The following is a 144,179-nucleotide window of genomic DNA, read 5'->3' as shown; positions in this document are numbered from 1 at the left end:
CTGCCTCATCACTGCCTGTAAGTACTGCCCTCCAGGTCTTAAAGGCATATGTCTCCAATACTGGCTGTATCCCTGAACACACAGAAATCTACCTAGCTCTTCTAACCATCACGCTCTTGCTATGGCTCTAATAGCTCTGACCCCATGGCAACTTTATTTATTAACATAAAATTAAAATCACATTTCAGTACAAAAAAAATATCACCATAGTGTGGTGTTTGTCACGATGATGAAAAGTCCAACATGTACTGTTAATTTTATTTCCTTGCTAGGAATAAGTGAATACGTGAAGTGACTTGGATGGTCCTTTCACTGTGTGGAAACTTTTGAGTGCTGGTGGCAGTGTGGATTGACTTGTCATTGAATTGGAGACAGGTTCTTAAGTGGGGAAGTGGAGCCATACCTACCCCTTTCCTGTCCCTCTATGAAAAGGTGGCCTTCTTTAGCCTTTCCTTTGGTTCATCTCACTGACACCCCAGAGTCCTATCCTATCACTTCTGGCCTAATCAGATGTCATATTAGTTGATTGCAGCTTGTTAGTGTTTTCTGTCTGCGTTGTTTCTCAGTGGTCCTCAGTCCTGGAGATGTTAGAGTCACCTGGGGATTTTAAAGAAAAGAAGTATCAGAGTCTAGGATTAGAGGATAGTAGAATGGCAAGACAGAAAGCTTTGTGAAGAAAGTGAGATCTAAGAGCTTTCCCAAGAGAATGAATCTATTTACTCTAAACACTTGGGTCAAGAACTCGGATACTTTTTAAAAGTCCTCTCCACGGGATCTCCATGGGATCCCATTTCCCATGCCACACTCGGCATCATTGAGTCCCACCTCTTAGTCCTTTGTTTATCCCCACTCCTTAGTCTCCATTTTCCAGTTCACTCTGCTCACTTTGACGTTCCTTTATGTCATGTTTTTTGAGATGCTCTTCATGTTTGATGATGTCACCTTCCTACTGAAGAGCTGTTGAGCACTCCCTTTGGAAAGAATGGGAGGGAATTCAAAGCTAACAGTTGCCATCCTCTCCTTACTCACTGGATGTCCTGCTCCAGCCATAGGACTTTCCATGGCTCTGGACAGCTAGGGTTTTTAGATTTGAAGACATTCTGTAAGCAGTATCTTTTTATTTTATTTGAATTAATTAATTAGGTTTTTTGAGACAGGGTGTCTGTATGTAATAACCCTGCCCTGGAACTTGCTCTGTACACCAGGCTGGCCTTGAACTCACAGAGAGCCACCTGCCTCTGCCTCCCAAGTGCTGGAATTAGAGGAGTGTGCCACTACCACCCAACTTTTTTATTTTATTTTTAAAAAGATTTATTTTTATTTTTAATTACTTGTACATGTGTGGATCTTTGTGGGTATGTGTTCTGTGTGGGTATGTGCATGTACCCTTGAGTCCACAGGAGGTTATTAGATTCCCCTGGAGCTGGAGTTGGAAGTGGCTGTGAACCACCAGATTGGGAGCTGGGAATTGAACTTGTGTTCTCTGGAAGACCAACAAATGCTCTTAGCTGCTGAGCTATTTCTCCAGCCTCGACTGTAAACTATCTCTTAATTTCTCTTTTATATAGTTCTCATACCAATTACAGAATTTTGAGCTGTAGAATTATGGTCATTCTTTAACTCAACCGTTTAACTTATAAATGGAAACAAAATGTTGAAATTTTAAATGATTTCAAAGAGCCCTCCACCTATGTCAAAGAAAAGTAGCCCCAGACCCAGTTTATAGCTAATGTCTCTGTTCATTTTTCTTATGGTTTCTTTCTTTTAAGATGTAGATGGCATTCTCCATTTCTCTCATACCTTCTGCATTCATTCTCTTCAGCATCGGCTCTAGTGTATGTAGCACCAAATTTTAATGACATTTACTGTACTGTGATAGCATCATACTTTCTGCTGCAGTGGTGATGAACAAAGCTGTTTTTAAGAGCTTCCTTTGTGGCTGGTCACCCCATTGTTCCTTACTGGAAGGCACTGTTACTCACATTTTAGAAATAAGAAAACAAAGGTCTATAGAGATAGTCTTAAAATACCAAGCTTAGATTTGAATGTAGATCTTTAGAGGCAGGCACATTTAGCTTTTTTTAATTGCTTACATGCAGGTGTCTTGGCTCTTGATAACAGTGCCTAGGTCACTGGTGGGCCTATTTTAGCACCTTTCACTGAAGAGCTCAGGACACATTTTCTTCCTCTTTGGAAGGATGTCTGACTCGGATCACATTTTGAGTGTCAAACATTGGTGGAGTGGAGGAGGCAGCAGAGGGTGAGAAATGGAGTGCCAGCCTAGCACCACATTAGAGACAACCTCCAGGAGACATGCATCTCACTGGAGGAGATGAGCAGCATGGTTTTTGTGCTTGAAACAAGTTCGTTACCTGGAGAGTTTGTGGTAGCATCCCAGAGGCACAGTGCTGTGTCTGGCCTTGTTCGCTGTTGCGTCTGGTGTGTCCTTAGTTCAGTGGTACTGAGACTAATGGGTAGCTCTGTAGAAGGACGCTTTCTTCAGCCGCATTTTCAACTTGTCTACTATACTGAGGGCTTCCAACTGGGTGCCTGCTGGGCAAGTGCCTTCTGGGCTGGTGTGGGTTAAGTGGACAGTGTGTGTCTGTTGTAGTCACGCAGTTAGGTGTAAAGAATCTTTTGTCTCTTTTGCTTGTTGGGAAGGAGAAACCGAAACCCTTAAGCTGGTTAAGCATATTGATTTCCTGGATTTTTTTCTTTTTAAGGATTTGTGTTCAATTTTCTTTGTTCCTCTGAAATAACTCATAGAATATTGTGCCAGTCTTAAGTCTTTAGTGATTAGGAGTGTGAGAATGCACTTAGCAGATTCAAGAGCACATTTGGAGGGTGGTCTTAGAAGTATAATTTTCAAATTTTCAAAATATTTGAATAGCCATTTTGAAATAAATGCTGTGTATAGCTTAAGAGTGAGGATAAATGATATGTTCTCGCTAAACTAAGTGTTTGGAGAACAGAGACGTGGGCTATTCTCGCCCTTATGTCATCGTTAACTAGGTGATGGCCTTGGGAAAATGAGGTGAACTCGCTTCATTCTCAACTTTTAGTGGGTTGGATTTTGTTATCCTTGAGCTTACCTTCCAGTGTGTGCTGGTATCAGATACCACATTCACAATTTATTTGTGATGGACATGCAGCCATTCCCCGCTGTGGGGGAGACAGGTCTCTAGTTCAGAATGTTTCTGGAAACTGGGTTGCTGACTTGTAGCTCATCATGTTTAGAGATTTCCCCCTCCCCCAAAGACAGGGTTTCTCTGTGTGGTTGTTCTTGGCTGTCCTGGAACTTGCTCTTATAGACCAGGCTGGCCTCAAACTCTCAGAGATCCACCTGCCTCTGCATCCTGAGTGCTGGGATTAAAGGCATGGGCTAACACCAGGGGTGTTAAAACATTAGGGAATATTTTAACTACCATAAACACTTTCTTTTCTGTTTTCAGAAAGACAGCTGTTTGTGGTGGTATTCTAATTGTACTGAAATGTGATTTTGATTGTATGTTAATAAATAAAGTTACCCAGGGGTCAGAGCTATTAGAGCCATAGCAAGAGTGTGGCGGTGGTGGCACACGCCTTTAATCCCATAGATCTCTGTGTGTTCAGGGATACAACCAGCATTGGAGACATATGCCTTTAAGACCTGGGGGGCTGTACATACAGACAGTGATGAGGCAGTCACGTGTTTGGGTTTACAACCAATGAGAAGGCAGAACAAAATACTATAAAAAGACGGACAGACAGGATATAGCTCTCTTTCGGGAAGCTGGGACACCGCAGGAGGAAGGGTGAGATTTTAGCTCTGAGCTCTGACCTCTCGGCTTTCTCTTTTACATTGGTTCTGTGTTTCTTATTTAATAAGACTGTTGGTTACATCAACATCTGGCGCCCAACGTGGGGCTCGAACCCACGACCCTGAGATTAAGAGTCTCATGCTCTACCAACTGAGCCATCTCCAGACCGGTTTTTATTTTTCATTTTGAGACAGTAGTCTCACTGATTGTCTAAGCTGGTATTGAACTTACTCTGTAGTTCAGGCTGGCCTTGAACTCGCAACTCTCATGCCTCAGTTGTCAGAGTATTTGGAGTACAAGTCTGTGCTCCTGGGACCAACCTGAACTGTATTTTAATATTCGTTATTATGCTTTATAAACTTTTTTATTTTATTTTCTTGAGACAGGGTCTTGTCATGGGCCTCCTGCTTCAGCCTTTTATGTGTTGTGATTATGGGCATGTGACAACATGCCTGGACGTTTTCTGTATGTATTTATCTTAGAGCCTTTGGAATCCCTAGGCAGAGGATCTCAATTTGTTGATGATTTGAATACTAGGCAGTTTTATTTGAGTACAAATAGATTTTTAAATAGTGACCTTGGTGGAGTTGTTAGATAAATGTTTGGGTTAAGAATAGCTCAATAGTGAGGTAAGTGCTGGGGAAATTGCCTATTTAGAAATGGAGTGTGTGCTGGTTACTTTGTATCAACCTGACACAAGCTATTGTCACCTGGGAAGAGGGGACCTCTTCCGAGGAATTTCCTCCATCAGACCAGTCCTTGGGCCTACCTGTGGGGCATTTTCTTGATTGGTGGTTGATGTGGAGGATCTAGCCCACTGTGAGTGATGCCCTCCCTAGGCAGGTAGTCCTGGTTTTTATGAGAAAGCAAGCTGAGCAAACTGAAGAGCAAGCCAATAAGCAGCACTCCTCCACAGTCCCTGCTTCAGGTCCTGCCTCCAGGTTCCTGTCCTGAGTTCCTGCCTTAGCTTTCTTTGATGATGGTCTGTAAACTGTAAGGTGGAGGAACGCTTTCCTTTCCAGGTCAGTTTTGGTCCTGGTGGTTATCACAACAGAAAGCAAACTAAGACAGTGCATGTTAAAGAGATACATTTTGAGGATCTGAAATGTGTGGGGAAGGCTGCACATTGTAGTTGATCTTATTGCCATCTGAAGGAAAGGATATGTAAACGTGGTTGTTACTAACTTCCTGCTTTCTGAAGATGTAGCAGACTATCAGCCACGTCCTAGTCATTTAGTCAGTTGAGAAATAACTTTCAGAAAGCCTATTGATAAAATTGAGGTGGTTTATGGAGTGCCTGTGTAAGCCCTGACTTTAAACATTTTAGATTTGAAGGTCAGAGAGGCTGTTTTGAGAACAGGAGGTATAGACTTCAGGGAAGGCCATGGCATACATGGCTGGGACTGGACTGTCATCTGGTTAAATGGGGTGGCGGGGATGGGGTGGGGAGGGTGGGGAGGGGGGGGGGGGAAGGGGGCAGACCCTGTAGGTTATATGCAGGTTGTATAGCCTTTGCTTCTTCTCTTGCTTTTGAGTTGGTCACTCTGCTTCATTGGATCTCCAACTTCCCATAGTGGCTGTAGGTCTAGAAACCTCAAGTCTTGGAAGGAAGCAGCTAGCAGTAGGTCACTCTTAGCAAAGCCCCGAACCTTTTATTACTATAGTTAACAGGAAGCAAAAGGCTCCAAACAGTTATACCTGAGTGCGTGGGTCTTTGTGGATGACTGCTCTTGTCCTCCTCATCAAGACATTCCGGGTATGGCTGTGAGGGTTTCATGGGAAAACAACAGCAGCCCCCGAAAACCAGAGTCCAACCTTCTGATTTGATTGATGGATACATCACTCAACCATCAGATCTTGACTTAGACTTTGAGATCTTGTGGCACTGATGACTGTGGACTACTAAAGGTCACTTTTCTGCTGTTTGGTAGCCGTTAACTGTCACTGGAATGCTTAGGCAGTTGCTTTCTAATTTGGCAGGTGTCTCTAAATTTCCAAAGTAAATGTATAAGTCTAATTCATTCTGTGGCATTTGAATCCTATTCAGAGCCCTGTGGAGGGAAAGTGGACTTTTAGTTTCTGTAGTTAATTTGGCAGTTTTTAAAATAGAGCAGTAAGAACTCAATCTTTCATTCATGCTTTAAAGATTCACTTCCATAGAATCAGATTGCAAAATGTAAATTTAACCTTTGATAGACTGACTGATGTATTATTTACCCATATGATTCGTCAGAATTTGACCAGTTGAGTTTACTTTAGTTGTTCGTTCATAAATGCTTAAGTGGGATGGGGAGTGCCATTTTTGATTTTTTTAAAAACAAAACAAACACTAAACTTTTATGTTTAATCTTAAGCTGAATAAAAGTCTTCTCATTTTGCTAGATGTGAAAGGAGGAAATTAATGAAAATGTCTTGTGTTTCCAGAATTTTGGAAACAAGGAAGAGGTATTAGGGAGGGAAATGCAGTGTTTTAAGACAGTATTGGTTTTCTGTTGGGATCAGCAATGTGTTGAACTGATTGGGAGATGAGAGGTTGAAATGTTTGCTAACCAAGCCCTAAAATATATCAAATTCAGACATTACATACTGAGAAATATTGCTTTAAGTAGTTATTTGCAGCATTTGAGTCATAAGTTTAATTGGAGGAGGTCAGTGATGAAACAAATATATAATGTGTAGTTATTTATAGTTACTGGTATACCCTAAGTGGCATCCCATAGAACTAGTCTGTATTAGCATATATGTAGGTAATCTGTTATATGTAATTTGGGGTATGATTCAGAGCACTTAGATGTTTTCTTACAAATATGAGACATAAAGATTTATGAGAGACATGTATTTAAGCATTATAGCACATTACTGTTTAAAGCCTGAACCAGTTTAATGGTTTGGTTATGAATTTGTATTAACATTTTCCCCTTTAAAATATTGAACCAGTTAGAATCGGCTTTTAATGAAGTGTGGTATGTCCCTAGCGTCAAGACAGTGGAGTGTTTTTATTTCATTGCTTTAGTTCCTAGGGGGTAAAGTCATCACATCGCAGGATGACCTAATCCATTAGTGACCAAGGCAGCACCCAACCAGGTAGTCTCAGAAGGAACAAAACTGCTTTGTGTGCCCATGTCATGAAAGGTCTGTTTGGGGTACCTCCCAGATTTAAGTAGGTATTAATTCTTAGAAGGTGTCGGCAATTCTGATATTTAGGTGATTGGTACTGTTAATTGGTTTTCCATGGTCTTTTTGTACTGTAGAGCAGTAATGAAGGGCAAATGTACTTCATGAATTACACCTGCTCCTCTTGTTAGTGTCTACTTCTAAACTGTTGTAGTGCTAGCCTTTCCACGGCCAGTCTGCTGATGCCCCTTTCTTTATGTCAGATCTTTTGAAAGGATCTTGGCAGTTGTCAAATATACCGTCTGTGACATATGTGAATTTTGAGTGGGCACTTTCATTGAAGTTATGAAGAAAAAAGTTCACTTTGTTTTCCTTAGAAGTATTTTTAATTGTGGAAGTTTTTAATAAGTTGTTTAAAATTAGTTATTAGAAAAATGTTAATTGACTTTGGAATATTGTAAGAAAGACTCATGGCAACTTGAGTCAGTTTTAAATGATTTATAAACTTTTTTGGAGATGTCAAACTCAAACTATGAAATTTTTAACATTTAGATTAATAGTTCAATACACTTGTTGAATGAACAAATCATTTTTTCCATTAGTAAATTGTTTTTACAATTTTGGAATAAGGCATTACTGGTTGTTAGCATACTTACCTAAGGAATTGCAGAATATAGTATTTATAAACTGTTATAATGGTATAGTCATAATTGTTTGGAATGTTTTTCTGATGTGACTTGGGAAGGTTTGGTCACTGTTGGGCCTTATAGCTGAGTAACGGTATGTGCTCCTCTTGATTACACTACATTTTATTCAAAAAGAGAAGTAGGCTGCTCTCCCTAAATATTAGGCTGCAGTAAACACCAGAGCAAGAACATAAAGCCATACAGGAATTTAATGTCTAACATTTTAGAGTTGGTCCTAGTGCTGTCACCGTTTGGCTTACGGAGTGATTGGTAATCATTGGCTATCTTCAGTATTGGCCTTGAATCTTTTTGGCAAACATTTGAATCATTGTAGGCTTGTGAAGTCATGGTTAGTTGTTTGGCTCCCTAGGCAACGGCCTGCTGAGACCCAGTCAGTTGTGTTCCATGGGGAGCTAAACAGGTATATAGGGACATGGCCCTATGGAGAGAAAGCTTGTGGCCTGACTGTCATCCTTTGTTGGATTACAATCCGTACTTGTGTATGAGTGATGAACCCTAAGCATGAGACTAAATTGTAGCCTTCCTATCATGATCAGTGTATTTGAGATTTGAAGTCAGTCATTATATCTAATGATTCTGACTTGCAGGTAGTGGGGAAAGTAAGCCTTGAATCAGCTGGAAATCCAACTGTGAATAGATAGAAAACAACGTGATTAGCGTTTTTACCTGCATAGCCTCCTACATAGTGGGTGTTGGCGCGAGGGACATGGAACGCTATAACTAAGCTATTTGTAAAGTTAGAGTACCCAGTGTGATAGATGAAGATACCGAGGGAGTAACTTAGGGCCTACATGTAAGGGGTGTTGAGGTTCTAAAGGAATACAAGGGTGGGGGATGGGAAGGGTCAGCGAGGAGAGCTGAAAAGGGTAGGAAAGAAGGAGGTTCTCCTGCTCAGTGAGTCTTTGAGAGCCTAACCAGCCCCAAGTTAGAACACAGCCAGCGTGACTCAGTGCCTGTTTTATGCCTGCACGGGGCTGTCTGCTGATTATAACGGCTGAACTGCTGAGGCCACGGATACGATGTTGAAGTTCTAGAACATTTTGTAAATGTGTTTTCATCTGTGGTGAGTCCTCGTGTGTGTGTGAATTAAGCAGGCCCGTTCTGGCTGTCAGTTTAGTTCTGTTTATAGGAACTTTGTTTTTTCCCCACAAGCAGGAGTAAGGCACACTTTGTTTATATGGCAGACTCACTCCTCCGTACATGATGTGAGTTTTAGAAGCAGTGTGTGCTGGTGTACCTGCAGTGGGTTTTTATGGAAAAGACCCAGGCATGAGTTTTCTCACCAAGGACAGCTAAAGAACTATGGGCTGAGCTTAGGCTTACCCTCAGAAGTCTTTTCTTCCTGTTTCTTTCCCCCAGGACTTGATGTGGTCTCTTCAGGAGTTTTATTTCCCCTTCTGCTTTCTTCAGACAGTTTCACTAGATAGCCTAGGTGAACCTGGACTCCACTATGTAGACCAAGTGGGCATTGTTATTCAGGAGGGCATAACCTTGTGTGGTGTTCGTATTTATATTTGGTTTCAGTTTTTTTCTTCCCTCTCAAGTTAAGTGCTTTACTAAGCATGTTCAGGATGAATTTAGGATGAACTTGTCAGATCTGGGAGTATACCCAGATGAATTGGCTATCCTCTGTATCGATGCTGTAGACAACACTAGAGAGAATCAGATGCGCAGAAGTTACACATCTGCTGAATTCATTGTCATCAGTCCTTTGGAATCATTCATAAACAGGATTATAAAATTACATGGATTTTACAGGAAAATTATAACAGAAAAGATGAGTAAGTGAGGAGGAAGAGGAGGAGGGCAGGAGGGGAACAGAAGAAAAAGAAGAAAACACCCACTTTCTGTACCAACTGCAGCAGAGCAGCTTGGGACCTGCAGTTTTCTGCTCAGGGAAGTTCTCTAGCACTAGCTACTGTAAACTGTGGAGCCACTGGCAGCAACACAGAAAACTGCCCCTTTGGTCTTTCCAGTACACAAATGTAGACGGTATCTACTGGAAGCCATCTTCAAGAAAGTGCTGGCCCTCTGAAAGCCAAATGTTCCTAGTTTGCTTTCCAGGTACATGACGGGAACTCAGTGCTTTTGCTGTAAATAAAGGAAGCCGGACTGGGGTTCTTAATAAACAAGGCACAGAAAGAAGCATGCACAGCACCCTAACTTCCGGGTGTAAATCCGGATGTAAACACAGTGCATTTGGAACTAACTCCATCTCTCTGCTTCACCGCATTGCTTGTCATGGTTAGCTGTGGACTTTTAATGTAGCTACAATAAATGTTAACTGGATTTAGGGTAAAAGGAGGCTGAGATTTTGCCAATAAGTGATTTATCTACTGCCCAGAAAATGTCTTTTAATGTGAGAGATTGAAAAATGTAACAGTGGAAAAGAGTCCCTAATTGTCCATTTAGCTCAAATCTGAAGTACATTTTTCCCAGGCTGAAGTTTTCCAACATGGGCCAGAAAACCCATGTGTTTGAAAATTGAACTTAGTGCTTTGTTTTCTTAGGCCAGACCTCTGCATGACCTTGGGCAGTTGCTCTTCAGTTACTCACTTGAAAGTAGATGTGGAAGAATATGGGCAGTCAGATGAAGAATTGTATGTTCGGCTGTTTTTAGTGATTTTTCTCCAACTGTGCTGGTGTAGACCAGCACACAGAAGGATTTAGAGCCAGGGGAGTAAGTCCACTGCAGAGTTATTCCTCTTTTCCACGTGCACTTTTTCGTAAACACAGACAGTATAGAGGCTGCTAAGCTAGGAAACAGTAGGGTAAAGTCACCTGCTGTTCATGAGAGTCTGACTTAGTGTCAGTAGGCAGGCTGTGAGTTCAAACAGAATTATCCTTTGCTCCGCTGTGAAGTGTAGCTGTTAAAATTAGAACAATTGCCTAAAATGCCAGAACAGTCTCTTCACCTGCTTGCTGTCTATTTTTCTTGGAGTTTCTAGTTGGAAGTTTTTATGGTATGCTTTCCTTATGTGTCATTCATATATATATATATATATGTATATATACACACACATATATATACATATATATAAATGTATGTATCTATATATATATTTTTTTATAATTGTAAGTTTCTTTGACAAGGAGTTTTGAATGTCAGCCTAACTTAATTCACACCTATATTGAACTTTGAAAGTGTTTTTTCGATTGTCCTTTATTAGATCGAGAGTCCCATGTTTCAGGCTAGGGCTGTAGCTCGGTTGGTAGAGTGCTTGCCTAGTATGCTTGAAACCCTGGCCTCACTATCCAGGGTTGCATAAAACTTGGCGTGGCAATGCTTGTCTTGTAAGCCCAGTGCTTGGAAGGTGGAGGCAGGAGGATCAGGAGTTAAGATTGTCATTGGCTACATAGCTCAAGGTCAGTCTAAAAAAAAAAAAAAGATACAGTGGATCTTGTATAACCAAATCAGTTACTTAATTGTGTGTGTGTGTGTGTGTGTGTGTGTGTGTGTGTGTGTGTACACATTTGATTGTATGCACTTTCGGAGAAGCTGTCTTTGTGTAATTGTTGGAAGTGGTTTGCAGTTATAAGTCATCTTTGGACATAGAAGACATTGCTTGGATGATATTGGCCAGATACTTGTTTTTCTCTGAGTCATAAATTTTGTTCACAGACTGCCCTTGATTCAGTCCTATTGAACTTTATTTTTTAGTGCCTTTTTTACTATTTTGGCTTCCTTTCCTTTTTAATAAATAATTAGTCTGTGAAATTGTAAGCCAAATGGGGAACAAAGGAATTCCTGGGTTTCAAGGGGGAGTCTTTAATTTTCTATTAAAGAGGCAATATGGGCTTTATTTTTAGAAATTAAATATTTTAAAGCTCGTGAGTAATTTACCACCACCTCCTACTTTCACCTCTCCTTAAATAAATGGAGGGATCTGTAAGTTGTTTGTGTCTTTGGATAAAAAGCTGACAAGGACCTTCAGTTTCATCTTGTGACTTGTCCAAATGCCTTTATCTGATAGTAGCAAAGCATGAGATCAAAATAGAAGGTACAGTGTGTAGGTTGCCTGACTTTAAAAAAAGCCCACTCCACTTATTTTAATAATATAAAACATTACAGATTGAGAATAGTGGGGCTCTAAGGATAATTAAGTACAGGAAATGGCTTCACATACTGCCTATCACATACTTGATGATTTGTAGAAAATAGAAACAGCTGTGATTCCAAATGCCCCATAAATTTCAAATGTTGGCATAGCACACTTTTGAGCTGATTCAATAAAGAACTTTGCCCATATGTCTTTGGTGACTTGCTTTCAATTTTCTTCACAAAATGCAAAATATTTGGGGCACTCATTGCTAAATGAAAAGTTGTGTACATTTGGCTTCACAAAGCACAGTACCCTTGGGAGAAGTGTTCTCTTGGAAGTTGACTACATTTTTGTGGGAGAATGGATGAAAAGGGCAGTTTCTTGTGTGGCTGCCAAAGGGTCTGAACAATTTGTCGTAGCTTGTGGCTAGAAAACAGCCGTGAGGCAAACCAGCAAGTCCAGACTGCCTTTGGGAGAAAACGCTCTCCCTACTCAGTTAGTAGACCTTTTACAGGATTTATTTTATAAAGGGAATTTTTAATTTCAATGACTAGAAATGATGCCTTGACTGATTTTAGACAGAAATCTGGAGAAATATTTGATTTAGCCAAAGTGGAAAGCGATGCAATATTAAAAGTGACACTTCTATTTTGTTTTTACTCTACTATTATGTATGAGAGATAATCCATTTTTTTTTTTTTTGCCCCATATGTGAGGGTAAAATTCTGGCATGCATGTTATAGGAATAGGTTTTGTCTTTTTCCCCCCCAGTTAACTCATTAGAACTACCTTGTCCACAAGTTCCCTTATTAAGTATGTTTCATTCTGCATTAGAATCACGTATAAAAACATGTATTGGAACTTTCCACCTGCTTGTACTTAGTGTACCAAGCACAGTGCTGTGTCACCTCAATGGCTCCTGATGAGGGAAGCAGATTAAAGAGGGTGTCTTGTAGCTAGCAGTGGTTGGAGGTGGGACGTGGAACCCATCTGAATGAATCTAATTATTTCAGGTAGTTGCTATTCCAGAAACTCATCTTTTAGATTGAGAATCTTGTAAGGATTATTCTTGTAGGATGTGCTTGGACATGTGGAGGGGTAGTCTTGGGTCAGTTAGTGTTTCACCAAGCTCTGACTTAGGTTAGCTGTTGCTATACCTGTATGCATTGAACATTTCTTAAGCTTTTCTGGTCTGAAGGGGCAGGCACGTCAGTCACAGTGTTACTTAAAAGCTCTGATGTTGCTGTACTTTCTTGACCTTACTTTCAGCATTATTCTTTGTTGAGGGCATCTAAGCTTTTTAAACACTTAAGGTAGAGAAGTAGCTGGTTACAGCAAACTTTTACTCTTAATGTTTTGTGATATTTAGTAATATTGTTTTTCATAATTGTATTCCTGCTAAGCAGTCTTTCGCTCTTAATCTAGCACAGTGGTTTTCAGCCCACTGGAGGGCAATCTGTTGGTATGCGGGGCAGAGAGGCTGCCTTCTGTAACAGGAAGGACTGCTCCTTGTAGCAAAATGTTAAAACTGTAGAGGTTGAGCAACCCAGGTCTAGCAAGCAGTTTTCTCATAACAAAATGGTCCAGTTCTGGGCACATTTGTTTCTTGTTTTGGAGGTGGAGGAAGAGACTATCTATTTATTTGCTTGCCCAGCTCTAAGCCAAATGACTCAAGTTGACCTTGTGTTGGATTCTCTCTTACCTGTTTCCTATCTTCAGCTGATACCTTTACCTATCACGCATGTGTTCTGTTAATAGAAATTGATCCTTTTTGGTGTTTTATTATCACCTTGAGTGTTTTGTAGCCTAACATTCATGATTTTTGTCATGTTTAAAAAGATGAAGTGGGCAGTCGATAGTTAGGAATTTTTTCTTTTCTTTTTGAGATTACGATCCCATCAATTCTTCCTTCCCTTTCCCTCAAATCCTCCCGTATAAACAACCCTTGTGCTTGCTTTCATGTTCACGACCCTTTTTCATTAATTGTTGTGAATTGCATGTATTTATAGGTATATACTTTGATATTCCTAAGTATAACCTGCTTAGTCTGTGTCGTGTTACTCAGAGCTGCCCATTTGGTACTGGATAACTCATCTGTGCGCTCTTCCCTGGGGGAGACGATTTCGGCCACTCCCACTCAGCATTCCTTAGTTGCCTTAGTTCTTTGTGTAGGGTTGAGGCCTCCTGGGCTTTCCCTTGTTCATTTTGGCATGTCTGTTGTTGTTCTTGTTCAGGTGATGTTTAGGCAGCCATGTTGGTGAGCCTTTATGGATGTAGCTTCTGACATCGCTAGGAGACACGATCTTGCTGTAACAAACTCCCTGATCCTCTGGTTCTTCAAATCTTTCTGACACCCATATGCATGCAGTGTTCCCTGAACTTGGGTGTAGGACTTGTTTTCTACATGTATCCATAACGACAGGGCTCTACAGTGTTGCAGTTTTAGTTGGTTGTGGCTTTTGTAATGGCCTCTGCCTGTTGTGATGCGAAGTTTCCTTGATGAGTTAACTTTTTTACTTCTGTCTTTCCTTGCTCCCTTCTTACTCTAGTTATGGCCTCTGTTTTGGCCTGCTCTTCTTTCTACTGTTGTACTTTTGTTGCTTTCCACGGTTCTCTTTTAGGTAGATACTTCTCACAATGGATTGAAATCCTGGACGACCCCCCCCCTCCCCCCCCCCCCCCCCATCTTTCCCTCTATCAGGAAGAACTGGATCTCGAGGGGACAGAACTAGCCCTTGAGGTCCTGTGCAGATTGACTTACGGAGCTTGTGCAGCCCTGAGTTCTGAGCTGGCCTGTTTCCCTTCACTCTGGGTGGGTGTACCTCCTCAGCCTTCATTTGTACTGTCTTGAATTTCCGAGAGACGAATTCATTACTCTTCAGGGTTTAGTCTCTTATGTGTATTAATGTAACTGGTTAGAGGAAATAGCAAGCATGCGTGTTATTTCGATTCTGTTTTGAAGTTACGGAAAGCATTTATCAGACCTTGGGATTCAAATGAGAGATAATTGTGGGAAGATTGTTCCTTTCATTGAGAGGCCCACTAGTAGGGCCTTGCCCTTATCACTTGTGGCCATGCTATTGGTCTTGACTCTTGCAAATTGATCACGCCTGATTGCACAGTGTTTGCCTGGTTAGACAGATTGTCCTTGGACAATAAACTGTTATGCCTGGAGTGATTGGAGAAGCAAGGCATGGTTGCACACCAACAGCTTTGGAAGAGAATTACGGTAAATACTACATTTTTACTGTGGAGGAGAAAATAGAACCTCTTTTGAGAGTAAAAGATTCCTTTGCTAAGCAGGCATCTGTCCTTGAACTTGATAACGTTAGAATTCCGCCTTTCACTGATGAGCACATCTTCCTTTTCCCCTTACTGGCTATCCCCCTCTTCTCTCCTCAAGTGTCCGGCTTTGTTTTTGGTAGTCCAATTTGCTAAACAGAATATTAGGTTTTCTCCATTGAAGGACAGCTGTGTTTGATTTTTGGCTGAGAACAAAAGAGCATCTAGTTTCCAGTCTCTAATTGTATGTATTTGGAGGTTCTAACATTTTTCTTCTGTATATATACAGATGGAAAACTGATATCTATGATTGTGGAAATGTGTATCGACTAAAAAACTTCGTAGAATTTTTGGGATTATTAAAGGTCCTCTTAAGGTTTGTAACTGTTGGATAGATTATTTTTATTTTTATTTTATTTTTCTTTGAGACAGATTCTCCCTTTGTAGCTCAGGCTGGCCTTGAACTCATGACAGTCCAGTCTCAGCCTCCTGAGTGCTGAGACTAACGTATGAATTACCATGCCTGAAAACTGAGGTTGAGAAATGTTACTATGATGGCTTAAAAAGTTAGTAAGAAACACATTTTTCATTCTTTGAGAATTTCATACACGAATACAAGTGGGTTTTGTTAAACTAGCTGGGTGCAAGCAGCCCTGAAGCAGGGTGCAGGAAGAGTGGGCGAAGGAGTTGACTGGTGACTCTAGGGATCCAGCCTGCTTCAGAGGGACGGGTAGGGACATAGGCTCCTTATGGTCAAGTAAGTGTTGGAATTTGTGATGAAGAGGTTGTGAGTTGAAAAGGTAGATGATAATTAGAAGTTGAGGTTGTGGTAAGGTTGTAGGTGTTAGACTGGGCCTTGAAGAGAGTTATTTGAGAGGGTCATGAGCGGCATTTAAGAGGGAAACAATAAATAATGTGAGCTTCACATCATGTGTGAGAAACTTAGATGAATGAGGGAGAGGAGGGGAAGGGGAGACCTTTTGTGACCGAGTCTGTCGGACGGCAGTGGCATTTGTTGAGGAGCAAGGTGGGGGCTGGACTTGCTAGACTGTCCAGGTTTAGGCTTGATCAGAGTTATACAAGGTCATTCATTCGAAAACACGGTTTCCTTTAAAACTGGGGTATTTGCTATGTTTTTTTGAGTTGCTTAGGCAGTAAATATTCCTGGGTCACAGTTGGAAAAACTTGGAAGGTGAGGTGTGACTATGGGAATGGAAAATGGAGATGGTGAGAAGAACCAGATCAGTGGAGGTTTGATTTCTGAGTAGGAACACATGGTTGTCCTGAGCTTTGGAGAAAGAGCAAGAGTGTGGGTAGTGAATAAACGGTGTTTACATTTAAGATACTTTGCATGGTGAGGTTTGGGGTTCAGTTTAACCTCTCTGGAAACACCATCACAGACATATAGACATACCCAGAGGTGTCTCGGGTAATTTAAATCCAGTTGAATTGACGATGAAAAATAAACAATTAGAGAGACGTATGTATTTCCTTAGTCTCCTTTAACAGATTGAGGCTCATATCCTATGTGTTCCCCAAGGTGCTACCTAACAACCCCTTACTGTCTGGTTTTGGTGAGATGAGGATTAAGGATATGCATAAGTTGTGTGTGTTTTTTTTTTTTTTTTTTTTTTTTTTTTTTTTTTTTTTTTTTTTTTTTTAATACTCAAAGGTCCCCAGATTAGTTTTTAGACTCAGGAACTGCCTGTAGACAGGAATGCAGAAACCATGCCTTTTCAGACCTGCCACCCAATAAAAAGAGCTGTGAACGGTTGGTCCTCCTAAGATTATCTTGACAGGGGTTGATGCCATGTTCTACAAAAAGTTTAAAACTGCCAAGTTGGAAGCGCAGGGCTTCCCAGGCCCGGTGCAGTCCCTAACCATGAGGTCGGTCCTCTGGGGCTTGGAGAGGAGCCCGCCTACATGTTCGGCAGCGCTGGGTGGGCTTCAGAGTCAAGCTGCAGCTGCGCTCTGGAGACGGTCAGAGCCGTGGCTCATAGTGACGTCATCTCCACAGGTGCCAGAGTGTTCCTCCTCCCTCTGTGGTCTGTCCTTGTTTGAAAGAAAAAGAAAGAGCAAGCAGTGTGTTTAAGAACTACTGTGAGACATGGTGTGGAATCCAGTTCTGGGTGTGTACGGGGTAGTGAGAGGACAATACAATGGCTTTTGGAAACTTCACAGTGTCAGAAACCCCAGTTTTAGGTACTCAAGTTCAGCCACTTGCAAGAGGGTTTGTGAGGAGAGGTGGAGGTCTTCTAGGATTTCAGACTTTTTTTTTTAGATAATATTTTAACTTTATTTTATGTGCATTGGTGTGAGGGTGTCAGATCTCATGGAACTGGAGTTACAGACAGTTGTGAGCTGCTTTGTGGGCACTGGGAACCGAACCTGGGTCTCCTGGAATAGCAGCCAGTATTCTTAATCACGGAGCCATCTCTCCAGCCCCGGATTTCAGACTCTTAAGAGAAAAGAAACCAGGAAAACAAAGTTGAAGGTTTCTTCCCCTTACCTGACGATTGGTTTTTTTTTTTTCTTCTTTTTTTTTTTGAGAGCTCTTGATTTCCAGCCTGTTTTGTAAAGGTTGAAGAAGTTTGTTAAATGTCAAGCTTGGATTAAAGATATTGGATCTATTTTCTAGAGAATCCACATGTGTATCAGATAGACCTTGTAATGCAAGGATTGTAAATAATAGGCCAGTCTTATTCTTACCTTCAGATGTAATCACTCTTAATAACATGTGCTCTGCAGTCGTAGCTTATGGAGTAAACACTCTAAAATACAGAGTTGTGTACATTTAATGAAGTGGGGTCTCGAACTGTGTGTTTGGTTTTTGATATCTTTCTTCACTCTTTGTGTATAGCTTGTCATGCCAGATTCTTTTAAAAAAATCATACACTTTTGGAATTAAGGCATGCTTTAGTCATGAGTAATTCTCTTCCCTTTGTAGATTAAGAAGGTAGACTAAAGTTAAATAACTCGCTCCTGACTCCTGCCATTTTCAGAGCTGGGTCTACAGTCAGCCCCACGTAGTCAGTATGCTTTTTCCCACATACTACAGCGTTCTGGTTTGCTTCATTGTACGTGAGAATTTGTGAAGTATTTATGTGTTCTAGAATAAATTAGAGATCATCGACCTACCTCAGAGAGTTCAATCCATCTGACTATAAATTTGAGTATGAAAACTTGAGACCACCCAAACACAAGTATTCAGGAATTTGGCCCAAGTGATTGGGACAAGTTTGAGAAACATTATGATATGGTTGGTTTGTTGCTCTTTTGAGTTATTTGATACAGACTTGAAAGGAGATGGAGTTAAAATGTGGTTCCCCTTTAGCATGTGAGTATTGGAAGTTTTTCTTCTCAACCCTGTTAAAGCCTGTAAGTCCCTTGAAAGCTTTGTGTGCGCTGCGATTACAGGTGAAGACTCTGCACTGTTACTTTCCTCTCCTGTTATTTTCCCTCCCCCTCCCCCGCCCTCCCCCAGTGTGGGTACTGGGGATCCACTCAGGGCCTGGCACAGAAGCCCGTTACTGACAGCCATCTCCCCAGCACATTCTAGAGCTTTTCCAAAAGATTTTGATAAGTAATTCATATCTCACTTATGTTTTACTACGGAATATATTTGCCCTTATTTTGCTGAATTCCTAAAAGAGTTTGTAGCTTTCTAATTCTTTCGACAGTTGTTCACACATAGTCTTACAGCATTTATTCTGCTCTTACCTTGAAATTTGACCCATAACTGTTACCACACAAGGTTTTGTTGTCCTTAAGAACAAGGATGTTCTCTTGTACTCTTTTTCTCTTTATTCCTCTCCCTTCTTCTTAGCAGAGGACCTCACAGGTCCACAGTCACCTTTCCATGGCTTATTAAAGATGTTCTGAGCGCTTTGGGAGCACATGAGGAAACATGGTCTCGTGGGTTTATAGTCATGCCGGCCTTGCTCATCTAAGGAGCATCTCTGTGGAATAAACCAGTCTGGCATGTTTGGCACACGCTCTGGTTTCAAACTCCCTGACGTCTCTGAACTCAGTGTAAATCTGAAGGAACTATATGTGAGCTGAGTGACATGGTCAGATGTGAAGGAATATCTGAAAATAGATGGAGAAGCCTCCAGTTGCTTGCTTTGGTCTTGGAGCCAGTATCACGGTGGCCTGGACTCAGGTGGCGAAGACTAGCTTGAGCCTGGCCTGTCATCAGGCCTCGGCCTCCTGAGTACTGGTCCTGCAGGAAGGAGCCATCGGGCATGGCTGGCATTCTCTCAGAGAGATTGCAGAGACGGGAAGGGTGGAGATGCTCGCTTCTGAAACTCTTCAGCAGTAGGGAGCGAGGAAGGGGAGTCGCTGCCTCCATTTGTAGGTGGGGAGAGAAAGGAGTAGAAAGAGATGGAAAACTAGGCAAGTCAGCCAGATACTGAGGTGGAGTCTAAGTCCAAATGTCACTTGGCAAAGTTGATATTTTTTTTTCCCCCACAAGATTTAAAAAGTGATTGGGATGGGTGGTGAAACTCCACTAGGGATGACAGCTTAAGTATTAGAGAAATAGAACAGAAATTGGCCAAGTGGCGAGATAGGCTAGGGAAAAACAACTAAAAAGAATTATTTTTCCCTCTGGCAGCACTCTATGCTTCTTATAATGTACTTCAGTTCCCCCGTTTCTCTTGAGAAATGTTTTTGCTTCTTTTCTTTTTTTCTTTTTGCTTACAAATTCATTATATTTATGTGATAATAGATGTGTATGTCCTATAAGCTAAAAGTTTTTTTTTTTTTCCAGTGTAACATAAAAGAATCTTCCTTTGAATTGACTGTGACACCCACACTTTGCTTCTTGTTAGAGTAGATATTGGAGCCATCCATACCCCACTTGTTCACCATGAGGTGTCAGGACGTGTAGAAGGTGTGACAGATTCCATAAGCAGCTCTGTCACGTCATGGCTAGGGCCATTTGTGTGATGTGTGTATAAGTATGCATGTATGCTCTCTTCTAAAAAAAGGGAAAGAAGAGTTGTGATGTTTTTTGTGCAAAATGCTTATTCTGTTGCTAGGGTGATCTTGTCTCTTGATTAGCTTTTGCTTATTATTATTACTACTACTATTATAATTATTTTATTATTATTTTTTATGTCTCTTGGTGTTTTGCCTGCATACATGCCTGTGTGAGGGTGTTGGATTTCCTGGAACTGGAGTTACAATTGTAAGCGGCCATGTGGGTGCTGGGAATTGAACCCTGGTCCTCTGGAAGAACAGTTAGTGCTCTTAACTGAGCCATCTATCCAGCCCTCAATTCATTATATTTAATAGTTGTACATACTCTCTAAGACAGTTGGAATTATTTTCTGACTGGCTGGAAAAAAGGTAAGATAATTTAGGAGTTAATTTTGTGGGAAAAAATACTGCTTCTTAGGTCATATAATTCAGGAGTTAATTTTGTGATTGGGAAGAAACACCACTGCTTCTTGGGTAAGAGAACTCAGGAGTTAATTTTGTGACTTGGAAGAAACTGCCCCTTAGAGCAGTTGGTGTTTACCTTTGGGTCCTAATGTCAGTAGCATTATTTCCTGACCTGGAGCTGGGCCACCTCTGACTTAAGCGCTAGGACTGAATTGTGTCAGCACTGCTACTTAAGGGGTTTATCCTAATCCAGGCGTCCTTGGAGTGTGTGGTGCTAGTGAGCAAGGTGGTAGCAGTGATTGCAGACCTGGACGGCAGGCGTGGGTCCTGAGAGCTCTTTCTACTCCATTGCTGGTAAATGTGAGTTGTGTTCTCCCCGGGAGGCCGTGTTTTGATGGCTTGGTGGGTAGTAGCATTTGTTTGGATGGTATTATTCTTCTAGAACAGAGTGCATGTCTGAATTTGGTCTCAAAGGTTCTGTTGTGGTGCAGCATAAGAAGGTGTCTAGCTAGTGAGGAGCCAGCTGCGCAGCTGGTGGAGGCACCATGCCAGTTGTGTTCTCTGGTCCTTAGACTGACTAGGTTGCTAGAAGACAAGTTGTATTATTTAGCATTATCCTAGAGGCTGTGTGTTGCCATTGCACATTATATTTGAGGGAATCCGGAAGAAGCACATGATGGACATCTTGAAGTACATCTTGTCTTATGGCTCAGTTGTAATAGCTGTAGCTGTTTCTTTTCAGAACAAGTACCCCAGGTACTTGATGACCTTTGATATGACTTTGTTATCAGTGAAATTAGGGTCTCTTCTGTGGGCTTTTAGTCATGTTAGTCAAATAGTTTAAGAACAGACTATGCAGTTTGGGGACAACTTTAATAGGGTTTGAAAGAAAAACCCCAGGGCAGCAAACTGTAAACTTGGGCAGCTGCCAGGAGGAGAAGATGGAGAAGAGGAAGCTGTGCCATGCTGTTTGAGTTAGGCTGGCATGGAGGTCAGTCACATGGCAGACAAAGAGCCACACTAGGGAGGGAGCCTAGAGAAGGATTGAAGCCCAGTGCTAGGGAAGCATGCTTAGAAGAGCCTTCCAGAAGAAAAGTGAAAGGTTGGCTTTTTGGAGTAATGCAGAGAAGCAGGCCAACTTGCCAAGCTTTATGCCTATGGGGCTCTAAATACCCTGGGAGTGCTGGGAAGGAAAAGTATACCATCTTGGTGAAGGACTAATTATTCCTCCATCTCTTTAGCATGGCTTAAGGTGAATCCGCTTTCTTGAAGGGGTTCCATGTCTAGGTGATTGACAGGCCCAAAGTGATTCACTTTTATTTTTTGAGTAGCTTACACCATTTGGTCTCTACGAGCCAGAAACACAGCTTTCTGATATGTTTCCACAAAGCCCCACCAACGTCCTGTAGCAGTCAGGTACTGACTGGAACCTGCAAGGATTCAGCCTACCTGCCCTGCTCTAATAAATGATACTATACATTGGTGAGAGATTCTCATCATTCCTATAGTTTTGTAAAGCACTCACTATCTTTTATCTCTATCTATCTATCTATCTATCTATCTATCTATCTATCTATCTATTATTTATTCATTCATTAAAAAGCAGCCCTACTATGTAGCTTCATTTGGCCAATCTTTGCCCCCAGTTTTCTGAGTGTTGGGGTTACACATGGCTACCACACCAGGCTGTCCCACTTTTTCGTTTTTGTTGGCCTTTCTAAGAAATGGAAGCTCAGCAGTGAAGTGTACTGGGGAACTAGGTGGGCAAAGTGAACTTCATTTGAGGTGAGAGTGAGGGGGAGGGGGAGGTTATTCAGAAACACAGTTTAGCACCACCATTTAACAATGCTTCATGCAAATGAGAGGTCCTGGCAGATATCCACCGGGGGGCGGGGGGATATATATTTGAAAAAGCTGACCTCTCATGTACTTAGATCAGTTTAAAGATTCTCAGATTCCTTAATAGTTATAAAGTGTAGGTTAATGCATTTGTTTGTTTGTTTATCATTGAGAAGGGTTCTGGACTCCTGATCTAGTCTAGGGTCTGTTTCAGATCCTGCCTTTCCTCTGCTTTCCATGGCATTAGCACCCCTCCCCCACTGCTGTTTCTTTCCTCAAAGGGTCTTCTCATGGTCCAGGCTGGTCTGGAACTTGTTGTATAACCGAGGCTCATTTGGAACTCTGATTCTCCTGCTTCCACTTCCAGAGTGCTGGTATTACAGGTGCAAGCTGGCAGACATGCCATTCCTCATATTTTCTAATGTGTGTTGTAAAAGATGGCCCAAAAATTGTCATTAAAATGTGCCAAAATACATGTTTCATTGGAGTGCAGCTTAGTTTACTGTTATAGCTATGGGATCATTACATGACTATCTTGGATCTTAGAAAAATAAGATCGGTTCCCAGAATTCCTTGAAAATATAGGTATACTGAATTTTCTCCTTTTGCCCCCACTTCTTTTTATCCAACTAAGCATAACTTTGTTCAGAAGAAGCTCTGAGAGAGGTCGAGAGGGCAGTTGGGACCCAGAGGTCGGGAGGGAAGGTCTGTGGCAGGGAAGTCTTTAGATTATGCAAAGACTATGAGCCCAGCAGTGATGGTGATGCCTGGCGCTCTGCTGGCTGCCTTCTGAGTAGGACCCGGTGTATGGCCCTGGAGGCTTTCCTGTGCTCCACTGTAGCATTCAGCCTGGGAGATCAGATGGCATTCTGGGTGGAAGAACTCGAGCTGCTTCCTGTAACATTGGAGTCACCGAGTTTTTCACTCCTAAATGATTCATCAGAACTGAAATTGAGAAGCAGTGTTCTGGAAAGATTTGAAGTAGGGCTGACCAGTAAGTTATGGAAAACAGTTAGAGGGAGAACAGTTTACTTGTTGGTAACTTACTCACTCACATCAGCCTATTTACAGTTAAGAGAGTGCTCTTTAGGGCAGCCTCTCCTGAAGAAGATCTCTGAGCACACGCACTGCAGGTAAAATGTGGAGTAATTCTACATCCTGTCGCTGTGGTCCTCTGTGCAGAGTGGCAGATCCTTTGTTCCCTGGTCCTGCTCCTGGCACTCATACTTTTCCCCATCGCATTTCTTACTTTGCTTTTGTTTTTCGTTGGTGTTGGGGGTTGGAACCAGGGCCTTATGCTTGGTGTGGCAGGCAAATGCTTAACACTGAAGCTCTCCCCAGCCCTCCTGATTCATTTCTAAAGCAGTCTCTTAGCAAGTTGGTTGACTGAGTTGAGGATATCTTGATTTCTCTTTCACCTCCAAAGTCATTAATCTAGCTCCATTAAAGAAAATTTGTATTCATTTTACATACCAATCACAGATTCTCCCCCTGCCCCCCATCCCCTTCTTCAAAAGTGCAAGCTTTCCCTTGGGGGACAGCTAAGCCTGGTACACTCGGCCGAGGCAGGACCAAGATCGTGCGCTCCCCCCCCCCCATCAAGGGTGAGCGAGTTGTCCAACCACAGGCGATGGGATCCAGAAAGCCAGCTCATGCACCAGAGATAGATCCTGATCACACTGCCGGGGCCCTCAAACAGACCAAGCTATACATCTGTGTTCCGTATGCAGAGGGTCTAGTCCGGTCCCATGCAGGTTCCACAGCTGTCAGTCCAAAGTTCGTGAGTTCCTTTGAGCTTGGTTCAATTGTCTCTGTAGATTTCCCCATCATAATCTTGACTCCCCTTGCTGATACAATCCCTCTTCCATCTCCTCGATTGGACTCCCAGGGCTCAGCCTGATGCATGGCTGTGGATCTCTGCATCTGCCTCCATCAGTTACTGGATGAAGGCCCTATGGTGACAGCTAGAGTATTCACCAATCTGACTACCAGGATAGGCCAGTTCAGGCACCGTCACTAATATTGCCAGCAGTCTAGTCTGGGGTCATCCTTGTGGGTTCCTGGGACTTTCCCCAGCTCCAGATTTCTCCCTACTCCATACTGTCTCCCTCTATCAAGACATCCCCCTCATTGCTCTCCCACTCCATCCCTCCCTCAGCTCGACCATCCCCCATCCCTCCCCTCTATTGCCCTCCTTCATCACCAGTTTACTCATGGGGTTCTCCTGTTTCCCCTTCTCAAGGTGATCCATACATCCCTCCTAGGGTCCCCCTGTTTCCCAGCTTCTCTGGAACTGTGGGCCGTAGTCTAATCATCCCCTGCTTTACCTCCAGTATCCACTTATGAGTGAGTACATACCATGCTTGTCTTTCTGAGTCTGGGCTCCCTCACTCAGGATGACATTCTCTAGTTCCATCCGTTTGCCTGCAAGCCTCATGCTGCCATTGTTTTCCGCAGCTGAGCAATACTCGAGCTCCATTCTTACGCGCTGTTTTAGGAAAGCCCTTGTGCCGTTTTTGAAGATGGCATGTGTTCAATCCATGTGAACATTGCTCCCTCATAGTCTTGGAAAGTCAGTGTACTGACTGGGAAGTGAAGGATTTTGGAATTAAAAAACCTGGTCTCCTTGATGCTGGCTGAGATGTTTTACATCTCTGAGCCTCAGTGTCCTTATCTGTAAAAAGAGGCTTTGCTGGAGTGCTCCTGAAGTAGGCACTAGGAAGTCATGCTCATTGGGACGGGTGGGGTGGGGGAGGGGGAGGGGAGGGGGGGGAGGGGTCTAGTGTAGTAGCTGCCGAAAGAGGAGACTTTAGCTTCCTTCTCCACAGTGGATTCCTCACACACTGCTTATGAGGAAAAATAGTTCCACTGAGAACTCTTCTGTTTTGAAGTTTTTGTTACAGTTTTTCATTTTAAATTTCTTATTCGCAGTTACTCAGTTTTTTTTTTTTTTAAATTAAACTCTGTTCCATGTTGCAATGAGGGAAATTTGTGCCCTAATAGTTTTAATTTTTCTCTATAGACTGTTGTTCTGCATTTTTAGTTCTGCTTTGTAAAGTTTTACCATTTTCCCCTCCCAAAGGCAACAGCGCTGTTGTATGTTAGTGGGAACATTGTTCTTTGTTAGGATAAAGTGCCTTTGTGACTCTTTGAGACATTCTACAGATGCCATTTTGTGGTCCTTCTGTGTACGTTAAATTGTGCATGTATTGTGACTCGTATTGGAATGAAGTTATAGAGAAAACTAGATAACACTTGTCATACACTAACAAAACAAAGAACGGCTCTCGCTTGATCTTAGGGAGATGTATGCTACATGTTCCTGTGTGGTCCCAAAGCAGATGATCCCTCCTGCACTTAAATGTGCCCATAGATGGTTGATGCACTGTAACCAACTTCATAGTTAAAATGACTTTGGAGAAGGACTCTAAGCCTCATGTTGATATGTGTTGCTCTTTCAATATCTGAATTTATGTGCTCTTTATAGAATTTTAAGTGGGAAATACACTCTAATTTGCTAAGTGGTCTTAACCTTGTATTCAGAAGAATTGGAAGCAAAAATCTGTTGGGAAATTGCCCTGATAAAATGCAGGAAATTCCTTTCATTCTTTTGAATCCAGTTGAAATCAGACCTTTTAAAAGTCCCCTGGTGTAACAGTATCTGAAAGCCTTGGGTCTTCAGAGTCCTACAGATTGCTTGCCTGCCAGCTCAGGAAGCACATTGTGAATGCACCTCTGTTCTGAGGTAAACCTGCACACAGTTCAGTGCCAGTTTAGTATAACTTGCTGGGATTTACTATTTTTACTGCCTTTAAAACTCTTAGACGGAGGAAAATAAAGGGAGAAACCCCTGTATATCTTCAAGGACTTTATATTTTTATTACATTTAATTTATTTATTTGTGTGTGTATCTGTAGGTCAGAGGACAGTTTGTGGAGTTGGATCTCTTCCACCACATTGGACCTGGGTATTGAACTCGGGTCACCAGATTTAGTGACAAGTACCCGGATCTGTGGATCTGGTCCTACATTTTTTCTTATTGCAGTAGCAACACATACTATGTATAAAACTTGAACAGAAAAATACAAATAAAACAAGATTTCCCAGTGCCCATATTTCTGGAATTAGCAGTTAGCAGTTTGCTTAAGCATTTCTAGTCTTTTGTTTGTAGGTATGCATATATGGATTAACGCAACAGCATTTTCTTTTTAAACTTGCTGTCCTTTTAGCAGAACAGGGCAGTAAAAAAAACAGTCTGTGCTCTGCAGATTGTTATAGTGGTAGAGCTCATATTTGGAAATATTAACTCATTTGAAAGTTTGTATTTAGTAGCAAGTGTGTATGTTAATTGATTACACGTGTGGCCAGAAAGGGATAGGCTATCAATCTGGATGTTTTCTGAGATCATAGAAAGTATATATAGTAGGTCCATTATAGCTGTTAAGGAACCATTGAAATAGAGATCTGGTCACACAGCCTTCACTGGGCCTGGAGTGTTGATTTGCTGATTCTATTTGTGACCTGACTCTTGTTATCTGGACAAGAGGTCCTGGGGGTTAGCAGTGTTTGTGTCTGTCTGGGCAGCAGCTATGCAGGTTTGATGTGGTTTCGAGCTCTGTGCCATGTTATTCCATCTGTTTCTCTTAAATAGGTAGTCGGTATAGGCAGGTCCTGTTAGAATCAACTCCATGACAAACCCCACTTTTTCTTTATATGGGTGTTCTTCTCTAACTTGGGGTCTAAGTGAAAGTCAATCACTTAAGGGAATTTATAGATTCTGAGGCCAGTGGTCCATGGAAGAGAAAAAGTGACCTGAACTTCCTTATTTTCCATAGGCTACAGCAAGAATACAGAACCGGAAGAACAGATTTCCTTATCCAGTTAAAACTGCAGTTTAGTATATTCTAGTATAGTTAAACTGAAGTTACCAAGGAGAATAGAGGGGAACAGGAAAAGATTGGGTGAAGAAGTATATGGGAGATGTGAGATGGTTCCAGATTATTACTGTACCTATACTACTGGAATATGTAATCATCAGATTAGGCTTGACCACGGAGGGAGGAAAGGTTTAGGCAAGTAGGACAAAGGGGAAGTTAGGTGAAGTTGCTGAGTTGATTATGTTGTTTATTATGAGTGCTCCCCACTGTGTGTGTGTGTGTGTGTGTGTGTGTGTGTGTGTGTGCGTACATGTACATGCACATACACCTGTGTACACACATACTAGCCCTTACTTTGTCCAGGACAACTCTTGCAGTCTCATTTGATCTGCTGCATCTGGAGGGAATATCTTGCCTCACAGAACCCAGGTCTGTGCGTTCTTCTGGTTCTTTTGCCTTCTCTCCCAGGCCAGCAGTGAGTACCATTGTTAGGTCTTCCCTGCCCCTTTTCATGGCCCCATCCCAGTACGTAGGCCATTGGTTGTGTGGTTCATAGGATGGATGAGGAGGTGAGTGAGAGCAGCACTCAACTTCGGGTGAGTCCTGTCTGCTTCTGTCCGAGGATTGGCTTGAAGTGCCGTGCTGTATCTCAGGGTCACTGTGAAAAGGAGTCATGCTATACTTCTTCACCCATTTTAGATCACATTCTGACATCCTGATTTTATTCTGCTAGTGGTTGGTTTGGCTGGCGTGGCTTGTCATCTAGATCTCTTTTTCATGGCTTTTGTTATTTGTATATGTACCATAAACTCACAATTAAGTATTGGGTTCCCCTCAGGCCCAAGTGTCATTCTGGATATTCTGTGACTTAAAAAATCAGTAACAGAGGTGTTGCTGGATTTAGTCATAGTATTGCCTGTTTTTAAAATTAGATCTGGAAGGTTATGTTGGATTTTTGTTGGTTTGTTTGCTTTTAAGAGTAGACATGGGAATTGGACAGTTTAGACCTAAAATGAAGGTCTGCATTCATAGGCATGGAAGCATGGAGATGCATTTTGTGTTGAAGAAGTTGATGTGGCTGGAGTTGGAGTGTCTGAGGGCTGCAGAGGGCAAGTGGAAGACGGCACAGAGGGAGTATTATTGCTTTCTTCCCTTGGCAGCTTGCATAGCCACACTTCAGGAAGGAGGCTTGTAGGTCAGATGTAGTTGGAATCATCCTAGTCTGGTGTCCTAGTGTGTGGTGTTTTCAGTAATAGGGGCCCACCCTCAACCCCTGGGAGACAACCGATAGCTACATCCACAGTCTGTGTACTCTTGGAAGTCACTTGGACTACCCTGACCAACCATTTGAAATAGGTTTCTCTTGCTGGAGTTTTTCTGAGTTTATGGTTCTTGTGGGGTGCATTACCAGTTCAAGTGACTTAAATTTCCTTTAAGACACATACATATGCGCATACACAACCAGCCAGACACATACCAGTACATACATGACTTGTGTATAATTTTAGATAAATATAAAAATAATATTCCTTGAAGTTGTTATCAAGTAGCCTTGGTGTTATTTGAATTTTCACTGATTCTTTTGTTTTCATGTTACATACTTTAAAGATGACAACAGTCAAACCCTAGTAGTAAATTCCTACAGAGAAATGATAGGAAGTTTGGGAACTATAAATTGGAGAGTTGACTTTGGTATTTGTTGCTCTCTATTATGACACATTTGTGTCCAGTTTTACCATATGCCAGGCTGAGGACACTCACTGTGGGGAAGAAGTCTGAGCTGCTGAGTTCACAAGAGCCTGGTAATAAGCCTTGGGGAGTGGTAATGTCTGTGGTAGACATCCAGAGGAAGCACGACACAGCCTCCATGGAGAGGCAGGAATGGAGTCTGTGCTGAGCCTGCCTTTGCTTTCTTTAGAGTGGGGGCTTAGTAGCAGCTGTTACTTCATGAGTTATATGCTTATAAATCCATCCAATGTTCCTTTACCTACCCATTACATACCAGGTCCAGGCTAGTTAGGCTAAAGGGGTTTATGATCTTTCTCCCTCATTGGAACTTCCAGGAAGTATGTATCATTTAGGGTTGCCTCAGATTTCTGCTCAAGTAGTTTTCTGAAGCACCCCCCCTCGTGTGTGTGTGTGTGTGTGTGTGTGTGTGTGTGTGTGTGTGTGTGTTTAGATCTAAGAGAAACAAATTATAGCCATGGTTGTGAACTTTTCACAGTTTTCTCAAAGTATTAAAATATTTTTCATGCTTTTCTTTTACAAAGAATAGATTTTCCAAAGAAGAGTAAAGGAAAGAGAACACATTAAGCATATATGTGTCTTCATATTGTTTTTACTTTCTAGTAATTTACAGAACACATAAAATGTCATTAAGTGTTTGGGCCATGATTTTAAGGTTTAAAAGTCTTGCAGAGAGAAGTACATACATAGACATTTTTAGGATGGCTTGAAAGTTCAGATAACACATGATGTTATTGTTTTCAGAATGCAGATAGTTTAGAAGTCGGGAAAGAAACACTGTACTGTTAGAATTAAGGTTTATAAAGGAAAGCAAAAGATCGAGAGGTGCTTAGAAGAGCCTCCTATTCATGTGTGAAACATGAACTATACATAAAGGCTTTGCCTTAAATTGTTAAATTAGTATATATCCAGTTGATATATCCAGGTAATCTTAGCCCTCCCTATGATTTCTGTTGCATTTTGTGTCTGTGTTCAACATGTTAGAACTATGTGGTAGATGAAGGAGGTGGAAATAAGGGTGGAAAAGGCACAAAGCGTCATAGATGTTCTGTTCATATACTGGCCCTCTGTGCATCCAGTTGCTTGGCTGTGAATCCTGTCTGGCTGCTATTGAATTGAATGAGTACCAGAATGTGCAGGTGGTTGATAAATTTCTCAGTAGAGGGGCAAGAAGAAATCTATGTAAGGGTCACTGTAGGGGTTTTCTCCGACATTAGGGATTCTCCTACACAAAGCTGAGGTCTTCCTCAGTGAGAACATCTGGTTCTGACTTAATATCTGTAGCTTCTTCATAGAGTGCTGGCTCCCTCAGAGGTGTCATTGTTGACATTTCTGCTCCTTTGACTTGCAGAAACCCTGGGATCTTTTTTTCAGGTCTAGTGCTAGAAATGGCTAGGGAAGGAGCTACAGCCTCGGGTTTTCTCTCATCTCCTGGAAGGCACGTAGCTACAGAGACGCTGCTGTCAGAAGACGTCAGAGTGTTCTTTTGTAGCAGAGCTGAGCCTAGCTAATACTCCACGAAGCCATCTGGTGAACTGAATTGTGGCGTTCTCTAGAAACTTTTTTTTTTTTTGTCATTTGTTTCTGACTTTATTTTTTGGCTACCATCTCGATAATGTAATCAGAACGTTTTGCCTTGAAGTAAGGTCCTATTGTGCAACTTCCTCCTGACGACTCTCTGGACCTTGTGGCTGATCTTGGTGCTGATTTCTGTGGCTCAGCAGCTGGCAGCTTCCGTTACCTGGAGCCACACTTCGGCTTTGCCCTGGGTCAGTGGTGCCTTGGCCTCTGCGTTTAAAGTACATAACAAAGTTGAGTCTTGTCTTTCATTCAGCCCAACACTCTCTGCCTTTTCATTGGTGCCTTTAGAGAATTTATGTTTAATTATTAATGTGGGTGGGTACTATCTTGACATTTGTTCTCTATTTCTCATCTATTTTTTCTTCTTTTCCTGTCAGTGTAGACTAATTGAATATTTGTTTGATTTCAGTCTACCCCCACTTACGGTCTATCTCTGTTTTATTGGTATCCAATCTAAATATGAATGTATTCACTTGCCTCCAACTCCCTTACCCTTCCTCCTTTGATAACCGTTTCATGAATGGCTTTACTGCTCAGTTATTTGATCATTATCTTTTTTCCCCTCTTGCATCTGGTTGATCACATTCTTCTTACCATTCTGCTAATTGAATATTTGTTGAGTTTATCTACTTTAGAACTGACGCAAAGGTGAGTTTTTTCATGGTTGACTTTTAGTGTTGGTATTCAGTGAAACACTAGTCCTAGTATTGGAAAGTTATTTTGTTTTTAATTCTGGTCTCTTGAAAAACCAAAAGAATAGGTTTTATTAGAACGGTGAAACTCTGAACAGATTTCATTACTCTCTTTTCTAGTTCTTCTTCAGGAAATATGGAGCAGACCTCATAATTTTTCTTCTGCTCTCACTATTCCTTAGTTGCCAGTAGCTCTTAGTCCAGGGTTGAGGCCTGCTGCACTTTTCCACAGTGATAGCATGTCTATTGGTGTTTTCCCTGTTTGGGTCATGTTTAGCAGCCATGTTGGTGAGACTTCATAAGTGTAGCATCTCTGACATTTCTTGAGACACAGTCTTACAACAAACTTCCTGTTCCTTTGATAGTCTTTCCTCTTCTCTTCTTCAGTGATCCCTGAGCTTTAGGTGCAGGAGCTGTGTTGTAGATGGATCACTTGGTCTGGGCTCCACAACTCAGCATTTTGGTCAGTTCTGTTTTTCTCAGCCCTTGTCTATTACAAAGACAATTTTTTTGATTAAGGGTGAAAACTACACATAACTACAGATTTCATCTTCTTTATAGCTGAATAGTACTCCATAACCCTAATGGTGCTCCATCACCATATCCACATCTTCATTAAACATTTGCCAGTTGAAGGGCATTTGGGTTATTTCCATATTCTAGCTATTGCGAACAGAGCTGTATTGGACGTAGCTGAGCAGGTATCTGTGGGGTAGTGTTGGGAGCCGTGCAGCTTAGTCTCAGATCAGCACATGACTACCTGTCCAGTGGGTTTCCTTGGGGCAAGGCACTTGTGGAAACAGAGTCTCACTTGACAAGGACCAGTAGACTGTGGGACAGCATAGGAATCTGCAAAATTTGTGCAGCTTGTGGGATCTTTTCTCTCTCATTCTATTGTTGATTCTTTGGGCGGGTTTTGTTTTTGTTTTTGTCAGTCACATGCAGTAGCTGTAATTTTCCTGAGAAATTCTTTTCTTAAATATTTTCCCCTAAGAAAAAAAGGGGGCTAATGTTTCTCAATTCTCTTATTTAGAATTACTAACTGCAACTCCTAACTAATCCTGGGAACTTTTCTGACCCAATAGAGACAGTTAGGTACATATGAGAAAACAACACTTGGAACATTAACTGTTTCTCACAGTTCTGGAAAGGAGAGTAAGTTGTGCAAACACAATAGAGAAAAATACCTCAGGAATATACTTAGTGCCAACTGTTGAGAGTAAGTTCCCTGGACACCAAGCATAGAGAATCAATGATAGGATCTAGTATGATCCAGTGGGGGAAAAATGCCATGTAAAGTATGGGATGAAGAGATCCATCCTTACCATACACAGGAGCTCATATTGGTAGAAGAAATATGATTCAGTAGGATGCGGAACATGGGACCCTCTTGTAGAAGAGGGAACTGTATAAAAGCGTATCTTGCAGACATAAAAGAATTGGGTTTGAATATTGTCCTTAAAGCAGTGTGCCCATGTCCATTACTTTTTAACTTTGTAACCACAGTAGCCGCCAGCTGATATAAGTGCTGCAGAGCAGGATGTGTCTGGCTCCATGTTCCGTTACGCTGCAAAAATGCTGACCTCTGTGTCTAGAAGAAGGTTACGCAGGGGTGGGAAAGTGTATTTGGGGAAGCATAAAGGGGAACAATGGGAGATTTTATAATGATTATGATGTGTTTCTTAAAATACATTGTATTTCTTAAAAGTCAAAAAAAGGAGCCAATAATAAAGCTGTCCATGTAAGCCTGGTAGAAAAAAACCCTGTTAAGGTATAAATAAAGATGGCTTGAGCTATTCAGGGCCACTTGAGTACAGTCCTGATTTCTTGAGGTGGTCAGATTTCTTCCTTGCACCAACGCCCCTTCCAGATCTCAGGACCTGAATCTGAGCTGAGGCTGGACCCCAGCAGAGTAAGATGTTGAATCCTTTGCCAAGGAGTGGTATGTCTGGGTCATATGGTAATTTATTTTTAGCCTTTGGGATTCTTCACACTGATTTTCAGAGTGGCTGGGGTAGTTTGCAGCCCCATCAATAGTGAATGAGGGCTCCCTTTTTGCACGTCTTCTCTAGCATTTGTTGTTAGTTTTGTTGATCTTTTGCCGTTCTGACTAGGTAAGGTAAAATCTCAAAGTTGTTTATATTTTCATTTCTGTAATTGTTAGGGATGAACATTTTTTGCGTTATTTCTTAGCCATTTTTATTATTTTGATTATGTTTGCAGACTCTGTTGGTGTTTTTAACAAAATCTCGACCATTTGATTTTACCAGTAAAGACACTTGGGTGAAAGCTTGCTAGCTTGGAGAGGCAGAGAAAGCATCTAGCTGACCTTCCTCTTCTGCCAACATTCCAGAAACCTCTCCCCTCTCCTATTGTCTCAACTCCTCAAACTCAGTGTCATCCCTTCTACTTCCTGTGAGTCTCCCTATTTTTTCTTAATAATCCTATGTTCACTTCCTATCGACTGGTTGTTTGCTCCGCCTCTTGACCTGTGGTTGATTTTATTTAATCTTGTTTATAATATTCTAGCAGAAAGCTCCTGGATTAAAGGTGTGTGCTAGTGCTGAGCCACACCAAAACAGGTTTTTCCAGTAAATAATGTAATCTTAGGATTCACATTGTGATAAAATATCCTGCGACACTTTGCTCAGTTCCCAAGTCTGTTTTTGAATGGGTCAGTCAATTGTCTTTTTGGTATGTTAGTGTGTGTATGTATGTATGTATGTATGTATATATGTATGTATATATGTACATATATATTCATTCTGGATATTAACTTCCTGTCAGGTGTGTATCTGGCAAAGATTCTCTCCCATTCTGTAGGCTTCCCCATCACTTGGCTAATTGTTTTTTTGGTTGTGCAGAAGTATTTAGTTTCATGAAGCCTCACTTGTAAGTTGTTGACCTTAGTTCTTAGGCAAATGGAGTCTTACTCAGAAAGTCCTTTCCTACACCTATATCATGGAGGATACTGCCTATATTTTCTTCTAGCACATTCAGTGTTTCACATTTAGGTCTTTGATCCCTTTGGAGTAGTTTTTGTAAAAGCAAGGTGATAGATGGGAGTATAATTTCACTGTTGTACATGTGAACATTGTTGTAGAATATTTTCAAGGTGTGTTACTTTTGTTTATGTTTCATTTGTTTAACTCTGTGAAGCTGTATTACTTTGTCTAAAACACCTGAGGTCTAATAAAGAACGGAACGGTCAAAAGCAAGGCAGGAGAAAGGATAGGCGAGGCTGGCAGGCAGAGAGAATAAATAGAAAGAGAAATCTGGGAGAAAAAAAAGGAGGTAGCCAGAGAAAGAGGAGGACTCCAGGGGCCAGCCACCCAGCTACACAGCCAGCCAGGGAGTCAGAAACAAAGAAAGGTATACAGGAATAGAAAAGGAAAAGCCCAGAGGCAAAAAAAAAAAAAAAAAAAAAAGTAGACAAGATAAGTTAAGGAAAGCTGGCAAGCAACAAGCCAAGCTAAGGCTGGACGTTATTAAGTAAGTAAGCCATCATGTCTGATTTATTTGGGATCTGGGTAATGGGTCCCCCAAAAGAGCAAAAGTAACAACAGGACATCTTGTTTTTCCAAGCCAGTTGTTGAAGATGCTTTGTTTTCTCTAGCATATGTTTTTGGCATCTTTGTTGAGTAGTAATGGCTGGAGTTACGTGTGTTCATGTTTGGGTCTTCTGTTTTGTTCCATTGGCCTATGTGTCTGTTTTTGTTGTGCTGTCATATTGTATTTCATTACTCTGTTCCTATAATACATCTTGAAATCTGGAATGGTAAGCCTTGTAGTATTGTTTTTGTTTGTTTGTTTAGGATTATTTGGCTATGGGGTCTTTTGTGGTTCCACGTGCATTTTAGCAGTTTTGAAGCTCGAACATCTTTTTGGTAGTCCGCTGGTCCTGGTCTAACTTCGGGGTCCTTAGGGTCTGTTAGTCACCTCACATTCTCTGACAGGCCCAGGAGTGCTCCTCAATGTTCTTTAACCAGCTCGTTTTTCTCTACTAACCCATCCTATTCCACAGTCGTTTAAGCAACTTTCAAACTTGAAATTACAAAGGCATCGTTCTCTTTGAGGGAGAGGGAACAGAAGTCCCAGCTACTCACACTAATCTTTCCTAAAAACTTTAAACACACAGCTTTGTGGCGTCTGTAACTCCATGGGGGGAAAGAATGGTGGAGTCGGTGGAAGAGAGTAAGCAGTGGTTCAGAAGAGATAGAGAGTCAGTACGTCTGCCTCAGGCGGTTACCACATCTGGGTTCACAGTTGTCCGAACAGAGCTCACAGTCAATATTTGGTGAATAAATAAATGCTTAATGGATGCTCTGATATTGGGCCCCCCACTTGTCATTTTTTTATCCTTAAACTTTTCGGTTGTTTGTAGTCAGTGTTTTTTGTTACATTAACTTTGCTATTGAGGTTTCTTGTGATACTTTCTCATCAGACGCCTGTAGATAATTTTGTGACTACTTGAGGAAGTAGACTCCATCTGTGGTGTTTAGTTCTTCAGAGCACTCTGAACTCTGTTGTTGATACACTTACATCTTTCTAGCTCCTAGAATGTCTCCCTGTGCCACCCCAGTCATGGAACATCTTCCCAAAGCCTGCTTGAAAGAGGCTTTTTTGGAATAGTCATCTGTTTGGATATCAGGTGCAAAATTAATTAATAGTAGTCGCAGATAGAAGAAATAGTTTTTACATTTGAGATGATTCCTAAATTACCATTTATATTCTTGATTTCCTCTCTAAAAAGTACTAATGTCATGTTTTCTATCCTGTTCTTGGCGTGGATTAGTTTATAGTTACTTCTCTGTCCTCTATTTAAAACATCAGTAGATGAATTTAAAGTTTAAGGATTAATTTCTCAGAAGTTTAAAAAAAAATCCAATCTCAACTCCATAGTATAACTACCTTTTCTGTTTGTGCCTGTTCCATGGCTTTTCATTTGTGTTTCCCTTGGATCTACTGCCTGTCCACTTCAATCCTGGTTTGTAACATGAATCTTAACAGGTCTTATTAATAAAAACAAACCGGGAGCCAGATATTGGGGTGAACGCTGAAAGATCAGAGAAGCAGAACAAGCCATAGCTTCCTCACCTCGCCAATTCCTCAGCTGATCCTGTTTCCTCAGACTGGAAGCCTGAGTCCTCATCCAAATGGATCTCAGCTGAACTGCTGCTAAAAGCCTAAAAGCTTAACCAGCTCTAGTTCCTGGTTTTCATGCCTTATATATCTCTGCTTTCTGCCATCACTTCCTGGGATTAAAGGCGTGAGTCACCATGCCTGGCTGTTTCCAGTGTGGCTTTGAACTCACAGAGATCCGGATGGATCTCTGCCTCCAGAAGGCTAGGATTAAAGGTGTGAGTGCCACCATTTTCTGGCCTCCATATCTAGTGGCTGTTCTGTTCTCTGACCCCAGATAAGTTTATTAGGGTGCACAATATTTTGGGGAACACATTATCACCATAATGTTTCCTTCCGATTGTTTCTACACTGTATTTTATACTATAGCCAAGATGTTGTGGGACCTTAAAACATTTTTCTCTTCCCCAGAAGAAACCCTGTACATTTTAAAACAGGCATTCCCACTCTTCCTAATGTCCCTGAGCCTGCTTTACCACTTTCCATCAGCAGAGAATTCAGCCTCTTATTTCTCCAGATCCTTACGAACACTTTGTATGTGTGTTCTTGTGTACGTACACACACACACACACACACACACACACACACACACGCAGGTTTGTGTTTCAGACATAGTTTTATTGTATACTCCAGGCAGGTCTTCAGCTCCTGGCCCAGGCTTCCAGGGGCTAGGATTATGTGATCATACCTATCTTGTCACATGATTTTTCATTTTCCTTCTTTCTTAAAACAGTCATCCCAGTGGGTGTGAAGAACTATCACGACGTGATTTTGGTTTTATAATGAGTGATGTCAGATGTTCTTTCATGTCATGATTGGTCATTTGTAAATATTCTGAGAAATGTCTCTTCAAGACTTCACCAGCTTCTGAGTTCATTTTCAAGTTGCTTTATGTGTTCTTTATAGAAGACCCATATCACATACAAGGTTTGCAAATATTTCCAATTATTGAGTCGTTTATTGTATTTCGTTCCTAGTGATTTTTTTTTAGTTACAGTTACTTACATATTTTTGGTGAGGTCCAATTCATCTGTTTGCTTTTGCTTTTCTTTCTTTTCATATGTTGCCTTTGGAAAAGGCAATATTTCATATTTAAGTCAGAAAAATAATGAAGATTTACACTTGTCTCTTTCTAAAAGCTGTATAGATTTACTCCTACATTAGGTGTTTATATATTTAATTGTTCATAGTGTGAGATAAGAGTTCCAGTTTATTTTTTGTCATGTAAATATCCAGTGTCCCCATACCATTTGTTTCAAGAATTTGTTCCTCATCAGTAGACTTGTCCTTGCTTCTGGATTATCCGTTCTCTTCCATTGTTCTGTATGCCTTTTCTATTCCAGGGCTATAATAGTTTGATTAACATAGTGTTAAAATTTTAAAATGGGACTCACTTTTGTTTTCTGGTTCAATATTAGTTTAGCTATTTCGTTCTCTTACAATTCTACAGGAATTTTAGGATTATCTTGTCATTTTGACAAAAAACAGCTTGCTTTTTGATGTATTATGGTATCTATAGATCAGTACTGGCCACCATTTCAGGACCACTGATTCTTTGAATCTGCTGACATGTCGTCTTCCAGTGTTTTTCAGTTTTTAGTATGTGAATCTTCTACTTCCTCAGTTAAGGTTATTCCTCTACATTTTATTATTTTTGAAACTGAGTGGAAACATTTTCATTTTGGGTTGTTCATTGTGTAGAAGTACAACTGATATTATTTATTAATCATTGCTGAACTGGCTCGTTCATTATCCTAAAAATGTTCTTTAGAGTTTTCTAAAGTATGAGTTTGTATCATCTGTCAATAGAGATAATTTAACTCCTTTCCTATTAGGTGATTTTTATTGTTCTTAAAAGCCTAGTGCCTCCCCTTTTCTTGTCTGATTACTCTGGCTTGAACTTTGGGACAGCGTTGAGTAGAAAGTGGCTAGACAGACCCTCTTCCTCCTGACTCTGACAAAAAGGCTGTTTGTCTTTCCACTGAGTACATGTCGAAGGGTAGACTCTGGTTGATGTTCTTCACTGTGCTGAGGTGTCTCGATGTGCCTATTTTGGTCTCTGTTTATGATGGAAAGGTGTTGACTTTTCTCTGCTTGCTTGTTGCTTACTTGCCTGCCTGCCTGCCTGCTTCCCTACCTCTCTGTCTCTCTTTCTTCTTTCCTCCTCTCCTTCTCTTCCTCTTCTCTTTCTTTTTTTCATTTAGGGTCTCTGTCTATAGCTCTGTCTGTCCTTGTCCTGGGACTCACATATAGACCAGGCTGGCCTCAAACTCAGAGATCTTCTGCCTGCCTCTGCCTCCCGAGTGCTGGACTTAAAGACATGAACCACCATGCCTGGCACAAGTCTTTTGGACTTTTCAAGTCTTGGTTTGTTTTTTTCCTGTCTTGAAATGACCCTGCACGTTCCTCTCCCCTCGTTTCTATTAATATGATTTATTTATCGGTTGTCCTTTGTTGAACCAGCCTTGCATACAGTGTTACTGCTGACTTATCTTTATGTGTAACTCAGATCCAGCGACCGTTCAAGTCACGGCTTTGCTTGCCACCGTCCACTCCCCAGCTCTCCCGGAACATCTTGTGCATCTTGCTTTTCACTTTGCAAGGCCATTCCCATAGTTCTTGGATGCTACTGTGACAACCCAACCTTTGTTTTTCAGAGTTGCATTCAGATTTCTTCCATTCACGATTCTAATCCGCAGTACTTTTTCTCCTCAAACTCTTAAAATCTGGTGGTTTTGTCAGTTGGAAAATGGGATCTGGACTGTGAGTTTACCCTAGGAGACAGTAGGTAGAATAATGGAACTCAGAATTGTTTGGGGTGTCTGGTGTATGTGTTTGTAGACGAAGCTTTTTGTTTGTTCTTCCTAAGCTGAGGATTTTAATGTGTTTTCCTTTAGGGCAGGTGAGGTTGTCTTTTACAGTGTCCCACTTTTGTATAGCAGGGTATGATCCAATCTTGTGCTGGCTTAGGATACAGAAAGACATAAAGTTGGCGCTTAAACTCACTGGGGTTAGAGTGGAGAAAAGGGTGGTTTGGGTGATGGAAAGGGTGTGTGTGGGCTTGTGTTCTTGTTGACAGAGGTAGTTTGTCTCGGGTGGACACTGCAGTTCAAATCCTTAGGCTGGGGAGTGTGGTCCCCACTGGCTGCCCATTTCACCATCTTGCTGCTTTAGAGCCACAGCGGGATCTTCTGGTCCTGTCCACTAGCTGGCAAGGATGATGTAAACACCGAAGTCTTCTTCATCCCCCCAACCCCCCCGACCCCACCAGGGTTGTCTCAGTTGAGTCAGTGTGTCCTGTCATGGCTGTAGAGATGTGGACCCCTCTGTATCCTTTCCTGGTGATGGGCACCACAGGTCCAGAGCTCATATGCTCCATAAGGCTGAGTAGAAGGGCTTTCTTTCTCTGTAGGTCCCGGTAGTGCTCAGTAAGAATGTCCTGTAGTTCCTGCAACATCTCCCTTCCCATCTGCTTGCAAGCTGTACTTTGAAAACACTGGATCCACTGCTGGGGCTGGAGGGCTCTCTCACACTGTGCACAGGATCAGCATGGGCCAGCATAGTCTCAGCAGCAGCACCTGCAGTGATGTGTGCCTGAAGAGGCCCCCTGTGGCTCAGACTGTCCGGCATGGAAAGCAGCTAGCACAAGGGTTGTTATCACTGGATACAACAGACTGTGTCTCAGCAGTATCATGGCTTCTACTTTTTCTCCCCACCTTAGCCAGTGTCTGACTGTGTAGCCCTGGCTGGCCTGGAATGTGTTATGTAGACCAGACTGGCTTGGAAGTCACAGAGATCTGTGTGCCTCTGTAACCCAGTGTTGGGATTCAGACTGCGTGCTACCATGCCTGGCATGTGGACATGCTTTCTTGAAATAATTTTAGAGTTGTTGTGCAGGTGGACAGGGAAAGCCTTGTGTCTAACTTGTGGTGTCTCCAAGTCATTGTCATTGCTTTAACGTGAAATGCCACGAGTGTCCATCATGTATGTGTGCGTCTGGAAGATAGGAAGATCCAGGTGGTGGTTTTTTCCTCCATGTTTTGTAACTTATTTTATATATTTAAACATGTTTTTGAGAAAATTTATTAGAGTAGAAATAATTCAGTCAGTCCTTCTAGGTGTGGAAACTTGTGTATGCAAATGTGAATGGTAGGGATGAGGAGCTGCGTATGGTTAGACTGTTGGAGTTTAAAGTCTGCTGGAGTTACACAAGGATCCCAGTGCAGTGTTCAAGTGCCTTACTCGGAACAGACTAAGGTTCATCTTTGCACACAGTTGTCAGGATGCTGAACTAAAGCCGGAAGCCGAGCTGTGGGAATCCAGGACTGATGAGGGATTTGAATTCTGTGCTGTTAAAGGAAGTTATTTAATTTCGCTGAGCCTCATTTTATTATAATATAAAAAGAATTTTATAATACTTGCAGAGATTTTGAAGTACAAATGGGAGTGCTTGTAATGTGGAGGAGTTTGTTCCAACGTTGACAGGGTTACTACGATGCGAAAACGGTTTGATTTACTTTAAAACAATAGCAATGTATCTGAAAGGGAGGCTAAGACACCCTTCCCCTTTGGCTTTAGAACCAGAATGTGTGTGTGTGTGTGTGTGTGTGTGTGTGTGTGTGTGTGTGTGTGTGTGTGTGTTTTGGCACGGGCTTTAGTTCAGTGTTTTGATAGTGGTAGGTAGCATTCCAAGCCGGTTTATTGATAATTGCTTCTTTCCTTCTATTGTGGGTTTTCTTGTTGTTCAGAATGGTTATTGTCAGAGAAGGTCGGCAGTTTTGTGTTCTCTATAACTTCCTGAAGCGAGAGACTCGCACACTTGCGGTTAATTGCACCTGGTGCGTATTTAAATGGTAGGTTTTGAAGTCTGTGCAGTGAAGTTTGGGAAGGTTGATTTCTTTGTGTGTTTGTTTTCGTTTACTGTTGGTTGTTGAGATGCAGGTGTTGGTTTTCCTGTTGCCTGTGGATGAGATAGTCCAGTAGGAGAAAGCTGTTGCTGTGGGAGTGAAGGTGTCATGTCCTGAGGCGTCCATTGGGCTGCCTGAGCCGGCTCTCCAGCGTTGGGGTTGCTACAGTGACTCCAAGATGCCTTTTCTCATTCTAGCCGTCATGAACTAGCCACATAGCATATGAAGTTCACAATAAATATCCTTAATGTGAATACAAATTACTTGGTTATTTTATTATTATTACTTCATAGAAGTTTGAAAAGTTCTGCCACTGTAGATCCAAATTTCCTGTTTGTCATGATGATGATGGTGGTGGGCTGTAGTTTGCAAATGTATGTTTATGTATTTAAGCTTAGATTTGGTTCAGATGAGGACTTTTCTCCAGTTTTCACATGTTTCATTATAAGTTAAAAAAAAATGTACAGTGTATGTTAGTTTTTCCCCTGAAGTTTGGGTCAGAAGAGCACAGTTCCACTAAGCAGTTTGTAGGGGAAAATAGCCCTGCTCCTGCCTTTCCTAGATGGTCTTCTGAAGGCAGAGCTGCGACTGAGTCGTTACAGCGGTAGTGGAGGATGTCTTGCAGCTGTGCCGTTTGGTCCCATTCCAGAGATAGTATTTGTGTGCACTGTCAGAATGTCTTAAAGCCCACCCTGGACAGGGTTCAGCTCTATAAAAGGAGTGTTGTTTTATATCCTTCCATGTTCTTATGGGGTGCTGCTGGTGGTGGTGGTCTTCACTGGTTTGTCTTTTGAACTGACCTTTTATTAGACACAGGCCTCACAGTTTCAGAATAGGAATTACAGTTTGAGTTTTTCTGTTTTGGAAAAAAAAAAAAGTACAGTCAAGCCTTTGGCACACACTGGGATAAAAACAAATCTCCCCTCCTCAAACTTTACAGTTTTAAGTTCTCTGCCTTTATCCAGATAAGCACATTGACACTCAGTTGCTTATATTCCTCTTTGTAGTTTAATAAGTACTGATTTACAAATCAAGTTGATATATCAGAAGATGAAGATTACACAGGAAGTTATTGAAAATGTCAAAAACAGAACAAAACAATGTCTCCTCAGTGGAAATTGTTTAACTTGAGTGGTTTTGAGCCTCCTGTTTATTTACATACATTCTGATGGAATTGTCATTGATTAGAAGACATGGACAGTATTTTCCCCCAAATCCCCCCTTTTCCAAAACTTAGAGGTTTTCTTTTCTCTAAGTGCTTTTAAAGTTAAAGTGGAGTGTGTCATCATCTTCCCCCAGCAATGAAGTGTTTGCTAGTTTCTCTTTCCCTCCCTTTTCTTCATTGTTAGCCTTCAGAGGTGAGTGGGATCTCCCACACCACAGTCTCCTAGCACTTCTTAACCCTTGTGGGTCCCTGTGTGTGTCTGGACACTTCCCCAGCATCCCTCTTGGCATCCCTCTCATGCTGTTCCCTTGAAGTTCCCTGCTGTTGCTGCCTGGAAATCGATCATGAGTATTTTCCTTGCCTTCTATGGCCAGGATCTCCATCCACTCTGACACCAAATACCTAGTGCCAGATCTTCATACGGAAACCCAGCCTCTGTCATTCCATCATCAGTCAGTCTTTCCATTTTCCAGCTGGGTATCAGGTAGACACTTCAGTCCACATCCCATCCGAGTAGCTTTTGACTCCTTTGTCCTTATTTCCTGGTCTTTATGGAAGTCTCTAGGCCAGCGGTGCTCTTATTTTCTTCTGACTTCAGCAGCCTAGGAACCCTGCTCTCCTTTACTCCCACAGTCTAGCTTACTAGTGAGTCCTGTCCGTTTTAAACAGCTGTGGACTCCGCCTCTTTATTTGTTCTTTCGTTGCTCCTGTCTTAGTCTCTTGGATCATTGGAGAATAATTTTATCCAGCTTCCTTTCATTGTATCATTTGTTCTCAAATGGCTGCCAAAGTAGTCTTCCAGAGATACAGAGTTAATGTTATTTTCCATTGCCTGCAGGATTGAGTGAAACCATCTGAGTTCAGTACTGATCACACATTGTTTGGCTGTTGCTTCCGTTTCCCCATCTCTGCTCCCCACCCTGTGTTCCAGGCAGATGAGGTACTCGCCATTCTCCACAGCGCGTTTATCTTTAATGGTCCTCTGCCCTTCCCTGCTGTTCCCAGAGTCTGGAATGTACTTACGCCCACTTATGGTTGGTCCAGGAAGCTAGCTCCTTATCCTTCAAGGTCACTTTGGAAGTCATTCTTCCCTCATAAGTGGGTTACTGTTAAATTGTTTGTGCCTCCGTTATAGCTTCTTCTCTCTTAGCGCAGTTGCATACCAAGCACCCTCCTCTCCCTGCTGACAGTTCTTGCGCAAAGGTCTGTAGCCTCAGATGCTTTCAGCACACAAGCAGTTCCTCCTGGGATGAACAGATTGTAGCCAACCCCAATATAGAAAACTCAAATCAAGATCTCACAGGCAAAAGTAAGGAGCTGTGTGCAGGTGTGATGGTGCATAGTTGTGTGTTGTGCTGGACAGAAAGGCATTTGGATTGAATGCATTAGGCCTCATGGTTAGGATTGTCTCCCTCAGTTTGACGTTTGAGTGCTGAAGTTACAGAAACACATGAGCAGAACTGCAGCCCCCAGTTAGGATGCTAGTAAAGCCATGCCTGGGAGTAGGCCAGGTTTCCAGAGTAGATGTCAGCGGAAGTGCCGGGGTGGGGTGGGGTGGGGTGGGGGGTAGACTGAGTCACTCATGGGGCTGCACTCCCCAGGCTGTGCTGGACTGAAAGCTTGGCACTGCCCATTATGTTGCAGCTTCATAGTTCCTCAACAGAAGCAATAAATGCTCAGGCTGTGTGTGTGTGTGTGTGTGTGTGTGTGTGTGTGTGTGTGTGTTTCTTTTTTAAACTTTTATTGACTCTTGTGGATTTCATGTCATGCATTCTGATCCCACTATCTCCCTGTCTCCTTGCATCTGCCCTCTGCCCTTGCATCCCCCCCAAATCAAAACTAAATTTAAAAGAATAATTTGCTTTTTATTCTATAACTTGTTTACGTTGTGTATGCATGGCAGAGGCATGAGTTTGAGGGTCAGAGAACAACTTTTGGGACCTGGTTCTCTCTCTCTTCTTCCCCTTCCCCCAAGTGAGTCCCAGGCATTGAATTTAGGTTGTCAGGCTTGGGAGCAAGTACTGTTACCCATTGAACCGTATGGCCTCTTTATTAGCTAGTTTTGTGTTTTGTGTGTAAAGGAATATTCTACGTGCTTTGTGTGAATGTGTGAACATGTGCATGTGGGTGTCTGTGCATGTGTATGCCTGTTGAGGCTAGAAGTTGACATGGAGTGTGTTTCTCAGTTGCTCTCTATCTTCTTTTTCAAGACAGGGTCTCTCTTTGAACCTAGAGCTCATTGATTGGGTAAGCTGTGTGTCAGTGAGCTGCCCATCTTCCCTTTGCCCCGTCCCCACGTTGCTAGGGTTACAGATGCACTACACTGCTGTGGGTCAGAGCTCTCAGATCCTCCTGTTTGCAAGGCAGACACGTCATTGACTCAGTCCTCTCCTCAGCCCCCAGGGGTGTCTATTTTCAAAGTGGGATGAGAAAGGATTGAAGCGAGATTTCAGGAGGGGTGTTAGGTTGGAGAAATAGTTTTCATTTTTCATGTTGAGAAAGGAGTAGATATATCAGATTGGTAGGGAGATTATTGTATTTTATTATCTTTTCTTTAAAAATGAAGTTAATGTAGGGTGCATTCAACCATTTTAGAGGAAAAAAAGGCTAGCTGAAGATTCTGATCATTGAAAATTTTGTTTAATAGTGTTCTGCATTCCTTTAGTGTTTGTACTTTACTGGCAGCTATCATAATAATTTTCTATTGATCCCAACCACAATCCTGTTAAGATTTTAGTGGCTGATACCTTCATTTTATAGACTTAGGTAAATGGCAGCATGAGAATATTAAACTGAGTATATGTTTAATGCTCTTTCAGATTGAAAGAGTAGATAATTAAAAAAAATGTGTTTTATGCTTATGAGCGTTTTGCCTGTTATGTATGTAAGTGCAGCGGAAAAGGTTGCTGGGTCCCCGGGAACTGGAATTACAACTGTGAACTGCCTTGTAGGTCCTGGGAATGGAACCCCAGCCCTCTGCCATCTCTTTAGCCTGAGTAGATAACTTTTCAGTGATGGGATGTCTTTGGGAAGGTACTGGCTTTTTCACAGGTACAGAAGTTGGCCTAGGATGGGAAGTGCTTGAGATTTGCACTTCTCATATTGCAGCTGGGTTTTGTTTTGTTTGTTGTTTCTGGCATTAGGTTATAGTAGAGACTCATTTCCACTTTCTTTCCTTCCTCAGCCCGCTGGGGCATGCTGGAGGGCAAAGAATTGGGAGTATGACTCAGGATCAGAACCTAGCTTGGTTAGATCTGCCGTTGTTGACTGTGTGCTCCAGACGGTTACTCCAGTGTGAGAGCTTCAGCATCCCTGTCTGTTCGAGGCCATGGAGGATACATGAACACTGAGACCATTTCTTGTTTTCATTTTATTCTATAAAATCCCACTTTGCAGCATCACACCACAGAGTATTGTACAGTGGCTTAGCAGTCTTTGCTTTTGCTCTTTTTGGTAGTCTTAGTGATAGTTTAATTTTATTTCATTGGTTCATCTTTAGTTCAACATGGGTATTGTTACTGTCCCACAGTAGCATCTGTTTGCTGTAGAGTGTGAAGAATGAGCCTTGACTTGACATTATAAGCTTATAACTCCTTTCTTGACTTCCTAAGGGAATGACCTCTTCTATTGTTGCTTATTTTGACTCTTTTGTGGGGGCCGCCACCTAGCTCCTAAATAAATCACACACGGAGGCTTATTCTTAATTTTGAATACCTGGGCTTAGCTTGACTTGTTTCTAACCAGCTTTCCTTAACTTAAATTAACCCCTCTGTCTTTTGCCTCTGGGCTTTCCCCCATCTCTTACTTCTGTAAATCTTACTCTTACTTTGTGGCTTGCTATGTAGCTGAGTAGCTGTTCCTGGAGGCTTCCTTCTTCTCCAGCTACTTCTTTTCCTTCTTCTACCAGATTTCTCCTTCTATATATTCTCTCTGCTTGCCAGGCCCACCTGTCCTTTTTCCTGCCTCGCTATTGTTCGTTTAGTTCTTTATTAGACCATCAGGTGTTTTAGACAGGCACAGTAACACAGCTTCACAGAGTTAAACAAATGCAACATAAACAAAGTAACACCCTTAAAATAATATTCTACAACACCTTCTGCTGCATCCTTCCTGTACCTCTCCTGCATCTCTTATCCCACGTGGCCTGATGACTTGCTCATGTGTCTGTCATCCCTGCTGGACTCTGAATTCCCCAGGGAAGACCCTTGTCTGACACTGGAGGACCACAGCAGGTGCTTCTTGTGCACGGTTGGTTTGAGAGCTTCTTAACCACTAGGCTGCTGCAGACCCCAGAGTAAAGCTGAGTGGAGCTTTGCTACGTGCCATGTAGTCAAGTTGAACTCTCAAAAGGGCCAGAGTTCAAAGTCAAAGCAAACAGGAAACCGCAGTCCCCCAGGACATTTATAGTAACTGATAGGTTTACCCGAGCGTCTCCCTTCTTCTTTAACCAGCTTCGAGAGCATGGGCCTGCCTTGGTCTCTGCTTTCCCCAGCCTCCTCTCTCAGCGCACGATCACCTTCATTCTATAGCCGAGGTGTCTCATTCTAGATTCTTCTCACACTGCTCTCAACAAAGCAGATTAAGATAGTCACAATGTAGAATAGAAAACTAACTGTCTCTCTCTCTCTCTCTCTCTCTCTCTCTCTCTCTCTCTCTCTCTCTCTCTCTCTGTGTGTGTGTGTGCGCGGTGTCAGTGTTTGGGAGTGGAATGTAGCTACCTAATGAAGGTTAAGAACGCTTTCTTCCACTGAGCTGGATCCTCAGTCAGTTACTGTTTTTCTCGTCCCTGTACTTGCTCCCACTTTGTCTCCATGTCCCCTGTGTCTTAGAGTTTCTATTGCTGGGAAGAGACTCCCATGAGCACAACAGCTCTTAAAAGGAAAACATTTAATTGGGGCAATTTACAGTTTCATAGATTTAGTCCATTATCATCGTGGTGGGACATGGTGATGTGCAGACAGACGTGGTGCTGGAGAAGGAGTTGAGAGGTCTCCATCTTGATCTGCAGGCAGCAGCAGGAGTCTGTGTCCACAGTGGTGGTAGCTTGAGCATAGAGACCTCAAAACCTGCCTCTACAGTGACACACTTCCTTCAGCAAGGCTCCACCTCCTAATAGTGCCACTCCCTATGAGCTTTTGTGGGTCAATTATTCAAACTATCACACCTTGTAAAAAGATGTAAGTCTTACTGTGTATTTTCCAGAGTCCTACAGATCTGTAAAATGCTACGTTTTAAGAAATGTAATTGAACATGTGAATATAATATTACCAAGATGTCTGGTTAAGGAAGAAATTTTGCAGATGACTCATCTACAGATTATTCTGCATTTAGAGCCTGAAAGAAATTAAATGATGGTGTGTGGTCCAAAGACAACTTGTATATTAGAGCCCAGGTACTTGTGGAGCACTGGTCATCTCCCTTCCGTGTCCACCACCTGTTGACCGCAGATGGATGGACCAATAGCAGTTATCCTAAGACGTACAGGGTTTTAGAAAATGAACATCTGTTTGAAGAGTCCGGAAACTTCCCCACGGTGATGGTGATGGGGTATACAATCTTTTGTGATGGGTTGGTGGATGGGAATATTGGATCCCAGTCAGATCGATTGTATTAGAAAAGAAAAAGAGGCTTATTTATTTCTGAAACTTTCCATGTGGTTTTAGGACTCCCGCTAGGAAATTGTGATGTCTGAATTCCTCCTCTATGGCAGGTGATGATCACTTCTTGGAGGAAGGTTGACAAAGTAGAGATGTGACAGCTACAGAACTTGGCTTTCTGTCTTTTCTGTGACCCTGAGAACTGTTTTTACATGGAGTTTGTGGTCTTCATGGTTTGGAGCCATGAGCTGGCCGCCACAGTCAGGTTATTAGTCCCCTTTTATTCTTTTGAGACAGTCTTGCTACAACCCCTGGCTGGTCCTAGATTCACAGCAGTCTTGTTGCCCCCTCAGGACTGCTGGAATTATAGGCATTACCACAGTACTTGGCCTCTACATCTACATCTTATTTTATTTTTTCCCCTCCCTCCCTCCCTCTCCCTTTCCCTTCCTCCTTCCTTTCCTTTTTTTGGTGGGAGACAGAAAAGTCAAGTTACCCTGGGTTTAAGATTAAAATCTACATAAACTCTTGTCCACAAATAAGTGAAAATGTTTTCCACTCTCTCTTGACTATACAGACCACATTTTAAGGATAAACTTTCTTATGTTCAGTTTTGTGATAATGATACAACATAAAAGTAGAGTTTAAAAATTTTTCCCAAGATGCATGTAACATATACAAGTCCCTGTGAACAAAATGCAAGCTGTGTTTCAGCTTATATACTTTGAATTGTTTCACATCTTTTTGGAAATGAGAAGTTTGAATGCAGCTGAATGTATTTGTAGACTTCTCTGCTGATAACGTATTGGGTAAGCTTCCAAAGTTATTTCACTTCTAGATTTAGTTTACTAATCTAGAAAGCAAGGGTGTTAAATTAGAGATAATAGAGATAGAAAATTGACTGTTTTGAAGCAGACTGAAGTATAAATTTTGGCCTTACTGTCTTACTACATGTATGAGTGAAGGAACACATTTAATATCTTTGGGTAGTATTTCCAAATCATAATACCACAAAAGTTGCTGTGCTACTCAATTCTCTCAGTCCCTCCAAACAATGAGGTTCATGTGCCTGATGGGTGGGGTCTTCAGTTTTGAAGCCAGCAAGAGCTGAGTAGTGGCTATGCGGAATCAGGCTGCCATGATAAAACAGCACAGACTGGGTGGCTGAAACAACAGAAATTTATTTTCTCAGTCTGGAGGTTAGAAGTCCGAATTGGAATTGTCAGTATCATTTCCGGTAAGGCCTCTTCTTGGATTTAGTTAGATGGTTGTAGGGTAAGCTATCTGGTGTTTTTTTTTTTTTTTTTTTTTTTTTTTTCCTCACAGGGGCATTGATTTTTATTATTAGGACCTCCCTTCCCTGGCCTCATTCTAAATTTATTATCTCCTAAGCCCTCCACCTCCATGGACAAAATACCAATTTTAGGGAGACACATTTCTGTCCCTACAAGTAGGATATGGGTAAAGAAAAAGACACGCAGGCATGGTAGGAGATGTCTGAGCTAGAGCTTGGAGACCTGCCTGCTCAAACTTAGTTCACTGGCATCAGTGCTATAGGTCAGTGGCTGCCAGATTTCTGCATTCCACAGAGCAGTATGTTCCCGAAATGTTTGAAACTGATACATGTAATAAATTTGTAACCACAACACCAATATTTGTTAAAAATATGTTTGAAGGGCTTGTGAGATGCTCAGTGTGTAAGGTGCTTTTTGGCAAGTCTGACACCTGAGTTCAGTATTCAGAACTCATAAAGTGGAGAGAGCGAACTCACTTCTGTAAGATGTCTCTGACCTTCACTCATTCAACATGGTGTGCACACTTGTGCATTCATCTAACTTACAAATAAATGAATGTAAAAAAGTTTAAAATACGTTTGTAATTAAAAATAGCACAAACTTAATGTGAATAAAGGATGGTACTTTAAATAAGTAAAATGGGTTCTACTGAAAATCTCCCCAAATTGCTCTTTCGTGGTGTAGTAAGAACTCTGAGAATAGCCTGTTCTCATTATCATAGAGCAATTTTAAAGTTTTGCATTTGCATAATTGACAGAGGTACCTTTTTGGACCTGTTACAAAAACTTACTTTCAGTAAGTCTTTTCATGGAGAAAACCTTACCCTTTCCCAACCATTTGGTACAGGTGACATCATGTTTATTGAGATACCTAAAGTGTTTCCTTTATGGTTAGAAAATACTCTTTCCAACCTTTTGAGACCTTGCTATATCAAGCCCAAGTCCTCTGGGACCCATGTCTAAAGCACATGGCATCTTCTTCTGTATAGATTTGCCTTCCACTTTTGGGGGACAGCCAAAGGCAATAGCAATAGCCTGTAATGTTTTGGGAGTTTTTTGGATGGCCCTAGTTATTAACAGCTCAAAAGAGAGCGTCTCATGGTCTGCTGTTAGTCTTTGGCTCTTGAGGGGATCAAACATTATTATCCTAAGAACTGATAGGACCTCTGAGGTGACTCAGTGGATAACAATGCCTGTTGCCAAGCCTGATGACCTGAGTTTAATCTTCAGACCCACATAGTGAAGGAAGAGAATTGACTTCGAAGATGTTTTCTGATCAGTGTCAGAGAACGAACACACACAACACACACACACACACACACACACACACACACACACACACGTAAAAAAAACCTAAATGAGAAAGGCATTTTTAACAGTGGTTGAATCATAAAATTTGCAATTACAGAATTGGAGCTTTGTCACTGAAACAGTCTTTATGTAGTTGCTGCATAGAATAGGCAGCAGGAAGCTCTCTTTGACCCACATGAAATTTCGAGCTGAGGAATGAAGTGACTTGGAAGCAAGCTGGACTTTTCTACTGAGCATGCTCTTCTCCAGCAGGGTCCAGCTTGGGTGGGGCCCCGTTTGCTCATTAAGCAGGATTTGGAGCTGGATTTCTATCAGCTTTCCACAGTCTCCCAATGAGAGGAAACAGGAGACAGCTGGCTGGATGTGTCTAGATGCTGCCTGCGTATGTACATCCAGGAGGGAGTTCTGTTGGAGCGTCTTGTGGTACATGCTTGCTTGTTTCTGCTTGTGAAATAAGTTTGTTGTTAAGAATGTGTTAAGAGTCGAGGGAGCTGAAAATGTGGATTATGTTAGTGTACCGAGTAGATGGAATCTGGATATGTATACTCATTGGGAAAGGAATGTTGTGTTGTATTTGCTGTAAGCCCTGTTAAAAAATGTGTGAATGTGTATCTGTATATGTGTGTGACTGCATGCATTCATGTGTGTATTTTAGTGGCCAAATTTTTGTTTTAGACTAGTTATTTGCATTTTCCAGGCCAATGTTGAACTTGTGTGGGTTATCTTGAACACAAATAGCCTTTTCAGTTATGGCCTGTAAGAGCAGTGGAGCTACTCTATTTTATACACTTGACCAGCTGCCTCACCATTGACTCTCACCTTTCCAGTCTGAGAAACCATATGAAAAGTAAATTATTAAAAAAAACCAATAATTTATTCAGTTTTATTTCATGTGCATTCATGTTTTGCCTGCATGTATGTCTGTGTGAAGGTGGCAGGTCCCCTGAAACTGGAGTTACAGGCAGTTAGGAGCTGCAATGTGGGTGCTGGGAATTGAACCCAGGTCCTCTGGAAGAGAGTAGCCAGTGCTCTTAACCACTGAGCCATTTCTCCAGTCCTCAAAAGTGAATTATTTTCTAATGCACTATGAAGCCAGTGTCTGTAGCATAGTTAACTTTTTAGCACATTAAAGGGTGAAAATCTCAATGTAGATTTATAGACTTTATTTTCACTCTAATGTATCAGATTAATAGGAGTTGTTCTGTAGCTTTTAGAGATGCAAATTCCCACTGTTTGAGCATCTACAGAGTCTGAGGTATGCAGTTGTCAAGAACTGTATGCTGTTTTCATAATATGCTCTTTTATTTCTAAATATCTAATTTTGTCATACTGAGGAAATGTGAAAATTCATTCTGTTGCTTACATTCTGATATGCATATGACATTAAAAAATTCGTGGTCTTTCTTTATACAGTTTACTCATCAAGTAATCTTTCTTTAAAAATAAGTAGAAAAACCTAAACTGGTTTTATTGCTACTTAACAAAATAAAAAGTAGTACCATTGCCTGCACTGATCTCTATAACTGGTTAACGGTACAGGGACTACCCTGCTGTAATGAGGGTATTTGGGGGGCAGACAGAGTGCAGTGTGTTTACGCTGCAGCATTCCCAAGCTTACAGAGAAGAGGATTTGAAAGCGGGCCCCAGCTTGGTGGACTTGTCATAGTCTGGGGCATTGATTGACTTTGACAAGCTTTTGTCTTATGACCCATTAAAATGCAGCGTTTGCAGCCTGTGTGTTTATCCCATGCAGTTAACCTTGGTGGATTTGTCTTTAGCTTATTTCGGAAGAGCCGCTGGAAATACTGTTGTATTTTGTAGCCTCAGGACTTAGAGTTTATTTATACAGAAATAGATAACTGGTTATTGGTTGCCACTCATAACAAGTAGGTATGCCCGTTAGGGTTGGGTGAGCCTCCTGTGCAGAGAGTAGCTGGGATGAGCTCAGAAAAAGTCCAGTTCGTGATAACTGTTAGGATCAAGAGGGGCGATGGTTTGGGCCCTGTTCTGCCTGAGCATGCTTTTGATGTCACTCTGAGAAACCGTTGGTATATTCTTTCTATAGCGTGTTATATGATGATGACCTAATAAATGCTCCCTAGATACCAGGAATAACATAAACGTATTATTGAGAAGCCACCGGATGTGTGACATTGCGCTGGGAACATGAAGTTTTACTCATCTCTCAAAAATGTCCCTCTTTATGGGAGCATAGTAGCAGCTGTGGGCCAGGGAGGAGGTGTGGACAGGAAGCACAGGACATCTCATGCAGTGTGTTGCTGCTTTTCCCTGTAAGTGAAGAGGAAGCTGCTGGAAGTGATTGGAGTGTTTATACGTGGCCATCGTACACACTTACCTTCCCTTTCCATTTTCTCTTTCCTTTAAAAAACGTTCTCAACCTTCAGAGAACTGGTAAGTGCTACGTTTCCTTCCTTCCGCAGATAATAGCAGCAATCTTGCACTGCAAGGCTTTCTCAGGAGCTCTAGCGTTCTTTCCCTCTAAATACACAGCTGAAAATACTTTCTAATTCTTATTGCATTTACTCAAGTGTGCGTGCACACACGCAGATGGTGTGCCGAGGTGCATGCCTGGAGGTTAGAGTCAGTTCTCTCCTTTCACCATGTGAGTCCTAGGATCAAGCTCACATTGCAGCTTGGGGCAGCAGGGTCTTTTACCCACTGAGCGTTCTTGAAGGCCCATGAAAATACTTTAGAAGTACCTCTATTCTAAACACATGGGTTTTATGCTTAGACTAGGTAAGCAGTCTGTGTGGCAGGAGGTTGGTGTGTGGAATATTTCAGAGACTAGCAAAACTCAGTTACTTTGTATAGAGATAGTATTAAACTTCATTCTCTAGGAAATCAGTTTCATGCTTCTGAATTGGAGTAGCCGGGAAGGTTTCTGAGCTCACGTTGTTCATTTGTGGCTGGAGTTCTGGGACAGGGCAAGATGGCGCTGCTGTTCTCACTCAGTGTGTAAATGTATTCCAGTGCATCGCTGAAGCATCAAAGCATCTATCTCACCAAAGCTTTGGCTCAAGGAGAACTCTTGGCTCCTTATTCCACCCGTATATCTTACTGAGTGCCAGCCACCTTTTCCTACAATCTGCTGCTCTTCTAGAATCACCCTCGTTTTTCCCCTAGTATACAGTAGATGTATATGTGCACATAACCTTTTCTTTCTTTCATATACCACGCTTTCAACCTAATAGTTAGCACATCATATATAGCATGTGGATCTGACTTTTTGTACTTAACAGTTTTTATAACCATTGTGTTTTTCCTTGTCTTCCTAGTTGAATCATCTTGTTTGTAATTATTTCGTACATGTGCATATATGTCAGCAGGATTCTTTACTACAAGTAGAACTGTTAGTTTAAAATATATATTTGGGATTGTGATAGCTTTCTGTTTTTTAAGATAGGGTCTCACTGTGTAACTCTGGCTGTCCTAGAATGCATTGTGTAGACCGGGCTGCTCTCATATTCACAGAAACATTACTCCATCTACGCCCCAAGTGCTGGGATCAAGGGCCTGTACCACCATGTTTGGCCCCATGATATAGCTATTGACAAATTGACTAGTATGGTGTCTGTACCAGGTACTCTTCAGCAGCAACTGTATGTGAATGCTTCTGTCTCAGTAGCCTTGATTGGTGGTTGTGTGATTAAGATGGGGTGTCTGCATTCTAAATTTGTAGCCATATTTCCTCTTTTTTTTGAATACAGAGTTTTATTCTTTAGCCCATGAAAGTTGAACTGACCTCTTGCCTGAGCTTCCTGACTGCTGAGATCACAGACATGCACCTGCTTAGCCTTTGGGTCTATTTCTTTTACTAGGAATGCAAGTGACCGTCTTTTTCATTTCAGCTCCGTCATCATCATTAGCCATGCCACCTTGTCTTCCTGTTATGTTAGGCTGACATAAGTTAGCCTAGCCAGTTCAGAATTGTAGTTTGGATTTTCTGTGTTGAGTCAGGTGTTTTATTGGGCTTATTACACAAACTATTTCATTTCAACTAAGTAGCAAAAGATTATGCCTTTACTCATATTCCATCCCTCTGCAACATCTAGGGATTATAATGCATTTTTTTTTGTGTTTCATTCTTCTTTAGAGTTGTTCAACAACTAATGCTATATTTCACTACTGTTAGGCTAAAAAAGTTCTTTATTGTATTTTTGAGACATCCTTATGTAGTCCAGGCTTGCCTTGAGCTCACTGTGAGCCAAAGATGACCCTGAACACCTTCCCAATCCTTTTGTCTCCATCTCCAAAACTGGCCCATTTCTGTTTATTTAGGCTTCATTTCTTTGTTTTCTTAGACTTCAGAAGCTGTTTGAATGCCCTTGGCAATCATTTCAGCCTAGGAGAGCATGTTATTTTATATCACAGGAAATGGGACCCGACTGGGTCTGCCCTGGTCAGGGGATGATCCTCTTTCCTATAACTTGTATCAGTGCTCTGTATCCTGTGCCAAGTGTTCCATAGGCTTTCTCCTTCAGTGAACTCGATGATGATGACATTTCCATAGTGTTAAGAGGCAGGCAAGCCAAGTACTCTTGTAGAGGGAGAAATCTTTTCCTGGAAACTCATCAACTGATGAATGCATGTCTTCTTGACAAAGAAAGGGAGACCTCAAGATTGCTCTAGACCACCAGAACCTACATTGGGACCCATCCTGGAAGTACTCTCTGTGCATACACAAGTGTGTGTGTGTGTGTGTGTGTGTGGGTGGACTGAATAAAATGTGGGTTTTGTTAAAAAAGAGGGAAAAAAAAAGCAGAGGAAATATATGCTCTGGGTGAAACATGATCTTGCCTATCCTGGAACTAGCAAAGGGCTGCTTTGTAGTTCATATCTTCTTGATGTGTGGGCTTAATTTCAAGCAGATGTTAGGTTACATCTTTAGAAATAGTATGCCATGCATTTTTAAATCATCCTTTAAAAATAAACAAGTGTGGTCTGGTACATGACAGGTAGGGTGGGAATCACTGATTATTTAAAAAATGACTTGCTTATCTTCCCTGAATAATGGCATACACTAACCAGTTTTTTCTTTGAAATGTATTTGCACTCAGGAGTGGAGAGGGTAGCATTTCTAGACCATCTCATCTTTAAGGGAAACAAACCTACAGCGACTCCTCCTCCTCCCCCTCCCATGCTCTCCACCACTGAACTGTGGACATCAGTTCTTGCAGTCCATTTTGTCTGCTTGTTTTTATTACTTCCTTCTCTTCAGGCACTTTCTCTCTCCCTCCCCTTTCCTCCCATCTATTTTCCTCTTTAATGTTTTATATATATTTGAGAAGCATCACCTTGTAATTCCCCAGTAGAATGAGGTAGCTGCTGACTCATCCCTGTATTTGATTTTCTCACATTTGATGCTTTAATGGAAGATAATGAGTATTAAAAGAATCTTCCCTTTGGCTGTGGGCTGTTTGGGGAGAAGAAAAAGATGAGCAGTTGTGGGTATCAGAAAGATCCTCTACTTAGCTCTTACCCTGTCACGAACATGGCAAATGAGCACTAATTTTGTTAGATCTAGAAAACAGCTGAATTAGAACAATCCACACATTGTCAATATATTTTTATGTTCATTGTTATTTGTAGAACAGTTTTGTTTCTATGTTTTTCAGAGTTGAAAGAAAAATCTGTTATCCTCTTACCATAGTTTTGAAGTTGAAAATGGATACTTTCCCTTTTTGTTAATCTTGGCTCCTTAAATACTTCTTTATGTTCTGCTAGGAGAAATGGAGTGTGGTTGCTTGTGATCTCAGCACAGAAAGGGAGCCACTCAGCTGACAGTTTTCACTCAGTTTCTTGCTTAAGGGTTGCATGAACCAGATGGGCACAGACCCTTAAGGTTGTAAGGAAACACCTGGATCTACCATTAGTACAGACTCTTTCCTTGAAGTTCTTCCAGAATGTGTGTAGCTGTGTGGCTGTCTCTTTTGTGTAGGATTTATGAATCGCCTGTGTATTAAACAGCAGAATGTATAGTAGGTGGTGTAGGTCACTGTAGTGATGGCACCTTGGCATTTACCTATTTTTTTTTTTTTTTAAATACAAGGATGGACATAAAGAGTGGTTTTATTTAGTATCATATTCTGCTAAACATGACTGGTTCTCTGTTGATGGTTTTCTGCTTGATTGCTTGTTCAATGATGCATGCTTTTTTCTCCTGGAGCAGTCACAATAACAAACACTTTCATCAGCCCCAATTGAAGAATGCCAACATGGTAATTGTGTCAGAACTACATGCTTATCTAATAGGCTGGTTGTTAACAGCAGTGGTTTTTTTTTTTTTTGTTTGTTTGTTTTTTGTTTGTTTTTGGTTCTTGATAAGCAGAAAAATCTTGACTTAGTATATTATATAACTCTACTGCTACTGATGGAGTTGGGTAATTCTGATGAAAGATTAATGAGCGTTGCTATAGTTTGAGAAACATTAGTTTTGGTTTTGCCTTTGCCCGTTTAACTTTGTTACCTTAGGCAGATGCAGCTTGCTCAATCTTTTCCCTTACTGATAGAATAAGTGTATTAGACTAGATAATTTAACAATAACCAAAAAATAGTATTTACTGAATAAATGTTCACCACCTTTTGAAGACAAGTCTAGCTGTTACTGCTACAAATGAAAGAAAGAGCCCTGCCCCTGTGGATTTTCATTTTAGTGAAAAATGCAATCCTGATTTTTTTTGGAACTACACCACACAGCACTGAGTTTCCATTTTTCTGGGTGGTGCAGTAAAGGCCTACCCACATCTGAGATGCTGAGAGTTCCAAGTGTGGTAATTATGGCGAATGCATGTGTTGCAATCCTGTTCTTGATGGCAGTGATTTAAGAAACCGTCTTACAAATAAAAGAGATAGTGTTAAGTTGAGCTCTTGGAGCTATTTTAAGAATATGATTATTTACATAGAGTTATGCCTACCTTTATTGTTGACTATTCACAGCTCCATAAGCTGTTTTCATTGTTTTCTGTCGCATAACATCAATTTGAATGAGTGACACTTGTCAGCTCCGGGGTTGTGTACAGTGGTCATTGATATAGTTTGTGAGGCTCATCCTATGCTTGGTTCATCTGTGTTCTTTATTTCCATAGTAGCAGTTTGTCTTCAACTTCTGTCCTTTAGCTTGTGATCGCACGGCCAAGTAATGACTTTCAAATAGTATGTGATAATAGGTTTGGGTGGGGGCAGAGCTATTTATGGTGAGTCAGAGAATGTGTTCCGTAACATGTCCTGTAATCACTTCCACAAACTGATGTGAATCTTTCTAGGAGTAGACCAGGAGTTTTGTGATTCGTCAGGTATTTAATGGATATTTTGAAGAACAGAAATTGCATGCCACCTGACAGTGGTCTCTCCTATGATTAAAATATGAACAGCTATTAATTCACTTAGCCTAACAATGGAAACTTGAGTTTTATGTTTCATTGCTTTCTGAATATTTTGGCCAAAAATCAGCTTCAGTTGATTGTTCTCGTTTCTTACAGCCAGAGTAATTAGAGAGCTGCTGATTTATCTTGGTTGGCTTATCCAAGTGTGGGGCATTTTTCTTTTGACTTTACCTAGATAGTTATTCAGCTCTCAGGATGTAATTAGAAAGTATATGCTAGAAATCATCTCTGGGTTCTGCATGAATAATGAACATAATATTTTTAAATGGTTTTCTGGAAAAAGACATGGGAAAGAAACAATACTTTCTGTGCAGTATAGATGCAGTTATGTTCTTGTTGACAGGCATTTTGAACTGTAAATACCTCAGGATAGGAAGTCATGTGTGGGTCTGGTAGTTAACTCTTCCCTCTTTGGTAGTACTGCTTTCAAACATACTGTCCTTTGGTCATGCCATTTCACTATGTGTTTCTTTTGGCTGACATGCCTTTTCCTGTCTCTTCCTTGCATGAGGTGGTAGGAAGGGTTCTTTGTAGAATCCTCTAATATTGAACAAAACTGGTTTCCATGGTAATATTGTTAGTATTCTTGCTTGCAGCTCTCCGTCCATGTGACCACTACTCCCAGATAGGGTCTCGAGTGCACATTTAGTCTCTTTCAAAGCCTGTTTTTTCTGTTGGCCAGCTAGACATCTCCACAAGGCTGTCATCACAGCAAATTTAAAATCAAATTGTATGGCTCAGCTAGACCCTCTTTTCCTAGATATCCTATTTCCATGGATAACCTTCCCCTGTCTCCCATAAAGTCCTGAGATCTGTTTTCTCTTTTTCCTATTCAGGACGGCCTCTGCCTTTCCCACAAGATTCAGTTCTTAGCCCCTCCCTGATTGCTTTGGCCTTAGTAAAGAACCATGCCTGGATTACTGCAGCCATCTCCCAGGTAGCTTCCTGTTCTGTTTCTCATTTAAACATTACAGCCAGGTTGGGCTGTTGAAACAGGAATCTGATCACATTATCCGTTAAGTTCTTGACCTCTAGAACCACCTCATTTCAGGCTGTGTCCGTGTGAAAGCGTGCAGTAGGGCTCTCTTCTTATGACTAAACAGCATTCTACTCTATCAACAAGATGTGTTTTAAAAGCGTCACTTGTGTGGTATGTGAATCTGCCTTCAAACAAGTGTACTTTAGTTCTCCTTTGAAGACTCTGTTCATGTTTGTACCATTTAAAAGGCTAGCTGGGACGTCACCCATTGCCAGTACTGAGAACATCTCCGGGAGAGCTCTGCTGGGAAAGGGAGCAGAGTGAGCTGGCCCCACCCCTGCCTGCTGTCCTTGTCGACTAGGTTTGCTGTACTTGAGAAGTCCCGTTTGGCTTGTGTACAGTTGAAACTAGCAGTTGTTTTTAGATTTAATTAAACTTTTTTTCATTAGTTGTGATGGAATAAATCATCTACTATATTTTTTTGTGTTCTATAATACCTTTATTTAGTTTGTATTAGGACATTAAAATATTTTTCTTACACACACATACACAGACAGACACACAGACACATATGTGTATACATATAGTATTTGAGATTGGGTAAGGTAGAGGCTTGGAGTTTTGATTTTTGGTTTTAATCATTTGCTTAGAAGCTTAACTTTTGGAATAGTGCTGGTGAATTACAGGATTTAACATCAACAGCAAAGCAGTAATACAATTTTGTTTCAATATATATATGTTGCTGCCAAACACCCAGCATTTAAAATTAGTTCTTATAATACTTAACATTTCTATAGATTTTGGTTTTAATGTGTGAAATTGTAGTTAAATGTGTCTCAATACTTGCTAACACTGCTGACAACATTTTTTAAATAAAGAATAAAGGCTGAGTAAAACGAATCCTTAATCATTGCGTTAGTTGTTGTCCAGCTAGTTCAAATCCAGCAGAAGTAATCCCTGTGTCTTGAGTCTGGGTGGTTTGAGTTCCAGCTGTCCAGAGTTCCCCATTGTGATGTGTGGTTTGAGAGTTCCAACAGAGCAGCCCTCAGTCTGTCTGCGCCTCTGACCCTTCCTCCTCAACACTGCCTTCTGCCTTTTTTTCTGTTTTCCTCTTCCCACCCTGTCTCACCCCTTTTGTCCGTCCCTTTGCCACCAGATTGGAAGTGGGAACGTTTCTAAAATACTATTTTGTGGTTCTTATTTTGTTGCAGTATAAGCTGTAACCATGACTACTGAAGTTGGCTCTGCATCTGAAGTGAAGAAGGGCTCTGACCAGGCAGGAGCAGATGCACCTAAGGAGAAAGCTAAAGAAGTCACAGAAAATGAGCAGAATCAGTTATCTGAGCCAGAGGAGGAAAAAGGTTCCCAGCCAGGCCCTGCAGTTGAAAGCCAAAGTAGTCTCCGTAGGCGGAAAAGAGAGAAGGAGCCGACTGAGAGCAGGGGCATTTCTCGATTCATACCCCCATGGCTTAAGAAGCAGAAGTCTTATAACTTAGTAGCAGCCAAAGATGGAGGAGATAAAAAAGAGCCCCCTCAGGCTGATGCGGAAGAACAGACTTTGGATAAAGAGGACGCCCTTCCTGAAGAAGAGAGTCGGGCCAAGGGCGATGCAGAAGAAATGGCCCAGAGGAAGCCCCTCGAGGTTAAGGTGGAGGTCAAGGAAGAAAAGCCTTCCCTGAAAAGCAGTGCTGAGACCCAGGTGCGTTTGAGAAGACCGAGGGAGAACAGAGCCACATGGGGAAGGGGTTGACTTGTTTCTCATTCCATGTCGAGACGCTGCCTCGACTTCATGTGTCTGCAGTATAGAACTTGGAGTATTGTACGTTAGTCTTCCCTGTGAGTCCTTTTAAAGTTATTCCCCAACAGCAAAACAAAGGACCAGCACGGCAGCAACAGAACACACCCGCCCCTTAAGCAGACCCTCCCACCTCCTCTGTTAAACCCCTACCCTTTATTTATCTTCGCTTTATTTATGGATTTAGTTGAGAGTAAGTAGTGGATTGTGTATGTTTTGTTGGCCTGTGAAGCCTAGGTGTTGCTGCGGTTTAAGCTTTTAGAAATTTTGTTATCTTAGTACTTTTAGTATGGCTACTGGGATATAGTTTCTTTTATTCATTTAATGCCCAGTTCACGAAAATACCCTTTCTTGCATAACTTTTGAGTCTTAAAAAGCTTAAATTTAAAGTGTTTAGACTGACGACCATAATTCTCATGAAAGAGTCTCTTTGGGGCTGAGGATGTGGCTGGAGCTCTTGCCTACCACATTCAGAACCCTGGATAGGTTACCAGCACTGAAGGGAAAAGTGAATTTTGGTTTTTTGTTTTTTTTTCTGTGTTGTCTTCTACAAGTAGGTTAACTTTAAGGTGGACTTAATGTTTCCTTGGCAGCCTGCTGAAGAAGTGAGGAAGGACAGAGAGAGGAGAAGATCAAGGAGATGCAGGAAGACAAACTGGAAGGAGAGGCGGCAAAGAGGGAGACCAAGGAAGTGCAGACCAGTGAGCTGAAAGCAGAGCTGGCCTCCCAGAAAACTGCCAAGAAGACCAAGACTGTCCTGGCCAAAGTGACCCTCCTGGATGGCACCGAGTACAGCTGTGACCTTGAGGTGAGGCAGGGGCTGAGCAGAGTCCTCTCCATGGGCAGAATGAAAGCACTCTGCTCTGTGGGTGGCATGGCACAGCGAACATGTTTCTTGTGGCACCGAGTTCCTATAGGCCAGTTTATTGATTGGTCTCTAAACACAGTAACAACGGTGCAGAAGAGTCATGGTTTCCGTTTCGAACAGCACTGTTGACCAGGGTTGAGCGGGGTGATGTGCTGTGCGCACCCGCTGCTTGTGTGGTGTGTCTGTTCTGAGTGGTTGGCTCTGACTGCTGCCTCTGTAGGATGCCTTTCTTGGGAAATGATAGTTGTAAGCTGATTTTGAGAATAATGAAATTTTAGCAGTAAACTCTTATCCTGAGAAAGATAATGATATAATCCTAGATCATTAATTTTGTTTCATTTAGTAAAAAGGTACTTATGATTTGTAAAACAGGCAATTTATTAGCACCAGCTTCTTAGGATTTGTGTTAACTTATTTCTTTTCACAGTGACGTTTACTCACGTGGCATTTTCTCACATGCAGTACTTGGAATGGATCGTCATGTTTCACGAGGACTCAATTCTCAATGTTACAGTGGAATATAAAAGCTTAGATTCAGTAACTTGCCAGGTCACAGAGGAAGGGTTTATTTACATCAGTAACTGCCAGGTGGAGCCAGCTTGCAGCTTTGGTACCTCGGTACCAGAGCTTGTGAACAAGTCTGAAGATTTGGAGTTTTGTGTGTGCTACAGGTGATCTATCTTTCGTACTCACTTAAAATAGGGACTAAGCTTTCCTTTAGTCTCCTGTTAACAGTTTAAAAAAAAAATTGCACCAAATTCCTGGCATTCATATTTTAACAGTTTGATAAAAACATCTGTGGCTATCTAGTTGAACCACAGTATATTATATTTGAATATATCATATTGCCAGGCGAGGATACTCAGTGAGCATTTATAGTTCTTTTCTTTGTATTCACTGTATGTATAATTGTTATGGTACTTGAGGCATCAAAACTACATTAGCAAAGAATTAAAAATCCTTGTCTTAGTTGGTTCTTGGTGTTACAACAAAATACTTTAGGAAAGGTAATTTTTAAAGAATAGATTCTAGTGGTTCTCAACCTGTAGGTCATGACCCCCTTGGGAGTCACATACCAGATATCCTGTATCAGATATTTATGTTATGATTCATAACAGTAGCAAAATTACAGTTAAGAAGTAGCAATGAAATCATGTTATGGTTGGGGTCACTACAACACTAGGAATGGTATTAAAGGGTTGCAGCATTTGGAAGGTTGAGAACCACTGAAATAGACTGAGAAATACATGATCAAGGTGTCAATAGATCAGTATCTGAGGAAAAGCTGCCTTCTGTTTCCAAGATGACAACCTTCTACTAATTCCTCATGTGCTGCAAGGAGTTAATACCCTATTCCTTTCAAGTGCAAAGCAAAACAGAATTGAGTAGATATTATGCACCAACAGCTCACTTGAGTTCTGAGCAGGACTTTGTATCTGAACATAGGGTGTATGTACTTCATCACATCCTAGTAGATGTTGGAGCAGTGCAGAAGTTCCTTCATAATTAATGTCTCTTTCATCTAAATTTTCTTGTCATTGTGGTTCTTTGGTTACTTGGTAACATTAATTTGGGTCTGCTTCTCATCAGCCCTGCTCTGTTCCCTCTTCAGGAGTGGAGCCCGGAGGGTGGTGAGCCACAGTCGGGTGCTCTCATGCTTTCCTGTCTAGTGCTGGCCTAGACACTCGGGTGATGTGCTGATGGTGCTTATCTGTGTTTCTGTAGATCACACCGGAAACTAGTGTCCGACTACTCTTTGAGGGAAGTATGTGTGGGAAACTGGAGCTCTTACTGAATTTTTGAGCATTTGAGAAAGGCACATGCAATGTAAGGCACAGACTTTGACTTGGGAGAACTGTCAGTAAAGGTTGTATTTCTCTCATGGTTTTCCAGATGAATGTAGTTACTCTTTCATTTCTGTATGTACGTGTGTTAATTTTCAGTCACCCTTAGGTTTATGTAACATGCCCAGTAAAGAGGACCTAATGAATTTAACTTAGGGCATCCACATTGGTAGAGGGAGCCAATAGAAAACTGACCACGAGCTAGGCGTGGTGGTGCGCACTTTAATACCAGCACTCTGGAAGGCAGAGGCAGGTGGATTGAGTTTCTGGCAGGCCTGGTCTACAGCGTGAATTCCATCCAGAACAGCCAGGGCTTCACAGAGAAACCCTGTCTTAAAAAACAAAAAGAAGAGAGAAAACTGGCCACTGTAAGAAGTCCTGAGGAGATGGAATGTCTGGACTCATGGGCTCTTTATGGAACAGAGTGAAGTTTTGGAAGACCTCAAATACCAGTATAAGATTAAAAAGGACTCCAAGAGCAAGGGCCAAGATGCCGCTTAAGATTTGGGACATGTCAGTTGTGTTGTTGCGGTAACTGTATATTGGGGGTGTTAAAAATTCACTGCATTGGCTAGCAGATGGTCTTTGTAGGTGATAATTTTATATGATTTGTTTAAAATACTGCATCAGTTTGGCAAGTTCCTGTTTGTGTTAATTACCTATCACTGTTTTTGTTGACAAAGAAAGTGCTGCTATATAATGAATGTTTTTAATACCAGGAAACATAATTCTGTGAGTTTTTTTTTTTGTCTTATCTAAACGTCATTTCTACTACTCAGATCACTCTATACATAGGTAGAATTAACATATAGGATATGTATAATGTGTTCATGTATATTATGTATTGTTTTTACTGGCCTGCACATGTATGTAATGTGTATATTTCTATATACCCATCAATATCCATTCTTCTCCTGTGTGTGTATGTGTGATGGGTATTGATGGGTATGCATGTACCTACACATACACACATCTATTTTTTTTTTCTTTCTTTTTAAGATGGGCTTAACTTACTAAAGTTGGCCTCAAACTCCTGAGCTGAAGATGTCCTCCTCCCTTAGCCTTCCTGAGTAGCTGGGGCTGTAGACCCACATGTGACTTCCCCTTACTTGTTTTGGCTTTCTGTTTCAAAATTCTTTTTTCTCCTAGAGACCCCCTGAACCTGTTCCTCCTGCTCTTGAGCCTCAGGAACCAGATAAAGACAACTGCCAAGTAAACTGGTTTTCAAAACCTGTAGGCGGCGGCGGCGGCGGCGGTGGTGGAGTTTTCCTGTCCTGCAGCCGCCCTCAAATAATCACTCGGAGTCTTCATATTAACTGGCCAAACATTTACCTGTTCCTAGCTAACTCTCTCACTTAAATTAACCCGTGTTTCTTCTCTGTGCTTTGCCGTGTGGCTTGGTGCCTTTTCTCAGTACGGCATGCCCATCTTGCTCCCTGTACCTGCCAGCGACTCCCTCACTCTGCCCTTCTTCATCCCAGTATCCTTGCTTTGATCGTCCTGCCAGTCAACTTATTAACCAGTGAGAGTAATACATATTCACAGTGGACAGAAGGATTATTCCACAGCAAAACCCTTTTGTCGTCATTGAAGTTGGCGTTCTTCTGAGGAAGGAGAGTGCAGGTTAAAAGAATGCCTCAGATATTTGCCAGCCCCCCTCCCCCCAGAGGTGGAGGTGACAAGTAGATTGGATAGCGGGGTGCATTGTTAGGGGCTGGTTGGAATCAAGCTAAAAAAATACTATGGAAATGGCTTGATTGTCATGCTCTTTCTGGTTATGAAGCAGCAATATATTGCTACGTCATGCATTTCCTTTTATCCAAAGCCTAGTATATTTTCATAATTTTGTTTCAGAGTGTTAAGTACCTTTTCACTATTGTTCATGAAAGTTGATATTTATGTTTTATTTTAATTTTATCATTTGTTGATAAATTTAATCACATACATATATTTTAAATCTTACTTTTGAGGAAGGACTATTATTATTACTATTATTTTTGAGAAAGAACTCAAGATGTAAATAACCCTGGTTGGCCTGGAACTCTCCATGTAGATCAGCATACAGAGATCTACCTGCCTCTGCCTCCTGAGTGTTGAGAGTAAGGTGTATACCATCATATCCAATGAGGATTATTATATTTTTTAATGAAGGTTATATCAACTTTTGTCTCATTAAGTTATCTAAATGATAGATGACAACCTAGTTTGGTACCAGAGCTTAAGTTGTGAGGAATTTTAGGGTCCTCTGGATTCTGCACGTTGGCTCCAGATGCTTGGATGTGGGACTCTCTGTGATGCTGCTGTAGAAGTCATTTACACACTGTGTGTGTTAAAACAGCGGAGCTCTTTCCTCTAAGGAAAAGTACAGTACGGTTTATTTGAAGTCATGGGTCTAGCCAGGAGACGGTTTAGTTTTCTGGTGACTCTTTGTATGTCTTGGACAAGGGACTTCCTGTCTTTTCTTCTATTCTCAGACTGCAAAGTAAGAATGAAAATATTGGCTTCCTTTATTTCTCAGATTGAGCTGGGTTTTCTAGAGTTTGTAAACCTGTATATATTTTTTAAGGTTGGAAAATAAGTGTGGAAGTTGAAGAGACTTTAGAAGCGTGAGTCCATGTGCCTTCTGACTAAAGGCTCACATTTTCCTCGGGCAGCTGCGAGTTTTTCCCACATGTTGATTTTGTCTGAGAATTGAAGGCATTGTTTTAGCCCACACAGGAATGTCACAACCATTTTTCCTAAGGCAATCAGAATGCAAGCTCTCAGCAGCAGTGTTCTGGTGATAAAAGTATTCATCAGAGAGCAGAGAATGTGTCAAGGTCCCCAGGCCCTCTTGGTACTGATTTTGAGTCTCAGAAAACCCTATTTGGTATCTTTGCTTTCTGAAGTGGTATGTGTTTGTGTCTACTTCTGTCTCCCCGGGTTGGTTTTCAGACTACAGCCATGACCCTGAGAGGTGAAACAGTTGAGTCATTTCAGCTATCCTTATACTTTTGGAGGATCTAGAAGTTATGATACTTGATACTCCATAAAATACCACATAGAAGTTGGGGAGGGTGTATTTGGAACTGGGAATAATTTATGTGCAAATTAAAAATTTCAGTGACTAGATCCAAATACAGTGTCTCTGACCAACTCTCCATTCTTTTAGGTTCACAAAAGGGTTTAAAATGACAGTTTTGTCCAAGGATTTATCTGTTTATTTATTTACTTATTTATTATGTATACAGTGTTCTGTCTGCACATATCCCTGCAGGCCAGAAAATGGCACCAGATCTCATTACAGATGGCTATGAGCCACCATGTGGTTGCTGGGAATTGAACCCAGGACCTTTGGAAGAGCAAGCAGTGCTCTTGACCTCTGAGCCATCTCTCTAGCCCCCCAAGGATTTGTTTTTTAAAGTGAGAAAAGGGTGTCATGCCATGGGAGTAGTAGAAGTTTTTAGTCCCACCTGAAGAAGACAAAGAACTTCTTTAGGTGGGAGCTGGCCTGATGTTGTACTCAAGACACTTCTCAGCTGGACCCTCAGGACTGTCAGGTGTGACCACAGGCTACCTGCCTTCCTTGCCCATACACAGTGATCCAGCTCATCCTGCACGTCAGAGTTGTCTGTTCTCCTGTAAAGTTTCTGTCCTTTAATCTGCCTTCTGTGTTCCTCATCAGCATGATTCCTCTTTGGCTTATAACATCTAACTCAAGTGCAGCTCTCAGAATGCTTTCTCTTCCTTTGAACTTACTGTGCTGTTAGTTTATTCATTAATCATGCACTGTCCTGGGAAGGAATCTCCTATCTATGATGTTGAACTGTGCTGTTCAACTCTTACTGGCTTTCTAAAGTGCTTGCATTCCTTCTTTTACCTAAACCTATTTCCCTTTTCCCTTAGAACATTAATGTGGGGCTTTGCCCAAGTCAGTTCTCCTAGAAAGCCATTATTTCCATTTACTTTCTTGTACATTGATTGGTATACCTAAAAAGAACAAAATTCAACACAGGATTTCTGTGTGGCTCTCTGGCTGTCTGGGAACTTGCTCGGGGTTTGTGGCTCAGGCTGGCCTAGAACTCAGAGATCTGCCTTCTTCTGCCTCTAGAGTGCTGGGATTAAAGGTATGTGCCACCATGCCTGGCTACATATGTACCTTGATAACATTGCTTATCTGTGTTCCTAATTTTTGCTTCTGTCTCCCCCCTGGCGGGGTTTTTTAATGCTTAGGAACAGTTGGCTGACTTGTAGAAATTCTTCAGGGCCTTAATGAGTAAAAACAGTTCATTATATTTCTGAAAAGGTTGGCCAAATCTAGGAGTACAAGCATGCTGCAGAGATGAGCCCCAGGAGTTGGCAGCTTGGAGAGAAATGTGGACTCCAGTAGCTGGGAGCTCTTTGCTTTCTTGAAGTAGTAAATTGCTGACTGGGTTGGGCTTGAAAAGGTGAACATCAATAATGCCTTACTCCGACTTCTTTTCTTCAACAATGTTTCCTCTTGAAAGGGTGGTTTTGAGTTTTGAGTCGTCTTGAAATTCTAGAATATTCTTTAAACTTTTGGTTTCAAAACACCAGGATTGTTTTTCTCCCTCTGAATCAGTGGTATTTTGAAAGCAATCAGCTTGCCATTTGAAAGTAACTTGTAGCTGTGAGTACCAGCTTTCACCCTTACTGATGCTTTCTCCCAGGCACTGAGACCTCTGTAGTTAGCACTCAGTAGTTTTTGACTGTACCCACCTGCTGGTAGTGAGTGAAAAAAAGAAATGAAAAAGGAGGACTTGACTGCTCCTAGGTATGGCAGAGGAGGTTTATTGTAGATGTGAGGGAGAGCACAGCCAGATGCAGAGACATCGGAGAGTCCAGATTGAACATGACCCTTAGCCTGGCCTTGTAAGGAGCCAGGGGAGGGGAGAGGGGCAAGCCAGGAGAGTAAAGGGTAGACAAAAGGGCTGAGCAACCGAAATGTCTGGATTATATAGGGAAGAGGCACAGGGGGAGGGCGGGATATGCCAGCCATACCCTGGAACTTACTGTTAAGGACTAAGGGATTCTGGGAGAACATGAATGGTGGCCAGGTCCACTTTGATATGTTAAATAGGCATCTCATTTAGCCATTTGTCCCTGGTTTAAGACCCTAACAAGTAGCAGAACAGGAGGAACTAGTCTTTGGGTTGTTTTCTCTTTAGAAAATGAAGAACTATTTAAGTTATAGTGGGAAAGCTGAGGTTCAGAATACAATCTGTAAAGTCTGCATAGGCATATTTTTCTCATCTCTAAAACAGAGGAATTTTAAAAAAATACTAAAGCCTTCTTTCAATCACGGTACCAAACAAACAACAAACAAAACACAACTAAAACCTCCAGAGTTTTGCCAAGGTTTATCAGATGAAGTGGTGTGATGCAGTCTTCCACGAAACAACAAAATGTGTTAGGGAGATATGCTTCCCTTATTTATATAAAGGGAAGGTGTATTAAGATCTCTTAGCATAAGCTCTATTAGAAGATAGCCTATACCATACACTGTCAGCTTTTGTCTACTAGCTTTATGAGGCCAGGGTTGCCATTTTTGAGCTAGACTTGCTTCTCCTGGCTGGCTTTAACTAGGCTAGTCCTGTCGTTCAGAGTCACCGAATAGATCACTACTGAGTAAGTGTATCACTAATAAGTTCAGTTCTCCACTGTGCTGATCTTACAGAGGTGCACCACCATCTAGGGGAGAGGTTGCAGAGAGAGAAAAAGAATTGCAGGCTCCGCCTCCTACCCTTTGAATCTATTTTCTGAAGTTTTGCTGATGTGAATCCATTGTCTCTCCTGGTGGGCGTGGTTGTGGTGGCAGGCCTGGTGGTGGTTGAGTGAGAAAATGTGTGTGCGAATTTGCACACTTTCATAGCCACACATACTAAATATAATCGTTTTTATAGGGATTAGCACTAAATGTGTGTTTTCAGTTCTAAGTCTTAGTTTATGTCACAGCTTTTCTATACTGATTGTTTTATCACACGATTCAAATAAACTTGTGGATCCTTACCTTGAATGTAGCACATACTAAAGTTAGTGTAATAAATATCTTTTAAGACTTTGAATTAGTTCTGGCAGTTTAGTGACTTCTACTTTGACAGTGTTGATGCTATTCTTAACAATGGTTTTACAAGTGTTTATATCGGTTCATTATTTCTTCTCACAGGTATCTGGATAATTACTTTATTTTGCAAATATATTTAATTGGGTAGAATGGAGGTTTGTCATAGGAAATGAAAAGATGGAAATGCTACTCTGTTTAATATATATATATATATATATATATATATATATATATATATATATTTTTTTTTTTTTTTTTTTTTTTTTTTTCTTGCAAATCTGGTTGTTCCTGGGCATCTAAAAGGGGTTGGCTTCCAGAACTTCCACAGAGCCCCCCAGAGCTATACAACATAAAATCCTTTCTGTAAAATGGCCTAGTATTTATATGCAGCTGATGGATATCCTCCAGTATACTTTAACTCACTGCCGAATCACTTAGAGTTCTAATATAGTGATGATGTTGTCTAAGTAGTTGTTGCATTGTGTTGCTCTGAGAATGATGACGAGGGAACAAAGTGTGTGTATAGGCAGTCAGATGTGGTTTTTTTCTTCAAATAGGACATTATTGGAGACACCTCAACTTGGAGGAGTATTTTGAGTACTTGGAATAACCTTTCAAATTTAGTTTTTAATCAATGGTCAGCTGAGGGAGACCAGATTCCTCTTATTCCCCAGGGTACTCTTGAGCAGGGAGAAATGAGGAATTTGTAGGTAGAAACATAGAGGAGAGAGACAGTTAGAAAGGGCCTGGGTCCAAACCCACCGGCCCCTTCTGTCTTCTAAAGGGCTTTTAAAGGAATGAAAGGGGTGGAGCAAAGACCTCCCCCCAGCACAGCCAAGTGCAGACCCTTCCAGACACCTGGTGACTGTGCACATGGTCAAGCCATCCCCTAATGCAGCCCTGCTGTGTAAAGCAAGCCCAGATCTCACCAGGAAGCTTTTGTGGGCTCCCACAGTCAGGGAAACATAAATGACTGATTTACTTGTGGAATTATGTTCTAATCATCTACAAAGAGGTCATTGGCTCTAGTTTTTTTTTTTTTTTTTTTTTTTTTTTTTCCAGAACTTGAATGAACTTTGGAGACAGTTTTGTGGACAGGTGATTCAGATTGGTAGGAAAAGGATTCTGACAATAATGCCCCTAGCCTGACGTGCTCTTTCCTCTTGCATATGGCTTTAGTCGATTTCCTCTGCCCCACAACAATGTATGAGTTTGGTTTGCTCTGTGCATACCTTTGTTCCTTGGCCTTTGATATTTGCACAGTGTAGTTAGAGTGAGTACAAAATGCATAGCTCTGTACCAGTAATGTATGGATTGCATTGTGTACTTCCCATCACTGGCTTCTTGGCACACAATAAGGGCAGTGTGGAGAGGCCTACAAGGAGACAGTGATGGTGTTTTATAAAACGCCAGTGGTGTGTGGCGTCCTCTACAATCTGCTGGGTAAGCAGTTGCACAAATTCCTCCACATTGAGAGGTCTCCAGAAATGTCATATTTTGGCTTTAGTAATGAATGCCACAAATAACAGCACAGACACAGGAGACTTTGCTCAATGTCTCAGATTTCAGTCTGTTTTTCTTTAGCTGGGGTCTGCTTTTAAGAGAAGCTTCCCATAAGCTAGTCTGCTAGTTTTTAAGTAAAATATTTTTGAAGACACATCTAAATTATCTTGCTTTTTCAAGCTCCTTTGCTTATGTCTAATATACAGTGTCTTCTAAAACAAACAACAAAACCAGAACCAAAAAGATCTGGCCTGGCGAGGTGGCTCAGCCGGTACAGTGCAAAGCATGAGGACCTGGAGTTGAACCCCTAGTGTCCACTTACACAATCCCGTGTGGCAGGTGGCGTGTGGAGAAATAGAGACGGGGTCCCTGGGACTTGCTGCTGGCCAGCAGTTTAGCTGAACCGGTGAGCTTTGGATTCAGAGACTCGTTTCAAAAAATAAGGTGGAGAATGATGAGGGAGGCACCCAGAGTTGACCTCTGGGACGTGTCACATGCGTGTGCACCCCTCCTACCAAAGCTGCATTTCCTTGCTGTGTGTGTGCGTGCACACAGACACAGACACACAGACACAGACACACACACTTATGCAGATACATAAAGTGTCTGATTGACACCTGGAAAGTAGACGGGTTCTCCCCCACTGCACCTTTCCCTTCCCTGGTTCTGTATTGCTTAGGTGTAAGTTGGGTTAGGTGTATGGGGGAAACAGATTGTTAAGCTTGTTGGAATTGATTAAAACTAAAATTCCTGTTTCAAAGTATGCTTGGTAAGTTTTATGAACCCTTTTTGTGACAGTACTTAGGATTGAACCAAGGATCTCATAGATGCTAGACAAGATTCTACCCCTGAGGTAGTGCCCCATTCCTAATTACATGGTTGTGTTAAGTGCTACATCATTAGAACAGAGACTGAAACAGTTTATGTAAGTGCTAACGTAAGAACAGTTATAGAGTAAATAGGCAATAGGAAACAACGGCGAAGCTAATGTCTTAAGAAATGTGCAAAGCGTGAAAAATCCAGTTGCCTTGTTTGTATAAATATGGGCGTAGCCTGCTCGTAGGACAAATGTGGAGTGGTTTTCTGCTTGTGTAGTTCTCCAAAGGTGTCTGGAAATGCTCCCATTTACTAAGGAGAAGCTTATGTAGGTTGGTGGCCAGTCTTCTCCCAAACTTATTGGCAGTGTGTGTTTGCTTTGGTTCTTGAATCTGTGGGCCGATAGTCATGAATGAGGCCCCAGGAGACTGTGTATGACTGCCAGCCAGAAAGCCTGCCTTCTAGACTCCACTTTGCCAGACTTTTGGCCTGCACTGATGACGTGAGCCAGGCTGTCCAATATTGTCCCTACTGGTTTAGAGTTCAGCAAAGTGCTGCTTGCTGTAGGAGGCATTGAGGTAAGTTATGCCTTTCTTAAAGAACCCAGGCACTGAAAAGCTAAAGTGATTTAGAAGGGAAGAGAAGAGTGAGTGCCAGAGGTATAAAATAAAGTTCTCAAGGAAGTCTACAGAGTGAGCGCCAGGACAGCCAGGGACACAGAGAAACCCTGTCTCAAAAACCAAACCAACCAAACAAACAAAAGTTCTTGAGGAAGAAAGTTGAAATGTTGGGAGACTGGAATAGATTTTATAGGAGATGAGGATGTAGAGGTTTGTTGAGAAGCAGAGGCAGAGTTTTGACATTTGGAAATCAGTTGAAGAGGCTGGTGAACTGGCCCAGATGGGTTAGGGAAACCTGCTGCCAACCCTTACCCCATTTCCGTCTACAAAACCCGGTACTACAAGTTGTCCTCCGACCTCTGTATGTGCCCTGTGGCACAAAAACATTGTTTTAAAAAATGAAAATAATGGATTTGAGGATCTTCCTTATATGGGATGATAACCCCAAACTGATGAATAATAGCCCATGAACCAACTATATATACTTTTTTTTAATTTTGAAAAAAAAATTAATTAAAATATAACTAAATCATTTTCTCACTTCCATCTCCTTCCTGCAATGCTTCCCATGTCATCTTCCAACCTTTCTGATACCCTTTAGCCCCACCTACAGCCCCTTTCAAATTTGTGGCCTCTTTTTCTTTGATTATTGTTGGGGTATGTGTGGAGGAGATAATTAGTCTTTCCTGAGGATGAGCCCTTAACTGGTTGTCCAGTACCAAGTTGTCAGCCCTGAAATCATATATGTTCAAGCAACTCCAGAAGATGTATCTCTGTATACATACACACAAACGGCTATTTTTGATACAAGTTGTAAAGGAAACTGTCTTTCATTTTGCTTGGTTGGCAGATGTTCCTTCGTGGTCCTTTCATGTAACAGAACTATAATTGTATATAAGAGAACAAACCGATGGCTGGACATAGTTTCAATGAATATAATCCAGCACTCAGGAAGCTGAGGCAGGAGGACCTCAAAACTGAGGCCAACCCTGGCCTACGTTCTAATAACCCTAGCTTGAACAAAGAAGATAAGTTTCCTCCCTAGACAGATGTGTAAGTGTTACACTTTACAGATAGCATTAATTCTAAGCAGACAGGAAGACTGGATCATTTCAACTTCTGTAACTTCGAAGGAAGTTGAATAAAATAACTGAACCTTTTTAAAATCATATTTAACACCAACCTTTTTTTTTTTTTTTAAGAACAGCTCACAAAAAGCCCTATACAGGTCTTCTGTGAATCCTCAAATGAAACACCTCAAACATTTATTAATCATGTCACACACTTCATAGTAGCTGCTAAAATGTCTATGTCTTAGAGATGGAAGCCTAGGAGGAGGAACAGTGTGTTGATAATTGTGAGACATGGGCTAAGTCAAAGAACAGCTGGAAGTAGAATTCAGCTATGATTGATCCAGACAGTTTGATGTGTCCTGTTGCTTTAATATGATTCTTGTGGAGAGTCGTTAGTCACTGTCTCCGTTTTCCAGATAGGAGACTGTGTAGTTTTCCCATTGTCACACTGTCTATATCAGAAATGATGTTCACGAAATGTTGAGTGATGGTGAACTGGGTCTGACTCCAGTGCCCAGGCTGGGGCTCAGCATCTCAGCACCAGACTGTGGGGCTGGCTTTGTGGTTGTGTTCTTCCTAGTCTTTTAGGATAAATACTGTCCAGTAGAGCATGTCTCTGAGGTAGAAACTAGTGAAGAGATACGAGTTTATAAAAACTGACTTTAAGCCAAGTTGGAGTATGTTTTCCTCTGTGATGTATATATTTATGGACATTGTCTTAGATAATCCTTTCAAATATTCCTAATTTCAAGTACCATAACCAGTGGCTACATATTTTAATTTACTTCATGCTTGCCATATGCTTATGGTATGTTGTATTATTCTCACTCACAATTCTGAAAACTTCAGTTATACATCTTGTTAGAGGTAGTGGTGTATTTAGACCCCAGTGTTTCTATATACTGTAAATTCGTAAATAATAGAAGCGCATGTCTAGTTGAGTAACTTAACTAAATATCATCCACTGATTGTGAATCCACAGTGATGGATGTAGTACATTGCTATGGTAATTGGTGTGAATTTCTCCTTCTTTCATTTACTACTGACATAATAACCATATTTTAGAAATGTTATTATGAAATATTTAGTAGTAAAAGTACCAGATTCTACTCCCCAAGATTGATAATTGATTCCCTCTGTCTCTCTCTGTCTTTGTGTGTGTGTGTGTGTGTGTGTGTGTGTGTGTGTGTGTGTGTAATTTCTATGTACTGCATGAATGGACAGGTGCATATTTTGATATTGGGGTGTTCACTGAGCCTTTTATTGGCCCTGTTCTAATCTCACTGGCCATCTAGTTGTGGCATCTGTACATGCCTTGGGGAGGAGAGACATGTCTGACTGAACTCACAGTTGGGATATTCCAAGCTTATGCCTTTGAATTGGAAATGGGTATGCTTTGTCACTGGCTAAATGATGACCTCTTTTTCTGTGGCTTCTTGGAGCTTTTAGATCTCCAAAGAATGAATACTATATTCTCTAGAAAAATAAAAATAAAAGTGTAATTTACAGCCTGGTGTTCTACAAATATCTTGGAAAAACAGTAACAACAATAAATAAACAAATAAAGCCTCAGTGCTGATAGGGTAAGTTGTATGAGTTACATCAGACAGTTTTCATAGGGCAGCATTCTTTTAGGAAATGTCGTGAGTCATCTTCAGGTTTTGAGGGAAACACTTTGAACATATGTCTTTACTGTGGTTTATATGAGTAGATGAACAGTCAGCATTTTGTTCTGCTCTTCTTAGTAATTAATAAGACTAGCAATAAAGCAGAATGCATTTAGTTAGGCCTTCATTTTAGAATAATCTTTTGAATTGTTATAACATTTGAAAACAAATACTTTATATGAATTTGTAATAAATCAGTTGTGCTTTTAAGATACTTTTTTTAATATATTAGTATACAAAAACATTTTATTACGGCTTTTTTCCCTACAAACTTTGTTCTTGTCCCCCCCCCCCCCCACACACACACACTCTTCATTCTCTTGTGCTCTCCCAGCCCCAGTGTCCTCCCTTGTCTTTCAGGTCACAGGCATTCTTTCCCTTTTCCGGTCAACATCTCCTGTTTCCCTTTTGTGATCTCCTTTAGAAAAGTGAAGATTTGCTTTGTTTTTCTGCAGAAACGCGCTAAAGGACAAGTGTTATTTGACAGAGTGTGTGAGCACCTCAATCTCCTGGAGAAGGACTACTTTGGACTTCTGTTTCAGGAAAATGCTGAGCAGAAAGTAAGTGATTTCAACTTTGTCTTTTAGAAAGTACTCCATTTTTCTTAATCAGTTAATTTCAGAATAAATTTAACTTTAATTTATATGCTTATTAGGTTCTGACAAATATTTAAAAATAATTATGTGATTATGCTTTTTGGCATTTTGGGTATATAATGCTTTCTCATAAGCAGTTGGAATGGAATGTTTCCTGTCTTAATTGAGATTGAAAATCCTAAGTTTAAAATGATAGGAAAACCTTAGCTCTTGAATTCACAGTAGAATCAACTTGTGTAATGAATTGTTGAGAGGAAAGTACTCAAATTAAAAGACTCAGTAGTGGGAAAATTGATGTTCTAACATGAAGCCTATTTTTTAACGTAATATTATCTAAGTCATATCCCAATTTTGCCTCATGGTGCTAAAGACAGAGGCAGCCAAGTAGACTCATTTTGCCAACATACAGATGTGCAATCACTTGTGTGGTAGTTAGTTATTGACTAAGCCTGAGCAATAGGGAAGTGGGTGTACAGAACTGTCGGGAGTCAGAGGATCCATGAGCCTTGCTTAGATACTTGGAGGAAGTGTTTGTCTTGCTTATGGACTTTAATGGCTTTGTGTGGTAAAGGTACTCATATCTCTGAGTTGGGCTGTCGGGGGCAAAAGAGGCGGTTGGACCAGCTCTCTTGGGTGGTATGTTTGACCAACCAGTGTGGGATTGACCCTGGTAGTACATCTACCCAATGTTAAAGAGTGTGCTGAGAACATGGCTACTCTTAAGTTTTTCTAGGACGTTAAGCAAGAGCATAGAGTGGTCTGTGATCTGAAGCTCATACTAGTTTCATGAACTGAAGAGATTTTCAGTTTCCCAGGTTAACTAAGGACGGAAATGTTAACCCTTCTGGCAGGACAAGGGCTAACTGTAGTTGTCAGCGTTATTAGGGAGGGCTTTCCTCTCGTGCTTCACTTTCGCAGTGTCTAGAATTGGCATGGTGAGAAGGTGCTGACGTGGGAGTGAAGAATGTAAGTTTGTCCAGAGTCGTACCCTACAGAGGAAGCCTGTTCAGTCTGATAGGTTGTTGCTGTGGAGCATTCTGCGTTAGGATGTATAGGCACTCAGTTACAGTGAAAGAGGTTTCTGTCTAACGTCAGGCATTCATATCTCCGTCAATAGAACACAGTGGCCATTAGAGGAAGCATAGTGTGCATTTTGTAATTTGCCTGCACAGTATCATTGTTTGTATTTACATATCTCAGTAATGAAATAAAGGGTTTTAGTTTTAAGTATGATAATTATATGCAAATTAAATTTTCTCAACTTGCTCAGTTTTAAATTCCTGATATGTAATTTGTGGTTTAATTCTACCTTTAGACTAAAGACAAATTGCATGCCTGCTTGTTGAATAGTATGTGTTTTTATTAGAACTGTTTAGAATACTCTCCTCAGAAGTAATAACATACTTCACTAAATAAGCTAAGTGCCTTTTAAGGCAGTAAATTACAAGTTGGTCTTGGTAATGGTTCCAATCATGTGCTTGTCTGTTGCTCTTCAAAGCTCCAAAAGAGAAAGTGCTGGGAACTTGGCAGTTATATCTTTTTTTTGAATTGTCTATTGGTAGATTCATAAGAATGTGTAATTTTTGTAAAATATAAATACAGTTTAGTATGTTGTAAATGGTTTGTTAGTACAAGCAAGATAAACAACATTAGGAAATTATTTCTGGAACATGCCTTTTGAACAAGGTAGTACCTAGTAGGATTTACTATTTTTTGTTTAAACTTTTAATACACGTGTCTAGTCTATATCTAACACCTGAACTTCTGATCCATATACCCAGCTGTCTACGGAACACTCCTGCTCTAAAAGCCAACTTTATCTTCCTCTTAAATGCCACCTGTCCCTGAAGGCTTGTTCTGGACTCTTATTCCTCCTTCCCACTGCGAATAGCCAGGTGTCTGGGCTTCCCTTACTTTAGAGCTGTCTTCCGCTTCCAGTTGAATTCCCTGCATCTTGTGGCAGGAGCTTCCTCCCCTTCTTAGTGCTGTCTCACAGTGGCTGACATTGGGTGCATGCCCGAGTCCGCCTCCCGAGTGGGCCTTGCCGGTCTATCTCTCTGCTCACACATAGGATGCTGCATTGGCAATTTCTTCCTGTTAGTATTCAAATACCTGCCTTTTCTAAGAGCTACCTAAATGTCCTGCTGTGAGAGTTCCCTCTCCCCTGGGGTGGGCTGCCTCCTGCCATCCTCTGTTATCAACATACGGAGTACAACTCTTATTTGTACGCTAGGTTTTCTCCTCAGGACTCTGATTGTATCTGAAAGTCGGATGCTGAAGTCTAGTGAGATGGAGAGCCATGCAGGGACAAGATCCAGGGTTTGACTGTGGAAGAGGATGCCGGCCAAAGTCTGGGAGGGGAGAGTTGTTACCGAGGATAATGAGATAAGAAGGGGGCTGGGAGTATAACTCTGAGGTAGACAGTTTGGCCCTCTAAGAGTATGTAAGGCTGGACTGTGGTGGGCTTACTATAGCATCCTCATTGAGAGAAAGATGCCAGTGATGGAGAGGAGTCCAACATTCCTCATTTAACTTTGTGGTTAATGTTTTCCTATAAAATGTCAGATGAAAATGCCTGTAAAATTAGATGAACACTTTTTTAGTACTAAAGCTTTAACTAAAGCTTCAAGAACATACAGAGAGGTGTCCTTCATGATGCACCCACTTTTCAGGACATGAATGCTCAATTATAGTTGAGTATATTAAATTGCATATTTATGTGACTATAAGTTTCATATTACATAGCTTTTTAGATGCCTTACTGTTTATATATAATAAATATGTATAGGCAAAATCCAGTCCTCAAATTCATTTAAAGAACTTTCCTTCTCCCCAATATAAATGTATATGATTTTTTTTTTTTTTTTTTGCAGAAAATTATTATGGTTATATTAGTTTAGCTTCGTCAGTTGTACTTTGACGTTCTTGGGGTTTGCATTGTAGGAGGTAGGGGTGTGTGTTTCTTTGTTGTGTGTGCACCAAGCCCATGCTTGACCACTTTGCTAGACTCCCAGCTCTCAGGTTCCTTCTCTTGGTAAGTGTTATGTGTTTTTAAAGAAGTTTCAGGTACTTACTTCAGCCTTTTGTAAAGTGGAAGTCAGGCAGAGCTGTAAATATTTTATATAACAGTTTGTCATGAGGGAAAAATCTAAACTGTCTTTGGTTTTAGTGTAATATTGTATCTCTCAGTTGTGACACTGAGTTGGAAGCCTTTCAGTTCATTTTGATTATGAAATTGTGACATTGTTAGTGTTCAACTGTTCAGCGTCTGTTGAAAAGCCTCATAAACTTTGCTATAGAAAATGTTAAAGGTATAGAGAATCAAGCAAATTGTTATTCTTTTATACGGAATTACAAGTCTATGTAGTTTTGGTATTCAAGTGAATTCATCATTAAAGTTACTTAACTCTCTTTAAAGAGAAAAGTAGTATTAAATTTTTGTTGTTAGTAGAGTTCAGCTTTTGGCCCAGGCATTATATAAGTCATTTTGTTATGTCATATTTCAAGAAGTACTTGTTAGAAGTGTAGTCGATACCCAAACTTGGCTTATGCAGATTAAAGCATTGTCTAATAGCCAGAGTACATCTTCCCAGAAGCAGAACTAAAAGCTCATAGTAAACTCTTTGTACATAAACTAACTTTTACCAGGATTCTCTATTCGTTTCATTTAAACTTTATAGTTAGTTGTCCATTCTCTAGATGTGTAGTAAGTGTTACTGTGACATGGAAAGCCTGTAACTTTCCTGTTGGCACCAGCATTTCTGTCGACTTTTGTTGGTTAAATGTGTATAGTAAAGGGGATCTCGTTCAGCATTATATATTCTTGTAGAAGAATGGAGATTTAAGACAAAACTACTCTTAGCCTTTCATCGTTTGCTACTACATGGTGGATTTGTTTGAAATGGTTAAATTCTCATACCTGGCCAACCTGAGGCTTCCTGAAAATAATGAAGACATGGGCAAACTTCAGTTGGGAGTGAGGGAATCAAACTCTGAGATCTTAAGATCCAGCCTGAAGAGTAGTATGAGACTGGAAAGTAGTAGACTTTTGTTTTAGTCAGGTGGATGTTGTGCGTTCTAGTTTGCTGTGGAGGAAATTAAGGCTTCCTGGGGACAAGAAATGTTTTTAAGACATAGAATTGGTGGTAAGTGGGAGTTTGACTCCACATATTTCTAAGCCCAAAGTCTGTGTTTGTGGTTACGTTAGCCAAGTCTTTCACACGGTAAGGATACATCCTAATGTTTCCTGAGGGATAGTGTGCATGTTTACGCTTGTGTTCTTCAGTGTGTCCACTTGCCGCCATCTTTAATCTTTATTCATTGATGTCATTTTTTATGTTTTTGATGTGTCTTATGTGTCGTTCATCTTTTTCAATCCAGAGAAGTTGATTTTTGCAATGTTATTTTTTGTTTGCTAAGTATGGTGGGTGGTACACACATGTAATTTCCCAGCACTTGGGAAGGTGAAGCAGGAAGGCTGGGAGGTCCAAGACCAACTTGTACTATATAGTGAGACTCTGCCTTAAGAATCAAAACAAAAGCCGGGCAGTGGTGGCGCACGCCTTTAATCCCAGCACTCGGGAGGCAGAGCCAGGCGGATCTCTGTGAGTTCGAGGCCAGCCTGGGCTACCAAGTGAGCTCCAGGAAAGGCGCAAAGCTACACAGAGAAACCCTGTCTCGAAAAAACAAAAAAAAAAAAAAAAAAAAAAAAAAAAAAAAAAAAAAAAAAAAAAAAGAATCAAAACAAAACAGCAAAAGTAGTTTATGCTTGTTTATGTGTAATTAGTAATCCAGAGAAATACTTAGGTTTCATTATGATGTTGTACTAAAACATTTTTAATTTTTGCTTGAGAATTTTATGATACTAGACAGATTATATACAGTCATACTCTAAGTACTCAAAGATAACTGGTTTGTTTGTTTGTTTTGTTTTTTTTTTTAGAGATAGGGTTTCTCTGTGTAGTTTTGGTGCCTGTCCTGGATCTCGCTCTGTAGACCAGGCTGGCCTCAAACTCATAGAGATTTATCTGGCTCTGCCTCCCAAGTGCTGGGTTTAAAGGCGTGCACCACCACTACCCTGCAAGATAACTATTCAAAAAAAAATAATAATGTGTAATCATTTAGGATGACTACATCATGGATAGGAAGGAAGTGGAATTGGACAGGTAACAGTAAACAAGTATTGACTTTTAATAGCTAATGTTAATTACCTAAAAATGCCTATTCATGCCTGTGCACAGCTATATTCTCAGAGAGTGGGCAAGACCTGCCTCCTTGGGAGGAATGGAGCTCTCAGAGTGGAAGTCAGTGTGGTTAGGAAAGGAAACCAGGTAGGCACATGGAAAGAGTGACTTCTGATGCTTCGTCCTACTGTGGAAACAGCCCTGTGGTTTCCTGGTAAGGATCTTGAAGTACTGGGTAGTTTTTATTGCCATTTTGATACAACCTAGAGTCACTTGGGAAGAGGGAACCTCAGTTGAACTGCCAAGATCAGAATGGCCCGTGGCCATTAGTCTTGTCTTTTTGTCTTGATTGATGGTTGACAAGGGAAGGTCCAACCCACTGTGGGCAGCACCATCTGTAGACAGGAGGTGTGAGCTATTTAAGAAAGCTAGCTGAGAATGAACCAATGAGAGAGCCAGAGAGCAAGCTATAAGCAGTATTGCTCCATCGTCTCTGCTTTGGGTCTTGCTTGAGTTCCTGCTCTAACTTCCCTCAATGATGGATTATGACTTATAAGTGTAAACCATGTAAACACTTGCCTCCCCCAAGCTGCTTTTGTCAATGTTTTTAGCTTAGCAACAGAAAAGCAAACCAGAACAGGTCTGGCATGAGAAGCCCCAGCAGCCTTCACTATGTCTTGGCAGGCAGTGTTGTGGGAAGTGGCCTAAGGGTGACCGTCTCAATTCGTCTTGCCAGCTAGTCACCCGTGAATGTCTAGGTCTGTAAACTTCTCTCTCTGCTCACTATGATCAGGTGATTTGGAGGGATTAGTCCTTCAGGTGGGATGGAAGGTGTGGTAGCTGGGACCTGGGGTCAGTCTCTGGGGTTACAGAAGATGACGTTGCTTTCCACCCTGCATTCCTGGAAAACGGGCACCTTGGGCTACTCTTTCTCAGGCATCTGTGTGAGCTTTTCCTTAAGGAGACTGAAGGTTTGGGAGCTCTGTCTCTGAGACCAGCAAATGCTCCCTTAATGTTTTCTCTGTGCTGGTGATGTGAGGGATGTTGTCATTTGGGTCTGCACTAGTAGTCTCTGACTCCATTTTTCTTTGTGTGGTTGTGACTTGCTTGTTTTCAGCCCCACACATTGAACCCTCCTTCATCTCTCCCCAGCCTCAGTTCAGCTTGGGCTAGAAGCTGAATGATGGGCTTTTCTTGGTCTTGTGCACTTAACATAGTTGCCATTTGTGAGTCAACTATGTGTAAGACAGCAGCTGCAGGGTGAGGAAGCTGAATGCTGTACTTTTTTCTAAGTGGCGAAAATAGAGCTGCTTCCTACCATGGCACTAGAGGTGCAGGGTCCCACTGGCCCCTCACATCACTGCACCATGCAGCTGGGACACCAGGAATAATGAAACCGGACCATGCTCTGGAGGCTCTTTAATGAGAGCTTTGAATGTGACCAGTGTTAGGACAGAGACACATATACCTTGGACCCTTGCTGCCAGAGTTGAGGCTGTGAATGGTGTAGTAAAATCTGAGGGCTACTTTCAAAGGGTGCTGTTGTTAATACTTTTTAGTGTTTGTCATGTTCTGTTGCATCATTTCAAAGAATTGATAGATAATTACTTCCCATGTAACAATACGCACTTTATTCTTGCTGCATGGGAATAAATTGTATTTAAATGCAGGTGTTATAATACATTATTTGAGATACTTGTTAAAAACCAGACTGACTTGCTGTACAGTCAGTTTTTTGAGTCAATGTGTTGTATTTCAAAAGATGTATTTGTTCTGCATTAGGAGGTGAATGAATTTCTTATGGCTTAACAGTAGGGTGGAAAAAATACAAGTACAAATTTTTGAAAATTTGTGGGAACTGTTTGCTATACAGTTTGAAAGATTTACTATCATTAGGTGGTTCAAAATTGGTGTTTTTTTTTTCTTTAAAAGACTAATAAAAAAAAAAACCCAATTTTTTTTTTTTTCTGTTAGCCTTCTCAAAAAAGAGAAATGAGAGGCAAATGGAAGGATGTTCCTTGCTTAGAATTGTGTTTTCTAACTTCAAATGAAGAAGAAAGGAGAAAAGGAAGAAAGGATGTTAAGACCAGGAAGGAAAACACTGTCACTAATCTGGTGTTATCGTTCCCTAGCATGGAGGAGCTGTCGTGGCAGGAGGCTAAGGAGGTGTGTGTGTGTGTGTGTGTGTGTGTGTGTGTGTGTGTGTGTGTGTGTGTGTGTGTGAAGACATTGGCTCTGGAGGTTGAAATGACTGCTTTGGATCAGGGCATGTACACTCTGAGCCAGCAGTTTCCAACCCAAAGTTATCCTTCTTAAGTAAAAGTGAACTGTGAACAGCTGATTATTTCAGTGTCCGAGAGAGATTTGTGAGCAGCTCTCTGTAGTAAAGATTATATAGATAAAGTGTACCTTATCATTAGATAAACATTTGGATCATATTCCAAGAAAATGAAATGCATGAAATTCACCTTAAAGAAATCACGCATGTTATTACACACATGGGCTTGCACAGTCGTGTGCACACCACACACACACACACACACGCACACGCACACACACACACACGCGCACACACACACACACTATCCCAATATGCTAATAGGTGAAAACTACTTATAGTGGACTTTATGAGATGTAAGTTATGAATTATAAACTGTTCCATTTGGTTTGGGGGGTAGTTCTTATGGATAACTAATTTTTTTCTTCCCTCCTGCAGAACTGGCTAGATCCAGCAAAAGAAATAAAGAGACAGCTGAGAAGTGAGTATTTAAACAACCATACTCAAATTCAAATTAATCTGTATTATTTCTGTGTTTAATAAAAACCTGTATGGGTAAATACTATAGTAATACAGAATATGGTGATGGTTCAGTTTTGCATGCTGAAACCAATGCTACTACTATAAGACACTTGGGGAATTGTCACTGTTTAGTTGAATATGGTGCCACGTGCTTGCAATCCTAACACTCAAGAGGCTGAGAGGCAGGGGATCTTGAGTTCCAGGCCACTGTAGGCTACACAGTGCAATTCTACCTCAAAAACAAAACAAAAACCAAACAACAACAACAACAAAAACCCTACAAAACTAAAAGTATTGATTGTGACTGTAGATGGCTCAGAGACTCTTCTCTTTCAGGAGGCTATAGACTTATTCTTACATGTTTGTGGAATCTATTGATATAAAATAACAGCCTGACTTAAAAAAAAATACATTGGACTTTTTGGAGTGAAATTTATGTTGTATATATCTGAGTGTGTGTGTGTGTGTGTGTGTGTGTGTGTGTGTGTGTGTGTGTGTGTACGTACATGCATGCACATGACAGAGGTCCACTTTTGGTGTCTTCTTGATTACTCTCCTGGTTTTTTGAGATAACATTTCCTCACTGAACCTGGAGCCCATCAGTTTTGAATTTGCCAAGCCATTGAATGTACCCATCTCCCTGGTTCTCCACCCCAAGCTGGGTTGCAGATGCATGCCACTGCTCTGCCCTGTTCTCACATGGGTGCTGGAGATTGAGTTCTGTCTTCATATTCGCACAGCAGGCTTTTACTGACGGAGCTGTCTCCTCACCCTCACATTTCACTCTTTGGTTGAGACAGTTTGCTCCATGTATACCTAATACAGATATCCTTCCATTTTAGTTTGGAACTGTAGATTCTCACTGTTGAGCATATCCTGTGTTCTAGAGGCACATAAGCACATTGTTCCTATCTACTGGAGTGAAGACTCCAGGATGAGAGCTAAGCAGAAGTCTTTCCAGAGCTGCCTGTCTTCCCTGTGGTCCATTCCAAAGTTCCAAATGGCTTTACCAGCCTTAGACTCCGGTGTGACAGTTAGTGGTGCTTGTTCCTTTCTGTTTCTACCATTCATTTTCATTGTAGTGATTCCCCCGTGACACCATGCTTCCCACTTAGCCAGCCTCAGCTCCCTGCATAGATGTGTCTGGGACAGAGGTGCCTAAACGTGTTAGAATTGCTGAGGAGTCTCTGATACTGGCTTCAGAGTTTGTGAATACCTGAAACAGGTAGAGAGCTAAGAACAGCCTAGAACACTTAAGACCCGGGTGAAAAATCTGAAGTATAGTTAAGTTCCTCACAGCCCTTCTAAGACTGGGCCCGAGGGCTATCCAGGGACAAGCCATTTCCTGAAAACCAACCTGCAAAGTCCCCTGTATTCTTGATGCCATTTCTATGTTTTCTGCTCCTTTATTATTCTGATATCAAAACACTGAAACAATTCAGTTCTCTTGGTTCTTCTATCTATCTGTCTTCCATGTTAGTGTCCATTCTTCTGTTTTATTTTTTCTCCCTTCAATAACAAAGCTTAGTCTTTCCATCATTTCCCCTTCTATGCATTAATTAATTAATTAATTAATTTCTCTCTCTCTCTCTCTCTCTCTCTCTCTGTGTGTGTGTGTGTGTGTGTGTGTGTGTGTGTGTGTGTGTGTGTGTGTGTTTTGAGACAGGGTTTCTCTGTGTAGTTTTGGTGCCTTTCCTGGAACTCACTCTGTAGCCCAGGCTGGCATCGAACTCACAGAGATCCGCCTGCCTCTGCCTCCTGAGCGCTGGGATTAAAGGCATGTGCCACCACCGCCCAGCTTTAATTTATTTATGCACAGGATTTCACTGTTGTCCATACTGACTGTGAACTCCTAATGCTTTAGCTTCCTGAATTTGGGATTATAGGGAAGTACAACTATGCCTGGTTTTCTGTTCTTTTTGAGCTTATCTGTTGTTCTCTTTGTAGATTCATGTTTTACCTTTTTTAAATTTTGTAATTTTAAAAAATTAATTAATTTATTTTTATTTTATGTGCATTGGTGTGAAGATTTCAGATCCCCTGGAACTGGAGTTACAGACAGTTGTGAGCTGCCATATGGGTGCTGGGAATTGAACCCGAGTCCTCTGAAAGAGCAGCCAGTGCTCTTAACCTCTGAGCCATCTCTCTAGCCCTCATGTTTTTACCTTTTAAGAATAACTTTTCATTGACCAGTCTTTTGGCCTTGTCTAGAACTGAGACACGGTCTAAAATTTGGGACTTTGAGCATGAAACTAGAATAGTGCCATGCATTCTATCTTTGAATTACTCTGACATTCAGCATTCATTGCCTTCTTCTTTCTCTTTTGCATTTTATTATTTGCTGTTCCATCCATGATGGAAAAGCAGGGAAGAAGTAGTGAGTGGACAGAGCTGCATAACGCTAGCATTGTGGAAGAAACTGTCAGAGAAATCCTTCCTTTGTTTCTTCTGCAACTGATACATGCTCTGTGAAGGGTGTGCCTCAAAAAGATGTAGTGCTTATACTTTCTCTGAACCCAGATCTGCCAGGTGACCCAAAAAGAAAGAACAAGGCAATGTCCGAAATGTGATTGATGGCCCATAGAGTTCTTTCCTGAGTTTGCTTTGTGCTACTCATTCAGAGTCACAGATATTTCCTGTTGGGAATTGCCCTTCAGAAGAAAGCTTAAAAAGCAAGTTTGAAAACTTGACAGGAAACTTTGCAAGTAAAAGTGTTTGAAAAACTTGGAAAGCGAGACTCCGGTTGATTATGAATCATGTTCTTATGTCTTGGTTATTTTTGAAGTGTTTTTTTAGAGTTATTTCGGGATGTTTGCCCTCGTGGTTTGGCAAAGGAATAGCAGTAACAATTCAGTGGCTTTTCTAAACCACTGGAGTTCTTTAAATGATTCCCGGCACTGTCTCCTCTGTGGATGCAGCTTAGAAAATGTAGTTTTCCTGTTGCAATAGAACTTCTGTGATTTGTCCTATTAGATTAGAACTAATCTTCTGAGTTACCTAGGAGTTGGCAAGCCTAATGGTTTTCACTTAAAATTTACCTTAAGTTTTGGTTATTTTCTCAGTAGTATATCTATTAGGCTGTATGTATATAGAAATAACCCATAATTAGTTGAACTATTTTTTATGTAGCCAAGTAAAATTAGGGATAACAATTAAATTTAAAAACCATTAGTAGATTTTAAGTGTTCTTACCACAAAAATAAGTATGTGAGGTAATTTCTTTGTTAATTACTCCCTTCAGCCATTCCATGATGTATACGTATTTCATATATCTTCTGTAGCATAAATATATACAATTTTTTCAGTAAAAAAATGTTTATTTAGCATTCTTGGGTTTTGGAAATACGTAAAATAAAGAAGTTCTAGTAAAAACCTGTGAATGTCGTCATACTCAGGTAGCTCTGTGCTAGTTGTTACCACCTGGAAAGCAGATAAACAAGATGCCATTGGGAAATAATAGTCTTGTTGTGACTTTACTTTTTATGGATTGGTGGTCACCTCACAGAAGGATGTGTGCACAGTGTCTGGGTTTTTTACATGGTGTGGTCCTGTAGGTCCATGCTCTAAAACCCGAGAAATGGTTTTGTCTTAAAGTATGTCAGGATATTTCCCTATTCCTACTTTTCCATCTTTAGGATCTCTTTGAGCATTTCCATTATACAAACATTTCCTGAGTATCTACTGTGACTGCTGGATCATTTCATGTTTGCCAACAGTGTGAAAAGCCCACGGTTTCTCTTTTTCTCTTCTCTTCTCTTCTCTTCTCTTCTCTTCTCTTCTCTTCTCTTCTCTTCTCTTCTCTTCTCTTCTCTTCTCTTCTCTTCTCTTCTCTTCTCTTCTCTCTCCCTCCCCTCCCCCCCTCCCTCTCCCCCTTTCCCCCCTCCACCCTCCCCTCCCCCTTTCCCCCTCCACCCTCCCCTCCCCTCCTTCTTTTCTTTTCTCTTTTCTCCTTTCTTTTCTTTTCTTTTGGAATGGGGAATATTTAGCAGCTAGAAATCTCATAGGTGAAACTAATTTATCCAAGAACTATTGGATGGAGATTATTTAATTTATTGTGTAGTAAATCACCATATAAAATATGTATTTAGAAAAAGTAAAACCCATTCTCTAATAGGTTTACTCTATTATAGTAATAGATTAACTCTCTAATAATAATAAACCTATTATTCTCTAGTGGCTTACTTATATTAATTTATAGTTTTAAAAATTTTCTTGTTATTGTCATGTTTATACTAAATTACTCTAAATAAAAAACAAACAAACAATTGTTTGGTAAATAATTGACATTTTGTAAATACAGACCTTCCCTGGCTGTTCACTTTTAATGTGAAATTTTATCCTCCGGATCCTTCTCAATTGACTGAAGATATCACCAGGTACTTTGCATTTACATTTTTAAAATGCATCTTTGCTTATGACTTGTTTTATTGCTATGCTCTGTGAGCATGGCTGTAACTTTAGGACTGAAAATCTAAGCAATAAGAATGTGTGGTATAAGTTTTTGCCTGCATATCTGTATGTGCACCATATGCATGCCTAGTGCCCCCAGGGCAGATGAGGGGGGTGAGTCACAGGCAGTTCTGAGCCCTAGATGGGTGTGGAGAAGCAAAGCTGGGTTCCCTGTAAGAGCCCTAAGTGCTCTTAACAGCTAAGCCGTATCCATTCCCTCCAGACAGACAGACACACACACACACACACACACACCACACGCACACACACACACACACTGGCTTGTTTCCTCGCTTGCTTATCATTGTGTTTGCAGGAGTGCATGCCGGGGTACACAAGTGGAAGTAAGAAGAAACTTTGTGGGGTGCGTTCTTCTCCCACCTCGATACAGGCTCTAGGGGTTGAATTCAGGACATTAGGCATGTGTCTTTGGGCTGCAGCTGCTGTAGCTACTGAGCCCTCACAGTAGCCTCAAAGCAGCGTTGAAAACAAAACAAAACAAACTTAGATGTTTACTTAAAAAATGGATCTTCTTACAAAGAGCTGAAGTATTGCCAGTTTCAAAACTTTACACACACACACACTGTTCTCCCTTTATATTCAAGTCATAAAACACTTAAAATATTGCAGGCAGCTTAGCTTCCTATGTTATATATATGATTAAAGGCATACCTTTTGTATTTCAGATTCTAATGTGAAAGTATTTTTTTAATAGTATACTCCATGTTTGCCTGTGTTCGTTTCAGTGTACAGATGTCATATGGACATTTATTGCCATGATTGGAAAAATGGCAGGCGTTTTGTTTATTTTCACCTTGCCATCTGTTGCTAAATACCAGCACACCGCTAATTAATTACTACTCATATTTTAATCATGCCTTGACTGAATTAGCTCCAGCTAGTAAATAATAAATAGTAGCTTTTGTAACTGCACAGTGATTTGCTTAGGGTATGATCTCTGGTGTGTTGGCATGTAGGGGTAGAGAGCAAGGAAAGGGAGAAAAGTGGGTCTTACAGTCATGGGTAGAGACAACAACAACAAAAGATGTCTATTCTCTTTATTAACTTAAACTTAGTTTTTAAAATAAGCCACCAGTGTAGGAGCAGGCTGAACTTCATGTTATGCAAAGGCTATTTTTGCTGTGAATATAAAGAGTTCCTAGGTGTATGTTTACAGTGTATTACTAAAGTTTAAGGAATTGAAGGTGCTCTAACGTTAACTAATGTTTCTTCTCTATCCTTTTCTCTTCCTGCTCCCTCAGATATTTCCTGTGCCTTCAGCTGCGGCAGGACATTGCCTCTGGCCGCCTGCCCTGTTCCTTTGTGACTCATGCCCTTTTGGGATCCTACACACTGCAGGCTGAACATGGAGACTATGACCCAGAAGAGTATGACAGCATGGATCTTAGTGACTTCCAGTTCGCCCCATCCCAGACCAGGGAGCTGGAAGAAAAGGTGGCAGAGCTGCATAAGACTCACAGGTCTGTTGCCCTGCTAGCTGGAGAGACCAGCGCCGGGACAGGGTGACGTAGTTTGGATACTTGCTGGATGTTAGAGGCCAAGTTTTTAGCTTATCTCCTTTCTCCTTCTGGAGCTCGTCCAGCACTGATGGAGACAACCAGCAGCTAGATCTTGAGATGTCCTTTTAGTGTTCTTCTTACTGTAATATGGGGATTGTGTTCTTGAAACTACACTCTTTTATCAGGATAATGTAGATTCCCATCTGACACTTCCTTCTCTGTCCCATCCTTAACAGACACACAGGAAGCAGACTTGGGTATACTTGGTTTGGCCTTACTTTACAATTCATTTGCTTCTTAGTATCTCTATTCCTGTATTTAATAAGAAAGCCAGGGAGGTAGTGGGGGTAGATGATATCAAAACACACTATATATGTGTTTGAGACTTTCAAAAAATGAAAATAACGATTTTTTAAAAAACTAGGATGTGTTGAAGCATCTGGATTGGAATGATAGATGGTGATGGGTACGGGATAGCTGAAATGTGCAGCTGTCCTCACAGGCCACAGAACATATAGCCCTTTAGTTTAGGTGAGGATGACATAAATTACTTGAATGCTGTGTATACCTTAAATACTTTCTATTTCTGTCAAAATTGAGGTTACATAAGTTTTCAGAATCTCTTAAAACTACAAATGTTTTATATTTTCAAGCCATAATTTTATGAAATTTTGACTAAAATCATTTGAATAACTTTCACAGATTTAAAATGCTTAAGGGGCCTTATACATTGACTTTTGTTTAAAAAAATTAAAAAGATCAGTATTTGACTTTATTTCTGTATTTAAATTCTACTCAGCAGACATTTATTCTGTCACTCAGATTTGAGGTGCTAGGTATGAAATGTTATGTTGGAAATGAAGACTGTTGGGCCAGAGCCCTGTTAGCTTATGTTGCGCCTATTATTGCCCAGTCTTCTTCCCCAGTGAGAATAATGGAAAGCATCATTTTAAGGATAAAAATGGTAAGTGTAGAAATTGGCCTCCTTGACCTGAGCAGGCTAAGATGAAATGACCGTCGTAGCAAGTGGTAGAGATGGAGCTGCAGCTTGTCTTACTCTCTGAGTTACTCCCTGCACTCCCAATCAGACACACTCCTGTATCTATTTTGAGCATATTTGCATCTCTCGGTAACACAGTTTCTTTTGATTCTCAGAGGCTTATCTCCAGCACAAGCTGATTCTCAGTTCTTAGAAAATGCAAAGAGGCTTTCCATGTACGGTGTTGACCTGCATCATGCCAAGGTATTGTAAATTCAGTGGGAATAACATTATTCCAGTTTAGCAACTGTCGTTCTAGGAAATCTTCAGTTTCACAAAGCCTGGTTCATTTTGGAAAATGCTGTTTGTCTCCACTTGAGTCTTCAATATTTCTTGGTGACCACTTACAAAATTCATGAGTGTGGGAATCACCTGTCCTCTCCCTGCTTCTTCTTTCATCATTGTTTTGTTTCCATTTTTAAAAATTTATTTTACATACCAACACAGTTTCTGCTCCTTCCTCTCCTCCTGTTCCCTCCCCCCTCCTCTTTCCTACCCCATCCTCCCATCCACTCCTCAGAAAGGGTAAGGCCTCCCACAGGAGTCAACAAAGCATGGAATATCAAGTTGAGGCAGAACTAAGCTCCTCCCTCTTCATCAAGATTAAGCAAGGCATCCCACCATAGGGAATAGGTTTCAGAAAGTCAGCTCATGTGTCTGGGACAGATCCTGGTCCCACTGCTAGGGGCCCCACAGACAGACCAATCTACATAACTGTCACCCACATGCAGAGGGCCTCTGTTGGTCCCGTGCAGGCCTCCTAGCTATCTAGAGTCTGTGAGCTCCCAAGAGTTCAGGTCAGCTGTGTCTGTGGATTTCATGGTCTTGACCCTCCCTTGCTCATATAATCCTTCCTCTCTCTCTTCGAGTGGACTCCAGGAGTTCAGCCCAGTGCTTGGCTTTGGGTCTCTACATCTGCTCCCATCAGTTATTGGATGAAGGTTCTACGATGACAATTAGGATAGTCACCAATCTGATTATAGCAGAAAGCCAGTTCAGACACCCTCTCCACTATAATTGCTAGGAGTCTTAGCTGGGGTCATTGTTGTGGGTTCCTGGGATTTTCCCTGGCACCAGGTTTCTTCCTAACCTCATAATGTCAACAAGAAGTCCCTTTTGATGCTTTCCTTCTCCATCCCTCCCCCTACTCAACCATCGGGGTCCCTCATGTTCCCATCCCCTTCCCCTCCTTTCTATCCCTTCCCTCTACCCCAGTTTTCCCAGGAGATCTCATCTATTTCCCCTTCCCAGGGTGATCCATGTATCCCTCTTAAGGTCTTCCTAGTTTCTCTGGGACTGTGGATTGTAGCCTGGTTAGCCTTTGCTTTACATCTACTATCCACCTATTCATTCTTCAGTTTAGGGGCATCTAGGTTGTTTCCCAGTTCTGGCTATTTAAAATAAATGAACATAGTTGAGAAGTTTCATCAAGTGTTTTAATGAATGCCCCTTTGAGAGTTCTTACCACAAAACTGCCTTTGGTAGCCTTAACTAACCTTACCCTGAGGCCATGGTTCATGCTGGGTCCCGGCTTCTGCTAGACAAGTGGTTCTCAACTTGTGGGTTGCAACCCTTTGTGGGTCGAATGACCCTTTTATATAGGACACTTTTCATTGCAGCTTTATTTACATTTATAATCCCCCCCCCCCTTTAGATCAGTAAATAGTCTCTGGTAACATCATGTTTAAACTGCTGGATGATACAGAACTTTTAAGATAAAAAAAAAACACTTCCACATAGACTATCTTTTCAAAATTTGAATGTATTTATTTTATAAATACGTGAAATAGTAAAGAGAATGACTTGTCTAATGTCATCTATTGCTGGCAATCAGCTCTGCCTAATACTCTTTGATAGATGCTACTAGGTAGTAAATTTGCTCTTTCTGATGCTGGAGGGTTTTGTTGGACACCACCCCCCCACTCCTTTTTTGGTTAATGAAGAAACCAAAGGATGAGAGAGGACAGGTCTGAAAAGATTCTCCCATCTTTACTTCTTTCATTTCTGTTTATTTTGCTATATATAATTTTCTTGAGAGGGTGGGAGGACTAAGGATTGAACTCATGAGGCAAATACTCTACCAGTGAGCTACACCCTGCAGCCTTCGCTGTATGTAGCTCTTCTATCTCCTTGCTTTGTAGATCATCAAGTAAAAGCCAGTTCTTAGGGAACTACTGCAAAATGTCAGGATTCTTTTCTCTTAATACTAGAGTGTTAAAAGGGAAGCTTGATCATGAATGTAATGTCAGGTTTCGCTGTGCAGTTAGGAACAGAACAATCAAGTGTCATTATTCATTATTTATCATCTGTTAGAACGAGTTAATAACCAGCATATTTGTGACTCATGGAAAAGAAGTCCTGTAGTAGTTTTAAAGTATGTGCCATGTAAAATTTTATTTTCACAAAATATTTTTCCTGACCTCGAACTCACATTCTTCTTCCTCCTATTTGAAGCATTAAGATAGCAAACTCAAGTTAAGACAAGTTCAAGAATGTTGAATGGAAAGTCTTGTCGAAGGGGCATGAAAGCACAGAGAAGCAGGGACCCCGAGATGGTGCCAGTGGCCCACCTGCACCCTCTAGTTCTGAAGGGTGGAAGGCAGAGTGGCTGCTGGGACCTGGGCAGAAGCTGGTCTGGAGAGGTTTTCTTCAGAGGAGCCCCTGTTAGAACCAGCCAGCTGATGTGACCACACAGGGAGGGAGCCTGTTCACTTAACCCCTGACCTCCTTCCCTTTGTCTCCTTGATCTTGGGCAAGAACTCTTCAGCATCTCAAACCTCTTAGAAGACCATCCACACCGCACAGCTTCCTGAAGAGCAGAGCAGAGGGTAACTTTATAGTCAGCTGTTTTTTACTGTTGCTGAATGGCATAGCTCAGACATGGGAGATTAAGGAATGCTTTTCCCCTTACACTTCATACCCTTTATCAGTAATTCTGTTCTCACAAATCCTGATAAATCTAAAACAGTATGTGAGCCAGCCACACCTCCACCCATCTGCTTGAATACTGGTAGTGTTTCTTTTTAAATAAAATAAAAATAGTTCTTTGTCCTGTCTAAAGATTGCTTCAGACTAGATGGAGCTGGCTTTGTGAGTGTTTGCAGTGAGTGTTGCCTCCTCAGCTATGTGAGAACATGCCATTTTCTGCCATCTCTTGCCCTCTCTCTTTGGCCGGGGGTAGTGATGCTTTTGGCAAATAGACACTTTGAGTTTGGTGCCAACTAGTTTGGGCACCTGTGCCTAACTCACCCAGCTTTATCTGCTGTTCCTAGAGAGAGTTGAGGCTGCCAGGATACCAGAGAATAGAGTATTGGTATTTTAAGTTTTTAATTTTTTTTTTTTTTTGAGATCGAGTTTCTTTATGTTTTTTGGTGCCTGTCCTGGATCTCGCTCTGTAGACCAACCAGGTTGGTCTTAAACTCACAGAGATCCTCCTGGCTCTGCCTCCTGAGTGGTGGGATTAAAGGCGTGCGCCACCGCCGCCCGGGCTGTTTTTAAATTTTTTTTTTAGAGTTGTGTATTTGATATGTAAGTGGCCGTTCACATGCTGTGGTGTACACTCCATGGTGCATGTGGCCGTCAGTGACAACTTTGTGGAGCTGGTTTTCTCTGTCTACCTTTACGTCAGTTCTGGGGGTTGAACTCAGGTCATCAGGCTTTTGCAGTGTTTTATTGGCTAGGCCATCTTGGCAACCCAGTGTTTCAGAAACTGCTCAATGTGCTGTAATGTAATTTTATTTGTGTTACTCAGGTATCACAGCAGATAATGAAATTAACATCTGTAGGCTATACTGTACTTTTATTTTGAAAACAAACTATAACTTGTGTTAGATCATTCTTAGTAATGATGCCGCAAAACACTTTTTTGTTACTGAATTGGGACTTAGACTTAATGTGCTGTTTGTCTTTGCTTTGTGCATGTGAAAATTTATCCCCCGTTGTTAATGATTTCTTAAACTGTACAACTCTGAGTAGCAGTGTTGCGTTTGTCTCTTGACTGAGATCACCTGCACCCTGCAGGGTAACTGCTCATGTGCTTTGAACATTGTGTACCTCTTCTCTTCCGCACTGTGAAATACGAGGGGAAAGTTGTTCCTTTCTCCTTTTTAAAATACACTTTAGGCTGTCAGCTTTCTGCTTTCGTCTGTACCTAAGTAAAACCTTTTCACGCTCATGGTTATTCTATATTACCATCGGTTCCAAATTAAATCTCTGGGAAAAGAAAACTAATAATAACTTCAGAAATTGTCTCTAGTCCTTTGCAATATGTCAGCTGAAGGGATGCTTAATGAGAACTGCTTGTCAGCACTTAAGTTGCTGAAAATGCTTGAAAGAATTCAGAGCTTTCAACACTGGCAGCCTAGAAGAGAGATTTTCTGGGGATTGGTGTTTTGCAAAATACAGGTGTAAGTCTAACAGCTGTCAGTCAGCATAGCAGTATGCCAGCAGACGGTCCACGAGGGTTGGACTTACTCCAGGGAAGCATTCTATCTTCTGTATCTTCGAGATGCTGAAATTTGGGTCTTTTTTCAGAGCTTTCGAATACAGAAATTGATTTTTTTCCAGATTTTTATATCTTTTAAATGATATTTCTATAGTTCTTTGTAAATTCAACCCAATTCCTGAAGATGAATCATTTAATATGAGCATGTGTTCTACTCTTGGAATTAACTTAGGCACTGTCACTAAAATTTAAATACGAACATGTTGACGTTTTCAATCATTTGAGGTCTGCTTTGCCTCTGTCTATGTAACTTGTCATTCTAACTGTCGAATGGTTTATACTTGGCAGGACTCTGAGGGTGTGGACATCAAGCTGGGTGTGTGTGCTAATGGCCTTCTCATTTACAAAGACAGACTGAGAATTAATCGTTTTGCTTGGCCGAAGATCCTGAAAATTTCCTATAAGCGCAGTAATTTCTACATTAAGGTTAGACCAGCAGAGGTAAGCAATGCCTTGTACCCTTGGCTTAGCTAACACACTATCAGTGTTTCCTTTGCTAGTAGGAGAGATGAATGAATTCCTGCCATGAAAATACTGCAAAAAGAAGCTCTTCTTTGTTCTTGTGTGGTACACAAGCCAGGGTTCTTGATGATAACCTACATACGAACATTCCTGTTTCTGATATACACAACCACTATATCTTTCATAAGAAGGGATCTTTTTGTGACCCACCTCCCACCCCCACGCACAGTGGGAGCTCATTTTTTTCTGTTGACTCAGTTAAGTGATGGAATGTGTTTTAGTGGGAATGAATAGTCATTTCACATGGGCAATTAATACTTGCTTTTCATAGAAGCAGTATCACAGTCTGAAATTTTTTTATTTTGTCTGACTATAGATAGACTAATACTTTCTAAACAAGAATTATTCCTGACAGAAATTACCGAATCGGCTTACAGTAGCATGTAGCCAGTGCTTAAGGAATCGGCTGATTTTGTTTTACGGATTTATTCCAGCTGGAGCAGTTTGAGAGCACCATTGGATTCAAATTGCCAAACCACCGGGCAGCTAAAAGGCTATGGAAAGTATGTGTGGAGCATCACACTTTCTACAGGTAACTTGAACAGTCTCGTGCAGTTGCCCTGGGTACCCTGTCCAGGTTAGGTAGAATGGATACCATGGCAGATGTGACTGTGCCCTGCCTCAGGGTTTCTGACTCTGCTGGAAGCCATGTTTCATGCTGGTTGTTTGTTACCTGAGGCCGGTGCTTTGATCTGCCTTCTTGTTGTCACTGTCTCCCTTCCACCACCCCATCCTCACACCACCTGCTGCGGTTCTTTCTGTCATCACTTATAATTCAGAGTTTTTTCTTACCAGCTCTTCTGGACTTAACCTCTTTCTTAATAGGTTTTCTGTATCTCGATAATAGGTTTTTCCACTGACACTGTAAGCCAGATCAAGCCTAATTGAAACAGTAAAAGAACAGGTTTATTTGAGCAAAGCGACTCCCGGGAGAGTCCTCCAGCCCCAGAGATTGGGCCAGAGAAGTCATGTGCCTGATAAAGCAGGGGGATCATATAGCTTGTAGGTGAGGGGTGATGATGTGTCCACCACAAGCTGGGTTTGTGCCCAAGTCTGGTCAAAAGCTGAGCACTTTCGGTGGGGATGGCTGCTGGCAACTTCAGGGGAGGAGCTGCCACAGCCGCCAGGAATGCAGAACTGAGCTTTTTGGTGCCTTCCCTTTGTTGGAGACTCCCCGAGAGGGGAGGGGTTTGGAGAGACAGAGAGAAACAGGAAAAGGGCTTTTCGGATCAGCAGGAGGGAGCTGGAGGTTCCAGCCGAACATTCTCGGTCAGCTGGAGCCCGCCACTGCTCTCTTGGGTGGTTTGGTCAAGATGGTCTGACGGTCCTCAGGCCCCTCCCCAGCACAGCCGCTTCCGCAGTGTGTGGCTGTGGGTCCGTCTGACGGCCTGCCGGGCCCACTTGGGCGCCTGTGTTGTCAGCCGTAAGGAAGCCGCACTCCTGCGGGTGGTCGGTCCGTGAACACAACGTTGTGGATTGACGCCACTTCAGAAAGTACTTTCCACCATTAACTGGGTCCTCGCTTCTTGCCGGCCGGCGGCCGGTCCTTTGACCTCCCTTGTCCTCCGAAATGTTCGTGATCTTCCAGAGCCTTCCATACAGCCTCTCCTCAGGACTGCGCTAGGTGCAGCGCATCCACTGTAGAATCTGGGGTCACGAGGTCTCCACTTTGTTTATTGTCTTTCCCTCCTAATTTTTTATCTCGTCATCTCACCACCTTCACTTTTAAAAAACCTTCTCCTTTTCAAGGAATGGGTAGACATTGCTTTGATTGTTTCTTTCATCCCTTCCCCAAAGGAGTTTGCTGGGTAAGTTTACTTTGTAGTAGATGCCTCCTCTGACGTCGTTGGCCAGTCATGCACCCATGCCTTCTTTAACAAACAAAGCCCCCACAACGAAACTCCTAAAGAGCCCCCATGATTCTTCTAATCTCAGTACTTGGGAAGTAGAGGCAGGGCGGATCTTCGTGAGTTCAAGACTAGCCTTATCTGCTTAGTGAGCTAGTGAGACCCTGTCTCAAGCAAGCAACACAGCAACAGTGAACTCCCCGCCCCCACCCCAAATTTCCTTTTATCTCAAACTATAGCTTGTGTCTGTCCCCTTTTAAGCCTTTTCTTTGGGGGCGTATGTTTCCCAGTAGTTTGGTTCCTTTCATCTCCTCTGGTTTTGGTCATTGTGGTTTATAAAGCCAGCCAGGTTGAAGTGTTTTCTCTAGACTCAGGGTCGGATGCTGTTCTGCAGCACACTACCTGTGTAATGAGGATGAGTTATTCAGCTGTGTGGTACTAATGAAGAGTTCCTTCATTTCCTCATGGGATTGTTTTCAAAATTACATGGGAGTTTACGTGTGAAGCAAACAATCTATTTCTGTTGTATAGTAATGTTCATTATCATCATTGACACTATCACTATTTTTTTAAATAAAAAACAAATTGTAGCTATTACAAATGACTGGTTCTTACAGTGAAACAGAAAATATTCATTTTCGAGAGTACACTAATACACCAATTTTAGAGGAGACATATAATTTAACATATATTTGAATCTAACTCAGTTATACTAATCATGGAAGTCCTCGAAAAGTTCATGGTTCTTGGCAACCTGAATAAACTTTTCCTGAAGAAGCTTGGGCCTACCTCTATATAGCTAGATCTCCTGTCATACAGGCCTAGCCTGAGCAGATAGCAAGTTTGCTGTCAAAGCAGTCAAATATATAAACGTTGATTCGTTTTTGACACATCATTAATTAGATCATTTTGCTCAAGGTTTTTAATGTTCTGTGGAAATCTCTGATTTCAATCCCCAAAAAATTATCTTAGAGAAAACTTCCAGTGTTTGATCCTTTTTTGTTTTGATATTAATTTCTATTTAATTGCAATTTAATTACTTCATAATTTATTTGTCATTGGAAAACTACCAGTAAGCTAATGCTTTGGTTTACCAGTGACATTTAGATAAGAAAGTTTTTCATCCCATTTGAAATAAATAAAGCCATTTCAATTATTTTTTCTTTCTTTTAATTGTACTATATATTTACCCTTTAAATGTTTTTCTTGCATGTCTTAAATTTACATATTTTTGTAAAATATCTCATGCAAAAATGCTTGATGGACAATTATTCTGATATTTACTTAAATAGTAACCAGTTGGCTCACCATTACCTTAACAGAAAGTAAATTAGAAGAAATTTGATTGTGTAGAGTACCTCTCTCATTGGACATGGATGTTAAATGTCTTCTCAGACTCTGTTAATGAGAAAAGTTACCTTTCAAATTGGGTGGGGGGACACAGCAAAACCAGATTCATTCTAACGTTCATTCTGAAGACTATATTGTTGTATGTTTCCTACGACACAGCACTTTGGTAGTAGCTCTGGTAATGGGCCAGAGGTCACAGGGCTTGCAGCAATTTCCCTTTGCTAGATTTCCAACACACAGAGCACAGAAGTTACTTATTCCTCAAGGCTACATCCGTGTGACACCAGGAAGGAGAACACTAAAAGGGTGCTTACCCGTTGTCCCAGATGTGGGAGAGGGAAAGGGGACAAGGACAGGGCAGACTAACACTTGAGTTCATGGATTTGAGACCAGTCTGGGCAACATTGAAACCCTCAAACAAAACAAAGCAAAAGCCCGTTAGGATGGGCGTTTGGCTATGTCTAGACTTGACAGACTACAGAAGGCGACAACAGGAACAGGCCAGTGCACAGGCCCTTATGGAATTACAGAAAGTAAAGTAGTAATTGGAAAGCTGGGGAAACTCCTCTGAAAGATTTTACATTTTCTTTAAAATTGTTTCCGGATGAGTGAAAGGCTTCTCAATTGTTTTGAAGTTACTTTGTAAAAGAAGCAGAAAATATATTAAAATTTTAAAGTGATATATCTCTTTAAAATCCATGATCTTTAAGTTTTTTTTTTCTCCTCATAGCTCTCTCCATAAAGTAGACATTCTGTCTATAATTTCAGAATTTTCTTTGGCGATTTCTTTTTGAGTCTCCATTGTGATGGTCTTTTCCTCTTTCCCTCCACTGGTCTCTTGAGAGTGGACTTCATTAATAGACAAGACCAGTGTGACTTTCCAGAGAGTGCTTTTCCCGCAGTGGCTGCCCCGATAAGCTTGTCAGCGTCCTTAGCTCCTATTTCTGTAGGGGTCTGCATTCTTGCAAAGCAGGTGAAGGGCTTGTTCCGTAGCATTGCTAGCTAGAGACGCTCTGCCATCAGTCCCCGGTGAATAAACAGCCATCAGAGTACACATTCTCAGCACTGTTGTAGTGCGCCATCGTGTGTATCTTATGAAAATTTATAGGCAGGAGATGGAATGTGCTTTGTATAGTTACACTTTACCATATGAGTAGATTTGGACCAAGAAAGCATGATGTATATTAATTAGTTTATTTATCATTTAATTCTGACATAGTGTTTTTTTTTTTTTTTTTTGATAAATGCTATTTTGAGATTTTTGAGTTGAAGGGGGATTACCTCTCATAGTTATCACAGCTGACTTCACCTTGCCTTAGAACCTACCATTCACTCAGCAGAAACATTCCAAAACTTACACTGACGATCTAGGAATGCTTGGACTGACTTTAGAAAAAACTTGTAAAAATGACTTGTCCTTGGAAAATGATTGAAATCTCCATATTCATGAACTGTCAACTAAAATCTTAATAATAAATTGTAAGATCTCTGAGACTATGTTTTTGTTAAGTTTTTTTTTCAACTCCCAAGTAAACAATGACAAGATAATTTCAGTTGTATCAAAAAAGATTGGCTTCCTTATTAAAAAGTAAGCACTTGTGATTAAGGTTTGAATTCATGCATTATGAACCCAAGGCTTACATAGTAGAATTATGTTGACAAAAAGGAATATTAGTCATCTCTGTGGATCACTGTGTAAGTTCTGTTCTTCAGGGAAGAATTACTTAATGGAACAGATTCTTGAGTTACATGTTTTTGTTTTTTTTTTTCCCAACCAGAAAGAAGCATAAATATTAACAATTGCTAATGATAATGGGCTTTTCACTTGGCATTTATAGCTAGCAGCACAAATTCAGACGTACGAGTTTTCTACAAATGATTTACACTAACACAAGTAAATATCTTGATGCATACTCAGAACAGCTGCTATTTGGTTGGGCTGGGGGAAAAAAAAAATCTGTGACCTATTCTAAAACTACATATGACCTGGTGTGGCGTTGCAATTTAATCACAGCACTTGGGAGCCGGGACAGGTGGATGAGTTGGAGACCAGTCTGGTTTGCCCAGGGAGTTTGAAGCCAGTTAGGGCTGTATAGTCAGACCTTGTCTCTAAAACAAAACAATAAAATCACATAGGTAGGAAGGATGTTTTTGTAAAAGCTTATATGTAGCACTGTTTTTGACTAATATTTAAAATGAGATCTTAAAAATATGTACCTGGTTTGTTTGTTTGTTTGTTTGTTTTTCATGTACCTGAAGTCTCTGTTTTTTCTTTTCACTTGTAGGCTTGTGTCTCCAGAGCAGCCACCAAAGGCCAAGTTCTTGACCTTGGGGTCCAAATTCCGCTACAGTGGACGTACCCAGGCACAGACCCGCCAAGCAAGCACCCTCATAGATAGGCCAGCACCACACTTTGAGCGTGCCTCTAGTAAACGTGTCTCAAGGAGCCTAGATGGAGGTAAACACATTTATAATTTTGGATTCTACTCATCTTTTCTAGTCCACTGGGGTCAGAAAGTGATGATCTAGTTAGTAAGACTACCAGACATCGTTTAGAGGCGTAGACAGTTACCCCCAAGTTAGTAAATGAATGTTACTCTCAGAGTGAAATAATTCTGCATTCAGGTTGTCCCTCTCACCACATATTTCCGTTCTGTTGACAGCACACATAAAGAATCAGTATGTATTTTTGTTTGTGGTTATAAGCTGTTGGATAAACCTGTTTCTCTTGGTTTTATTTGATTATGATCTCTAATGTGGCTTAATTTCTTATACTTATTAATTGCTAACAATTCTAAAGGATTTGGGGGGTAAGTTTGTATATGAATCTTTTTCTTTTTCTTTTTTTTTCCAGACATGGTTACTCTGTAGCTCTGGCTGTCTTAGAACTCTTTCTTTAGACCAGGCTGGCCTCAAACTCACAGAGATCCGCCTGCTTCTGTGTCCCAAGTGCTGGGATTCAAGTCATGTGCCACCACTGCCCGCTGCATATGAATCTTAATTCAAATAATTGTAAAACAATTTTCTTAGATTTGAAGGTATGCTTTCAGAAGTTACCAAACTTCCAGCATACAAGAAAACATTCTAAGCCTCAAAGGATTAATTTTAAATATGGTTTTAAATAATAATAATAAAAGAAATACATACTCATTTCTCTGGGGAGATAGTACAAATAAATATTAGTGCTTTTGTGTTAGAGTTCAGATGAGCTACATATTTGTAGTTTTACTAACATATGCATGGAAATGAGGTGATGTTGCTTTTTTCATATTATTTATCATACTGATAACTAGTAAATTAGGAATTAATATTAAATTTCTTATAAGAGAGATAATGGTACATTTTTATTGAAATGCTTTTCTTTTTATATAACAAAAGTGATTATTATGGTTAATTTTAGTGAAAAGAAAGTTTTTGAACATTTTTGGTTATATAATTAAATAGTTTAAAAAATTATAATTCTATAGTGCATTATTATCAAAAAATTGCATTTTGATTGTTCCTTCATATAGTTCTTAAATATGAACTTGAACGACTTAGATATTATATAAGTAGATAAAACAGACTATTCCTATGCTAACATGGTGTCCCATTAGTGGGTGATTGACACAGATTGACCATATGCTACTTTTCCTAGTAAAAGAAGTTCCAGAATAGGCCTGTACACACTGCTGTCTCCCAGGGTTTGTCAGTGGGTATTGATGGATGTGGCTGTTAACTCTAGAGAGTCTTCCATACAGTTTTAAGGAACCACCAGGTAATATGTGCTTCAAGCAGATGAATGTCCCTCTTTCCAGATGTGACTATTTAAGTTCAGTGAATTAGTGGTGTCAGTTTACAGCTGAGCAGGGATCTGAAAAATATTCCAATCCCTGTAAGGCTTTGTCAAGTCTGCTCTTGCCACAGCATTAGATAGTCTCTGTAGGTTTTGCTCCAAAAGGAGCTACTGCCTTCTGGAGTACTGTCTTGAGCTTTTGTTCTAAGCTGTGAGGCTGTATAGCTCCCATGTTGTGAGTATTAGAGTTAGTGAAGAACATTCTGATAGGTAAATGGCCCTGGTTACCTGTGGAAAAGTCATGAGCCTCAGCCACGACTACCAGAGTTACAGAGAGCTTTATTAGGAGGGAAAGTGGGGGAGAGAGAGGGCAGCCAGGCCTGGGGGGGAGGGAGCAGAGCGGAGAGCAGAGAGGGAACAGAGAGAGAGCATGGGGTCCATGTCTGGCTTTTTTAAGGCGCAGATTGGTAGTTGCCAGCACCCCCTGATGATGTAAGACCCAAGACCCCAGACCCCCAGGAGTGAGGTCAGGATCCTAACACATTCAGCCAGGGCATCTTCTTTGTGGCCTGTCCACTTCTGTGGGGAACCCACCATCTCGACTGAGTAGTTATTGCAGAGGGTTGTCCGGCTTTGTATCTGAAAACAATTTTCATAAGGAAAAGGAACAAGCATGGTACCAGTGTTTCCCCTTTGTGTCTTGGACACTGAAATTCATCAGATGGGCCGGTCATCAAAAGGATGATTGTGTTACTGTGAAAACTAGGAGGCTTCTCATGCCAGTGTGTGAATTGTTTGGTTAGGGCTTAGGTTCTTTTTCCCTAACAAAGCAAAAACCTCCTCGGTAACCCAGTACAGAGTTCAGTTTCCTTCACCGTTTTTACCAGCAGTCCTTGAGGATTGCTGACAAGTGTTTTCTTTCCTTATTTTGTTGTTTTCTTTTAAAAGTTAGACTTGAACAATTTAGATAGGTAAATAGTCTTCCCTTTAAGTTTAGAAAAATTGTTAGGTGATTGCATAAAAGTCACCATTTAATGTGACACCGGGAGACTTAAAAGTAAAAATCGCCTCGAACAGCTGCTGTAGAGCTGTGAGACTCCTCTGAGGTTGGGAAATGGAACCAAGGGAGCCAGAACAGTCACTTTGGAGAACTAACAATCCTCCTTGGCTGGCAAGTGGCGGGTAGCAGTGATTTTTTTTTTTTTTTTTGAAGTGAAAATTAAGAGTAAACAGGAGTGCTATGTTACTTAAGTGTGGTCGTCAGGGAAGGAAGGGCCTCCCTAATGAAGAACCTCAGAGACCTAGAAAGATGAAAGGGAGGCACCCCTGAGTCGAGAGGAGAACATAGAGCACCCAGGCTGTGGGCGCGCAGAGCAGCTCTGAGGTGAGAAGACTGCACACTCAAGCTCAGGAGAGCCAGGCTGTTGGCAGGCTCTGCAGAGTCCTTCCTGTACACTGAGGGCTTAGAGTGTCCGTGACAGCACACCAGAGCACAGTGTCAGCTTTGAAGAATCCTGTGGTCTAAGAGAATGGTTAGAGAAGACAGTTAGGAAACGGGCAGCCTGGCTCAGAGTGGTCTACATGACTGGCCACTGTGATCTTCACCTTGGTTTGGGAGGAGACCAGTTGGTTACTGTACGTTAGACTGAGTATGTGTTTAAAAGTGTGCAGCCAACATTTGTCAACTTGGTTTGTAATTTTTAATTTTATATTGACTCATATTTCAGTATCAGTATATTTGAAACTACCTTTAGGTCAGGTTTTCTCATTTTGTAGTGATTCGTCATTATTATGGGTGCCTAAATTTATAAAATAAGTCAAAGGGGTATGCATAATTATATACTTCTGTACAGGAAAATAAGTAAAATCTTACCAAACCAAAAAACAACCAGCCTTGGAAATTAACAGGTGTAATGTAAGATGCGAGCTCATTTTAATGTTTTGATGATTTTGTGGATTTTGAAAAGTAAATTTTTATAGATGGGAAAAGTTTTAAAGGGTGATGTGGTATAGAAATAAAGGCTTAAAAAATAAATCTAACCATGTTTAGAAAACACCCAAGGGCCCTGTTTGACTTGCTGGTTTTAAGGGAAGATGATACAGAATTGGAGGTTCCTGGCTGAAGCAGATAGGTGCAGGTAGAGTATCGTTTAATAAAACAAATGGGGCTGGGGAAGAAGCCTATTGAGACGGCAGGGAGGGTGTAGATTATTAAGTACCTTGTAGGACCAAGATGGAAGGTACCAGATACCTCAAGTTAACTGATGGGTTTTATACACACACACACACCACACACACACACACACACACACACACACACACACACACACACACACAGAGAGGGAGAGGGAGAGAGAGAGAGGAGAGAGACTCTATGACAGAAACCTTAGAATAATAGGTTTCTACCTCTTTGTGAGAAAGAGGAAGGCAATGCACAAGGCCAACTTTTGGGCAGCAGCTGGGGTACTGGACATCATAGTCAGATTGAGATATTCTGAACTGTCAGAAAAATGAAAAATATTAGGTAAATTCTTAAGTCTGGTTTTTAATATGCAAATAAAAGTTAACTTGCAGGTGATTTCTTAAAACCTCTTGAAACAAGTCATTTTAATAATTAGTATTATTTGTTTTAAAAGGTAGATTTAGGACTGATCAGTCACCCTGGATGATGGTTACATTGTAATTCTGCTGGACTGTTGCAGTTGGGCCAAGAGCTCCTCCTACTGGTCAATTCCTCAATGAGCCACATGCTCAAAAATCTAATTTGCTGGATGGATAGATGAATGTAAATAAATAGTTTTTAAAAACTCAGAATGTTAAGCCGGGCGGTGGTGGTGCATGCCTTTAATCCCAGCACTCGGGAGGCAGAGCCAGGCGGATCTCTGTGAGTTCGAGGCCAGCCTGGGCTACTAAGTGAGTTCCAGGAAAGGTGCAAAGCTACACAGAGAAACCCTGTCTCGAAAAAAGAAAAAACAAACAAACAAGCAAAAACAAAACAAAACAAAACAAAACTCAGAATGTTAGTAGAGTTTTGTATTTTTTTTTTTAAATTTTGATATTTTCAAAGTTCAATCTATGTTCCAGCTACTTACATGTGACCTGTTTGTTTAAGGCGTTATGTTCTTTAACACTTGGCCATTCAGGGTCAAGGTATTCATGGGCATTTCAACTTATCTTCTGATCAGCTCTGATTGATGTTGTGGACCAAAGTCTTCTGAAGGATTTTCCTGGCCCTCCGGGAGAGGGTTCAGCACTTGGCCCTGGAGCTGCCAGCTACACCACCATTCAGGATGGGGATAGCCGGAGGGATGTCAGAAGCCCCACAAAAGCCACACCCCTGCTCGCTGAAGGGAAGGTATGGCACGTTAGCACTAGTGCTTTTGGGAAGATGTGCTTAGACAGAGGCTCTCTGCTGCATTTTGCATGTCAGAATCAGAAATGTATTATCGTTATGTAACCTATGCTGATTTGATTTCCCAAGTTTCAAGTATGTGTAGACTGCTGCTGTTTGCACTATGATTTCTAACCTTGTTTTGATTATTTTTCAGTGTAAATATTTATGTCAGTGTAAATTACACTAATATAAGAAAGCAGTGCACTGGCGGCGTTTCCTGTTTCCTTAGTTTATTATCAGTTGAATCACCAATGATAAAAGCCATTTATTTGAAATTTGCATATTGTTGCCAGTCAATTTTAAAGGTAGTCCCTGTCTTGAGTATCATTGTTTTTTAAATTTTTATATGAATGAAGATAATTTTATGAAGAAATCCATTAATAATTCGTAGCTGTGGATAGTGAGTGCAGGGTTTGTGTGCTGTCGTTGTCTTTGTTTTGTGCATACAGCATAGTGAATGAGGAAGCTATCAATATTAAGATGTTCTCAAATCTGTCACTGTTAGGTTACTTTGTTACTAAAGTCACTTCAGTTATTAAGTCACTCGACTGAAGAGCTTTTGGGCTCCTCATGTCTTATTTCCAGATCTGCGCAAAGCAGTTTTTATATACAACATTGGAAATAAGTGCACATGCATGTGCGCGAACACACACACACACACACACACACACACACACACACACACACACGATTATCCTGTTGACTTGCAGTGTCTGTTTAATTCTGGCTTTAAAAAATGTAAAGATAAGCAGAATGAACTTAGAAAAGGAGAGTAGCTGAAGTATCTGCCGGAACAGTAGGAGCTCCTGCAGTGATATCCTCTACAGCCAGCTTAGAGGCCTCCACACATGGTCACAGGACATCAAACAGCAGATGATAGGAAATCATTTGTAGCCTGTCCTTAATTTATGATTGTCATGTTGAAAAAATATTCGTCTAGAAGGTATTTAGTTAAAGATAACACAATTTATGTCCTGCATGATGTCCTTCAAGTGTTAAGTTGTCAGTCTTTTAAGTGTACAGAGTACCCAAGAAAACGACCACTGAAGAGAAGTAGGCATAGTATTTCAGAATAGTTCTCTTCTGCTTTTCCTCCTTAATTTGACATATGTAATTATGAAACATTTTCTTTGGATGACAGAAGTTCTTATATTAAATTTGGAAGGAACTCTTTCTTGTCTTTAGCAAATGACTAGTTATATGAGCTTTTTACTGGTGTTTTTAATATATGAGTCAGCAACTAGGTTTGAGTAACATCAGTTAGAAACTCACAGTCATTAATATGTGTACATTTTATGTGATAAAAGGAATCTGGTTTTCCTCCTTAAAAATGGATGATTCAGTTAATTTTCTAACCACTGTTTTTATGAAGCCTACTTGGGAGTACTAGTTCACTAATATATCTTCTTCTCTCCTGTGTCCCTCTTGTTCCTTTGAACATGGCCATTGTGTGATTCACACTCAACTGTGGGTTACTCTTGAAATAGACTGTGTGCATGTGCCCTCTGTCACCTCTCATTTGCTGTGCTTCATCCTTTTCCCCACACCTCCTGCCAGTCCCGGAAGTGGACTTGCTGTCAGACATTTCAGAGGAAGACCCTTTTGGGGAGGCTGATGAGACCACACTAGATAGCTTCGAGCTGCTTTCCACAGGTGGAGCGTCAGAGCAGGGTGACCCTGAGGTGGCCACATTGGATTCTGTCTTAGATCCTGCTGTGGCCCCTCCTCAACCTGACTGTCCTTCCATCCATGAGAAGACTCTCAAATCGGCGGACCCTAAGGATTCTGAATTTGGTTCCTTTTCACTTAACTTTTACAAATACTTGGCCTCTGGCTTGCCTTCCCTTCTTGATGAAGATGGATACCTTGCCTTCCCCAGCCTCCCCAAGATCTGGGTTTCCTTCCTCCCTCCCGACGTTCAGCATTATATCCCCATCACATCCCCTTCATTCATTCCTTCACTTATCCTCATCTTCGGGCTGCTTCTCTCAGCTTCTCAGTCAGTGTCTTTTTCTCTCACCTTCTCACTTCCTCTGGCACTGGTCCTCTGCTATCTGGAGGGGAAGGCCACCGCCTTTCACGTTTTTTATGACTGTGATTTGAATGACAGACCAGAGGAAGAGGAAGCAGTGGCCAGCACGCCTCCATAAGCTGCAGTTTTTAAAGTCCGCCCAGCCGTTCTTTGTTATATCCCCTTCCTGATAATAGAGTCTAAACCCGTGCATTAATTTTACTGACTATCCTCAAAATAGTATGTACACATTTACACACATACATATGTGCATGAGTGCTAAGTGTCGATACTCCTCTGCACCACTATCCTAAGTGTAGGCACACACATTCTAAATGCAGCACAAACCCGCAAGATTATTGTATAAATGTCTTAGATAATGCTAGATTGTTAAAGGAGTGTGTGAGCTGGGAATCTGTACTCTCCTTAAGTATTCATCTTGGCTCTTTTGAAGATAAATGTTAGTGCTGTTCCTTAAGCATGGGAACTTTATGTTTTGAAACAAAACTTAGAATGTTTTGGACATAATTGTAATTGACATGTATCGGTAGAACTTAGTATAATTAATCTTCATCAAAACCCAGGCTTGTAGGAGCCCGAGTCTGTAAACAACACTCCTGATGTTTCTAAGCCTATCTCAGAAACTCCATGATGTACTTTTAGCATTCAGGGACCAGAGAGATGAATTTAGTGCCGTATTCTTTCTTCTACCCTGAATCATGCAATTTGTAAGAGTCATCATCAGCTATTTTATAAGAAAAACGATAGTCTATTATTTAACAAACATGTGTGAAAAATGAAACCTGACTTTGAGAGATTAGAGTGTATATGAAGGGTTGGCCTTTTTTGCTTTATTATTTAAAATGAGGTGTCTGAGACTTTTCATCTGTGTAAGACAGCTATTTTGAAGTGTTCTACCTCTGCACTGCAAGAAAGTCGGTCTTAACATGTGCAGTGTGTTTTTAATTATTTTGCTCAAGGTGGTCTGGTGATTAAGTGTCTTGTGTCTTAGGGATTCTATCAACACAGATTAAATCACAGAATTCAGAGCAAACACAAAGAAAAATACTAGAAATGAATCGAGTATACATTGTAGGAGAAGCTGTAATTCTTTACATTTACTTGAGAAATACCAAAGATCAACCTTTTAGTGAATTAAATGTTGACCAAGGAATTGGAGGCGGATTCTTCACAGAGCTGTGTCACATTTTTCACCTCTGATACAAAGCGGGTGTGGGGGTGTGGGGTGTTCTCTCGTGCCCATTACCTCTCACACATACCACTGAATGGCCACAGACAGGCCCTTTGACCCAGCACTATCCTGCCAGCACAGCGGGCCTGTGGGTGGATTATCCTGGAAAGCTGATTGTCCTTTTGGCCAGTGGTTTTGTTTTTACATACTAGTTAGTTTCCTGCTGTCAACATTTACTCAGTATTTCTTAGTCTTAAACCTTCAAATTAGTTCTTTGGGGTCATTAAATATTGGGAAATGTCCAACTGCAGCATACTATTATATAAAAATTTTATTGAAAAGTTGTATATTTTAAAGATTATTTGCAAATACCCATTTTAATATGAGAAAAATTTAATAGGCTAAATTTTTTCCAAGAAAACTTATATTTAAAAACAGATGGGACAACGTGTGATGATGTAAAATTTGTAACTTACTTAAAGACGAAGACAAATTTGGCATCTCTGTACCTTGTTCCATTGCTACTTGGCTTTTGCCATCTTTACACGTTCATATTTTTATTACTGCTTAAAAAAAGACAGTTCTTAAAAGTAGAGCATAATGTAGGGACTGAGAAAGAGCGAAGCTTCCATCTCCATTCCACCCTTGCAAAGGATCATTTCATCGTCTGTGCGACACTGTATGTAGGTGGAGACAGAGCACATGACTTAGTAGCGTCTCCCGAGGGCCAGGAGTCAAGGTTGGTACTGCTGCTGCACCATTAAGTCTGGACACAGCATCTCTCTCTGCCTCGCTGGTGAAGCCTACCAGCGAGCCCCTTCTTTCTGCCTGTGTGCTGTGTGCCTTTGCAGGGGAAGACGGAAGACGTGGAAACCTACCTGGAGGAGGTGTCCGTTTTCCCTTACGTTAAATAATAAGTGCCTGTGGCCCACCATTGCTGTGGTTGGGGGGCTGGGGAAGGGCTGGGAGAGGATGGTGGAATGCACTTTCGGGGTTTATCTGAGTTTTGTTTGTTGTGGCTTTTAAGATTTTTATCTTAAAGTCTTAGACTATGGAACTCTGGGTTGTTTATGGTGCTTGCTGATGGATACACTTATGTTGATTTGCTTTTCCCCTCCCTGTGTGTGATTTAATTTCACAGAAAAATACCTTGAGAGTAGAAGGGGATAATATTTATGTCAGACATAGCAATTTAATGTTGGAGGTTTGTATGATCCAAGAACCGCTGCACTCTGTCCTCTGGCTGCCAGGCTGCTGTGGACGGGAGGTCACGCACAGGCTGGCTGACTGGCCATTCTCTTCCAGCACAGTGCATGCGATGCATGGGGTTATTGAACTTGGGAGTGCATGCTACCAGTCCAGCTTGGTTCTTATGTGGTGGAGGTAGGGATGTAGAGACAGCTGGGGAGAAAAGCTCTCTTTATTTAAATAAAGTTTATTCATTACTAAGTAAGCCTGTTTGCCTAATAAATCACCTTTAAGCTATAGAATCTGAAGTAACACAACCCCATTTTTAATATACATTAAACAGAATAGGAAATTGTTTTCATTTGACATTAGCTCATTTAGTTGACTCAATCTATTCCCCCCCCCTTTGACCTCTCAGTACAATTCATGTGATAAGGTATGTGGCCCATTTAAATGATTCCACTTGAGAATATGCTTATTAATAGAATTGTTCTGACCAGAAGGAAAGAACAGAGGAGAGAGGGTAGAAGGGAAGGGAGGAAGAGGTAGATAGGTATGTCGGTAGGTAGGTGGACGGGTGGATGGATGGACAGACGGATAGGTAGATGAGACACTGGTAGTTGTAAAGAGTGTTCCCATGTCAGAGGAGGACAGTTTTCCCTTCTCATGCTAAGGTGGTGTGTGCAGTGTATTCAGTGGAGACCTGCAGCTCTGGGTAATCTGACTAATCTCTTAGGTCGCTTTTGGCAGCTTTGATAACTGCTAAAATGTATTTTTGCTTAACTTACTAAAATGCTGTAAAGTATAATAAGTAACATTGCTGTGAACAAATGCAAGAAATGTGCCTGATCTCAAGCCAGTCATTTGCCCATGCCATGCGGAAGTTTCCGGTCGTTGGGAGTTTTTGCAGATGGCTATAGAAGCTCCCGTGAGCCAGTGTGCTTGTGCATGACCGTGGACTAGCTGATTGTATCAGATGCATGGCCTGCCTTTGGGAGTGGGACTGGAGTCTACAGGCAGCCTGTGATTTTTGAACTATAAGAAAACATTTAAAATCCTGTTAAGTCCAGTTCCTAAACATTATTACACATGTGCTTCTTACCAGACCCAGTTTTTTGGTTTTTGTTTTAAATATGCTGGATACCACTCATCAGGCCGAGGCAGTGAAGATAGAGTTAGTAGATTTTCCATCTTTGTAAAGGGTCCACATGTTACTACATCAAGTGGCTGGGTTCTCCTTTGTTCTCCGTGTTACGTGAGACCAGTATGTGGCTCATTTGGAGAGAGACCAAGCACAAAAGCCTCTGGAGGCAGTTATTTTATTCCTGGAGAGTTAGAGCCACCACTGGGGGTTCCTGACAAAGGCCCCCCACCCCCGGTTTTTCTCCTTCTGTTGATGGTCCTGGACGGCCAACTGTGTGCTTCTACATTTACCCTTCTTTGTTTTGCTATATTCACAGAATGCAGTAGAGTAATAGCCTTTATCACAAAGATAAATTTGTGGGGACAAAGTCATAGGCTGCTACTTAAATTCAAGTTGATAAGGATTGCTAGCCATTATGGTCAGTTCCATGGCTCCCTTCTAATATGGATAATTTAAAATCCCAAACAGAGAAGAAATTAAAACCATTCAAATATGAGTAAAATAATTCACTGGCTTCATTTTCAAATTTTGATGAACTCAGGGCTATCCACAGGTGATAATATGGCTTTTGAGACTTGGCATTTTTCTTGCTTTATTATTATTATTTTTTTAATAATAAGTTTACTTTATCTTATTTTTTGGTTCTATTTTTTGCCCTGCGGGGTGTTTTGTTTTGGATCCCCTTTGTCATGTTACATGTTGCTAGGACCTGGATAAGGCCCAGGAGGACATACTGAAACACCAGGCTAGCATTAGTGAGCTCAAGCGCAATTTTATGGAGTCCACACCTGAGCCGCGCCCCAATGAATGGGAAAAACGACGTCTCACACCTCTGTCCCTACAGACCCAAGGGGTATGTCACTAGCTGTTTGTCGGCTTTGTGTCTCGCTGCAGTTGTTCATCTTGTTTGTTGACGCTCAGAAGTTGGAAAATGTTCCCGCATAAATTCTTTTTATTGCTAACAATTTTTTAAAATACTAAGTATTAACAATGTAATATTCATTGACCTAATTCTTAGGTAAATTTTATGAATTTTAATGTACTTTTGGAATGTTTTCAGAGTAATTTTATTGTTGTATTCAGGTAAATTAGTAGCATTGAATTGTTACTTAGGACAGTTGGGAACTAATTTAATACTATATCTAGTAAGTTTCTTATATAAGGACATTAAAAGTTTCTCAAATATAAGTTGATAAAGGAATGTAGAGCATATATAGAATGGTTTAAGGTCATTACTATGAAGATAATGAGTTAAGATTTACCTTTAAAGATTGATGGACTCTGTTGAAAAGTTGAAAAACATTATATGTTATGAAATACTGTATGTTATCAATGTACCTATGAAATTCCTGCAGCAGTAAATAGTCATGTGTCAAAAACATTTTAAGTGCCAGTGGACCTCAGACCTACTTTTCTTTCTTTTCATGTTCTGCTTCTTACCTTCACTAAGTATTGCCTATAGAATATATTCCCAGAATACCTCCGCATTCATTCCATTTTCTTCCTCTTCTGTTTTGATCCTCTCAGATCTCTCCTGTGATTGAACAGGAAGTTCATGGGCACATCCCTCTCGAGGAGACAGATAGAATTTGCTCTGCACTTTTGAAAGCTGTGCAAAGATGTTGTGTTACAATTTGATTATTTTCCTTTCATTATGTAGTGAATGTTGCCCAATTGTAGAAATTTGATTTAGACAATCTTTGCTCTTCCTCAGAGCAAAGCCCCTGGTATTATTAAGCTTCCAAGTTTGTGGCACTGGACGTAAGGCAGTGTTTTAAGAACCAATGAGCAAAAACCATTGCTGAACCGAAAATTGCAACCTGTCAAATGGAGAGATTAGATACTCTCCATGCTGGGTGCTGTGAATGAGGAAACCAGAGATTAGATACTCTCCATGCTCGGTGCTGTGAAGGAGGAAACCAGCATTTGCAGATTTTTTTGAAAAACCATTAGTTTGAGCAGCCTAGTCTAGAATTTCCAGAGAAACGGTGGCTGCTGACCTAGGAAGGAAGAGCTTTCCTCTCTCTACTACTGCGTCCAGTTCACTGCACTGAGCCACACTGTCCTTTTGCGTTTGTGTTGCTATGGGTGTAATGTATGTGTCTTTTTGTTGATTATGTCGTTGTTTAAAACAATAGAGGAAAGGAGACCGTCTTTTCAAGGATATTCTGTCCATGAAGGAGAAGTACCTGATGGCGGCTACACGGACAGTTGAAGAGGAAGCTCAGGCGGACAAGGTGTTCACCTTGCATCATTGGATCTGCTTTTGCTTCCCTCCCCGTGCATTTCTGCTCACAGAGTCTGTTTTTAATGAGTCTGCCTAATTTTAAAATGGTTTTTGAATGTTTAACAAGTTAGGCTCCTATGTATTAGGAGCAGAGGAACATTGGGGAGAAAAATCCTATTTCAGTCAACACCTTCCGTGCAATTTGAGAATAAGGAAGTGTAGGAATATCATCTGTGTCAGGTGATTCATGATCCATCATTTGATGTGTGTGGCTTATGGTTGGGGAACTAGTCTCATGAAAGTGCACTGTATGTCACTTAGGCACATGGTGGTGCTACTAAGATATATTACATGTGCTTTGGTTCATAACTAATCACATATGGGAAGCTTTTAAAATTTCATTTTTGAGATTTTTAGTGTAACAAAAGAGATATAGATATCCCATAGCAGCTTCTTTCTCTTTGTGCAAGGCCTTGAGTATGTGAAATGCCTCTCCCAAGTGAGGAAACACACTTTCCATCTCTTTTCCACTCTCCTCTTGTGCTGAGCTTGCTTAGCTGGTTAGCTAGCCTGGAGAGCTTAGAGGCTGCTGAGAAGGTAGACAGCAGGCGTGCTCGTTAGTGACTGGAGGTTTTCCCACACTGAGAACCTTCAGAAGGTGAAACATAGTGTTGTGTTAGAGGATAAGAAGGAGATGGTGTCTAAAGTAAGTTCTTAATGATAGGAAGATAGACCAAAGCCGGGCGGTGGTGTAGCACACCTTGATACCAGCACTTGGGAGGCAGAGAGGCAGACATTTCTCTGTGAGTTTGAGGCCAGCCTGGCCTACAGAGCGAGATCCAGGACAGCCAGAGCTATGTAGAGAAACCCTGTCTCTAAGAAAGTAGACCAGGAGATATATCCATACTAAAGGAAGAGCACATGTAATTGCTAAGGTAGGAACTGGTTTAAGGACCCCAAATGACTAAATGACACGAGCTTAATAAACAGGGATATAGTCATCAGAATGCACAGGACCCACGTCAGATGCCATCATTTGATAAAGGCTGTTGGCAACATGAACTAGAATCTTGGTGGAGATGTTTAAAATGACTGTTTTTCTGGATCTCATGTTTGAAGGACGTACAGTGTAAAGTAACCGACAGAAGTGAAAGTGGGGTCATGTGACATTTAGTCAGGGGAAGCTCCTAGGGGGCTTGTATGCATTTGAAATGACTGCATTTTCTGACATGTGGAAAATCTACACTCTATGTAATATATAGCAGGTGTTCTCCAGCTATTGTTATTCAGTTGTCTTGTCACCCATGAAGCAGTTATTGGCCATCTGTGTGCACTGTTTTTCTCTTGAGATAATACTCCACTATGGGAAGCATGCGCTCAGCCTGCTCATGCTTTGACTTGAGTTGAACACCATTTCATTTTCTATCTTTATTATGTCTTCCTTTCATTTTTGATTTTCCAAGGTGTCTCGATTGTCTTTGAACATTATTTGTCATTATTGAAATGTAGAAAAAACATGAGCAAGTATTTGTCTAAATTTTCCAAATTCCTATAGTATGAGTCTTACACAATTTTTAAAAAAGATTGTTTAAGCCGGGCGGTGGTGGCGCACGCCTTTAATCCCAGCACTTGGGAGGCAGAGCCAGGCGGATCTCTGTGAGTTCGAGGCCAGCCTGGGCTACCAAGTGAGTTCCAGGAAAAGGCGCAAAGCTACACAGAGAAACCCTGTCTCCAAACAAACAAACAAACAAACAAACAAACAAAAATTGTTTAATTTGTATTTTACATTTGAGTGTTTTGCCTGCATATATGTGTATGTACCTCATGTGTGCTTGGTGGCCACAGAGATCAGAGGGCATCAAATCCTCTGGAACTGGAGTGACAGATACTTGTGAACCACTGTGTGGGTGCTGGGAATCGAACTTGGGTCCTCTGCAAGAACAAGTGTTCTTAACTGCTGAGCCGTCTCATCTCTCTAACCCCTAGGTGGTGCGTGTGTGTGTGTGTGTGTGTGTGTGTGTGTGTGTGTGTGAGATAGGTGTCTTGTATAAAATTTAAATAGATTGAATTTTCAAAAATGGCTTTGGTTTGACCATGAATAATTTGAGGGGTAGAACAGGAAATGAGAAGCTAAAGGATTTTTAGTTTTTAATGGTAAGTAATTAGTGTGTATCCTATGTATTATGAGACATAGGACAACTTGTATTCTCTTGTGGATCTTTGAGGATTACCTACTCTGTAGTCTTTTGGGGGTGTAGTATTGAGGGTTGATTCCAAGGTATTGGACATGCAGGACAAATACTACCTACAAGAGTAACGTCCCCAGTCAGTGAGATACTTTTGAAATTATTTGATTAATTCATTGCACAACTTAAATTCCACAATCTCCCCCTCCCCTTTTTTGGTTTTGTTTTGTTCTCTTTTGAGACAGGGTTTCTTTGTGTATCCTTGGCTGTCCTGGAACTTGCTCTGTAGATCATCAGGCTGGCCTCGAACTAAGAGAGATCTGCTTGCCTCTCCCTCCCAAGTGCTGGGATTAAAGGCGTATACCACCACTGCTGAAATTCCACAATTTTTATTGATGAAGATCAGAAACTTTTTTCTCTGTTGAAAAATTTAAGAATCTACCCACCCTCCCATCCTTCTTAGGTCATTGTCTGAAGAACATTTTATACGTGCCATGCATTTTTCTTTTTGTAAAGGTCTTTGGAGAATGTGGTTTATTAAGAATTCTCACCAAGTTCCACATGGCAGGAGTGTGTGTGTGGGGGTTTCCTTGTTCATCCTTTGTGGCATTCCAAATTTCTGAGGATTGTCACAGCTTGCCCGTTGTCCTCACAGGCTGAGTAGGAAATGTTGTTTAAGGATAGAAATGTGAAACTTAATACGCATGCCTTAATAGATTTTCAGACGAATGAGCTTTTTATTTCTGACTTTGAACTGAGATTTCAGTTCAGGGATTGTCTTAATTTTTTTAACTGTTTGTTTTTGCCCCCCCAAAAGTGTGGACCCCCCATTCTGTCAAGACTGTTCGTTACATTTCATATGCAGTGGAGAAGAAATCATAGGAGTTAGGGTATTATAGAAGCATTGCAGAAAATATGCTTTAGTAAGTGGGTGGACTCAAATCCAGAGTGTCTCCAGCACAGGAAAGAAGCCTTTCTAATGTAGGGCTGCTGGAGAGATCCTCCTCTGCCAGAAAAAAAGAGGCCAAGGAGCTACCTCAAAAGTCCGTGTTGGAGGGGCTAGGGGTATGCTGTTTGTAACAACATTTCAGTGATAAATGGAGTTGTACCTGGCTTCTGTAGGTTACAGCTACCAGAGAGTCTCAGGCAAGGTGCAGAAGCTGGCATTCAGGCAAACTTTGGCATAAACCTGCTCCCATCTCCAATTCTCCCCTTCCTTTCATCATTAGCTGTCTGTTGGTCTCTCTTGTGTAACCTTTCCCTTCTCTTAGTAGGTTACTGCCGTCTGTCCTGATGTATCGCTAACTCTTTGCTCTTCCTTTTCTGATCTCCAGAGCCTAGAAGAGGAGATCACATCAATGTTGTTTAGTGGGAAGGGCTTTTCTCCTAGTGTGAAAGCCTCCTCCCCTTCAGCCACCACTTGGACAGCAGAGGGCGCTGTTGTGAACGCTAATGCACCTAGAGAAAAGCTTGCTTCTGCGCCCTTCTCACGCTTGCCGGAGGTGCATTTTACTTTGTTTCCCCTGCTACTAAAAGCCACATAAGAGACAGATTTTCCTTCTTTCTTTTTCTTTTCTCTTTTTTTCTTTTTTTTTTTTTTTTTTGAGTATTTAGGTACCTTTCCCTCCATTCTACTAGTGAAATCACTGGGAGAAACATTCAAGAAACAGTGAATTTGAACATAAAGAAGTAGATTGGATAATTTCTCCTGTTTCTTTTTTTTAAAAAAACCTGTCTAAATTTAGAAAATTGTTTAAACCCCTCGAGCCCCAGAGCTGGAGGTATTAAGCAGAAGGAAAGTGTCAACAAAGAGAAAGAAGTTAGCTAAGTGCTTTCTAGAGCTCGAGTTTTTAGAGCCCAGTTTCAGACATCTTATGGTGGTCTGTTATTTCAAACAACACTAACATGCCCTCCAGAGTTCCTGAGCTAATTGTTTTGGGATGACATTCTGGAATTCCCTGAACTTGAGCTAAACCTGTCTGTCATTTGAGGCTAAGTAATATAATAGTTATACCACTGGCCTGTAATAAGCCTGAAACATCTGCCTTAGAAATGCTCTGAACCATAGTTATCTTCATCTATGAAACACTTTGTAGACTCATGGTTTTCCATGTAATATCTGAAACTTCTGGGTTTTCAGTAAAACTGGTGTGAATTTTCAGCAACTCAAACATAAAAGTACCACGCAGTTCAGAGTAACAGGCTAGAGAGTCTGTGGCATATGTTTGTAGGTGCTACAGAGAATTGTGTCATTTAGATCTGTGTGTCCTTGTTGCTGGGTCCCATGAAGTACCTGGTGTCCCATTAGGAAAACTTCTTGAGTGTACACACACACACACACACACACACACACACACACACACACACACACACACACACACAGTCAGTGTCCAGCAAGGTCAGAGGACCAGTGCCCTTCTGCATTAATGTGGATGATACTTGAGTAAATGGCACTGTTGCCTGGAGTTGAAGGATTTTTCAGTTAGACCACTAACAGGAGTGCCAGGAGGATGTAAACTTGTTGCTCTGCTTCATTTGTACAAGTGTTGAGGTAATGTGAGGATTTAAAAACTTCAGAGAAGCCCCATCCCTACTTAATACTTGACTGTAGTACTGTATGTTACTCCTGTATTCAGTATACAGGTATTGGATAGAATGGTTAGCTACTGTGTCAATCAAATAGAATTAATGTACTCCCAAGAAATAGGTATTGCTGGGGGTTGGATGATGGTCTTCAGTAATAAGTTTGACCCATTTCCAGTGTCAGTGGTGATAGTGAATGAGCTAATTCTAAGAGGAAACTTGGGGCAAATGTTAACACCTACTCAGATATCTATATTGCAAATTGAGATGTTAATAACTGTTTGGAATGAACCTTTTAATGTTAATAGCCATTTAAACCAAACATGATTTTCTAGTCCAATCTCTCCCTACTCACCCCTGAGACAGAGCTTCTCTGTGTAACAGCTCTGGCTGTCCTGCAACTCTCTCTGTAGACCAGGCTGGTCAAACTTAAAGAGATCAACCTGCCTCTGCCTCCCCAGTGCTGGGATTAAAGGTGTGCACCACTGCCCAGCTCCAGGCTGTTTTTTAGAAAGCATCACCCCACACCCCACCGCACCCCTGCAAAAAATGAAAGAAATCCTTGATGGTTGCATTTTTTTTTTAGGGCTTAGGGTCCAAGCCAGTGTTCTAGATTCAGACCACAGTGTTTGAGGAACAGATTTAAAATATATACTTGAAGCAGATTAGGAAGTTTAGGTATAATTACGTATTTTTTAAAAAAGACATTTTCAGCTCCATAAGTAGGGCTTAGTCCTGTAATAATGTTTTTTATTTCTTTTCAAGAATGCTGGCTGTTGTTGTTGTAAGTGTTGTGGCGTTTGTCTGGTTGTCCTCTGTGACCCTGAGCATGGGTTTCCGTAGTTGGTCTGGCCGTTCTGTGTTTGCATCGTCACATGTCTGTTTCGGTGGTCGGCGAGGTAAACCATATTGATTTGTGTCCTCGGTTGCTTTTTGTTTCGCAGACTCGCGCTCCTGTATCGGAAGGGCCTTGCACTGGAGCCAGGGACGCTGTTAAGGTTCCCCCTTTTCCATGTTAATGCCATGCCTAACGCCTCTCATCGCCTCATGTTTCCCTGCGTCCCTTCCAGTCAGCCATCATAACCATCTTTGTTTTCCTTCATGACATGAGTCTGCCATCAGTTCATTTGGGTTTCCACTGTTTTTATTTATTCATCTATTTTTGTTCTCCCTCATCCATCTTTTTTCCTGTACAGAGTTCACATGAGACTCTGAATGTAGTGGAGGAGAAGAAGCGGGCAGAGGTTGGGAAAGACGAAAGAGTAATCACAGAAGAAATGAATGGTAAAGAGCTATCAGCTGGGAGTGGTCCTGGGGAGATTCGTAAGGTGGAGCCCGTGACACAAAAAGACTCCACCTCCCTGTCTTCTGAGAGCAGCAGCAGCAGTGAGAGTGAGGAGGAAGACGTGGGAGAGTACCAGCCCCACCACCGAGTGACCGAGGGCACCATAAGGGAAGAGCAGGAGGAGAATGATGAAGAGCTGGAGCAGGAGGCCGGCCAAGCAGCCAAGGTAGTAGAGAGGGAGGCAGCAGTGCCCGAAGCCATCCCAGACAGGCACGCAGAGGCCAGGCTCCTCCCAGTAGACACAGAGGCCCAGGAACATGTAGGTGCCCAAAAGCTACCCGGAGAGAAGAGTGCACACGGAGGCACTGTTAAGCAAGACATGAGAGAAGAAACAGAGGAAGAGCAACACAGAGTTAACGGAGAGGTGCCCCATGTTGACATTGATGTTTTACCAGAGATTATTTGTTGTTCAGAGGTAAATGGGAGTCTCAAGCATGAGCTAAACTGCAGCACTGTTCTCGGGTGGAAACACCTGCCTTTCTTCCCCTTCCCCTAATTCTCCTTCAGCTTGTTGAGCAGGAGTCTGAATTTTCTGTCTGGGAGAAGGGAGCACTGCTCTGTAGATCTCCTGCAGCTCAGGTCACCGTTTCTAGCTCCTTCACCGCCCCTGGACTGCCTGTAGGGTAAACCCCACAGCCACAGCCGTCCTCCTTCTCACTTCCGTATTGGTTTTTCTTTGCATGCTTTGGATGCTTCTGTCCTTCTTTGCACGGCTTCCTCAATCACATGCCTTTTCCTCATGGGCATATGTAGTAATATGTGTGTGTGCTGTGGAGAGATGGTGGGTTTAAGTGTGTGTGCTCCTGGTGTAATGACTGGATTTGACTTTCTGGATCATTCTCTTACTTCTCCTTAGAGCTCACAGCAGATGCTGTGAAGGCAGCTTCTGGCAGTGGTAAGGACATGATTTCTTGAATGCCACCGTGGTTCCTGTCTGTCGAGTCCAGGGAGAGTGTGGTGTGGTTCAGAGCCTCTTCCTTCTTGACATCCAAGGACTAAGCATTCACGAAGTGCGCTCTTCTTTTCATGGTCTTACATCACTCCTGGGTTATTTGCAACTTGATTATTTTGTAGACTGCCCTATATTAGATATATCTTTCCTTTTGTTTTCAAGAAAGAGAACCTTGCATATTTCTCTCAGATTCAGTCTTGATCATTGGGCAATGTCTCTCATGTGATAATTGACTTACCCAGGAATGTCTCTTGATTCCAGAACACCCACAGTGGCCGGATTTATCAGCAATTGTTCTCAGATGGAATGGACAGTCTTTAAGTAGCTTTGTTTTAAATAAGTTACTTTCAGATTTCATCTTTCACGTCAAAGCAGACATCTCAAGAGTCTTTTGAACACTTAGAACTGCCTTTTCCATTTTAATAATTATACCCGTTGGGAGCTTTCTCTCAAAGGAAGTGTTATAATATTTGGTGTGCTATAGTTTGATGATCTACTTAAGCATGTATGCTCAGCAGTTTTAACAGACAGTGAACCTCTCTGCAGGTGTAAAACCTTTCAGAGCACTTAATACAACATTGATGGACTAATTTTAGATACAACATTTTATTGTACTTAATGCAAAAGAAAGTGAACTTTCAGATGAGTGTAATTAAAAATAGTCATACTTGAAAATATCCTTTCTGATGATGGCATATTTGGTGGGAGGGAGAGTAAATCTTGGCCTACATAGCTTACAATCCAATTAAAAATACTGAACCTTCACATTGTGGTTCTTTAAGCTTCAGTAAAAATAGAGATTTACGTTTAGTGCATTCTATTACCTTTCAGTTTTAAGATTTTTTTTTCCCCAAAGTAAAGTATACTTGTGTCAGTATAGTGGTTTAGGACCATCACAATTGAAGTGTAATACAATTTAGGGAGTCATGATTTTAGCTTGTTTTTCACATATATTTGCATATATACATACATACACACATGTACTTAAATGCACGTGAGATATGCTTTGAAGGAGAATTTGTCTTTTATATCTTTTAGGTTCTCTGCTTTTTCTCTTACTTTTCATGCATGAGTGTGTATTTGGATATTTTTTAAACAATTATTTTTGAAGGTCCCTTTATACGCTTCTACTTTATGACCACTAGAATTTATCTTTCCCTTCCTTTTCCACCTCAGCCACCAGTGGTAAAAACAGAGATGGTAACAATTTCTGATGCCTCACAAAGGACAGAAATCTCCACCAAGGAAGTCCCCATTGTTCAAACTGAGACCAAAACCATCACATATGAGTCTCCACAGGTACAGAAGCTCAAGATTTGGACTGTTTGAATTCCCCTTTTCGTTTAGTGTGAATATTTCTGTTTACACTGTCTTCCCCCATTTCTGACTTTGACATAGCCTTTCACACATTGTAACTGTCCCAGCAATATAACTTGCTCTCTTGCTGTCTTTAGACAGAGAGCTACAGTCAATTGGTGACCCCCAAAGGACTGGAAATAGAGCACTGCTAGTAGTGTGAGGGTCTGAGTTCAGTCCCTGGTTCCTAGGGAAAGAAAAACATCAATAGAGAGGAGGAGTAAGTAAATACTGGTGACCTAGTACTTATGTAGTAGAGCCATACATATGGTTAGTTAAGACAGCAGCACAAGCCCTGTTCTATTACTATAGGGCTTTTCTGGCTTCTTGTATCGAAAACTATGTGTATGTTCTTGGGAAGCAGATGGCCTTGCAACATTTACTAGATGTGTTTTATTGATTTGTAGTATTAAAAGCTTTCCCCTGCTCTGACTCCATGAAAGTAGACTGGATAAACTCACATTTTATTCCAATATTAGAGGCACCCACATAACTTTCTCCCCTTTATGCTGGGCCATTTTTCTTAGGAATATGTAGTCATTTTCATGTAATCAGTGTCAAAGTGACTATAAAGAAGTGTGTGCTTGATTTTAGGTCTGCAGATACTAGTTCTGCAAAGATTTTTAAATAAGAAGGCTGGAGAGATTTAGTTTTATGGTAAAGTGCTTGCCACACAAGCTTGAGGAGCTGAGTTCAGATACCTGTTCATACCTGTTCAAAGCTGGGAGTGGTTTATGCCTGTGATCCCAGTGCAGGGGAAGAGGATCCTTGAGCTTGCCTGCCAACCAGTGCAGCCAAATTTGAGTTAGTCATCTTCAGGTTCAGTGAGAGATTCTGTCTCAAAAACAAAGTGGCCTGCAATTGAGGAAGACCTTAACATTGTGTTCTGGACTCCACAGACACATGAGTATGCACACACACACATATAAACAAAATGAGTTCATCATTTCAAAATGGACCTGTTTAAAAATGTATGTGATAAATAGTTTGCCTTTCTCTGGCAGGATTGCACTGTGGTGAAGGATGTCAGATCTCAAAATATTTAAAAAAATTTTTGATGCAAACATTAAATTTTCTCAAAACAGTTGAAAGCATGTTATCTAGTGTATGCATAGATCCCACATAAGAGCAAACAGGTTTCTTATCATGGTCAGGTTTGTGAGCATATTGCTGTGATGTCTGGGTTGTGGTAAGTACCCTTAGGAAGAAGCTCAGGTGCCTGAGGCAAATTTGTGGGGAGTTTGTATTAATGTCAGGAAATATGCATATATGTTTGCAATTGAAACATAAGCAACCTAGCTATTAATTTACTTTTTAGTTTTCCTGGCAAACTCTAGAATCTCCTGCCTCTTCCAGTGTTAAAGCAAACAAATTAAAGTAGCTCCCTTTAAAATATATACAATAGGATATGTATACATATGCACACATGACATATACACACACATATGACATACATGGAGTGTATCTACATATATAATATTAACATATGCACTCATATATATGTGCATACTCATGAGATACCAACCATTATAAGAACTATGTAAGCTTTACAAAATATATTAGAGATAAGCAAATACCAAATCATTCAAGTTCAGTTTGTTATCAAGTTCAAGTTCTGCTATTAGTAATCGGAGAAACTTTTACCTATTTTTACCCACCTGTGCTTAAAAAACAATAGCAAAGTCAGTACTTCTGGTCACTGTGGAAACTTCTTCACCTGGCTCTCGGATTTCTTTTTCTAGCTTCTACAAATGTCCTCAGACAAATTCTCTTTGCTCTTGTATGACTTACAGTCCCAACTTTTACTTCGTTCTCCTTCCTCTTTCTGCCACAGGGTTTGTTTCTGTCCATTCACTGTTTTCCACAGCCCCTCTGTTTTCAGTGCCAGCTGCTTTCTGGACCATGAACCACTACCTACCAACACGCAAAGGACAGGCAGATAGCATCTCCTGCCAGCTGTGGAGTCTTAGAAGATGCAGACTCAGTGGGCGGGGTCTTTTCTGACATGATGGAAGTTAAGCATTACTTTGTATTTTTCCTCCAACTGTCCAAAGATTGATGGCGGGGCTGGTGGTGATTCGGGCACGTTACTGACTGCACAAACCATCACATCTGAGTCCGTGTCAACAACGACAACCACACACATCACCAAGGTAAAGCAACCTAGGGGAACCCTAGGGAGAGGATGGTACATGGCAAACAGATCTTTTCTGTATTATTCTTGTTTCTGTACACACTTCTAAGTAATACACAGACAGTGCCAGTGAACTAAAATGAGTTTCTTTAAAGTATCCAAGAAATTAGGCTCCAACAACAAATGTGTTTTGAACCAAATTACAGTTTTGTGAAGTACAGGGGGGTAAAAATATGACTATCTATATTTAAGACAGCTATATGGACAGAAGAAATATTTTAATAAAATTGTGAACTTCTCTCATTTATTTAAAGTTCTAATATGTTGGTTTGAGACATTTTACCCAGAGCCTTTTCTAAACATTTAGTACCTTATAACCAACCCCGTGTGGTCCTAGGCTTGAGAGCATCAGCTGCATCTGGGGCTTGGATGTCTAATCAAAGTCATGACTCACTCCAGACCTATTGAAACCTTGGAGAGAAGCACCCAGCTGATTCTGATGCACTCCAGTGGAATTCAAATCTGATTTTTCTAGCATTGCATTTTGATTCTGTTTTCACATTGGATTAGTGCTTTTAATGGTCCATTATACACCCTTTCCACCCCATGTTTCAGGACGATAGTTTAAATAGCAAGAAATTTTGTGGATTAAAAGTGCAGGGTACGTTGGTACTCCATTTAACAAATGCTCAGCTGATAGAGGTAGCGGTAAGCTTTATTTCTTAGTGAAGGGCCACCGCGTGTGACTTGGTGTGTGGATCATGAAGCTTACAGAAGTTGCCTGTATGTTTTCTTGGGACTTTTGTATTGGTGGCTGTGTTCTTTTCAAAGGGCTCAGAGGCTCTCTCAGGCCTTCTGCTTCTCCAGCCTGCCCCAGGTGCTCTCAGCTCTGCCTGACCAGGACCTCTGGGAGGCAGTTCCTTCAGGGCCTCCTTCACCCCAGTCTGTCCACACAGCCAGTACACAGTGTATTCTGTGTCCATGTGCATAACACGCATGGAAACGATCATCAGATCAACTTTTAATGAAAATCTCATTTGTTTGCCTCAAATCAAACGTTTTAAATTACACTAAATCAAATGAATGAACTCACTAAAGGAATTTGTATGACTAGAATCAGGCATAAAAACTATAGTATCAATTAATTACCTAAATTGAAAACACACCTAAAATATTTGTAACTCTACAAATGCTAAATAATTATTTCTTCTTTCTACTCTCCTTTTCAAACATTGGCCAACTGATAGGGAAGAAACTTAGGGAATGTAGTAGATTATCCCAGTGACATTACTTAGACTTTTAAAAATGGCATCTGTTGCATTTGAATCCCAGCAGAATCTTGGTATGTTAAGGGCTGCTTTCAAGTAAAGGATGTGTGTGTGTGCTGTAACTTTAACAGTTGGACTCTGTTGAACTGAAAAGTACGGCACAGAAACTACCTGGAGCCTGAGTCTTGTGCTGCTCTGTATTCTGGTCTTAAGAGGGTCAGAAGCTGGAAGTCAGGCTTTGCTTCTGTTCTCTGTTTACAAGTTCTAGTTATGTTTTCTCTTCTCTTTCTGTGACCTGTAGACTGTAAAGGGTGGAATATCTGAAACAAGAATCGAGAAACGTATTGTGATCACAGGAGATGCCGCTCTTGATCACGATCAGGTAAGGGCCTTTCCTGTCACGTGTGTGTGTGTGTGTGTGTGTGTGTGTGTGTGTGTGTGTGTGTGTGTGTGTGTGATTACCTCCTGTTGCATCTAAGTATATCAGAAAGACACCTCACAGCCTGTCCTGTAAGCTTTTCTAAGCACATCAGCACAAAACATGCAGTACTGTTTATCTTCCACTGGATTAACATGTAAGATAATGGGGACCTCCGGTGACCAGTAGGAATTCACATTGGCCTTGTTTAAAGACAAGTCATCAAATATTTGTAAACAAATGACAATTATTGACAATGCCCTAAAAGACAAACAAGCCACCAAGGCTTCTTAGGTCTAATTGTTGGACCTTTTCAAGTGATTCTGTAGCATAAGAAAAGTTGGGATATTGACATATTTTTTGTGTTATAACTTGGGGTAGTAGAGGGAAGGGACGATTGCCTCATATGTCTTTCAATGAAAATTTATGTTGATTCTATTTGTTTGTTTTGTTTTGTCTTTGTTTTTTTTAATTAATTTATTTTTTTATTATGTACACAGTATTCTGCCTGCATGTGTGCCTGCAGGCCAGAAGAGGGTGTGATAGTTACAGATGGTCATGAGCCACCATGTGGGTGCTGGGAACTGAACTCAGGACCTCTGGAAGAGCAGCCAGTGCTCCTAACCTCTGAGCCATCTCTCCAGTCCCGATTCTATTTGTTTTGATACTTGGTTTTTAAAACCAGAACTGTGTTGCAGTTCTAACATAGGTTAAGCTAGATGCAGTGCTTGGTTATAAAGCAGGTAATGAGTGGGGCTGCTGGAGGCTTCATTTTAGACTGGCCGCAGTGATGAGAAGAGCCTCCCTCCCTCCCTCCCTCCCTCCCTCCCTCCCTCCCTCCCTCCCTCCCTCCCTCCCTCCCTTCCTCCTCCTTCCCTCCCTCCCTCTCCCCCATCTTTCTATCTTATTTTTCTTTCTTTTCTTTTCTTTCTTTTTTTTTTTTTTGTCTAATTTTAAGAAGGAGAATGAGGTATTTTTCTCTACAACTTGAAGAAAGGAAGAGAAGTGTTGAGTGGGCCTCTTCTGCTGGAGAATGGGGTCAAATGATAGACACACAGCTTTGAACATGGTGCTGCCCGAGAGGGCCACCACTATTAGAGCTAGGAATTACTTGCTTGAGAAAGGCTCTGTGTAGGACCAGAAAGGAGGGAATTCGTGACCTTTGTAAACGTGCTATTTTAATTACATGTCTCATTGAGATTCATTTTATTTGCTTGTTGGTTTATTTTGTTTTTAATTTCTGAGGGTTAGAGACAAAGGTGGCTCTAGATGCTGTTTGAACTTAAGCGTCAGGGGTTCCTAGGAGATGACTAGTGCATTGCCGTGGAAGAACTGTCTCTGGAACTGACCCTTCCACTTTGCCATATAGAGGATGCTTCTGCTGCCCACTGGGGCAGTCTAGACTTCCCTGACTCAGATGGAGCACACCCAACTCTCGCTTTTCCCCTTACATTCTTGCTCAAGAAGTATTTCTTAAATTCCTACAGTGTCCTAGGCAGGAAGACGTGAAAGTTGGAGTATTTTCCCAGCCATTGTTACTGTAGCCCACTTCCCAAAAATGCAGGCCCTTCCATGCTTTATAATACTTTTCCAGCTGAGTATCTCTCAGGTTTCACCTTTTAACCTGTTTGCCTTTATATAGCATTGCTCGCGAAAGGCAATTATAAGTTAACACACATGGAACATACAGTTACTAAAATAACACAATTCTAATTAAAAAGGATGACTCAGTATCCTTAACTGTTGATGTGAAACCACACCATCTCTTTTATGCTTCAGCACTCTTAAAGTGAGGTCCGAGCTGCATACTTGCCACCAGAAGTTCATGATGGGCTCATTTTCTCCTTAAAGCTGTGCTGGGAGCATTGGAACTATGGAAAATTAGAGGAAATTGCCCCATTGACAAAAACTGATGCTGGTCATAGAGTGACTCCAATGCCATTCACAGTTCTCCTAGTTCCTTATCTTCAAAGGAATCTTAGTAACTGAAGTTCTTATTTGAGTGAGACCAAAAAAGAAATGCCTCACGTTGATGTGTCTGAGAGGCACCCTCTCATAGAAACCGGCTCAGCAGCTCTTCATTCTGTGCAGGTCATGATTTGCTGCTCTGTTCCAAGAAGGAAAAAAACTACACTATAGGTACTCTCTGAGCATATCTCTTTCTAATAAAGTAGTGCTCAGCCAGGTATGGTGATACATGTGTGGTGTCTAACTCAGCTCTCAGTAGAGGACACCCGAGAAGTTCAAAACTGACCTGACTCTACTGAGACCCAGGTTCACATTTTTTTCCTCTCAGTTTGGCAGTATGATATTTTCTCATGGTCTTTATTATTGCCATAGTAATACCTTATTAACATTTTATTACATTTAATTTCTGAAGCTGATATAGAATGAAAGGAATTACAAGCATAAGTTAAGGTTCAGGCTGGAGAGGTTGCTCAGTGGTTAAGAGCCACTGGCCCTTCTTCCAGAGGACCTGGGCTAATTTCAGCACCCACGTGGTGGATCACAAACATTTGGAACTTTATTTTCAGGAGATCTTACACTCTTTTCTGGCCTCTGTGGACACCAGCATACATGTGGTACACAGACATACATGCAGACAAAATACCCATACATACAAAAAAATAAAATAAAGTATGTCTGGTGTTATGACTTTCCTCTTCCCCTTTACTTTGTAGCATTAACTACATTTCATGAACAAAGCTTCAGAGTATATTCTGTGTCTTCATTAGGGTGTCTTGCTGTGAAGAGACACCAAGGCTATGACACCTCTTAAAAGGGAAAATATTTAGTTGGGACTAGCTTACAGTTTCAGAGGTTCAGTCTATTATCATCCTGGCAGGACATGGTGGCATGCAGGCAGACATGGTGCTAGAGAAGGAGCTAAGAGTTCTACATCTTGATCTGCAGGCAACAGGAAGTGAACTGAGTCACTCTGAGCATAGCTTGAGCATAGGAGAACTCAAAGCTCACCCCCACACTGACACACTTCCTCTAAAAAGGTCACACCTCCTAACAGTTCCACTCTGTTTGGGGCCATTTTCTTTCAAACCACCACACTATATATTATGTTATAAATATATATAGCAGAGAGAAACTGTAATGTGATCCAGTAATTCATTTATCCCCCAGAGCAAAAGAAACAATGCACTGCTTTTTACTGTTTTCAGATACCTCGTTTCCTTATGTAATGAGGTGATCTGTATCTTAGAAGAGTTTTTTGTTTGTTTGTTTTATTTTTATTTATTTATTTATTTATTTATTTATTTATTTATTTATTTAGAATTCTTTCTTTGACTTTGTTCTTCTGTGCTTCTTGGTTTTGTGTTTTTCTTCCAAAACTTCTTTACAAACAAAATTGACAATAATTAAGAAAGATATGTCTCCCTCTTAAAAATAGGATCTTTCAATGTTACAGTTTGCTCTCTGCTTTCTTATTTCTTGCTACCTCGTCCATGGAAGATACCGTGAAGCAGTGTAGTTCACAGTCTGGGTCCTCCCCATGCTATCCTAATGCTGCTAGCTTGAGTTTGAGAAGGAGCCATTAACCTGGGGTCTTGAGCTGCAAAGAGGGGCCGGCAGGAGCTCAGTCTGTCAGTGTTCTTTCTCTTAGTGATTGTTTTTATTGTTATTGCTGCTCTTTATTTCTGCCCCCTACAGGTTTATAGGTATTTGTTTTCCTATAATGTTTTAGTATGATATGCTTAAATTTGGACAGTTACTCAGAGTCTTAGATGGCAAAGATGAGGAGGTCTGGTCCATGTCTTGGAGTTTCCAGCTATTGTATGGGAGCTACTATCATTTGATTGTATAGATGAGGCACTATACTTGTTTGTTGACGTCATTATCTAAATTCATACAGCCACACCTCAAAATGATATGTATTGCCGTAGCATTAGTCTAGGCTTCCAGGTAAGGATTAGATAAAGCTCAGAGAAAAGCCATGCTCTCCTAATACCACAGTGAGAATGAGCCTGGGTTTCAAAGCCAGTGTGTTTCTCCTACACGCATCACCCCTTGGAATGCACAGGAAGGATAGGAAGCCGAGAAAATGGCCGCTGTTCTCTGAATGATCAGGGAATCCAGTTTCGATGTTCCTGTGACTGTAAGTGAAGACACAACAACAGTTTGGCTGGAGCCTGTGTCTTGTTGATGGAGGTGCATGTATTCTATCCTCTTTAGGCAGAACCAAATACTCAGCTCATGATTGTTCTTCTGCCCCGTAGGCACTGGCTCAGGCGATTAGGGAAGCCAGAGAGCAGCACCCTGATATGTCGGTCACAAGGGTGGTGGTGCACAAAGAAACAGAGTTGGAGGAGGAAGGAGAAGAATAAGGTAAGCGAGCCTGGTCATCCACAGCCTTCCCTGTGACCGTTCTGTGATCCTGTGCGTGCAATTCTGTCATATCAGGGTCTTTGCTTTCTTTAGTTTGGATGATTTTCTTCAGGTTGTTGTTATCTCCAAGTGCAACTGCTCAACTGTGGATAATCAGACTCTCTGCGGTCTGGTGGTTGTCTGGTGCAAACGACTGTGTTTACAGAGAGGCTGCTAGCCATCAGCGTTCCTTCTCTGTCAAGTGTACTAGTGTAGTCTGTAGTTAATGTCCACAGTGACCATTGGAGGATGGCGCTGTACCTCTATATCAAAGAGAGATTTATCTCGTAGGAGAGATAATGAGCCAAGTCTTTTAAAAATTGTGTATCAAACAGTGATCTATAAAAAAAAAAGCATAATGCTTATATTACCTAAAAGCTGAAAGTTTTAGTTGGACCAAGCAGGGAAAGTAATGATAAATGATGTTTAATATAACCAGCAGAAAAGGATTAATATCTCAAAAAGTTAAGAACGCTAAAGCAATATTAAGAAAATTTAAACACTTCTAGAGAAAAATGGGCTGAAGATTATACAGGTAAACCATGTAAAAACTAAGTGAACTAGAAACAAAAATCTTTGGCCTTTACTATATTGCTTAAATCAGTAAAAAATTACAAGTCTATGGAACATTTTTCACTGATATGGCAAAAATTTAGGTTTTAACCAGTGTTGGAAGGTTATGAGAAGAAACCATATTCACATACTAATGTATGTTATTTCTTAGAAGACAGTTGGGTAAAAATCTATCTCCAAGTATTTACATTAAACTTGCCTATCTTTAAACTACCTTTAAGAACTTCGTCGGGGCTCAGCAAGTAAACACTCTTGCTACTGGCTAGACAGCCTCACTTCAGTCCCCGGGACTCACTTGCTGGGAGAAAAGACTCCTTCAAGTTGTCCTCTGACCGTGATGTGTGTGCTATGATGGAAACACCCTCACAGAAACACATGTGTGTGCACACTAAATACATAAATATACTAAAAATTAAAAGCAGTAAATTTGCTTAAGTACTTTGGGATGCTTGCTGATATTCCTTTTCAGAGTCCTTTATATTGTGTCTTTTGAAAAGCCAGTCGAATTTATCAATGAGGGGCCTATATGTAACTATAGTGACACCAGTGTTAGTACCAATAACTCATTAACATCAGACCACTTCACACTTGTGTACTAGTAGCAAGGCAGGAGACAATTTAAATGACCAATAGTATGGAATTAGTTATTACACCAGTTCCATGCAATGACTAAAGAATTCTTGATGAAATGCATAGTTATGACATTTATCTGTTAGGATTTTATAAAACAGGTCTTACCACATAGAGTACGTAGTAAGATTACTTTAAAAGTCTGTACTTGGACCAGTCAGAGGGCAGAGAACTCCTGGGAATGGTGATGCCATGGAGTATTTCTTTTCTGCCTCACACAGTAAAACCATTTGCTCGTCTGTCTACGGAAAGTGATGCCCTTAATAGTTCACAGCCTCAGTGCTGAGATTTGTATTCTGCTGATTTAGTGGACAAGAAATGATACATAACTGTGATTGTAATTTTAGTTTCTTCCATATCTTTTTCAATGGTTATGAGCCACTCATTTTTTTTATGGGAAAATGGGAATAGCCAGAAAACTCAAAACATTTCTATGAAATACTTGTTTGCTTTTTTAAAAAAAACCTGTCTTTTTCTTTCTTTCATTTATTGTTTTTTTAAATTATTTATTTTTTGTGGGTCTGATTGTTTGCTTCTATGTTTGCATGTCGTCTCACACGCATGCCTAGTTAGTACCTTCAGAGGCCAGAAGGGGGCATTGGAGCCCTTGAAACTGGAGTTACTTGTAGTAGAATGTTGTTTTAAGGTGTGTTACTTTTCTTTATGTTGCATTTGTTTAACTCTGTGAAGCTGTGTTACTGTGCCTGTCTAAAACACCTGATAGTCTAATAAAGAGCTGTCCAGTAGCAAAGCAGGAGAAAGGATAAGCGGGGCTGGCAGGCAGAGAGAATAAACACACACACACACACACACACACACACACACACACACACACACACACACACACAGAGGAATGAGGAGATCTAGCAGCCAGCCAGACAAGGAAGAGGACTCCAGGGGCCAGTCACCTAGCTACACAGCAAGCCACAGAGTAAGAATTACAGAAGTAAGAAAGTGGGAAAAGCCTAGAGGCAAAAGGTAGATGGGGTAAGTTAAGGAAAGCTGGCAAGAACTAAGTCAAGCTAAGGCCGGGAATTCATAAATAATGATAAGCCTCCATGTGTGAATTTATTTGGGAGCTGAGTGGTGGGGCCCTCAAAAGAGCAAAAATAGCCAACCACAGTTACTGATGGTTACAAGCTACTGTGTGGGTCCTGGGGCTTGAACACAGGTCCTCTGCCACAGCAGTGAGCACTTTTAGCCACTCGGCCATCATCCCAGCCCCCATTTATTGATTCCTAATACTAAGTCTTTCTGATATTTTATGTTACAGATATTGTGAGGCTCGCGGTGTTTCTTTCATTTCTAGTGTGATTGAATTTATAAGCTTTCCTTTGTGGTTTATGCCCCTTTTGTACTCTGGAGTATTAACCATACTTTCCTTCTGAACATGTCGATATTCCAGTTCACATAGCAGCTATTACGCTACCTTCGCTTGCTTTCCCTGTGCTCTGAAAAGCGGTGGGAGCATCTCAGCACTGTGTATCAGTTGCTGGCTCTGTCCCTCTAAGCTGTGCTGTCTCGGCTCAGCTGCTTGTGTGAAGGTGTGTTCTCCGTGGTTGGTTTCCTTCGGTTCATGTGCCATCCCTCCTCACCGTCTTCACCGTGTATCTTCATACTGGGTCGTGATAGCTGTAGGATGTGTGCCCCCACTTGGGTTCCTTTTGTTCCTTCTTGGTTCTTTCTTGCCATATAGATTACTAAGTCAGCTTGCTAATTCAGTTCTGTATTTTTAGTTTTTTTTCCTCTCCTTTTTTATTTTTCAATGTTGGAGAACAAACTAGGGACTTACACACACTTAGCCAATGAGCTGTACCCCTAAACCTGTGGGGTCATCATTGGAATTATGTCTTCCTTATCCAGGCCCATATGGAGAGAATTGCAGCTTTGTGATATTGTCTTTGTGGTCATGAAATGTCTTTCAGTAAACTTACATAATTTTTAACCAGTTATAGTCTTATAAATCTTATCTAAATACAGTTGATCTTTCTATATTGACCTTGTATCTAACTACTTTATATCTTAGATACTCTCTTCAATGCAAAGTGTATAAATGAATTGTTTAAAATTTTAGAAAAACCATAATATCCAGTTGCTTAAATTAATAAACTTTGTTATTTGTAATGTTGGTCTATCTTTGAGATGTATTTTGTTGATAATTTTATATGTGGAAGACTAAGAACACTCATACCTTGGACTCAAAAGACTATTAGGTTTTAATATCGCCAGATAGAAAACTAGATGATATTGGACAGATCAATGGGATGGTACAATTTATCTTTATTAATTCATAGGATTACCTTAAGCATATAGTAAGATGTTATGGAAAATAGTGTACAAAGGTGTCTTAGTTAGTGTTTCTGTTGCTGTGATGAAACACCATGACCAAAAAGCAAGTTGCACAGGAAAGGTTTATTTGGCTTAACGCTTCCACATCACAGTTCATCACAGGACAGGGACTCAAGCAGAGTAGGGACCTGGAGGCAGGAGCTGATTCAGAAGCCATGGAGGATGCTGCTTATTGGCTTGCTCAGTCTGCTTTCTTAGAAAACCCAGGGGCCATCAGCCCAGGGATGGTAACACAACACCCACAGTGGGCTGGTCCCTCCCACATCAATCACTAATTATGAAAATGCCTTACAGCGAGATCTTATGGAAGCATTTTCTCAGTTGAGGCTCCCGCCTCTCTGATGACTCTACCTTGTGTCAAATGGACATAAAACTAGCCAGTATAAAAGATAAGGTAGGAAAACTGTGTTACTGTTCCTCTGAATATTATCCATCAATTTATATATATATAAAATTGGACAAGTGAGTCAGTTAAGGTTAAGAAAGCTGGCTCTGTTTACAAAGGACCTGTGTGGTTTCCCAGACCCCCCACATTAGGTAGCTGCCTATCTTTCTAGCAACAGGGAATCTAGTGCAAGGTTGCTCTTCTGGTCTTTGTGAGCATCCAGATAGATGTCTTTTTTTTTTTTTTAATTGAAAATTGATTTTTTTCATATAATATGTTCTGATTATAGTTTCCTGTCCCCTAATTCCTCCCAGATCTTCACTACCTCACCACCCACCCAAATCTGTTCTCTAAGTAAGATATAAACAAACCAGAATAGGACAAAAAAATTAAAAAAGCAAAAGAAACACATACAGATGCAGAGACACACATTTGCATGTATAGAAGATCCATAAAAACAAAACTGGACCTCCAAAAATAGCGTTGAGTTTCTCTTGTGTTGGTCATCTACTGCTGGGATTGGGATATGCCCTTCAGTGTGCTTTGTATACCCGCTGGAGAAAATGAATTTTTCCTTTGCAAGCTGTTGTCAGTTGGAGGTTGCTTCTGGGTTAGGGATGGGGGCTTTTATCCACTTCCCCTCTTAGCACTGGGACCCCATCTGGCTTAGACCTGTGTAGACCCTGTGCCTGCAGCCACAGTCTATGTGAGTTCATATGTTTGGCATGTAACTATTCTATTCCCCGCCCAACCCTTAGTCTATAACCAACTTATGAATTGTAGCCTGCTTAGCAACGATTTAACAACTAATGTCCACATATAAGTGCATATAGTACCCTATTTGTGGGGATAGTTTTCTTTTGGTCACTTCTTATAGTTACCCAGGTTGGTTTTCTTCTTGCTGTTGTTTTGTTTTGTTTTCTAGTTCATGATTTCATTTTCTCTCTCTCTTTAACAGTTGAGTAATCCTCTATTGTGTAAATGTACTGCATTTCTTTTACCCATTCATCTGTCGACAGAAATCTAGTTTACAATTTCTGCCTGTTGTTAATAGAATGTCTATGGACATGGTGGAACAAGTGTCTCTATAGTAGGATGTGGAGTCCTTTGGCTGTATGTTGAGGTAGCTCTTTTCCTGTCTTCCTGAGGAGCTACCACACTGATTTCCACAGTGGCTGTACAGATTTGCACTCCCACTAGCAACAGATGAATGTTCCCATTTCCCCGCATCCTCACCAGCATGAGCGGTCATTTGTTTTATTGGTCTTGACCATTCTGATTGGTGCAAGATGAAATCTCACAGTAGTTTTGATTTGCATATTCCTGGTGACTAAAGATGTTGAACATTTAAGTGCTTCTCAGCCCTTTGAGTTTCCTCTTTTGAGAATTCTCTTTTAGATCTGTACCCTATTTTTAAATTAAGGTATTTGTTTTCTTCCTTTTTTCTATTCTTCATACAAGACAGGGTTTAACTGGAACTCATTCTGTAGATCCGCCTGCCTCTGTCTCCAAAGTGGTGGGATTAAAGCCATGCGTCACCATGCTGCTTAGTTGCTTTTCGTGGTGTCCATTTCTTTGAGTTCTTCATAGATATTAGCCCTGTGTCAGATGTGTAGATGGTAAAAATCTCCCATTCTGTAGCCCACTGCTGTGTCCAAAAGATGGTGTCCTTGCCATACAGAAGCTTTTCAGGTTCACGAGATCCCATTTATTAATTGTTGTTGTTAGTGCCTGTGCCGTTAGTGTTGTGTTCAGAAAGTTTTCCTGTGTCAGCAAGTTCAAGACTATTCCCCACTTTCTCTTCTGACAGATCTAGTGTATCTGGCCTTATGTTGAGGCCTTTAATTCACTGTGTGTTAGTACTGTTTATCAGTAGTGTATGTGATTGATGGGTTGGTTGATGGAGAGTGCTAGATTAGATGATGTATTCTCAAACGGGGAAGCCATAGTGACTCAGGCATTTCTTAATACAGAAACTGTCCTGGTCAGCTCTGTGTTGAAGAGTAGGATTGAGTTTAATTCAGAAGCAAAATCAGGAGTGAAGTACCACACAGAAAAATCTGTAAAAATATGACATTACTAGATAGCACTTGCTGAGGACTTACTTCATGTTTGGCTTTGTATTGAGACCTCTATTATTGGTTCATAGAGTCAACTGTGACTTGTGAGAACATTGAGGCTGGAGAAGTTACAGTCCAGGCCAGTTAGTTTGTGACTGGCTGACCTAGAAGGACCATTTGCCAGTTGGATACCACACTCCACAGGGCTTTGCCAAAGGATCCATCACAGGAATCTTTTAAATAAATTCCCACATGACATACTTGGATCCCTTCTAGAAAAATTTGTTTTGGACAAAAGTCTCTTGAGTTTTTAGCTTTGTTATAAAGCCAAGTGAACAAATAATGTCAATGCTTTACATAAGAAAAATCATGTTTACATAATCTAGTTTTTTAAGGTAAAAGAAAGTATTATATCTGCTTTTCCTACATGAAGGGAAATAAATAGGTGGAGAAAAGAACTGAATTTAAGTGTGAGTGAAAGGTAGAATTATTTTCATAGTTCATGCATCCATTGGCTGGTAATGTGTGCATTTGCAGCTGGAACCGGTTATTTGGTGTGTTAGGCTGTCTAGAGATTGCTGCATAGTAATTCTTGACATTGAATGACTTGGGAGTGTTGGGTATATGGAGTCTAACCTTAAAATAACTGTTGGCCTTAAAGAATGAAGTGATGGGGCTGATGAGTTCACTGGCAACTCTTTTCTCAAAGGCAAGGGATTGTGACTAGCAAAATGAGCTTGAACCAGAAAGGGTCACAGAGATGCGGCTGCCCTTCTGTGTCCCCTAGGGAGAGGAGATGGCTGCAGCTCTGTGAAAGGTAAACAGATGCCTTGAGGACAAAAAATACTGGGAGGAGCATCTTAAAATAGAGCTGGTCCACAAACAGACGTTTAGGTGGTTTATGATCCTAGCAGACTTTGATCTGAGTTGTTGTCTTTGGATGAAGTTGTGTTAGTGTGCCTTCTCCTGGGTGAAGCACTGTAAAGAACATGGCTCATGAGGAAGAATGTAGGGCCTCTTGACATGATTGCTCTCTTATGCATCAACAGGTTCAGCAAACCAGGACAAGCAAGCATTTATTGTTTTTTCCTGTGGGGAGATACCCCACCTCCCCATTTAGGAAACAGCAGTAGCTTAGGGAGAGCACTTTCTGTACAAGCAGTCTTCAAACTTACCTGAAGGATCATTGTGCCCACATTTCTGTTCTTCATCTCTCAGCCCAAGCATGTGTCCATGACATGAGTCTTTGTTTTGAGGGTGTGCTGGCGAAGAGGAAATGAGTTTCTAGATGTAGTGATGTAACACGGTAACCTTGCCAGTGGTGAGGCTGAGGCATGAGGACTGTGAATCAGAGCCAGCCTGACCTATCTCAGAAGAAAAGAGGGGGAAGTGGGGGGATAAGCCAGACCCTAATGGAGTCCACTGGTGGCACAGCATTGCCAAAATGTCACCGTTTCCTAGCACTGTAGCTATACCATTGGTGCCCTGAAAGCGCAAAGCCTGCCATAGTGTGACTGATGATGTGAAGGTAGTGGGGGACTGTTTGGCCTCCAGAAGGAGTCTCGGCAGCCCTCAATCTGTAGACCACACTCTGTGGTAATACAAACACTAACAATTCCTGAGCTAGCCTAGTGGAAATTCAGTATATTTGCATATGGGGTTTAGGAGTCTAATAATGTAAACAATAGAAACTGCTTGAAATTGAAAGTTAAACATACAAATTAAAAACAAAAGAATAAAAAGTTAATCTTTAGAAATGACTATCACGCCTGACTACCCAGAACTCATTTGTAATTTCAGAAATAATTGTATTGTGTCTTACATACATATTTTTATTTCTGTTTTCTACATCCCTGATTCTATTACTGCTCTATGGTAATTGAATTTTCTTTAATTTGAAGACTTTTGCATTATTTTTTGCATTTGTTTTCATTAGTTTGTAAAAAAAAAAAAAATCATTTTTGTTTTTATTCAGACTTCTCCCTGGATAAGGGCTTTCCCATTTAAAGGCAGTGTTAAATGCTTTTAAAAACCAATTTACTGATTCACTTTCTGGAGCTCAGCACTCTCATGATTGAGACATATGTGAACCTCAAAACTGAGGTTGGGCCTTTTAAGTGAGATTGTAATGCTTCTGTCATGGACCTCAGTGTTTTTCCACTGCTGCACAAGGTGCTCTGGGCAAAGTAAAGTGGATCTCCCCACACCTGTGAGGGCTTCAGCCAGGCATGGGAACAGCATGTGCTCTTAAAGAGTTTAAACATGGAGTTAGACCTATAATGAGGTGGGTAGCCACACTGACCCATTTTCACAAGCTCAGGAATGACGGTAGTAATTAGAAATGTTTACTAACATTGCATAATCCAGGATGGTTTCTGTTTGATTGACCATAATCCTGATCCATAAACTATAATTCATAAACTTAGTAACATTGACCTTATAACAAACTCTGTGATGTGAAAGTGAAGATATCAATACCTGTCAATTTGTACTAAGACTATAAAAAACTGTGTCCAGACTTGTAAAAATGTGGAATAGAATTCTGTCCTACCATAAAAAGGTTAGGCACAGTGGTGCACACACATAATTGCAACACTTGGGAAGTAGAGGCAGAGATATCTGAGTTCAATGCTAGCCTGGTCTATAGAAAGTTCTAGGCCAGCCAGGGCTACACAGTGAGACCCTGTCTCAACAAAAGAACAAAGAAAGAGGGCTGTGCACTGGAGATGTGGCTCAGAGGCAGGACGCTTACCTGGCATGCCAGGTCCTTGTCCACGCCAGCACAGGCAGGGCAAGGGAGAGGTTCTTGAAACACTTTGGCTCTTACCGAAAGGTGCGATGCCTTGTTGTTGATTGGGTTAAGTGTCAACATTTAGGCCCAGAATAAAAACTTGTCCCATATTAAGTTTATTTCTTAGAGGTACAAAAAGAAGAAAGAAAAACAAAAACTTCTAATGCAGTGGGTCCATCCTTGTCTCTGTTCTTCCTTAGTTCAAACCTAAATGCTTAGGGAATGCATGCTTTGTTTAGATGCAGGAAGAGTCAAGATACATGGGTGTATGAATAAAGAACTATACAAAGGAAGTTATTGCTCATCCATCTAAAACAGTAAGGAGTCCAGTTAACTAATAGTTAACTTACACATGTAAAAACGTAAAGAATGCAGTTGACATTAAAATGGAGATTTCTTAGATTCTAAAAGCTGCTTGGAATTCTAGAAGCATGTCAAGGTTGCCATTTGTGATTTTACCAGAAAAATTAGGCTATTATACCTTTTTGTGATTTCCTGTAACTGATTGGGAGTAAGCGACATTTTAATGTGTGTGTCTTCATGTTAAGTCCAATAGGTCTTGAAGATTTTTCTTCAGTATCTATTGTCTTCAGTGTCCTACACATTCCTAGTTTTCCTGTAATGTCATTGAAACAAATACTTTTTGCCCTCTTTTCTAATTTCATGACATTTTTGATGAAAACAAATTTAAAGAAATGACACCAAACCTACATAGAGAAAATGTCATAAATAATTCAAACTGTCATTTTTACTGTAGTTTTCAGAGATAGCTAACCTTGATCTTGTTTTTCTCTCTCAAATTTTAATAATGTATCTAACCTATTATAGCTAAAGCGTTATTTCAGTGGGGGAAGGGGTTTGTTTTCTACTGTAAACTAGGCAGATGGGGGTAGCTGTGTTTAGCAAATGATACACATTTACCCAGCAGAGCCTCCAGAGATACTAGATGTCAAAGTACAAGCCTAGGTAGGAAGACCAAAGGTCACAGATAACTCTCCAGAGCAGTTTGATCGGTTATCTGTGTTTTCCCTCACCATCCCCTACATTTTGCTTTGGGATTGCTAGCCTGGATGACTTTGCTTTCCTTGATATCCCCTGCCTAGACTCAGGCGGAAGTACTACTGAGTAATGAAATAGCCTAAGACAGCAGGGTGGGAAACAATGGATTTGATTAGTCATCCTGCCCCAAGTAATCAAGACATTTTAATATTATCTGTGCTCTTTCTAAATAATGGGGAGCATTTTTCCCCCTATCAAAATTGATCTCACCAGTACCATGTTCATTCTGATTTATTTTGGGACTGGTATCTTCTGGAAGGAACATTAATGTCCACTGTCCTCTATAATTATGCATTTGTCAGAATTTTTATCAAATTGAAATACAGAATGAAACAGATGCATCTAAAAAGGTTTTGCTAGTTCAGGAATGGTTAATCATTTTTAGTTCTTTGTGCTGTTTGTTGTCTGCCTTTGACTATGGGCTTGTGAGCTTCCCAAAGACTCTGTATTTTCTTTTTTTCTGATACATTCGATTTCCTTGTACCTGTTAGTCTTGCTTGGATCCCTTTGTGCTGACACACAGATCCATCCTGTAGTCCTAGTGGCTCACACAGGCTCTATGCCTACCCTGCTTCCTCCTTTTAGGTCCCTCCTCCTTTTAGGTCCCAGACTTTGTAATGATAAGTGAACATTTTTTCTTTTTAGTTGTTTTTAATTTTTGTTTTATTTTGTGACTTTAAGGTGTGACTATTGTAGCTTTGGCTGCCCTGGAATTCACTATGTAGACCAGGTTAGCCTCAGAGTCACGGAGTTCCACCTGCCTCTGCCTCTTAGGCAGTCATTCATCCTTAATCACCACAGTCAACTATTTTTGCCCACCCTTCTTCTGTGGCAACAACCAAGTCCGAGTCTCCCCCTTTCATAGTAACATCTGGTTTCCAGCTGTGGGGCCCCTGACCAGAGCTCTGGCCTCTGCTGCCCTTCACTTTCAGCATGCTCATCACATTGAGCACGCAGCAGTGCTCTGAACTCTGAGTCCAGCTGTGCCGGGTTCATACTCTGCAGAGCTGACTGCCCCTAACTCGGGACTCCCTTCCTCCTTTTCCCTGGTGCTGTGCTCTCCTCTGGATCAGGGCAGGTGATCTTTTGTCACCCCCCCCCCTTATTAACTCAACTTCATACTTCTCATTCCAGTGTTGTAGAGCAGACCTGATATTCTTACCCCGTCACTTAGGTCCCCATGCTTACCTTTCCTGACGGTGTGTGTTGCTTCAGCATGCTGCTCCATCCATTCTGTCTCCTCTTCTACATAAATCCCTAAGTCTGTCTTAGTATCCTAATGCTCTACACCTTCTGTGCCTCTCACTCGTTCTCAGCATCTGAGGTAATCTTCCTGTTCATCTTAATGCAATAAAATTGGACTGACTTTCCCCAAGTCCAGCTTAAAACCTGCATTGGTTAACTTTTATTGTTACAGCAGTCTCCTTCATCTGAAGTGGATCTCTGTTTCTCTGCTCCCGTTAGATACCTGAAACCAAATAGTACTGAATCCTCCGTGTACTGGCCCCTTTACCTTTTCAGTTAAGGGAACCCTTTATGACTTCCTTTTAGCATATTTGAATTGCAGATACTGCTCAGGCACTTGGGGACCATTAATAAGGAAACTAGGGGCTACTTGGATGTAGCCACTGTGAGGCCATGATATTTGACCTAATAACCAATACAGCTGCTAAGTGATGAATGGCTAAGTAGCATGTCCATATTGACTCATAAACTGGGTGGGTCTGGGTGAGAGAGCGTTGTGCTACTCCGAGCAACCCTCAGTTTCAGACTTCACTTTTGAATTGCCCAGGCAATGTCTTTGGACCACAGTTGACTATAGGTCCTGCACCTGCAGAAGGAAAGCTAGATAACGGACTCTGGGGGTTGGGGGGGGAGGGTTGGTGCACTGTGCGTGTCGTGTCTTCTGTGGTAATTAAATCATGTGGTGTGGTCTTTGATGCCAGCTCTTCTGTACTTGCCAATTTTCCAGAAATTGTCAAGTTTCTAGGTTTGGAATAAGCTCTCATCTTTGTTTTCAGTAATCGTAGTATATTTCTTGTTGACTTAGGCAGGTAACGATTGATTACTTGACTGAAAAGTTTGATAACTTTCTTTTTAAGCCTGTTTTTTGGAATATTTAAGCACTGTGTCTTTTTTTCTTTCCTAGAAAGTCATTTTTTAAGCAACATTCAACTTCATGAACCGGAAGAACTTTGATCATTCCAAGTGTTAACGCCACACCACTACTCCAGCAAATTTGTGCTACAACTGGTAACAATGACCAGAAGCCTGAAGAATTAAAATGCCAACACCAAACCTTACCTTAACAGCTCTGGTCCATACTATTCCCATGCATTTCTAATACGTTCTTTGTTTTATAACCACTTCTAAATACTCTTGCTTCCTCTTTTCTTTCTTTCTTTCCCTCTGTCTTTTTTTTTTTTAATTCTTTGTTTTTTGTTAAGCGTTTTATATTTGTTTCCCTTTCCTACGCTTTTTATGACTCATTTGCTCAAATGACAGTGAACAAAGCCAGCCCAGGCTGGTAAGGTGCTGTTCACTTGAACAGGTGCTGTTATGTGGAAAGGAAACTCTGTGACTAATTTAGATAGTAATTTTCATTCTTCAGGATTGTTTCCATTGAATTCTTACAGTCCATATTTACAGTTTTCAGATTGCAGTAAATATACTGCATGAGAACATATTAATACCAATTAAAAGCATTTCTTACATCTTGGAAATTTTCTAATATTTGGGACTTTCACTCCGCATGATTTTTATACTGAGCCCTTTGACTTTCCAGTCCTGTGGCTTTGTACTTTAGTGGAGTCAGAGACTCTGGACTGGAGAATTCCGAAGCTCACTGACCAAGCACTGTGTTCAGAGACCGTCACCCACAGTGCAGTACTTCTCAGACATAGGCTTTGCCACAGCATTCCAGAACAGGAGGAGAACCACAGAAGGTGCCCTTCCCTCTTCCTACTAAAAGAAATCAGGCAGCTTAAAGCCTTAGTGCTTTCTTTCTTAACCTTTCCAGTTTCGATACTTCCCATTATCTGAACACTTGAGTAGAGCACTTGCTTTGTATTAAACTTCTTTGTCTACGTGTAAAACTGACCCTTTGTTACTGAGCAGGTATATCTCTTTAAGATAGTTGGATGACTCGCAGGGTTGAGGAAGCTGTGGAGAAGAGGGTAGGGGACAGTGGTGGGGTTGTGTTGGTTATATGAAAGCTATACCATTTAAAGCTGACACCAGAGACCTGAGAGGGACTTATTAACTGTCTTGAACATGTTTTTCATTTGCTTTTGACTCTGTATAGTTATGATGCAAGATTAGATTTATAGCAGCTTCAAGTTGTATTAAATGGTATTTTGCTTTATGTAATACTGTTATAAAATAAAAGTTTGTTTATTCTATAAACTTGTCACTTCTCTTTTTACACACATGAGAGAAATAAACTGGAATGCTATTTTTCCATCAGAAAATCTAGTATTTTGTAAAAATACTTAAGATAATAGCATTTTAAGAGTGGTTAAGCTCTGCTTTTGGTTTGTTTGTTTTAATTTGTTGCTGCTGCCGGCACCAGTGATCTGAAATGGGAAAGCATTATGGGGAGAGTCCTTGCGCCTGGTGAAATGGTGCTCCAGCTTGTTTGAATTCTGCAAGGGAGACCTGCCCTCCTTTGTTGTGTGCTTTCACGGAGTTATCTGCTGCACCCTTTGTGCCTTGCTGCTGTGCTTAGGGCCCTGCTTGATTTTATGTCCACTGTGTCTTCATGCAGTGGATGGAGCGGGCTGGCTGAGGGGCTTCATCCACGTGTCATTGAGATGGCTGACTGGGAAGCTTCCACCAAAGCATACCACATTATGG

General features: G+C 41.0%; 1 protein-coding gene across 1 annotated transcript; it reads left to right on the top strand.

Moving 5' to 3' along the window:
- Positions 1–32,781: 32,781 nt before the first annotated feature.
- On the top strand, positions 32,782–142,627 carry Epb41l2 (erythrocyte membrane protein band 4.1 like 2). The gene is given in 21 exon segments (XM_037200510.1): positions 32,782–33,011; positions 60,079–60,566; positions 61,256–61,279; positions 61,282–61,470; positions 75,573–75,677; positions 83,613–83,655; positions 87,997–88,072; positions 89,408–89,626; positions 90,821–90,908; positions 95,497–95,649; positions 96,165–96,262; positions 101,213–101,385; positions 105,888–106,057; positions 110,441–110,503; positions 112,338–112,484; positions 119,824–120,387; positions 122,101–122,223; positions 124,335–124,433; positions 125,984–126,064; positions 130,330–130,438; positions 142,474–142,627. Coding segments are annotated over 19 exon segments (2,997 nt in total). The 5' UTR covers positions 32,782–33,011; positions 60,079–60,092; the 3' UTR covers position 130,438; positions 142,474–142,627.
- The last annotated feature ends 1,552 nt before the right edge of the window (positions 142,628–144,179 follow it).

This window comes from Peromyscus leucopus, chromosome 8a (assembly GCF_004664715.2).
Source record: "Peromyscus leucopus breed LL Stock chromosome 8a, UCI_PerLeu_2.1, whole genome shotgun sequence".
In the NCBI taxonomy this organism is placed as follows: domain Eukaryota; kingdom Metazoa; phylum Chordata; class Mammalia; order Rodentia; family Cricetidae; genus Peromyscus; species Peromyscus leucopus.
This window is presented reverse-complemented; position numbering and strand designations above follow the sequence as displayed.